The sequence below is a fragment of the Vicugna pacos genome, chromosome 14 (assembly GCF_048564905.1).
Source record: "Vicugna pacos chromosome 14, VicPac4, whole genome shotgun sequence".
Lineage (NCBI taxonomy): Eukaryota > Metazoa > Chordata > Mammalia > Artiodactyla > Camelidae > Vicugna > Vicugna pacos.
Genome location: NC_133000.1, coordinates 67,453,847 through 67,598,025, shown reverse-complemented (window position 1 = coordinate 67,598,025; position 144,179 = coordinate 67,453,847). Strand labels below are relative to the sequence as shown.

At 37.0% G+C, this 144,179-nt stretch overlaps 3 long non-coding RNA genes across 3 annotated transcripts; 2 read left to right on the top strand and 1 right to left on the bottom strand.

Moving 5' to 3' along the window:
* Positions 1–63,581: 63,581 nt before the first annotated feature.
* On the bottom strand, positions 63,582–70,545 carry LOC140685559 (uncharacterized). Its single transcript, XR_012058820.1, has 3 exons — positions 70,229–70,545; positions 69,527–69,629; positions 63,582–63,917 (listed from the first exon to the last, which is right to left on the bottom strand). It is a non-coding gene; the product is annotated as an uncharacterized lncRNA (long non-coding RNA).
* Positions 70,546–90,062: 19,517 nt separating this feature from the next.
* Positions 90,063–92,012, top strand: LOC140685560 (uncharacterized). Its single transcript, XR_012058821.1, has 2 exons — positions 90,063–90,140; positions 91,918–92,012. It is a non-coding gene; the product is annotated as an uncharacterized lncRNA (long non-coding RNA).
* Positions 92,013–99,122: 7,110 nt separating this feature from the next.
* LOC140685558 (uncharacterized) lies at positions 99,123–126,171 on the top strand. Its single transcript, XR_012058819.1, has 6 exons — positions 99,123–99,213; positions 105,532–105,634; positions 115,440–115,516; positions 116,579–116,699; positions 123,211–123,281; positions 126,121–126,171. It is a non-coding gene; the product is annotated as an uncharacterized lncRNA (long non-coding RNA).
* The last annotated feature ends 18,008 nt before the right edge of the window (positions 126,172–144,179 follow it).

Sequence of the window (144,179 nt, the reverse complement as noted above, 5' to 3'; positions counted from 1 at the left end):
TAAGTACTGCTAGATAAAAGATAGTGAACTGGAAAAGAGAGGACAAGAAATTATCAAAAAGAAATTACAGAAAGTCAAATAGGTGGAAATCATGAGAAGTTATGAGACTGAAGATAAAATGTAGAGAATTAAAAACATTCTAGAAAGAATAACAGAGAATGGCCACTATCTATATTTAAAGATAAATTGACTAAATGTTTTCTGTAAGTAATGAAAGACTCCAACTCCCCAAGTATGTTAGTATTTCTAGAGAACCAATTTAAGGCTTTGTTAATTTCTTTTTTTTTTTTAATTTTGCTGTTCTGCTATTCCTTCCATCCACATTCTAATAACATTTCCATCCAGTCGTTCATCTTCCTTCTCCATCCTCTGCAAATCGCTCCAGATCCATTCCTAGGTGACCCATTTAAGATGCAGCCCTTTTGAACTTTCTAAAGGATTCCTATCTCATTGAGAGTAAGAGCTAAAGTCCGTATCGTGACCTTCAAAGCCCTACCCGGTCGGGCCTCAGCCTGTTGTCATCTCTTTGACCCCACCCCTTTAACCGCCATCTTCCCTGGCTTCCCTTTTCAGGTTCCCATGGCAACCCCCTGCTTTGTGAATTCTCCAGGCAATTCCTGCTTCAAGGCCTCTTCCTGTACTGTGCTCTTTGCCTGGGACCCACTTTCCATCCACATACACACAGAACCTTCCTCACTCCCTTCACTTCTCCTAACATATTCTACTTCACAGATCTTATCAATAACTAATATATTTGTGTCCTTGTTGAAAGCTCATGTTTAACTGTCTCTTCCTATGGATGGACAATTTCTTATTTTACTCAGTGTTGTATTCCTCATGTCTGGCAATTCTTGGCCAATATTATTCACTCATATGAAAGTTTAATTAATACATGAATGAACAAATAAAAGTAATAGGTCTCAAAGGTTTTCAAACTGAAACCATTCCACTATTTGGATTTCTCGGAATTGTAGACAGCCATCTTCTTCAGTTGCAATATAAAACAAAGGGAGCACAGAGGTGAATTATTGACACTAAGTTTTAGTTTTTTAAAATGATCTTAAAGAAGGCAATGGTAAAAATATAGAATGACACTTTCTACTTGCCTTGAAGTCTACCATCTGCTTGGAACAATTTCTACACATGATAGTATTTATATTTTTAAAATATCCCATAAATTAAATTGTGGGAGAAAATTCTCTCCCTGTCTCTCAACTGAAACTTTAGGAGACTTCCTCCTGTACTTACTGAGTTGATGGCCTCTGTCTATTAGAGTTGAACCTAGTATTTGCTCGACTATAGCATTCAGACACTGATATTGGCCTGTATAACAGTCAAATCCTTAGTACATCAGAGATTACTTATTTCATGATATCCACCCTTAGAGAAAAGTAATCTACAGGGCACTCCTGCCCATGATCCTCAGAGTTAAATTTCTGCCATTTTCCCCCAAAGACATACATATCTGGAACTCATTTCCTCTTCATTATAACAAAGCTAAGGTCCTTGGCCTTCGGGGAACTACTCAACATTAATTTGTTTAGTTAAGCTTTTACCTAACTGATGAGGTGGAAAGAGTAATTGAATTGGTAGCAAATTCTAATATATATTTATATTGCTATACTTCCGAATACATTCAGACATTTCCATCACAGTTTCATACTATTAGTTAAATTTAACAATGATGACTACTCACCATTTCTTTAAAATCTGTTGTGGATTTATTTTCATTTCGAAAATTCGACTTTTCAAACATCCTATGCAGATTTTATGAGGTAGAACCACGTTACTAAGCTTTCTGCTATGACATGAATTAAAATATGACATGGGGTATGTTTATCTACCACAGTAAAAAGCTGATGGGACAAGACTATTCTATAAAATAATAGCAATGCTGCCCTGAAAATGTAGTGTTATTATAATACTTCACTACATTTAAAAACATAGTAGGAATCAAAGTGATATTTATTTTGGTAATAAACGTGTCCAAACATGATTTCCTTCAAAACTTTTTCATTAGATGTACAGTTGGATTATTAATTATCTGTTAAGTGACTAGAGTGGGAGAAATGGAATATATTAATTTGTAGATTTCACAGATGTGAATGTATTTGATTGGGTTACTAGAATATGTGATTTTATAACTTGTGGGAAAATTCTACTTGACTATGTTTCCACTTGAAAAAAAATGTTCTGTAAATATTTTTTCAAGATACTTCAAAATAAACACTTCAAAGTAAATCTTTATGTGTTTTAAACATGCGAAGTCATACTCACGGTGAAGCTTTCAGTTTATCTGATAAGATGATGTTTCATGGATAATGACAATTCCGCCACACTTTGTTTATTATACACAGAAATCCAAAGAGTTATACTGCTTCCCCGGCTCAATAAAATCCAGAAAAAAGAGCCTGGAATTCTTAAAGAAATGATTTCACTTTACGATGCCAACATATTTGCGTATGTGACAGAATTTCATTCAATCCATAGAATTATCATTTCCCAATTTTTTTCCTTGATGTTATAGTTAACACAGAAAAAATAATAAGGGTATATTTCTTTGATTTAATATGAATATCAAAAGATCTATCTTGCAATCAAGTCTTTTGAAGTCCAGTTGAAATAAACACAAATGATTTCCTGCTTAGCTGTTAAAGACAAAAAAGTACAGTCACGTAATGTCTACGTAATATTATTCTTTTGCCAACTCCTGACAGATGAATTATGCCCAGAATTTTGAGAATCTCACACGGGGTTCACACATACCTAATAAATAATGACAGAGAACTGGGCTGGCCGAGTGGTAGACATGACTGAGTCGTATTGACTTGAGCCGGAACATCTGTGTGTCCCTTGCCCCCCAGGCTGAATGACTGTGGTAACACAATGGACACCGAGCAGTTCTCACAGGCACCCCGAGTCCGCGGTTTGGATGCCATCTGCGAGGCAGCTGAGAGTGGCTGAGTCTTCCTTTGTTGTGCGTGGATGAAGTTATGCCATCGCTAGTAACTGAGAATTCAGGTTAAGAAGAAGGATGAATCCCTCTGATGTCACTCTCTTTGTTATGTCCGAAGACCTGGCCCCACCACCCACCAGGCTCTCCCGGGCTGACCCGTGTTCACCTTCTGTCGGTGCCGCTTCCCACTGGGTTATTGATGCGCTTCCCTGCCCGGGAGGCCAGAGCTCTCAGTGTACTTTGTTAAGCTGACACCAGGGGCACACACGGGCTTTGTCGTCCTGCGGGCGAGGAGGAATGTGTGCGGATGGGGGCGTTGACTGTCTGGGTGAAACTCTTCTTAGAGATGCAGGAGAGACAGACAGACATCTTAGTACACATTTTCCATATTCAGATGACACCTAAAAGCTGATTCTGTTTCCAGGGAAGGCAAAAGTCAGTTCTTCCCTGTGATCAGGAGCCCTTTTTATATAATAGAAGGTGGCTCCCAAAGTAAAAACAACCCTGCATGGACTAAACAACAGCACGTGAAACCTTACATCATTAATTGTGTCTCCTGTCTTGTATAAAGAGGAGTATTGCTCTTAGTTTCCTGCAGATTGAATCAGCATTTATCCAACCATCCTTTTTTGTTTCTCATAGAAAGAAACAAGGGTAGTGGAAACTGATCATATATTTTATCTATTTTTTTAATATTTGATATATTATTATATTATTTACTTTTTTTTTAATTTTGGCAGGAGGGGGAAGGTAATCAAGTTTATTTATATTTGGAAGAGGTACTGGGGCCTGAACCTAGGGCCTCATGCGTGCTAGGCATGCACCCCTCCACTTGAGCTATACCTCCCCCATTTCATATATTTTAGAAACATTTAGATAGCATTACTGGCTACATGAAAATGTCATTTGTCACTTTCACTATATTATGCTCTCCACAAAAAAGACAGATATGAGGAAAACATGAATATCTTCAAAATGGAGTTCTCCATTATTTTTTAAAATTCTTTGAAAAATCTTTACTGTAATAGGCTAATATTAGATTAGAATATGAATATTACACATTGCGATGCGAGTATGAACACAAAGCAGAAAATACTCATACGATTTGGAGTTATACAAAATACAGTAGAATTAACACTGCTGCCGGTAGAAATCTGGATATGAGAGTATTTTCTGATCAAGTATTAATGTGTCCTTTATCTTTTTAGTGTTCAGTTTTCTCATTTGTAAGGTAATGGTTGTAACTACAGCAGATCTAATGCCACATTTAACTCTAATAAAACATGCAATTAAATATAACAAAGACAATATTGATCATGTATTTTTTCTGTATTTATACAGAAAAAAGTTAAAATTAAATTAATATTAAAAATCAGGGGATGCTTAAACATTCCCCTTCTTATTGATGCTCCAGGTTTTAGAAAGTGTTCTGGATCAACCATCAATCTATCTGGGGTCATGAGGTCCTGTGTTTTAATAATGTAAAGGCTGTATGATCTGGGCCCGTCAGTCTTGTGTTTCTTTAAAAATATGTATAAATACTTTAAGAAGATGCATGTATTAATTGTGAAGCTGATTTTGTGAGTTTTTGGCTTTTTTAAATGTTTTTACTGCAGAGAAGTTGATTTGCAATGTTAGTTTCAGGTATACAGCAAAGTGATTCAGTTATACATATACATACATATATATTTTTTCTTTTCAGCTTCTTTTCCATTATACGTTATTACAAGAAACGGAATATAGTTCTCTGTGCTACACAGTAGGGCTTTGTTGTGTATCAATTTTATATATAGTAGCGTCTATTAATCCTCAACTCCTAATTTATACCTTCCTGCCCTGTCCCCTTTGGTAACCATAGTTTGTTTTCTATGTTGGTGAGTTTGCTTTTGGTTTGTAAATAAAATGTATATCTTTTTTTTAAGATTCCACACATAAGTAATATCATACGATATTTGTCTTTCTCTCTCTGACTTACTTCACTCAATATAATCATCTCTAGGTCTGAAGCTTCTGTTTTCATACCAATAGTTAACTCAGACTGGCTCCCTAGATCCAGAGTGGATGACTGAGTTGTTCCTCCTTCATGTAAAATTAAACAGTTGTGTTACACATATCGCTGACATGGAACTGAGGATTATTTGGTGACTTCTCAGTTCCTGCATTTCAGTTTGGGGTTGCGTAATATGTAAGTTTGACATTGTTAAAGGCTCAGGGTGTGTCTTGAACTTCTGTGCCATGTGTAACTTCTATCCAACAAGACTTTTAAATGTTTGGGGTTTCATAAAAAAAAAAAATTGAATGTTTCCTCATTCACTTCTTTAGGATGTCATGAGATGTTTCTTTATGGGGAGAGGGAATCAAGGTAAGATGGCATCATACATTTTCCTTAGAAAACAAAACATTAAGTTTTTACCGAAGGCTATTACAGTCTGTCATGGTCCCCTGTAACCCCTGGCACTGAGTGATGGATATATTTTGGGAATATTCCCTGTTTCTCTAAAAGACACAATCCAATAACAACAGAGTTCTGTAGGAAAATTATAATTTAGTGACAAATAACTATAAGGATATTTTCTTCTTTTTAAATATATCTACATCACAAAATTTTAATTAATTTTCAAATAAATAAAAATAAAAATAAATTATACTAATAAAAGTATAACTAAAAGAAATGGCCCTGGGAATCATGCTAAATATGAGGAGTAAGTTATATACTTGGAGATTAAGACTACAAATGATAGACAATATTACATTTTTCCTCTTTAGAAAATATGCTTTTAATGATATATAAATTATTAAACTTGAAATTATTTCCATTATTTTGTTAAATAGGTATCTAGCATCATTTATATATATGTCTGTATATATAAATATTTATATGAACTATATATATAAACTGTTAACATATAAACAATTTTGTGTGTGTATTTATAAATATCTGTATATTTATAAAACTATTATTTATATGATATGTAGTTTTTAAATTATCTGCATGATTAAATTTAATCTTTGTAATTTTATTTGAGTAAATTTATTGAAAATTATCTTTACAATTCAGAGTTTTCATCATCCTGGGTATTGATATTAATTGTAATCTAATTATTTGGAATTTATGTGTCTTTGAGAAATTTTATACCTTGTTAATAATCTGCTGAATTCTAAATCAGAATTTTTCTCATAAAATTGAAGCCAGAAAAAGAAAGTAGAAAAGGAAACTTCAAGTAATATTCAAAAAACTTCACACTAGACACAAGTCAACAAGCCAATTGCTTTTACTTCCATTATCTGCATTGTTTGGTTGAAATCAACTGTTCTCTTTAATTGACCTCAGACCATCCCCTTGATTCTCTAATTTATTTTCTTGTGAAGTGATAGTCTTCCTTTTGCTTAGATGGAAATGGAAGTAATTTTGTCACCACTGATAATATATTACTATGTTCAAAAATCACTATAAAAGGACAAATATGCTATTCATAGTATAATCAAAACTGCCTTATCTGTGTAGTAATTTATACTTAATTATGATTGATAATAAGACCTTAGAAATAATTCATTTCTTTGTTTGTTCAATTAAGTATATCCTTTTAGCGGATTAGATTAGAACGAATAAAAATACTCCCCCTAAATACTTCAGATTTTTAAAGAAATGTTTTCCTTTTACCAAGAATGTATTTCTAGACAAATGAGCTTTATTTGCCTAGATTCATTTAGATTTGCTTAATCTAAACTTTCAGAATAATTAATAAATAGCTATAAACATGCCGTCAAAAAGTATTGTCCTAAAAAATACTTTGAACTAAGTATACACGTACAATCATAAACAATAAAAGTCTACATACACAGGCAGATCAAAGCTTCATGATAACTCCATCTATCACAATGTACACATGGAATTTTTTTACAGAAGTATTTAAACAGTTTTGTTGTAGCATTAGCATATATTTCCTAAGACATCAGAAAAGTCCTTTTTGGAGAATTAAAGAAATAGCCTGAACTTTGGAATAATAGGCGAAAGTGATTTCTGGATCAGTTTTTGCCCAAAAAAAGTAAAGTTCTATCCATCATGGTGCTGTTTTCCAGAAGTCCAAGATGCATTTGAAAATGAGATGATACAGGATCATCTGAGTGAGGTTTCAAATTCATATGGCCATGCCCTACTGGTGTTCATCTTATTACATTTCAACGTAAATGAATATCCTTTCTATGTGGAATCAAAAAGAGGGATTCATATACACCACAATGTACTAAAAGAGAGACATTTTCAATGTGACCATAATGGAAGATATGACTAACCCAGAGCATTTCCATTTGAAAGAGAAATGACTAATAATTGATTGGCCGGCATCCAAAGTCACAGTGGGGTTCAAAAAGCTGGTAAGTGGCCTCATAAAAATAGAAGCTGTATCAACCAATTGAATTTAATTATATATGAAGGTGATGATGGAACTAAACTGCCTGTAATTGGAGTCCAATTACTCAGCTGGTCTCCCATAAAATTAATTCATCTGAAAGTTTGCCATTGTCCTGTGCTCCAGGTCCGTGGCTGGTTTAATTAGTTAACACTGAGGAATCTTGAAACAGTAAATTATTTTGTCTTTATTGCCAATTACTGGCTAACGAAAATTGTATATTAAATATTAACATCTGCTTCTAACACAAATAGGAAAGGGCTGAATGAAGATACTTTTTTTTTTGATTTCCATCTAAAAGAGGCTGACGCCGAGGAAAGTAAACGTGTGTATCAGATTTATTGGAGAGAAATTTGAATTTCAAGCTTTTGAATAGGCTGCCACAGAACATAACTACTATAGGCAATGATTTCATAAATATGCACTTGGGCCCCTCCTGGTGTCCACATGTACAAACTAAGTTTAACATCCATGGGAAAAAAAATTATGCACAGAGATCACTCCTGAAGCAATCCTCTTCAGGGCTTTAAATTACTTAGAGCAATATTTGATAATGCTTTAGCGTAGTTTTAAAATGATATTGGCCTGACTCCTGAGGTTTGATAAAGTAATCTATATTAGATTTTTTACAATTATCTGAATTGCATATTAAGTTAATCACCAAGCAGTTGAAACGATTGAAAGCATTGATCTAATGGCTTAAATACCCATTCCCAAGTATTGCTCTTTTTAACAAAGCAAAATGAAATATATCTTCAGTTGTGCTGAGAAAACTGACACCACTCGAAAGTCATTCCCTATTGATACCATGTAGGTTTAGCTCATTTCTTTTTAATAGTCTTCATCATCCTGTACTTTAATTTAGAAAGAATCACAGTTCACAATATTTTATTCTTTAATTCCACATTCAATAACTAATTCAAGAGGGAACATAACTGGAAATACTTAATAATAAAAGAGTCAATTGCTAAATGTTGGTTTATCTGGAAGAGGTATCATAAGAAGAGAATTAGTATGATCAAACCAAAAAATAAAAAAAATCTCTTTAAAAGTCATAATAGAGTGAATGTGGCAGTTCTCTCCGAATACACAGCTACGTTTATAGGAAAATGAAAAATCAGCTCCACAAAATTTTTAAAAATAGTTTTACAGGGGAGGATATAGCTCAGTGGTAGAGTGCATGCCTAGCATGCACAAGTTCCTGGGTTCAAACCCCAGTACCTCCATTAAAAAATAATAATAGAGAAAGAAAGAAAAAATAAATACACCTAATTACCTGCCAACAACAACACATTTTAAAAAAAAGATAAAAATATAGTTTTACATATTTTCCCTCTAAAAATATAGGTGTTTAGGGCAATGAAAAGTTGTGATCACTTAAAACACTATCAATTTTAAGACATAATTTTAAGTGTTGAAACAGAGTTGAATAGTTTTTGTGCTGTCTTATTCAGTCGATGTGTCTCTTCAAATTTGTAACATTTAGAATAAATAATTCTCTTACCACATTGTGCAATTAAAATAAGAATAGTTACTTTTTCTATATTTCTTCCAAAAATAACACTACAAGAAACAATTACTTTTTAAAACCCTTGTATTCAATCCAAAATGTCGAGATAAAATTAAACTTTTTACAAGAAAACTCAAGTCAATCCTTCTAAAAAGAAATGTGCCTTAGCAAGAGAAACAAGATAAAAAATGATCCTGAAAATAGTGTTTCCTTTTGCAAGATTTCACCGAAGCTTTAAAAAGGAAATGCTTTATTTAACATATGAGTAATCATAAGTCAAGTTAGCTGGGTTTTACCAACTTGATAGAATGTTGGCAAATTCTTTATTTGGTTAGCTTGTTTTATTTTATTCTGTGCTAGTTCAACTTACATCTGTATATTTTGAGAAAATCCAGATTTGCCAAATACTATTAACAGGGTTAACGCATATATTTAACCACATCTATGGTTATTTACCTCCATTTGGGGAAAACGTTGCAGAAGATGTCACTGTAGAGCACACATGTCTCCAAAACCAAGGCGAGCAGAGACTATTTCATTTCCATTTAAACACTGAGATAAATGCCAAAATCGTTGCTTTTAATACATCCATAGATAAGAAAAGACTGGAAGGAGTCTTCAGTTTTTCTGCATGTGTAGTGTTTTTAGGAGGCTTTGCACAACATGTGGTTGCTTAGTATTAGGAAGAGAGAGAAAGCAGTATTGAAGGGTCCCCCGTGGAGCCCAGTGGCAGGGTATCAGCTCTGAAATGCCACTGAACAGCCCCGGCAGGAAATGCGAGCACTAACGCAGGCTCTTTTGTCAGGGCTCTGAGTGTTCCCTATTAAAAGAAGTAAACACGCTTTGCAAAAAGTAGACATCTTCTCCCTTTACACAAATAGCACATGTAAGAGGAAACAGCCCCTAATGGGGACGCTGTCTCGCTTGTCTCCCACTTCTCAGTGGCTTTTCTCCAGCCAGTAGCTGATTACGATGACAACGTGCGCTCAGCTGAAATACACACACAAGGTCTGCTTATTTCTCTGAGAAAGAGACGCTTCCTCTGAATGTTAAGGCACCTGCTATCTGTGTCTAAGGTTATTTAAATAATCGTCTGCCTTCCACCTCATTTTGCACAGTCAGAACTGCATTTTCTTTATGCTCCACCTACCAGATGTGTTAGATTCCTCTGTCCCTAGGCACGCACACGTGCACACACACGCATATGCACACGCTTGTCCACCCATGAAGAGGCTGGCCACCAGCGAAGTCAGATTTGTCTTCGAGAAGGACAGCTTTCACCAGATAAGGGCTAGGACACACTCAGGGTTTTCCTAAGTCCCCTAGGGACTACGCGGTTGTACCAAATGTTCCTAAGAATGGCATAAAGTACAGATAAATGTGCCTTTATGATGAAGATTTGAATTGCTCACTATCTGTTAAGCATTGCATAGAAAAAAATCCGCTCCTCCATCTCTACTGAATTTTCAGTAGGTCTGGCTCCGGCAAGGCAGAGGATGTTAGGAAAAGCCACCTTGATCAAGAAAACCAAGTGGGAGCAATAAGGAAGCAACTAAATGCGCCTGGAGTTCCAAAAATTACTAGAGAATTTGGAGCGCTTTGACTGTTTTTTTCCTCATGTAGACAAGTAGCTTTTACCCACCCCTAGTCTTAAGTTATCTTACATAGAAAGATGGGGGGGAAATGCCGATTCTGTTCTGACAGACCTTTGCTTCTGAACAGTAGGATTCTTTGTCACCTCGAGCCCAAAGGAGCAGAAGACGAGCAGATCCTGGGGTAGCAAATCTGCAGAATCTTGACTTGAGAAAGTCAGAACTGGAAACAGCGCTGCTGGGATGGAGGTGACGGGCTGCTCAGCTCCCGAAATAAATTCTCCAGGCCCTGCAGGAACAAGTCTGCAAATTGATTTTCTTTCTTTGCGGACACAGAGGCCTCCCCACCCACAGCCCAAGGACATTGTCTTCCTGCTTCACTTTTGAAGTTTATCTGGATGTTTTCTTTTTAATGGGAAAAAAAAAAAAAAGCAAAAACTGAGTCTACAAAAGATATGCATTTACAATGACTTTTTTTTTCAGTGAAAACACATGTAAGGAAATTTCAGTGAAAAAAGTGTTTAATTTTTTTCTGTGATGTTTCTGATGTTTGGAGGTACTTCTCATTTTATTCAGTCAGAAAGGTATACCCAGGAAAAACAATGTGTCTTGTCTAATTAACTTGTACTTGGAATTGTGGCAGCAAATACCAGCTAGTCTTGGGTAATTAGACTAAATATCTAGGCAATGAAAATTACCATCAAGGGGGAATCAGAGAAGGATTCAAAAACCTTTCATTCACACATAGACTCATTTCTTCACTCAATAAAGTTTTGAGCACCCACATATACAAAGACGAATAAGAGTAAAGAACCTTAAAGGTAATAAAGTGTTGGGGTTTTTTGAATACAAGGGTTTATGGCAGATTAATTTTTTTCTGTTGTTTATTTTTTCTTTATTTCATAAATTTTCACTAATGAATAAGTATTACTTTAATGGCTAAAATAAAAAGATGTTTGTTGTTTGAAAAACTCCATTCAGAATAAGATTTAGTGAAGAAAGGCATTCCTCACTTCAAGTTTAACTGCTACCATAATTAACAATTAAAATATAGTATCTTAGAGAATCAGATCCTAGCTCAGTTTCTTTCAATAAGACCTCACAGATATATTATGGGAAGTTGAGAAATTTCCTGCATTTTTGCTTAATTTTACATTTTTACTTAGTTGTAAATCTGAGAAATAATAACGTCACTTAAAAAATGATGGGTGATCAGATTAATGTGGGTGCTCTCTGCAAGGCAGGCGAGGGCAGCTGGGGTGGAGAAGGGGGTGTCAACACCCCTCCAGAGGCATGACTCCCATTGGCAGCAGTCCCCCGCCTCTGTTGAGGGGCCCGCTTTCCTCGGGGTCTCTGCCCTGCACACCCGCAGCCTAGAATCCCTTTGGATCCCCAGCATCCTCAACCACCCCCTTTGTGTTTGTTTAAAACCTTTTAAACATACAGAGAAATTTTGTCATAATTATGCAGAACAGATTCCCCACGATCATAGGAGTGCTTTTCTCTTTAACATTAATCACTGCCTGAAATGATACATTTCACTTATTAATTATCCCCCTTTAGAATTTTAGGTCCATCAAGACAGGATCTTGCGTGACATCTTCACCACTGTTTCCCTGGGCCTCAAACAGTGACTGGCACAGGACAGATACTGAGTGCATAATTATTGATTATGCCTAATGATAGCTTCTGCGTAGAAATTAACTGAAGCCTCTAAAGCCACAAAAGAAATCAGGTTACAAAGTGAACCATCCAGTCAGTGAAGTCGCTGTTTTGAGACTGAGACGTGCCAAGTTAGCTGTTTTTCTCATTCTTATTTTTATTGAAGTGTAGTCGATTTACAATGTTAGTTTCAGGTGTATAGCAAAGCAATTTGGTTATGCGTAGACACACTATATATATTTTTTTTCAGATTCTTTTGCACTACAGTTCACTACAAGAAGTTGAATCTAGTTCCCTGTGCTATATGGTAGGTCCTTGCTCTTTGTCTAGTTTCATGACTGCCTACGCACCGTGAGGGAACGACAAGATAAATGGCGAAGACAGAAAACCTGAAGGAGAAAGTCAGAGACCAGAGCCACATGTCTAGAACTTAGCCGCTCTCCTCCCACTGACCTTCAGGCTACCTTCCTGCCTACAGCAGCCTCAATACCAGCCTCGTAAGGAAAGAAGCCCCACCCACAAGACCATCACGGACAGTGAAACTGCAGGGAGAGCAAGTATTTTTGCCTGTGATGCTGGCACAGATACCACCAGAAGCAAAAAGAAAGGGCAGGTTTCTCGACAGTCAGGTTCTCCATGATGCTGTCTCTTTACACTAAATCCATCATCCATGTGTTTCTTAGAACCACCTGAGCGCGTCTTTCTTCCTTGCATCTGGAAAACTTTTCTAAAACGCTAGGCTTTCTGTGAATGGCTCACCTTTTAAGCCCATGCATATTTCCTTGTAAACAGAAGCCAGAAAAGGTCTAGAAATTCAGAAATGTCTAGAGATTTAAGATAAGCAGGGGAGACACTATAACAGGAAGTTGAGCATGAGTTCTTGGTACTCTGCCTCCCCGCCAGTTACATCACCTGTGCGTAGGCATAAAGCCTGTGCAGTCAGCGGAGGATTGACAGACTCCTGATGGAATAGCAGGACGTGTGCCCTGTCTTCACCCATGACCCTCGGAAAACTATCGAGGATGTCTGTCCCAGGCTTTCTGCGAGAAAATTGAGGCTAAATGTGAATCTCTCTGGAGACAAGATTGTGATGGTCATAATTTTTCTCACATTGTATATGATTGCATATCATTTGTGCTCCTTAAAATTACATATAATGGAAAACCTTTTAGTTATACAGTCCTCTGTAGGGTGCTCTGAGGAAAATGCAGACAAGACAGATGATAAATGCACAGATAATCAAACAGTGGGAACCTGTCTCTTGCCCTTTGCCTCGCAGAAAGGCAGAATGTTTAGAGCTGTGTGAAACTACCAATTTTCACTTTCCATCCATTCACTTCAAAACTTGGGTTTGGCAATCACTGGAAAATGTAATCTGATGCGTAATATTTCCGTCAGCGAAAAGATTGAACGGTGACTAGAATTCTGTGCTTTTGTGAGCTCTCATACACACTGCTTCCAGAATGCATCTAAATAAGCTCCTGAATATTTATCTCAATCGTTTACTTGGGCTGGAGGTACATTTCCGCAGTTGGGATCAAGCTGGTAAAGGATTTTTATTGTCAGTTGCAAGGGAGACATCTGTCCCTGATTTATCAATATCCCCACTATGTATGATTTACTTTATAAACATATGCACAGAGTTCTTTAACTCTGTCCATGATCCTTCCTTCTTCTTTCACTTTGAGAATGAGTCTCCATAGTTGAAACGGTGTCGTCCAACCTTATTGAAGTGGGGTCCACGGGCCCACTTTCCTTTGATAGTTAATAAGAAATCTCTAAACGAGGGGATAAGGAGAATGCCAAGACACAGCATCCTACACACTTGCCTGCACATTTCTCTTCATGGCAACATGGTTCCCTACAGAACCTTGCCTTGAGTGACACGGTGATATGTTTGTGTCAGTGAATCACAGTATCCTGTAGCATTGGTGGAAAGAACAGAGGAGACAAAGCGTAACATGAACTAGGCGATGAGCTGCTCAAGATAAGAATCTGAAGTAATCTTTTAAGTATCTCCATCACCTATCTGCCATGCCTAACTCATTCTAAGCAGTAAAGAATCTAACCTCCCAATTTTTCTGAAACTGTCAAGTTTGGTCTTCTCTCCTTAACCTGTTTTCTGCCATTATATTTTATATATGCTGTTGACATTTCTAACAAATCCCCTGGTGTCCTTCTTGTCTCCATATTATCTGCCATTTATTTTCAGTAATAGTCATTATTTAAAAATCTAATTCAAGCCATTGAATCACTCCCCTTATGACCTAATTGTAAAAATGAGGATGGATATTATGAGATAATGCTTTGTGAAAAAAAACTATATTATACAAATATGTTTATACTTTATTCTCAGAAGAAATCAACTTTATTTTGTGGAATCTTTAAGCAAAATTTTTTCATACTATATTTTGAATGGATTTATATTGGCTTGAAATCTTCAGCATTATCCAAATCACTGTCATCATATAAAATAAAAACAAGAGAATGTAAGATTCCTTGCTTTAAAAATGTCAAAGAACAGGAATTTTACTCTGTGGATAATTAATATGATTTTACAGATTATGTCTGTGTTCAAATATTTGGGATAGTATTAATACCGTAATAAGGTAAAAACAAACCAATGGCACCAACATAATTGTCTGCTTCTTAAAAAAGAATGACAAACACTTTCATAAGAACACATCAGATTTCTGAAGTGTGAAATTCCTCATGTATCGAAGTTTTCCGAATGCTGTACTTCATTGAATTTGTCCAACAATGCAGCTTCATAGAGGAAGTTTATGTTCATAAATCAGTCCTCTCCCTTTATGTTTATGAAAAAATCTTAATAATATACCAAGTTTTGATAATATACTAAACCATGTCTCAAAGTGTATCACTCACAGCATCAAGCATTATGTAATAAAAAATGCAGTTTTAATTGGATGGTGGCATTTATATATATATACATATATATATATAGTCATACACATATATATATATAGTCAGTTCTTAACTATTGTTTCTATGTCTTCTTCTAGCCCTTTAATAATTTTGAATTTATTTATGTTATATTCTTCTTATTATCATTTTATTACCTCCACTTACGGGAATGCAAAATATTCTGTTACATCTTGTAATTAAACTTCTTGAATAGCTTTCTTCTTGCAATTTCATATTCATTCTGGGGAGCTGTCTTCCCCCCAAGGAGTATTGTGTACCAGCTGCCCTATATTGTCAAAGTACTAAATAAAATACCTTTGTTTTGTTTTGTTTTTTTGCCGGAGCTCACAAAGGATTTCTCTGCTGCTGGATCGGTTTCCATGTTGGTGCCTTGCTTTAGGGCTGCAGACGGTGCAGAGCAGCATCCCTGAGCACGGCTGGAACAGGTCTTGAGTTTTAGTTGTTTGCAGTTGACTGTTCACCGCTATTGCTTTTGTTTTCTCTAACCATGACCCTGGGCAGAAAGTGAGCATCTTTGCAGCCTTCCTAGGCTGATGGGCAGAACATTTCTAAACACAAGAATTCTTGCAGATTTCAGCATTTGAAAAAGGCTCTTTAATTCAGATACCTGCTATGAAGCATCTGAGGCCACATTTCCCAGGTCTTGACACCCACAGCCCAACAGTGGCATCAATTCCAGTTTATTAATCTAACTTTGAGTTTCATACTTGTTTCTAAGAATGGCTATGACATTTTCTATTAATTTTAAGTATTTTTAATCCATTATTTCCAGGGGTATTTAATTGGGCCAAAGGGGAGGCAGTCAGTGCTAGTTTAGATGCCTCTTTCCAGATTGTATAAAACAAATTTTTATTGTTATTTTAAAGTAAGGAAATATAGTTTCCAAGTTATTAGTAGAAATACAATATAGAGAGGCAGAAAATATTGTTCCAATGAGCCTTAGGGTTTTTCAGAGTTTCAATAATCATAAGGTTAACAAAACAATTTTTATGATTGTAAAATTATCTCATATCACAACATTTTTCACAGAATAATTTTCTTACATTGGACCTGTTTGGTGTGGTCCTATTTATAGTATATTTCATTACAAGCTAATCTTCTACACTTTGCAACTGAGTTCTGATGAAGTAATACAGACTCTGACACTGAGATTTATTGTATGTTTCATAGACTTACAAGTGTCTTGGGAAGTATATGTTAACTAATATTTAAGATATTTCCATAAAACTCCTTAATGCTTTCTTATTTAGAAGACTAGATGCCAGGCTTCCGAAAGAACATCAATAAATAAATACATGAATATATTAAATAAATTTATATATGTATACAAATGCAGTACTTGGATATTAAAACAATACATCATTTAAATCCATATCTATAAAACACTTAAAAAAGAAATCTTATCTCTAAACTGGTACAGTATTGCTATAAATTAATGCCTTTAAAAAGCCACTTTTTCATAAAAGAAATATTGTAATAATTATATATTTTTTCTCGATATAACTGATATGTTATCAACTTAAAAAAATAAAAAGGGTGAATTTTCTCTCTGAGCTAATGAAGTGGTATTTCCATTTTCTGTCACTAAATGCCTTAGGCCATACCCTGAACTTTTCAACTCACATGTTCATCTTGACTAAGACCGTATACACATTGAGGGTTTCTGAGATGTCTGCTCCATATAATCTGTAGCAGGGAGAAACTCTCAAATGGAGTTTCAGTTGCTTAGAAACACTTGTACCGTGTGAGTTATTAAGTAATATCTTAATAAAATTTGCACTGGAATAACAGTTGTCAGGAAAAATAAGTGAGTGCAATAACAACTTTTATTTATCCTTCATTTTTGAGAAATTATCAGGCTAATTATGTTTTGGGAAAATACTCAGTGAAAGCAGGTAGGTAGATTGTTAACAAAAGATCTAAACATATTTCAAATATACTTTGATATATGATGTGAATAATTTAGTAGTTAAATACGTATGCTCTGTAGTGTTTGTCATTTGACGTATTTTATATTGCTGTTGACACTGAAAATTTTATGATTAACATGATCAACATTAGGCAAACATTACTGAATGGAAAATAACTTTCTAAGTATAACTTCTGGCTGTGGAATTTCACTGCCATCATCATTATGATATGTTTGTGTACACAATACCACTTTCATAAACCTGCAAAACAGTAAGTTCTTAATGGGTGCTGAAAAAATTAACTGTTGAAACATTCTGAGGTTGAACAGTATAAAGCACAAAGTTTCTCTTAGTTTGTCAAGTAGGATGGTGACAAGACCTCGACCTGTTCCAGCCACGTTAAGTTGGAAGAACACAGAGTATGGAGTGTGATGTAGTGGAAATTTTATTTAACCAGGATTGTTAATACCAAGGCTGTCTGACAAAGTGAGAGCGGGGTAAAAGCTAATGCCACTGAGTTACTATAGCGGTTGACCGCTGAATTAAAGTCGGGTAGAAGAGGGAAGTTAGGACACGAGGAAGAATGATACATCCCATTAGATTTGAAACACATGAAGAGCCATCACGCAATGGTGACTGAGTAGAGTCCTTTAAGGTAAATTATGGGGGGTTTGCAACTGTAAGTAAGGACAAGATCTTAAGTATGACAATTTAAGTGTTTTTTTTTAAATAAAGACTTTTGAAATGTCATGCCCTACCACTCTCATAGAGAAATATCATTTGCTCTAGTAAAACTAAAATCTTCAATTTCACCACCCACTGAGCTCATTATCCTTTCTCTCTTTATTCTGGGCTTCTGGTCTTCCCCACGTTGCAGAATCCTGCTAGTTGTACATCTCCTCCATGAGCAATATCTTTGTGATCCTGGTCATAAACCACCTCCCCTTTCTCATCAGTTACATTCCTAGTGTTAATACAAATCTTTGTGAGTTTCAAACTGATTTTTCCATAAATTAATTAACATGAGGTTTACTTATAATTATGAACTTACTTATGATATAGATGTGAAGTAATAAAATAGTGACTATAAGAACCAATGAAAATCACTTTTTTTCCTAAAATTTCTAGGTAAGATACCCAGACACTGGATTGACCAGATTATTGATCTGATGAAGTTTGACATTTTAATATTGTTAACTGCTACATCCTCACATGGGTTGATGTGGACTGAAACAACTTTTAGAAGACCTGAACAAGACACCTCGCTCTGTTATTTAATTGATGATGGACTTTGAAAATGTCAAGTAATTCACGGGGGTATTAATCTCTCTCTTCTCAAAAAACTGCATTACTAATCAGTGTAATGGTGATGTGAACACCAGATTAAAAATATTTGTATTTGTATTAACAGCTATCAAATGCAGGATCTTGGTCAATCCATCTGAAACTCTTTACTTACACATTCATGTCAACTATTAATCACAAAGTCATTAAGAAGTTAAAACAATGTGAAAACATCTTTTATATTGTAATACTCTAAAGAAATATTAAATTTTCTCATAATCTCATCTTATTAATTTTGAATTAACATTTTTATTTTTAATCTCTAGTGCTTATATTAATCATTCTCATTTAAACTTAGAAAGACTCAAATATCACATATCAACTTAAGCTAGATTGTATAAATATTGGTAATTAACATAAAGAAGCTCTAATTAATTAAATATATAAACATTTTTATGATCCTACTTGTTTCTTAATATTTTACTTCTTAATATTTGCCAGTTTTTGAATTCTTCTTTCTGTTATGAAGAAAGAAACTTTCCTTTATGTTTCTTGACTTTGCTGGCAACCATTATATATTCCTTTTTTTGCTTTTTTGGTATGTGGTAATGGTTTACTTTATTTCAATGTTGTAAAAATATATGCTTCATAACATTATTTATTATTCAGTTGTATTCTTCACTCTATTCCATGGATATATATTCTTCACAACCTTCCATGAGAAGGTTTATTATTAAAGACTCTATACAAATAATCTCAGCATATCTGTATCACAAGCAGAGAAATTGATTATTCGCAAGAGAAAGAATTAATATAGTCACCCTCAGTGCTGGTGACCAAGAGCCAAAGAGTTGAAGATAACAGACCCCACGTTAAAAGTGACTCTGAAGATCACAGAAATTGCAGCATCCACAGCCCCAGGTGGACTTCGGTATTAGACAGTTGTGAGATCATTTAGGTGCTAATTTGCTGCACTGGACTCATGGTACTCAGATACTTACTTTAAAAGAGCCATTCATCTTTGCAGTAATTTGTTTAATAATCTTAAAATAAACAATGACTATGTGTCAGATATTTAGCTGGTTTTTGGTTAATGAGTTAGTTTAATCCAGACATTCTGAACTTAGTTGATAAAATACAGGTGAAAGCAAATATTCCAATATAAAATGGTTAACACATGGATAAAGGAAATACCAGAGAATGTGAACGTGGAGAGAAGCCTGGAGGAAACATTTCACATTTAGTAGAAGAAATTAATTGTTTTAATTAGGTCTTGCAGGAAGAGAAATTTCGACCTTTCTCTGCCCATAACAAGGACGTGAAATTCAGGAGAAACATCTTGGATCTTGCGAGAGCCTTCGGTGACAGGGTCTGAAGATGACCGTTCACAGAGCTGAAATCATCTCAGGACATGGGCCATGTGGGAAGAACAGTTGGGAAGGTATTGGTGTTTGTAATAAAACAATCCTGAAATTTGCAGGGAGGGATCATTTCCTATATGCAAAAACTAAAGCCTTTAAGGATCACATTAAATTTAATTAGTTAAATTTTTTTTTATTTTACTGCACTTGGAAATTGTACTTTTCTTTAAGTAGATGTTCATTCCTCTTGGGAAATGTATAGGATTCCTGCCTCTTTTTAGAATCCACATCAGAGGACAACCATATTCTGTACCATGACAGCGGAATCTATAAAGTAGAGAGGATTAGAATAAGGTCCCAGCGGCAACCTAGAACAGCTGTGATCACTAAACTGCTCAGGGTCAAGGGTATCCTACCAATAAAATAACGGATACTGCAAATGTAACAAACAGGGAATCATTAAAAAAGAAAAAGTCCTGATAGGAACTTCCAAAGCCTGAATCCTTTCTTCTTTCACAAGGTAAATACCTGTCTTATTTGAAAAACTAAAATGAAGAAATAACTTCACTGGATAGAATAACAGGCTCACTTGGAATTCTGTTCTGCTATCAAACGGTTATCATTAAAAATGTCTTATATAAGTTTCAAATTAATTATGTTTCATTTTTTGAAAGTGTTTTGAGTTCCTTTTGCACATGTATTTGTATCTTCTAATACGAAAGGAAATTATTGGGATTCCATAAACACTTGATTAGATATAATTTACGTCTGTGTACTTTGCTATGCAAGCAAGTTACCTTTTGTTTCTGCTGCTTATTTCATGTGACTCTGAGCAAAGCTGGGTTAGGACACTTGACTTACTCTTTTGTCACTGTCCCACTGTGCCTAGTTGGCAAATGCTATTTCCTCCGTGTGTTCTAGCAGTTGGATAGAGAACTTCTCAGCATCAAGTGTTTCCTCCCAGTTTGCTCATCATGCTCTTGACTAGGTCTAGAGGAGAAGATGCAGTTATGGAAACTGGTTTTGTTGCCCAGCTTCTGCTCAGATTGATATAACTGGTGTGTCTTTCCCTGTATTATGTCAATGTAGCCTGATATTTATTCAAAGAAACTTCTAGGCAATCATAAAAATAAATAGACTCTAAATATTCCTTAATAAATCAGAAAGCTTAAAAAGGCATTCTGTGGCATAAGTATGTTAATATAGAGGTACTTAAACATTGTTTTTATGCTTCTAATTGCAATATATTTAATAATAGTAATATTATTATTATAGTTGTACAAACATTAGAGGTTCAGATATGATTAGTTCTACAGTCTGGATTTGCTCTCTTTCTTAAGTTTATATTATTGTCCTTAAGAGTTTTATTCCCAATTTTATATTTTACCTTAAAAATCCAATGGATGTAGAAAAAGAAGGGAAAACATGCACAATACAATCAAATTTCTAATTTTAGAAGATGACAAAATGATGAATTTAACAGTTTCATTTTATAGCGAACCTGTACTTTTTCCAGTCAGTATCCATATGATTCCTTTTCTATAGAACATGAGATGGAAGATTGCATTTATTAAACTTTTTTCCTATACTTGACTATGTTCTGTCTTAAATTTTAGCCATCTGGTATAGCATCTGTTAAAAAACATACTTATCTTTCTTGGATTCTGGTCTTAGTTATAATTAATTTGTCCTTCAAGACACCATTTTACCTGATACAGATGAATATAATTTTCTATAGCCCAAAATGCAAAAAAAAACCCAAAAAACAATAAAAATTCGGTGAAAAGTTAGACACCATAGCTTTCACCTTCAGTTAGGGTGTAGAAACCACAAGAAATGTTGTTCCCAACCTCATTCCAAGAACAGGAAATCTAGGTAGATTATATATAACAAGTGCATTTACTAGAGTTGTTTAATCCAAATTCTACAGAGAAAACTCGATGGCATTTCTAAATACTGAAAGCAAACAATAGGATACAAAAATAAATGGCCACTTATAATAAGAATATACATTTCTTAGGAAAAAATAACAAATAACATGTAAGACATTTACACTAAAAATTATAAAATATCCCTGAGAATAGACTCACACACATAAGGCCACTTATTTTTGAAAAGTTGCCAAAATAATTCAATGGAAAATGGATTGTCTTTTCATCAAATGAGGCTGGAACAACAGGGCATCCACATAAAAAATACCATTCTTCTTACTCATACATGATCTGAGCTGGAATACAGATATAAAGAAATATAAAAGATAAAACTGTAAACATTCTAGAAGAAAACATAGGAGAATATTTTTGTGACCTTGAGATAGGCAAAGACTTTTTAGAGAGTTTGTAAAAAGCACAAACCATGTAAAAATTGATTAAACTTCATTAAAATTAAAATTTGCTACTTATTAGAAAACAATTTTAATATTATAGGGAAACCATCAACTGGAGGAAATATCTGCAAATCTTGCATCCAGAACATATAAAGGAAATATAACAGCCCAATTAAAAGGGGGCCAAAGACTCAAACAGACACGTTGAGAAACAGAGTTGGCCAATAAACACATAAAGAAATCAGTGCTCAGTATCTTGATCCTCTGGGAAGACCAAATTCGAACCAAAATAAAATGCAATTTTTCCATGTTAGAATAACTAAAGTTAAAATGCTTGAAAATAATGAATATCAATGAGGACATGGACACTGGGGTGTGTCTGGAAAATAAATTATAACAACTTCAGAGAACTCTGCATGGTTTCACAGAAAGTTAGACATATATCTACCCGTGACCTGCTGAGTTCACTACTAGATATTTATCCAAAAAAGGGGAAAATATATGTCCTAAAATAAAGTCTGCACAAGAAGGTTCATGGTAGACTAGTGTATATTAGCCCCTGAATGGAAAGAACCCAAATGTCCATCAATATATACATGTAAAATCAAATTGTCCTATATGTTATACAATGAAATAGCACTAAGGAATTTTTTTAAAAAGCTATTAATACAACCACAATCATGGATGATTTCATAAGCATTATATTGAGCAGAAAAGCTATACATACAGTACAATCCCATTTTTATAATGTCTCAGAACCAGTAGAACCAATCTTGGGTGAGTGATAGAAATCAGAACAGATGATGGGTGGTGGGAGATTGATGGAGAAAGAGCCCAGGGCAACTTTTCTGGTTGATGAAAATGTTGTATAGCTTAACTGGGGTGGTGGTTACACAGAGAGAGTATTTAATTATCAGAATTCATTGGCCATCTTGATTTTGTTTTTATATAAATTATACTTTAAAACAGAAAAGATAGTATTTAAAGGAAATTTTTAGATGTTTTAACTCAAGCACCACAGAATTACATACTGCCAATAAATGCACATCTAATTTTGTATTTACTTAGTATGAACAAAAAAGAAAAAAATGAGAAATATTCAAGTTGTGTAGTATACAACTTTAATTTTTTAATGGTGAATGCAGTTTCTTTCAATTATTTTTTCCCTAGGCACTATCACACAATATTTCATATTTAAGCTATGGTTATTTTAAATGTCTCATAGGCAATGAACCAAAGCAGTACATAGCATACCAATAAGAAGAAAAAAACTGATAGAAACTTAACACTTTAGGGTTCTTTTTTAATGCTTCCAAGCTACAGAATAGAATTTAAGCAACAAAAATTCTAAATGAAAATAGAATTTAAGAAATGAAAGCTTCATAAAAATTTTAAAAAGGTTCTATTCTTGCCAGGTGAATGTTATATCCTGGATAGAACTGTTTTATCTTATGAGCATTTTTGTTCCACTTTGCCCCACTAAACTAATTGGCTTGAAGGCAGCAGAGTAATAAAAAACGAATTTATCGCATTAGCTTCATGTAAAGCATCTATTATATTCAAAAGAAGGCACTTAGGAACGTTCAAAACCCTTGTCACTTGGTTTGTCCTATGCTTACCAAATGCCTTCTGTATAGTGTCTCTCTCCCTCGCTCTTTAATCTCTGCTAAAAGATTTTTCTGTAAGCTTCCTAAACTTCCCTCTCACTTTTAAAATTCCAAAATTCTCTCTTTGGACATACTTATGTCAATGGAGGCTACATTACCCTACTTTTCCGTAGTTTCAGACATCAAATCCCACAAAAAAGCCTGGGTCGCACTGTTGCCACACATGTGTACTCCTCCGAGCAGGTGGTCGCGGCCCAGTGCTGTCCCCAAAAGGACACACCAACTGTGACGTCTGAGAGAAGAAATAACAGCAATATTTCCAAAGAGCCATTCAGACCAGAGACCGATCGCATGTGTGCGCTTAAATTCAGCAAAAACAACAGCCGTCTCCCAATTCCATCTTTATTAACCGACTGTCCTCAGTGATTAAAAAGAAATGATAATCTCTCTCTCCTTGTTTTTCTTTAATATTGTGATTGCTTCATCCAAATTGTATGGCTCAAAACAATGTTGAAGGGGCCCAGGAGCAGCTGGGAGGAAGTTCAAACCCAGGTCAGCCTGCAGCCTAACTGAGCTAAGATTTCTACCTCTTTAGCCTAAATTATAAGTGCATTAAAAACCAACGTCCTGTGATGTGAAATGGCAGCTCTGAGTCTTGCACACAAACAACGTGCAGAAACGTGGACAGGGTGTTGCCTTACAGATATGATGCATTCTGAAAGCCCTGACAAAAGCTTGCAAAATAAAACACCGAGAGTTCAAGGCTCTCCCATCCCTCCTCCCTCAGAGCCTCGGATGAGAGGCGAGTCGGAACGTGCCCTTGCACTGAACTCAGTATTGCCTATAAAGTTTATACGGTTTGTTAAAAGGTCCTTTATGTGATAACTCTTCCGATAAGGGCTGGGGGCAGAGAAAATGAGACAGGACGCAAGCGAAAGGAAGACAGAACGAGGCAGTGATCAGGGAATTGGGTCCGTCAGGAAACGGATGAAAGGAATCTTTCTCTCGGTGCTCTGTGCATCCTGTCCCGTCACTTTGTTTATATGTGTTTCCTCAAATGTTAACATTGTTATATCATATTTCATTAAAACTAACCATGAAGGAATAAAATCCTTCCACCTGACCTCACTGCATTTTAATTCCGCTATGTGTGTCTGAATGATGCCTGTCATCTGACTCCTTCTACAAAAACATCTCAGCGGGAAAGAAAAGACTCTAAACAGAAATAATGATTTCTCGTGCTTCGTGTGTACATAATAAAGGGGTCTCAAGATTAAAGTAATACTCTAAAAATGTATGTCAAAGGCAAGGGGAAAATACTGTTTGTCTGTGCTATTATCATTCGACCGAATATCAAATTTACCTTGGAGGTCTCTGTTATCCAAGGGAAAAAGACAAAACAGAAGTACAACGCTGGATGGAGTATCCCTAATTAATAGCAAATGTACCAGTTATATCAAAAGAGATTAGTTATTCCTGGGTCTAAATTGCTAAAGGAATTCGTCACTGTAGGTCTTTATATTAGATACCAGTTAACTCAGTGGGAAATAGTTTACAGAGTAGCCAAAAGTAGTTTATAGAAAAGAAAAGCACAGTTATTCTTAGACTGGCCTTTTCTTTTGTCAGTCCTCCACAATAGTCAAAGCTTACCAGGTTTAATGATGGTCATTGTCTCCAGGCTTATACAAAATTTAGGTGTAGCCAAAGTTTTATCATATTTTATGTTGCATACAAAGATCCAGGTTCTGTAATTGGAAGATACGCAAGTGTCAAGTTCAGACATTGTTGTTGTCTGGTCTCTCTTATTATCTCCTTTTTCACTTTTCAAATCCACCAAGTGATTAATTGATTTTTATGGACTAAAAATATTTAATAAAAGTATTTCTAAAACCCTGGGAGGAAATAGTTTCAAATCAGAAGCGTCAGGTAACTGACTATAACTCAATAAAACAAAATTTAAAAAAAGAAAAGAAAAGAAAAAAAGCATCAGGTAGTTTCAAGAGTAATAAGCTTAACTCGGATCCTTCTAAACCTTAAGTAAAAAATAATCTTAAGTGGGGAGAGTATAGCTCAAGTGGTAGAGCACATGCTTAGCAGACACAAGGTCCTGAGTTCAATCCCCAGTACCTCCTCTAAAAATAAATGAGTGAATTTAATTACCTACCCTGCCAAATAAATATATATATATATATATATATATATATATATATATATATATATATATATGAATCTTAAAATTTGAGCCCATGAGGGAGGGAGAGATACACATGGATCTCATCAATTTGCATCAATCAAGATAGTAATGTGCACACCCCTACTGTTGTCATCTATACCTTAAATATTTATGATAGTGAAAAAAAATAAGCAAATAAATTGTGTGTAAATGTCTACATACAGTGCCTGTGTTAGAAATCTCAGTTCTAAATCTCAGAAAATTAGAGGGTATAAAATATCTTCCTCTGGAAAAAAAAAGTATCTGGAATTCACTTGAAATACACTCTCAGTGGATGAGACTATTTCCAATTAAACTGTCCTTTGGGACAATACTGAGCTCCGGTTTATTTAACCAGTCACAAGAATTGAACGTTTTTGAATGGAACTGATGCAGAATGTTGAAGAGGGAGCACAGACACACGCTGCATTATAGTACCAAAAACCACTATTACCAATCATTAAAATATCATAATGAAATATTTTTTCAAGTGATTTCAGAAATATTTTCTTAGGCACCGTGACCCTCTTGGTCGATTGGTTTTAATCTGCTTTAACCTTCATTACGTCAAATGTTGTTTTTCTCCTCCGTGATTGAAATTTTCCCCACGAAGACGACTGGCAGTGTTGGCTCGTCACATGGTGACGAGATGCCACTCGGCAACCTCTCTGTCTCAGTACAGCTGACCCTTTGAACCATGGGGTCTACTTATAAGCAGAATTTCTCCCCCCACTAAATACAGTACCGTGTGATCTAAGGTTGATTGAATCTGTGGATTTAGAACCCAGGATATGCAAGGCCCAACATGGGACTTGGCCATCTGCAGATTTTGGTGTCCCTGGCGGGGCCTGGAACCAAACCCCTGCAGATTCAAAGGGTCAACTATGGATCGAAGCCCGACGTAAACAGAGCTCCTATTCATGCCTACAGACACAGGTCAGCCCTCACTGAGGTCTGGCTTGTTTTCCCTCCTGCAGGACTGGATTCGTATTCGAAACATCCAGTTGTTTCTAAGCCCCGCACTAGAGCCCATCTAGAAGTTCTGATTCAAAAGACTCAGATCTTGGGTCACAAATACATGTTAGTTGTGAAAACCTTTCTTAAACCACTCATTTTGAAAGGTTTGGCTGAATATCACTTTTAGTTTCTCAAAAGTCAGAATGGCTTTCTTAACGCATCCTAGGCTCTTCCCACTCCTCATTACTATTCTGAGAAGTGGGTCAAACTGAAAGCCACAAGACCTAATCATTTAGTTGTGTTCTTAGAAGAAATAGTCTTATACGAATATATTTTTTCTTGCAGGGAACGTGAACAATTCTGAATAATTTGAACCAGTCATTGAGAGATCTATGCCTCAGGAATGAAGACTTCTTTTTGCATTCTGGAAGGACCTAGAAAGTACAACTTGAAAGTCCAAGAGGGAATATTTGAAAGGAGCTAAGTTTGAAGTGCTAACTCCAGATTTTCAAGTTGTGATGGCACCAGGGAAACATGCTTACGTTTCCAGACAGTTTAGACAGTACTCATGCTAAGAGTTCCTATTTTAGAAAGGGTGTGTGTGTGTGTGTTTGTGTGTGTGTGTGTGTGTTTGTCTGCAAGCAGGGACATATCTTATTCAACAGCTACACATCAGGTTGAATGATAAAAAGTGAGCCTGCAATACACACACCCACAGAGAACTTCCAACGGGGCCACACTCGCCCTGGACTGCTCGGAGGAACTGTGGAGTCCCACAACATGAAGTCAGCTTCTCCGGAACCTAGAATGCAAAAGGCTCTCATAGGCCGTCTTTCCAAAGCCACCTTACCTCCAGAAATGAGATCTCACACCAGTGGGGACTCAGGAAATGAAGTATGGTGACCTCGTGGATGTCCAAAAAGTGGGTTGAGCATCATAGGATTGATGTTAAGAGGGGAAAAAAAAGTGTTTTCTCAGAGACCTAGGGAGCAAGGCAAGGTTGTCCAGTCAGAAACAGGTGATTTTTGTGAAAGAATTCCACTTAAAGGATGTCTCTCCACAGATGCTTCCTCTTTGCTCTGTGAGAAAAGTTCTATATGGCATATGAATAAACATCTTTCCTTTTCTTTCAGGATCTTTTTACTTTTAAGTGTAAAATCTGATAAATTCACATAGTTCTGTGGAATGTACCACAGGAAAAAAGGAAGGAGAGGTGTCCTCTCCTGGCTCCGGCTCTGGCTCCGGCTCTGGCTCTCTTAGTCCCTAAGTTCAGGAAGTGGCCTCCTTTAGAAGGCCTGTGCCCGGAACTTCTGGAAGGTTGCCCAGAGGATAGGAAGAGATGCCCATGGTGGGACTGGGAAGATTATGAGATGCAGTGGAGAGACTGCTAACCGGACAACTCAGGAGCCAGTACGAACAACTCTTTGTCCATTTTCCCAGATGTAGTTCCTTAAAAAAAGGGAAACATCAACTTTGCGAGTCTATGTGTGAAACAAGGAACCCATAATTGTACTATTTTCTAAATGTAAATATTTCTTACTTGGTCTCAAACACATTATTATTATTATTATTATTATTATTATTATTATTATTATTATTATTACTTTGCTTTGTGACAGTATTTTGAGGCTAATAGTTTAAGGTGATACTTCCCCTCCTGCACCAGCTCCATACTTGAAATTTATAATTTTGTGAAATGAGAAGTTCTTTCATTGTGCCTTCTACAAACACTAATTCAAAAACGTCCTGAGAGATGAAGGGTTTGGCTCTAACTCTGGTGTCACACGCGGGCCCCCTGTGGGCCAGGAGGACTCGGGACACAGCTGCCAAAACCACCACACCTGCTGGAGCCTGGATCTTCAGAAGGTGGACTGGGGAGATGGCTTTTAACTGACTGGCTTCCCAGTGGAAACAGAGAAAATAATTTGCTCTATTAGATCATGGCTTGTCTTGGAAATAATCCAGCAGGGGAAAGGCTTTAATTTTTGCCAGCCTTCTGAAGAGACCATCAGTGAAAGAGGGTACTGTGTGCATGAGCAATTCGGGAATGAAAAGAACAATGGCGAACAGCACACCAGCTTTGAACTGCAAAGCATCTGAACTGTTGCAAAAGGAAATGTCTCAGAAGGATAACGGTACCTCTCACTCCGAAAACGCTGCTAAATGAGCCTATCAACTAAGAATTAGGAAGCTACCCAGAGGCATCAGCATTGTTTTAGGAGGAGATTGAAACACGTATTTATCTAGGAAAGAAAACTTTATGCCTCATTTTCGCTGTCCATTTGTTCATATTGATTTTTATCATAATTTAGAAACAGAGCCAAACACTCCACAACACAAAAGCAGAATAAACCTCGCTTTCTTATTACACCAGAGACCTTCTAAGTAGCAGAGGATTTTGATTTAGATTCAGGCATTAAAATTAAATCACACATCCTAAGGAAAAATGATCTGTAATAATGAAAGCCACACACATGGGATATGAAAGTGGTATTGAATAATGAAGCAAACTACAGTTGCCGTGTGCGGGGCCAGGATGATTTAATGAAGAGTGCTCCTGAAAACAAATTTCTTCTCTGCTGTCGTCTATCGATTGCTGGCGTATTAGCAAACAAATTACTGGAAGAGATGAATATCATAAATTAGAAAGGAATTATTTCTCCTCAATTAAAGTAGCTTCATTTTATGGACGCACGACAGAGGCTGTCAGGACGGTGCCTGTAGGTACAATTGCAGGGCACAGCGGAAACATGAGCTGGAACAGGCTATAAAGGCTGCCATTTCTGCCACCGTTACTGGGCGACACTAGCCACCAGGTAACGAGAAAGCGTGTGGTTCTGATATCGGCAATTCTCTCATTGCCTGGGCTCCTTGACCTAATTCTTCTTAAAAAATTTTTTTAATCAAAATATAATTGATTTACAGTGTTGTGTTATTTCCTGGTGTAGAGCAATGTGATTCAGTTATACATACATATACATTTTCTTTTTCATATTATTTTTATTATAGGTTATTACAAGATATTGAATATAGTTCCTTCTATGTAGTAGAGCTTTGTTCTTTATCTGTTTTATATACAGTAGTTTGTATCTGCTCATCCCAAACTCCTAATTTAGCTTTCCCCCCAACTTTCCCCTTTGGTAATCACACTTCTGTTTTCTAAGTCTGTGAGTCTGTTTCTTTTAACGCCACCCAAGGTAGTGAGCGAGGTCAAGATTTTCCTGCATTCATTCTGAGCTGCTTTGAAAGCTCTGAGTTGGGGCTTTTCTCTTTTCTCTTCTTTTAAATCAACATCTTTATCTTGTTTGGTCCATTTTAAGATTTTCTGATTAAAATGTTTATTAGCGATAGTTTAACCAGGTTACAGAGTTTTATGACATTTTTAAAAAATACTTTTTTTTTTCTCTTGGGTGATAAAGATCATTATAGTAAATACTTTTTTATTAGAGGATTAAACAGACGAGGATTGGAATCTCATAGACTCATGAAAAGAATTTTATCTGCCCATCTTATTTTTTTTTGTGAGTCATTTTTCTGTCATTAATGTTTTGGGAAAACACAGGGCTTGTTTCAATCGCTTCAACTTCAATCACAAAAAGAATGCATTTTTCAGGTGGTCCTCATAAACCAGAAGCAATCTTACTAGATAGTTGGAAGGCAAAAAGCCGGTCCAGCTAGTACCAAATCCCTCTCAACTACGCTTTGTGATTCTGCATTGATTTTACTTCAGTATTTGACTTCTGAGGAATTTTAGGTATGTAACACTAAAATAATGTCTAACAAAAATTACTGAGATATGTTAAAAGGGAATGAACTATTTTTACTCATATTTATAGGAAATAAAAGAGAAAAGCAAAAGGAAGCAAGAAAGAGAGAAAAAAGTTTTCATGGCTGCAAAACTGTGAGGGGGAAAAAATATCCCCTAAAGATCCCTAAGAGAGAGACAAAAAAATCTCTGTCTTGTAAGTTTTGGATGGAAATAATACTTGGTTGTGGGCAAAAGGTTTTTACAAGTAGGAAGCTCAGGATAAATGAGGGGTGATCTCTACAGGGACTGAAGAGCTGTGATGCACGATAAGGACTGAATGTGTCACAAAAGATTTCACAGATCATCTGGGTTCGGAGATTTTGAATAAGTTGTTGTTGGAAAGGTCTTCTGAAATAGCATATAAGTAATGGTTCCTTCCTCAACGTGTAGAGTAAAAATCTCATGTTAAATTGTCATAAAATATTCGGTGGCTCACACCTGCTCGTCTTAGATGGTAGGCATGGGCAAGATGAAAATACGCCTGCTGGTTTGACAGAATCAAAGAAGGTCAAGGACAACCACACAGGCTTGCTGTTCATTCCTCTCCTTTTTGCTGCTATAAATATCTGTCTTCTCTTTTCATGCTATCGATGCCTTTACATAAAACCATGCAAGTAAAAAGAGTGCAACATTATCGGGTTAAACAAGCAGTTTCTATATCACTTTAGGACATTTTCTCGATAAATTAAGACAAGTAATTATAAGGGAGAAAAATGCATGAAAACTTATATTTTTTCAAAAGCCTGAAGACCATTGATAGACTTATTCCGTGCATGTTCATCTGTACCTATAAAAATGTCATCGTTTCAAAATTCAAATGCTTCTACTTGGGTGTCATAATCAAATACAATACAATTCTCAGATTTGAAACTCATTCTTCAAATAACAGCTGTCAGAAAACCCCAGTATTATAAAGGAAAAATATATGCATGGTGTGTGTGTGTGTGTGTGTATACAGGCAAACTAAGCTCGCTATTTAATATACACAAGGGTCAAGAGGGTACCTTGGAGCCCTGACTGTAGTCTCCTGCCTCTACCTTGTGATCCTACAAGCACAATTTAAAGATTACTGCAAGAGCTCTGCATAAGGAAAATGAAGCTTCTAATCTTTTGCTTTAGTCACGAAATAAAGCGAAAGCTACAGAAGTCTTGTGCCACCATGGGGAAATTTTTATCTTTAAAAGTACTTGCCAGAAATTAACCATTCTCTCTACATTTATTAGAAGTAATATTATCTACTTATTAGAAATAATAAGCTTTGCAGTATTCTGTGTAAGTTCTACTGGATAAAGTTTGAAATTTGAATTGAATATGAATTTGAAAGAAAAAGGAGCCTGAATGAATTCTGCAGCCTGAACCATTTTCCATTATATTAAAACTTATCAACATTGTAAAATGACTATAACTCAATAAAAAAAGTTAAATAAGTAAATAAATTAATAAAATAAAAGTGGGAAAAAATAAATTATAAGACAGAAGCCTTGAATTCCACTATCTCCAAATAAAACTGCATGAAAAGAAAAAAAAAATCAAGATTTTTTATTAGTAACAAATCTTAAAGCTGAGTTATCCAGTAAATGACACCAGCACTACGCAGCCCCTTGCTATATTTAACTCTTTTATTATCAACAAAACACGTCTCTAAGTTCTCAAAGAATTTCCATTAAAAAAATGGGCCTTACAAAATACATAAACCATGAAATTATTGTCAACAGTGCCACAATCCCCTCAGACATAAAGTCCAATAAAAATACTCTTGGCGTAGATAAAGTCTGTGAATATGCTATAATGTGGAGATAACATGCCGAATTGACATTTATTAATCATAGTAAAGTACCCATTAAAATTACATCGTATGTGTGTTAAGCAGAAGCACTCAGGATATCATAAGACAAATCACAGCGTCAGGTTTTGCCCCAGTCTGAGCTGCAACCTGAGAACTCAGCGATCTGCGACCCGAGCTGCACGGCTCTTCCTGCGACTGGTCCGCGAGGGCAGCCTCACGCTGGCCTCTTCACCGCTAAAAACGGCTGCTCTCGTGCTAACAGTGAATAACCGCTGACAAAAATTACCAGTTCTCATTTGATCCTGTTCACCTCGGGGAAGATAAAATGAAAGCCAGCCGCAAAGGGAACACTGAGTAATCCTGCAGTTCTTCGAGCTGCAGGCCAAAGCGGGGAGCGATGCTCGCCAAGTGATAGCGACGGTGGTTAAGAGACGGCCGGCGGGTGCCGGTGCCCGCATGACCTGACGGACCAGGACTCCAGGGCCGGCTGGGCGCCCCGGCAGCACTGAGCCCAGCTGTGAGGGTGGGACGTGACTTTGACAGATCCGGTCCCCGCACTGCTGTCCCAACGGCCTTGGAGAGGAGCTAAGGCGTGACAGAGCTTTGTTTTTGTTTCGCTCCTCCTTCTGTTTCCCGAGAGTCGATGAGATCGAAGTCCTCGCCATTGTACACCGCACAGAGCCCCCACCTCGCCGCTGAGCATCATTTTGTCTGTACTTACCACCATGGCATCAGAGATAGAATCCGAACACCGTATTTGGTTCGCCAGTGAACAGATAGAGCCTCTGGGTTAAATCATAGGCAGAAAATAATATACTAAACAGTCTATGCGTAACAACCTAGGATTGTCTACTAAGTATTTTCCAGCGTTTTATATATATATATATATATATAAAATGTTTGTCTCTATTAATGGAGTGAACTATCCAGGTTCACTCCAAATGCGAGTTTTCCCAAGACGTGGGACTAAATCTGGGAATTCCTAGGTGAATCGGGGTGAGCTGGCCACCCCCCACTTTCCCTTCTACGTATCTTCTGTCACGTGTAGATGAGTCGTGATGCCTTGACCTCCAGGAGTGGACATCTTCCCCTCAATTTTGTGACTTTCAAGAAAATAGGGGAAAAAATATTTTTGAAAGAGAAAGTAAAGTGAATTTAGCTGTAAAATATGAGATGTGAAGCACAGTGAATTCACAACGGCAAATCAGAGTCATTCTGCAAAGGATACTCAAGGGGAAAATTGGTATTTATCTATAATGATCAATTTATGTATTATCATTTCCACGGTAGTGAAATTCCTGCCTATTAAAATGTAAATGAAGCACACTTCAAGATGTCACACAGTATCCTTTAGGGGACACCCACTACTATAGTTCAGACCTTTTAAAATAAAAATGCTTAAGTATTAGATAATAAATTACTTACCAAAGTTTACTGACCAAACTAAATACTTACACATTAAATAACCAAATTACTACTATTTATTTAAACGAGGACTAGTGGCTGAAGATGAAGTCCATTTAATATTTAGAAGTTTGTGCTTAAAAGTTAGCTGTGGGCCAACCATGAACACCATTTACCCATCCCCTTACTTCAGTAATGAAAACAGGTTAGAGAAGAGTCACAACACGCTCTGTAAATAATTATTGATCTTGTTGATGAGAAAACAGACATATGAACTGTTTTCAAAGAAAAATTATTAAAATAACTTTCCATAAAGTTCACTTAGAGGTACTAATTATATTGATTTGGTGAAACAATTCTTTACTATTACCCAGACTGTCTCGATATTATCGTGCACACACAGGAAATTCTGAAAACCTTCTTTTTAGATATAAGATATTTTATTTGTAAATGATGATCTTCTAAATCTGTGCCCACAAACTCCAAAACCCATAACACTCTGTATACTTCCAAAAATTCCATTTTTGCCCACATTAGATCCTATGTTTGCTTCCCCTGTTCCTCACATCCAGTCTGTCTACACCTGTCGCCAGATCAGCCTCCACAGTCTTTCCTGCATTCAGCAGCCTCTCTGTTTCACTGCTGGTGTCCCAGTCCTTGTGGCCATCAGCTCCAAGAATTTTAACAACTTCCTGTCTAGTCTGCCTCCACCTGCTCTTACCTCCCAGACGCCATTTGCCACACAGGTGGTAGAAACATCTTTATGAATAAAAAATTCAGATTGTTATTCTTCTGTTTAACTTTTTTTTTAAATTGAACTATAGTCAGTTACAATGTGTCGATTTCTGGTGTACAGGATAATGTCCCAGTCATACATATACATAATACATATATTCATTTTCATATTTTTTCATTAAAGGTTATTATAAGATATTGAGTATAGTTCCCTGTATTATACAGGAGAAAGTTATTTTTTATCTATTTTTCTATTTAGTAGTTAATATTTGCAAACCTTGAACTCCAAAATTTATCCCTTCCCATCTCCTTTCCCCAATCTTTCCAGTGCCTTAAGATGAAGTCAGAACTTGGCAGGCTCCTTCCTGACAGCCTCTCCCCCCTGATCCCGCCCCCCAGGACTCCCTCCCCGCACCATTTGTCCTTAGGGCTCCACATCTCCCTACCCTCCCCTTCCCTCCATCAAAGATCTGATCTCTCTCTGTTGTCTCTGCCTTCCTCCTCCTCAGCCTCCACGTCATCCTCTATCCAACCCAAGCTCAGATGTCCCTTGTGCAGAGACATCCCTTGGCTACATCATCTAAGACTCCCCACCCTTCTCCACCCTCACATTGTCGTTCTTTTATTTATAGCTGCTTCCAAATCTGAATTCAACTTTTAATTTCATTTTGTTTTATTTTTTCACTCTTGATTAAAGAGCTTGACAGCCGGGCTGTCCTTGTCGTTTTATTGTTACATTCCCCAGTTTCTCCAAGGAGCGTAGAGTAGATACTCAAAAAGTGTTTGTGGAATTAAAACATTATTGACTCTAACTATGATGCTTTTCAAGCTTAAAATGTCATTTTCTCATTTGGGTTCCACTGTTTAAATTTTTTGAAAAATTTAAATTGATATATTTTTCCTTACTCTAACATTTGATCAATTAATATTTTAGGCTAGGGTGAAAACTTAAATGTGATTCTGGACATGTTCACACTACAAGGTTTACAAAATGCCTTGAAAAAAACTAATATTAAATTAATAAAATTAACCTGTAAGGAAATCATACTGTGTTTGGCCACTCTATGACATTAGACTCTGGTCATTTAGATTATCACACTTGCTAACACAAATTACTTTCCAAACCGAAATAGAGGTCATCATCTGGTTGGTATTGGGAAATTAAACTTTAAAAAAAGAGCTATTTTTATTTTTTTTACTCTCAGGTTTTTTTTAGAAAATATACAGTCTGTGACACAAATGACGAGAGAAGCTATTTGGATTTTCCACTTCATTATATAATTAACAGTAAGATGAAAGTAAATGCTGCAAAAAAATTGCTGAATGCTTTTTTAGGCGTGATCTATTATTATGTCACTATTTCCTTTGAACCATTTTGTGTGTTGCTTTTGACGCTTAAAATACTTCTTCTAAAATGGGAAATGAGATAGCTTTTTCAGCTGTCATGATTTAAAGGCAATCTTTTACAGTTCCTTTTACAGTTTCATTTTTCTAAATATCCACGTCTCTACCTCCAAGTCTCTATCTGTAACTAAAGTACTTTTTCACAAGTTAGGAAAAATACATCTAATAATATAATTTATCAAGTACTGCTTGAAATATTTTTTTCCTTTTAAATGAACACATCTTACTTCTAAAAGAGAATGAGTGTGGTCAGTTGGGCCATAAATAAATAAGGAGTGACCCTTTGGAGAGTTTCAGTCCCTTCTTCTGAGTATGGTTGAGACTGTCTTTTTTGATTCAGGATCAGTATATCTGTCAGCGATGACTCTTGGCTTCTAGTACAGAGACTTGAGTTTACTACCTTAAACATAGAAATGTTTAATCTCTCCAAGTAAAGGAGTTCTAAAAGCGGCAATTCAGAGTTAGAATGGGTGCCCCATCGGGCCGTTAGGGAACCTCGTTCCTTCTAGATTCAGCTCTGCCACTTTACTGCTATCTTCCGTGCTCAAGGAACCTCATACTCCAATATGGCTGAAGCAGCCCCAAGAGCATCATGTCAGAGTTCCTGGCACAAAGCCACGTGCAATGAATGGAAAGCCTTTCAGGGCTGATGAGCCACATTCTCGTATTTCCTGCTGAAAGCAGCAAACCTCCGGGCACATCTCCGAAGCTTATGCACGTCGCTCAGTTTCACGCTCACACACAGTGGGTCATAGCCCAGGTCTCATCCTCCTCCAGGAATTAAAACTCCAGCTCCAAGAGCTGAAGACTTCTATCTTACTTTTATTCTGCTTATTTCCTGGGGCCCCTGTGGTTTAAACTCCCACTGAGTGTTCTCTAGATGAGTTCCCCTTTGCGATTTCCATTTTATAGATTGACACATGGCAGTGCATTGCCGTTGTGTTAAATTTGTGATACTTTCCAGCATGTGTTGTACATTTCCATGTTTGTGCAATAACTTCGTCCATCTTATCTAACGACGTTCCCATAACTACCGTTTTGTTGGACGGATGGACTTTATCACCACGAGCTTGAATCATGCTGCTAGGACCTGTTCCAGCTCATACTCAGTTTGGGTCTTGGAGACATTTCCCATGGGAGACCTTGATTAAAAAGACGACACTGCGCAGCAGAGAAGGATATTTTCCCTCTGCTTGCATGACAACTATTTGTATAAAGTACCTATTTTTCCAACTGGATGTAGTGGAGTTAGAAAGGTGCCCAACAAGGCAGCTCATGGTGTAGACAAACCTGGAGCCAAAATCTCCCAACTCATTCAGGCGATGTGTGTCAGTGTTCACAGAGGCGGCCTCACTTTCCACAGAGATGGTCCTGGAGGGGGCAGTTTTATTAAATTTCTCAACTTGTTTTTATACACTGATGTTGACAAATAATCAGTTAATAACTGTATCATCAGCAATTTCTTCTCTCTACTTCTAATTCTAAGCACAATTCACACCAAACACCATGAGACAAATGTCTTTAGAAGTGTCTCCCACGAACTCTTTCTCTAATTAAAAAATCTAAGTAAATGTAACCGTTCCGTGACAACGTCATTGTTATCACAAAGAGTACAGCATCTAAATGAGGGTGGCAAAACTTAATTTATTCTCAGTGCTTACGATTAAAGCGCTGCTTTGTGTTTCCAGTGTAGCTGGAACTGGCTTCATCTTTATTGCTTTCTCGCCTGCTGACTGGAGCCCTCCGATCGCCCCTCAGCTCTTTTCTGTACCACTGGATCCCTTGATTTATGACTATGAATTAAGTCAGTTGTTATGCTTTTCAGCATTTATTTGCCATATATGGTCCTTCCCGTTCTTTTGCTGTAGAAGCAGACATTTTCTTTTTCTATTGAACTTATCTCTTGACTTAGGCCTTGCTTGATATACAACATCAAGGGTATTTCAGAGTTGACAGTCTCCTGCTATATTCTACACAGTCTTTTATTTTTTGTTTGGCTGTCATAAAATCATAGATAACTTAAGTAATTCCACCCTATTCTTTTTGCCATTACCTATTCCCCTTGGGCAAACTAAAAAGTAGTAAAACTTCATTTCTTCATCATTACTTTAAATATATCTATAAATGTTCCCATAAGTATCACTTAAAATAATAAACCATGCTTTGTGTATATCATTTGTATGGTCAATTTTATAGCAATAAGATAATGGTAGACACATTTAATACACATGTTATCAATAAACTGGTATGCTAGATAATCATATCTAGTATGTTTTATTGGAGGAAAATAACTTTACTTCCAAACATATTATATGATTCATAAATCAATCTTCAGGGTTTTTTGAGGGGAATATAAGTGCTTTGAGTAAACAATGGCTAAGTAAGAAGGATTAGAAGACTTAAAGTCTGGTATTGTTCAAACCAGAGGCTTATTACATGATATTGGACAAGTCACTTAGCTTTTCTGATACTAGTTTTGTCTGTATGTATGGTGTGTACAGTAATATCTGGTCTTGCTGACTTTGAAGGATCGTTTTATGATCAGATATAGTAATAATCAGAATAACAATGATAACGCAGTGATTTTAAAACTTTATAGCGTTACATGTGTACAAAGTAACATAACTGACCTACCAGGAAGGTAGCAGGCTGGTTCTCCATTTCCCCATTCAGAGTTCTCTAGAAGTTTGGTTGTGACTACTGACTGACTAATTAAATATTATTTTATTGATTAGATACTTGCTTTCCTGTAGCTTTCATTCTGGAGGGTGAAAATAGACAATAAACTTGATATAGTCTGATGGCGAAAAGAGCAGTGATGTGCACCTGACCACATGAGAAGCAGTAAACAAATGGATTTGTTGTTTGATGGGGTGGAGTTACTGTAAACAGGGTACTCATGGAAGGCTGATACGAGGAGACAAAATCTGAGATGAGATCTACAGAGTAAGAATAAGCTAGCCAGGATACCAGTGAGAGCTAAACGCAATCATATCTATGGCTTTAAAGAACGAGACAGGTGGATGGAGCTTGAAAATACGTGGGAGGAAGACTTGGCTATATTTGTTGATAGATGAATATGGAAGATGAGGAAAAGAGAATTTGAGTGAAAGATCTTTGGTTTAAGAATCTGGGTACATAATAGTATCACTTACTGTGATTAGAAAGAAGGTAAGAAGGCCAAACACAGAACAGGAGAACAAGGGATGTGTTTTGGACATTTTAATATTTGACATATCTGTGAAACACCCAAGTGGAGATGTCAGAAAGGAAATATGCATTTGGAATCTAGAGGAAAGAGAAACGTCAGGGATATAAATTCAGTAATCATCAATGTGGGGAGGCTTTTTGAAACCACAGAAAAGAATGAGTTCACGGAGAGTTTGTAGAGAGATACCACGGTATGAGCAAGAGAATTGATGCTATGAAAGAGCAAGATGGATATTCCCTGTTTGGCCTCTGCTTATGATCCACGTTTGTGTTATAACCATTTGGGAAATAATGCTAAATGACAGCAAAACCTGAAACAGCCTTGAGAAACCCAGCTAATGGATCTGGAGTGTAAGTAGGAGAATGAAATTTTACCTTGAGAAAAGACGTAGCGTGTGGACAAAGACTGCAGGTTTGGAGGCTTAACGGCTGATATTGACAGAGTTCTTATAAAACTTTTTATATCCCAATGAATTTGTAAACAAGGTTTTCAGAAATGGGTTTTTTTTTTTGAGATTTGGGAAGAAAAGAGACAGAATGAAATATTTGTCTAGTAGAGTGGAAAAACAGTCCTTCTACAGTCACATAATTTAGACTGCTAATGAGGGAATTTTGCACCTTTCAAGTGACCGCGAGGAGAAACAAAGTTTGAACAACACTGAAACAAGATACGAACATTATTACTCTTGTCTTGGCGTGTGAGCAGCAGTGAGGAGGTGGGTAGTAATTTTCACTACTTTACAAAGTCCCTTCAGCCCTATCTCCTCCACATGTGTTTTCGTTACCCTTGAACTGGGATTTAATCAGAGTATATTGGATCTGGCAATGACCTTAAGGATCATTCTTTCCAACTGTGCCATTTTATACACAAGACAAGTGAGGCCCCTGGGAGCTGAATGATTTATACAATTGTGCGACTGCGGTGTGGCAGTCAGGGGAACCGTCATCTGCTGTGTAGGTTTGTACATGAGAATTTAGAGCTGTTCCATTGGCTGCTATTTTAATCACCAAATTCTCCTAGCAGTCAAATAGAGATATCAAGATATTTTTCCCTTTCTATGGATGCATGTGATATAAGAAATAAACTGGGAAAGAAGAGATACATGAAAAAATACATTATAGTTCAAATGTTTCCTCTGTAAAGATAAAAAAAATGGAAATATGTATTATCATTTTGGCTATGTGGTTGTCTTACGTTTTTAGAACTTTTCAAGTTAAATGGTCTATTATAATGTAGAAAGAAATTGTACTTTCCGTATTATCTTACAGATTTTTCTCTCACCCTTTCCACAGAATGTTCTAAATGACTCATATTTCAAAAATAGAAATGATGTACACAAGTATGGATAAAATGTATCTACGTGATTGGGAAATGAAATTAATGATATTCTCTATTGAAATCTAGTTTATGTACTTGCACTGTCCATAAATGCAATTTAAAGTTCCCAAGAGCAGCAAGTAGGCACAGATGTGAATTTAAAGGGTCTCATTAGCAAAAATCATTTCTGAAGTTGCAAATTAAAAAAAATTATTTTTGTATGGAGTTTTTTCAACAAAAGATTTCAAAACATATTTAATTGTGATACGATTTATAGAAAACAAGGACAGCATCAAGGAAAGCCTTTATTCTTTCTTTATTCAAGAGCACGCTACAGGGATAAATGGTCACTGAATACCCTGCTTCACAAGCTACTAACGTAGTTAAAAAAATATACATTATATCTCCAAGAAGTCTATGCTATAGTCCTGAATGCTTCCTGTTCTTCTTGCTTTCATTTCTTCCATGACTCTTTAGACATCTGATGAAACTATACACAGGATAAAGCGGCTTTGTGTCTTTGCTCAGATTAAATAACAATCAAGGTCATTTGCCTAATTTTATTTTTTTTGCTGCCAATCAACTTTTCTTGTGAAATTCTGAGATAATGAAGGAACTCAGACCATGGATAGAATTTTCACAGCAAAATATATACGAGTTTTTCACTGATATAATTTCTTCTATATAATTTCTTTTCCTTTTTGTGTTATAACATAGAATGTTTTTGAAAAGTATCCAATTAACATTTTTGAAATAGCAATGTAGAGTCAAATTATTAAATTAGAAGACATTTATATGTATGGTAGAATCAATAGATTATAAATATTAAAATTCACTAATCCAGGAGAATTTTTCTAGAGAGATGGAATTGCAAATTATGAACCACACATTGAAGAAAATTATTTTTTTGTTAATTGTATTTAGTTGAGTTCATTTACCAAAAAAAGTAACTTTGAAATAAAACTATTTGTATCATAGATATCTCTGTATAGATAATATTTCTATATTATAAATGAATATTAAGTAAATAAAATGAATGGAATTTGTTATATAAGTGCTAAGTAAGCTTTTTTGGATTTTTTTGTTTATTTTTTTTTTAATAGAAACACTCTGCAAGGAAAAATCTCAAAAGAGTCCAAAACTAATAAACCAGGTCAGCAAATTTTTAGTATTGGGAATTGGGTAGGGATAAAGAAAGGAAGAAAAGATTTTCTTAATGTCTCAAATTTATTTACAAAGGGAGAGTGGTAAAAAAGTTTCTTGATAGAGAGGTTTGTGTTTGTTTAAAATAATAGAAAACATTTAACTATGAGGATGTAATTAAAATATATTTAATTTAATTATATGTTATTAAATATATTTAAATATTACAATTTCTTGCTGGATAGCAAGAGCAAAATTTAGCCAAAAATTTTTAAAGGAGCAGTTTAAAATATAGAAATGCATGTCTTTCAAATAAAAAGTTAAGCAGTAGGTGGTCCAGAGCTAGCAGACATGGGAGGGCAAACCCAATCCTGTGTATTTTAAATCTTCTTATCAGGAAAGCTTTCAGAAACATAAAAATTAAATAGAACAGCGTAATTAATCCCTCATTGATCCATCGGCAATTTTGGACAGTTGTTCTTAACTTTCTGCCATTCCTGTCTCATTTTACTGTCACCGCAATCCACACCCTGAAATTTACATTTTATTATCATTTTGCAGTTATGTACCTATAAAGACAGAAAAATTTTCTCACTCCCGGACATTTTTTTCATTTGCTAATACGCCATCCAAGTATCTTTGAGGAAATGTCTGAATCTTTTATCCATTTATTTTTATTGAAGTATTTGCTTTCTCTGCATTATACTTTAAGAATTCTTCATATAGCCTAGAAAAAAATCCCTTTATCAGATATTTTATTTGCAAAATTTCTCCCAATCTGTGCATTTTCTTTCCATGTTCTTATTAGTGCCTTCTGAAGAGCAGAAGTTCTTAATTTTAATGAAGTTTAAGTCATCAATATCTTCTCTTACGGGTCATTCTTTTGATATAGTGTCCAAGAAATATTTCCTAGAGATTTTCTTCCACTAGAAAATATGATGTTTTAAGCTTTATACTTCGCTCTTTGAACTTCAGTGAGATCATGGGTGTGCATGGTGCATGCTAGTGATAGATTTTATTTTCTTACCTAGCGATATACCATTGTTTCAGTATCATTTGCTGAAAAAATTACCCACTTAATTGTCCTTGCATGTTTGCCAAAAATCAAATGACTTAGTATGTTTGGGTCTTGAATCACAATAATTATCGATTTTCTCTCTTGACAACAATGCCTCACTGAAGCCTCACTCTAATGATTACTGTAGCTTTATAGTAGTCCTGAAGTCAGGCACTGTGAACCCTCAAACGTCATTCTATTCAAATTTGTTTTGACCACTTTAGGTTAGTTGCATTTTAACATGTATTTTATTTCTTTTTCTTTTTTTTTTTTACATTTTTTAATTTTATTTTTTAGTTGAAGTATAGTCATTTTATAATGTTGTGCTAATTTCTGGTGTACAGCATCATGTTTCAGTCATACATATACATACATATATAGTTTTTTGTGTTCTTTTCCAGGATAGGTTACTACAAGATAGCAAACATAGTTTACGTGTATTTTAGAATGAACTTGTTAATTTCACCAAACATGTGCTAAGATTTTCATTGGGATTACACTGAGCCCAGAGATAAATTTTTGGAAAATTGGCAATATTGAGTTTCTCAGTTCATAAGCACAATACATTTCTCTATTTATTTGCATTTTAAATTTCTATTACGAATGGATTACAGATTTCAGAAGGATGCCTTGCCCCTCTTTCATCAGATTCATCCCTAAATATTATATCTTTTCTATCATAAGTTAAATATTAATTTACATATTTGATTGCTTATTGCTAATGTACAGAAATGCAATTAATTTTCACATATTGATCTTTTATCTGCCAATGTTGCTAAACTCATGTATTTGTTCTGGAAGGTTTTTTTGTGCATTTCATAGAATTTGTTACATAGATAGTCATATTCTGTGAATAGAGACAATTTTACTCCTTAATTCCAATCTGGATATCTTTTATTTCACTTTCTTGCTTTATTTCACTGGCTAGACCCACAGTACGATGCTGAAAGATACAGAAAAATTAACATCTATAGCTTGTTCCTGATCTCAGACAGAAAACATTTAGTTTTTCAGTATCATGTAGGATTTGTGATGTAGAAATTTCACAGAATGAGTAAGTTGACTTTAATTCTTAGGGGTTTTTTTAAGAGTTTTTAATCAATAATGGATGTTAAATTTTGAAAAATGCTTTTATATTCTATCAAAATGATTATATACTTTTTGAGATTTAGTAGTTTGTGTCCTTCAAAGAAACAGTCCGATTTATCCTAAGTTGTCGAAATTATAAGTAGAGTGTTGTTTGTAGCTTTCATAATTAGTATGGCTGGAGGATTAAGCAATTTCTTAGTTTTCTCAAACAACCAGATTTATTGTTTTTTCTGCTTTCTATTTCATTAACTCCAATTCCAATCTAATTCTTATTATTTATTTCCACTTTAGGTTTAGTTTGCTTCTCATTTTCTAATTTCTTAAGATAAAATCTGAGGTCATCGGTTTTCTTTCCTAAAATACGTAACAGTGCTATCCATTTCTAAGTAGCACTTTATCTACAGCTCACAAATTCAAATATGGTGTGATTTTATTTCCATTCATTTTAAAATATTTTCTAATTTCTTTTTAATTTATCCTTTGCTTCATGGATTACTTTTGAATCACTCTATTTGTTCATACAAAAAGCATACATATTTAGTGTACACAATTTGATGGGTTTGGAAACATGTATATAACCATATAACAATCACTATAGTCTATGCCATCAACAAATCCATCACCTCCAAAAGTTTTTCATCTCATATCATATTTTAAAAAAACTTTGTTAATAAAAATTCTGCTATGGTGAATGTATTGTCAATAAATAGTTTAGTGTTAAAGTAGAAAAATCTAAACTAGTAAATAATTTCCCTTTATCTAAATCTTAAAAGGAATTATTCATGAAAGGCAAAGTGTTATCTTTTCATTTTGTATCATTAGTCAACACACATTTTTCTAATTTTGCACAGATTGTTTTAAATTCTTTGTACTTCCTCAAAGAACTCATTTTGAAAAAAAAACTGCTGTATGTTGAAGCTTAAGGTTTGCAGAAAAGTAATTTTGTCAAATTAGAAAAAAATTAGTTTATGACATCAAATAATAACGGTTTGAACTGCAAAAAATTGCACGCACTTAAAACCATTTTGACCTCCAAGAATGGCAATGTCATATGGTTCCACGTAGCACTTGCTGTACCTTGAGGAATGCGGTCGTTGGATTTTTCGTGGGCATCCCAAGAGATTCCCTGAATCCTCTCCGAGATCCTTTAGTCATTTTTCAAGGAAACAAAACATGTTTTATTAAACGTGCCCTTGTTTAAAGAACACGTATTATAGCACTCCAGGAAAAGCACAGGAGCTAATGTAAGATTTTTCTCAGATCTTCACCGCGTGAAGAAAGTGCTAATTAGTGACAGTGCATAATTTGAACAATTGCTACTGACAAAGCTCTCCGTAAGCCAATATTTCAAGTTCCAACAAGTTCCCTTGATTTGAAATTAAATCAGCTTCATCCATAGGCACTCAAGGCACTCAAAACAATGGAAATTCCCATGAGTTACTATAGAAATAGATAGTCTCGTCAGATGCAGATTACATCTCATTACCATCTAGTCCTTCTCTGGGGTCAAGTATGCCATTAATCTTTTATTAAAATAGCATACTTCTGAACAAACTAGATTTTCATTATTTTAATAGTGGCATTAACTTAAAGACATGCATTAAACCGATATAGATGCAAAGAAAGTTGTTTAAAATAACGTCTTTCTTTTCTTCTGACTACCTGACCTAGACTCAAACACTGTTTTTATAGACATCAGGTCATGATAATTCATAGGACATTAGGTTTATTCTTTAGAGTATAGTGTACAGTGAAGAACAATGCATACTATGTATTTTCAGTAAGTGTTTTGGTAAGGGGATGAACAATGAGAGATTAAAAAAATGACATAAGGGAGAATAAAAAGATGTTTGAAATTTCCTATTTATTTCACATATAAGGAAACAACACTCATGGACAAATGGGGGGTGTACAATGTGGGAATGATACCTAATTTCCCATTAATTATTTTTTAAAATTCTACTTTATGATATTTCTTCTTAGGTATGACATCTTCAAAACAAATGCAGAGATACACCAATTAATTCAGGGACTCCTTTCTCACAATGACTTTTGAACAACATCCCTTTAACATAAAGGTAACCAAATGTGCTTATTCAAAATAAAGTGAGTTATCATTGTCATTAAAAACAATTCATCAAATAATGTATGTCACAATGCTATGCACTTTACATTAAGAATTCAAAAATATACAGGAATAGCCTAAGAATCAATGGCCTTAAATAAATAATACTGATACTGAATAAAAATAATTAGGCTCTATGATTTTGGAAAATAGGACAAAAAATTTAATAGAAAAACAGAGTTGAGCTTTAAGTTTTTTTCTTAAAAAAATGTAAATATTTTATTCCTGTTGACATTAACAGAGTAGACTTCAATGTGAAAGCAAGTCAATTCACCAGTCCAATACGGGATAAGTTCCAGTCTGAAAAATGCTGTTAATTGTTATAATTAAATAGAAAACTTTTTTTGTTTTTTTGTTGTTTTTTTTTTTTTACGTGTGTGGATAAAGAAACATTAAGCTTCTACAAGGCACATTCTGTGGAAATGTTTCTCCCAAGTCCCTATGGTTGCCAATAGAGATACGTTCTTCTAGGGTTGTAAATTTTATAGCCAAGCAAAACTTTTTAGATGAGCTGTTTTGCCGCCTTCTTCGTTTTCACTTCTATATTATTATTTTATTCCCTTGGTGCTTTAAGACAGCTACCAAAATGTCAAAGGATTTATTAAACCTTTTCATATTCCAACCAAAATGTTTTACCAGTGAGGGGAAAAGGGCATGGTACTAATTTTAACCTAAACTTGGGGAGAAACCCTGGGACATTCTCTTACAAAGCATAAATATTTGCACAATGGATTACTAACAATGCCTTCAGTTCCTTTGTGAACATGAGAGAAAACTAAATACCAGAATGCATGGAGGCACCAAAACCAACATAAAACGTTAATTTATAGGAATGTGAAATCTCACTGTGTTAGAAAATGATGTTCAACCAGTTACCCAGCTTGTGACAAAACTATATCAAGGGTCAAAATTCCATGTCTTAATTAAATAAAATAAGAAGGAACCTTGACTAATACCTCTTGGTAATTATTAGTGTTTCCAAACTTACTATTTTCAGGACTTCCTTAGTAGGAAGTGCAAGTTTCCAGACGCGGAGTCCAGGAAGAGGTTAACACAAATACACTTTCTATTGCATTTCTGTAGTTAGTTATTTTTCCTGGAAGCATAATATTCTGTTTTAAGCATCCTTAATTAAAATTACACTCAGAATAGATGGAACAAGTATTGGATTTTATAAACATTTGCTCTGGGTATTAGTAACCTACAACAGAAATTGCAAGATTTCCTGCCTTCTCCCACACTCAGACAATCTCCATCATTATAATTAGAAATAAACTTTGAAGCCCAATTTTCTTTCTTTTTAAAATGTACTGTTCATAAATGGTTTGCAGTGCTAACATTTTAATAAGTTGATATAGCCTCACTATGGGAAAATATATTTTAAATGATCGAAGAAAATCGCAAACATTTCCCACCATCTAGAGATTTGGGCAACACACAAGCATAGCTACTTCTGGTCTTTTTCCTTTGCTGGTTACACATTGAAGCTCTGTCTCTGTATGGAAACCATGTATGCAAACCGTTTTCTTGTATTTTGAGAGGCTGTTCTTCAACTTTACTCATAATGGTGGCATAGCATTTATATAAATGTTTCATGATTTATAATATTTATTATTACTTTATGTTTAACTTATATCCAACTTGTTATTATAAGTCACAACCAGTGAACATACTTAGTCATAAATCTGTGCCTAATTACAAAATATATAACTTAATATTTTAACACAAAATTTAGAAATTTCCAAAAGATACTTATTTTAATTTTGAAATGGGATACCGAATACATTGACTATTTTAACACAATGGAAACATTGGATGATACTGAACTGACGTTCCTTTAATAACTCCTTGGTTAACAATGCCCTAGATACTCACTCTCTGTATTTGTATTTTGATAATATAATGGAGCAGGAGGTAATAAAGTGGAGAGGTTAACTGCACTGACTCTCTACCACAGTTAAGACACAGGACTTTTCCATCACAAAAATCCCCCATGCTACACTTATATGGCCACCAGAACCCAGATTTCTCTGCTTCAGCTTCTTTGCAGATTCACATAGCAGTTGATGAGAGAACTCATGTGTATTTATATTTTTAGTTAAAATAAAATATTTAAGCTACATTTGTCTTTTTATGACTCACCACTTTATCCTTTTGAATTAGCAAATAAAATATTGATGAGAAGATTGACTTACATACTTAAAACATTGTTTTTGTTTGAACCCAGACATAGTAAAAAATGGAAAATTATATGCAAATTACTTTTTCCTAAAACAAAATCCAAAAAGCAATCTAATATGAAGTTATAATTTCTCTTAGAACTATAAAATTGATTCTCAATATAAAACCATTCAAAATCCAAGAAGTTGAATGTCATGTCTAAACGGGATTCACTTTACCTCTCACACATCACCAGACCAGATGAGACGCTCTCTGTGTCAATAGGAATTAATTCCTTGACACAGAGATATTTTTCCCACTTACCTAACAAAGGACATTTATTTATGCACATACTACATGCCAGGGATTTTCACAGGAATTGTGACTTTCGTCCGCATCTTTATCCTCCTTGACTCCATAGCTCAGGAGGTATATACTGACAAGTGATAATGCACTGAGGTAAATGCTGCCTGAAAAGGCAGGTGAAACTAACTCGGCTTGGGGGGTGGGGGTTATCAGACAAAGAGCATTTTATAGGAAAGATGGCACTGAGGGGACCCTGTGCTGGGTGGGCCAGCAAAGGGAGGAATGACTTCAGCAGAATGACTGATACAGGCCAAGCGGTAGGGTCATGAAAGCACATCCTTCTTGTGGAATAAAACTGAAGGAAGACCCGACATAGGGCGAGGCGCCGAAGCCCACCACAACGTCGAAATGGAAAGGCTCTAAATGCCTGGGGGTAGAGGAACGACCTGCACTGACGACTCATAAAGAAACTGTAAACAGGAACATGGAAGATGCATTAACACTGGGACAAGGGAGGGCACGGTTAGTACCGAAAAAGCTACAGTTTGCCATGAATGACAGGCGACATTAAACACAGCAGGGAGCACATAACTGAATTTCACCTCTGACCCCTACAGCCATGGATGGTGCCTCTCTGTTCTTCCAAGCTTTAGATTCTGTCTGTTGGGATCTACAGTAAATACTGCCCGGGAGGCTGCAGTGAGCAATGGTTATGAGCACGAGTTTTTGACTAAGAGATACTTGGTCTTGAATTCCTTACCTTTTTCTTTTCTTTTTTGAATTGCAGTGCAGTCAGTTACAATACGCCAATTTCATGTCAATGTATGCTGTATACATAACGTCCCAGTCATGCATATATATACATATATTCGTTTTCATTCAAGGTTATTACAAGATATTATACACAGTTCCCTGTGCTGTACAGAAGAAATTTGTTTCTTATCTCTTTCTATATATAGTGGTTAAACTTTGCAAATCTTAAACCCCCAAATTTATCCCTTCCCACCTTTTGTGAAGTAGGCATAATACTGGTTCCTAGTGTTGATTTTAGAAAATAGAGGTGATGATTGAATCCATCATATAAGTTTGCTGTTAAATCTCAGCAGATACGTATTTATAGACTGCAGCGCCTGGAACATAGTAAGTCCTCAACTAATGGTAGACACTATCTCCTCCTACCAATAGGTGACTTTTTTGTCCAGACTTGCAGTCTCTGTCATGCATCGCTGAACTTTTAGCCTGAACTCTGCTGGTTTGCTTTGCTCCAGGGCAGACAGTATCCTAATTGGCAAAAGGATGTATTTTATCTAATTCAGCCGGTCGCATGTGTGTGCCACCATGAAGATGTGGTTTGGTTTAAGCTGACTTTACTGTGAACACAGTCCTGAGAAATGGCTGGGGCGAAGGGAGATCGGGGCTGGCATCCTTGGCATAGGTAGAAAGATGTAGCAGAGCCTGAGGCCTCCTGGAGAAATCTCTCTCCACAAACAAGATTTCTGAAGGATCGCATCAGAAAGTTAATACAGCAGTATACGTTGATGGCGCCATTTATGTATTCCATTTACATATATTTCTTCCATGCCTACTCTGTATCAGGCGCTATGCTAAGTGCACAAAATAGATATGGTTCTCATAACAGCTCAAGTGAAAAAGACACAAATAAAGAAATCAGGGCATAGGCAAATACATAATTTCTGATTTTCACAAGATCTATGAAGCTTTTTTTTTTAAAAGAGAGCTTGACACAGAAATAAGGAGAATATCTAATTTAGTTTCAAAAACACGGACTGCCTCTCTGAGCAAGTGACAGGTAAGTAAGACATGACTGGCCCACATGAGCATCCTTCTGTCCACCGGGTCCTTGAAGTGTTCCGTTTTAGAACCCACACCAAAATACAAATCGCCCTTGTCTTCTTTCAGAAGTCTTCCAATTCACTCATTTGATGGTCAGAATTCTTAAAAAGAGAGGGTTCTATGTATTCAACCTGCATGCGGTGGGGCACAGTTGAAAATTCTTCAGACCTAGACTCTATTCCATAGACACACTTGCCTTTTCTGAATTCTGTTTTGATAAGAAGTTCTATAAATTTTAAGAAGCAAATCCAAAGGGAGTCGCACATTTGGAAGAACATACACATTTTGGCTGTGTGAAAGATAAATGCAGAATGTCTTCCTTTGATCAGAGAGGAGCCCCTGAAGAGTTAACTCCACTGTAGGCACAGAGGGATAAATCCTTCAGCATCTTTGAATTTCATTCTGACTTTTTAAATGATGCACACTCCTCTGATATTTTAAAGATCACTTGTCATTACATGTTCCTAATTTGTCATTTGATAGATTCAAACAGCCCTAAAGAAGCGTCTCTGATTCAAAAGAGTGATTCTTCAATTCCAGGCCCCCCTCTACTTTCTGTCGATGCAGCAGAGTGTCCCAGCTGAGCTCAAACCAAGATTCCCTTTGAATGTTTGTGAAACTGGTAGGCTGTTCATTTCTCTGGCATCTATTTTTATGATTTGCTCAAGGGCTTTTACGAGCATTTGTTGGATTTAGGGGTAGAAACAGATGGAGCTATATGCAGAAGTGTGATATACAGGGAGTGGGTGAGAGGGGAGCAGAGGGATAAACAGAGGCAGAGACAGAGAGAGAGAGAGAGAGGCAGAGAGAGAAAAGTAAAGTAATGAAATGGCTCTTGACTGCCCCCCTGGGGGATTACCTTTGACAGTGTGCTGCAGTGAGACTGGTTGTATTAAGGTTCTCCAGAGAATTGGTTCCTGCAATTCTGGAAACTGAGAAGTTCCCTGAAGTGCTGTCTGCAAGATAAAGACCCAGGGAAGCCAGTGGTGTGATTCAGTTTGAGTCCAAAGTTCTAAGGGCCAGACAAGCCAATGGTTGTTTACATCCTAGTCCGAGAACCAGAGAGATGAGACAAGATGGCCCAAGGCAAACAGGCGGGCAGGACACAAAGAAGGGTTGAATCGCCCTTCCTCTGCCTTTTGTGCCATTCCGACCCTCAGCAGATTAGGTGAGGCCACCCACAAAGGGAAGGCAGTCTACTGGGTCCATGCAGATGCTAATCTAATCTAGAAAACTCCTTCGCAAGCACACCCAGACTTAATGTGCAAATTATAAAATTACTGCAGTCGTCTTAGAATCAGAAGCTAAAGAAGTTATTTTAACCATAGCAGTTTAACAGCAACAGCAAAACCTTTTCAAAAGCTGTGAGGTCAGGATTATAGGAGTAACTGAAATCTAAATTTGAATGGGGACCAATGCTTCCTTTGTCCAGCTCAGAAACTTGTTGTTGTGTTTCATGAACTTCTGCACTCCAAGGGCTCATACAATTTTCCAGCAGAGGCAGAGGAAGGTGCTTCAGTGAAGAAAGCAGAGCAGATAGAATTGTGTGGAAATTGTTGGAAATGCAAGGAAATGTGCCCAGCAACACTCAGAGAGGATTCTGTGAAACCACCGAGAGTCACTGCTGCTGAGATCCGGTCGGTACAAAAGATGGATCCTAAAAGTCCTGCTAATTAGCACATCAGTTTAAGTCAGCACTACTCTCTCATACATTGACAGTAAGACTTTAAAGGAACAGACATATTCGCCAGACCTGGGTTCAGATCACCGTGATACCCAACTTCATCATCACAAATAAACAAAGAACAAGGAGGAACTTTTCAGTAAGTTAATGAATCAACAATGAAATCTGTTAGTTGATCTACTGACGTTTTCACTCTTCAGATAGTTTAATGTCTTCTTTACAGATGCAGTCATGATTTTAAAATAATATGTGACAAGTGGAGTAATCTTCCCATGCACTTTTTTTAATGTCACCTTATAGCAGGAACATGGGGCATGAGAGGATGGTTGTGTCCTAGGTCTCAGTTGACTCCTTGGGACGTGCCCTGCCAAGTGAGGGCCCCTGGCTTCACACAGGAAAGAATTCAAGAGGCAGCCACAGTAAAGTGAAGGTGGATTTACTCAGAGAGATACATACTCCATAGACAGAGTGCAGAAGGTTTCAGAAAGCCAGAGGTGCCACGTGGTGTAGGGGTGCTTAGTTTCAGGTGAAAGTAGACAGACACCCCATAGCGTGTGGGCATTTCTGAAGATGAGAGGGAGCAAGAGGGAGGCCTCAGGTGTGGGGTTGTTCGTTTTTATGGGTTTGGTAACTTCATATGCTAACAAACTGGGAGGATTATTCCAACTACTTTGGGGAAGGGGTTGGGGTTCCCAGGAGCTGGTCTACCACCCACTTTTTGACCTTTTATGGTTGCCCTTAGAACTGTCATGGTGCCTGTGGGAGTGCCACTTAGCATGCGATTGCATTTCAATGAGCATATAATTAAGATCAAGGTCTACGGGAAGTTGAACCTTCTGCCATCTTGGTGTTAGTTGCTCATCATTCTTTTAATGGTTATGCCCTCCCCCTTCCCACCTGTCTCAACATCATTGAGTTGTTTTTTTTTTTAAATGAAATTATAACAAGATGGTTCCAATACTGTATTTATAACTTGAAATGATAGGATCTAATCTTTGTGTCCTGTTTCACTCTTACCTTATTAAAGCCACAAATCTGAAAATCAGCAATTAATTAGGTGACACTTTTAGGTTAGTTATCCTCCTGGCTTTCTTGAAATAATTGGGTCAATTTATTTTATCACCTGGCTATTCAAAAAGCTGACTTAGTCTTTGTCACATGTTCAGAAATCAAATACTCACCTAGGGACACATATGAAAAAAATACAACATAACAAAATAAAACACACACATACACAAAAACCCACAAATGGGTTCTGAAAGAGTAGATCTTTTTTTTTAATGTTCTCAACATTTTCTGTCATCACACCTTTACATCTAGAAACTTGCTACTCTTCCGTCAAATGGTAGAACTTCTCTCTCCTCTTCTTGAACTTAGTGAGTCATCGAGATCGCTGCAACTAATAGAATAAGAAAGAAATGATGCTGTGTGATTGAAATCAGACCATAAAATGGGACAGAACTTTTTTCTTTATCTCTTCTATTCACTGTGAAATTTAAGACACATGGAGAAAGTCATGAGGGGAGGAACTAAAGTCTCAGCCCTCATCTTTAGCTGATCTCCTGGTTAAGAGCCAGCGGAAACCCTCCAGCCATGTGAGCAGTGGATCATGTTGGAAATGGACTGTCCAGCCTTCAGGGGCGTCGGCTCCGCTGGTGTTCCATGGAGTACTGCCAAGTCCTGTCAAAATTACAGATTTGTTTAAGAAAAAAATTGGCATTTTTTTTTAAGACTTGAGGTTTGGAGTTTATTTTGAAGCAATAAATAATGAGAATATTAAATGCTAAAAGAATTTACGTTATCTAGCATTGATAAATAAGGCAAGATGAGAGCTTCAGGTGTTTTAGCTGGTATATTGGAGCGCTGTATGACAGGTCTTCCAAAGGGGTATTGAATTTTCTGGCTGATGCAGCTTGGTTTGGCTCATTATACACACTTGATTAAGACACAGGCTCCGTAAAGTTACATGCAAGCTGGTATATTTTTTTCCTCCAAAAAAATACAAATGATTTCTGTCCTACAGAGAGAATAACCATAAAGTTTAACCAGTTAATGCCTACAGGGCAGCAACCAGTTTCGATCTAAGAGCAAACACATTTCTGTATTCCTTCCACCATTCTGAATATGGACACTCAGTATCTTAAGATGATTTGAACCAGATTTGCTGTCCTATTTATCACCTCACTAGTGAGCTAAGAAAAGCTTTGATATGTGTTTATATTAGAATGATGGTCATATCTTTAACTTTTTTGAAAAATATATTATGACACGGGTAAACTAAGTTTAGTTTAAATTGAGGGGAGCCTATGGTGTCACTGAAAATGGCAGAGGAAGGCCCTCCAAAAATGATCTCCAACACAACAGCAAGCAAGAAGCTGGCAGAAATGTTCAGAATCAGTATTTTAGAACTCTGAAAGTAACAAAATGCTTGCAGCAATATGGAGAGTATTTATTCAAGTTAAATGCTGAATTTCAGTAAGAAGAGTGAGCCTTGTGGCATTTTTACTTCTGCTGTTTCCACCCTTCTCTGTCGCTTTACATCAGCCTTGAAATCCAACAGCCGTAATCACAGTGAAAGCTGGTTGTCTGTCAGCCACTGGAGGGGGAGAGCAAGGGTGGTGCCCCTTCAAAACCCAGTTCCTAGGTAGGTATTATTATTTGACCTATCGGGGGATTCCCTGAAGATTCCACTTGCAGGGATATTTTTATGGGACCTCACTCAGAGCTCACCCAGGGTAAAGGCTTTTGCTCTAGAGCCAACTGCCAAAATCAATTAGAGGCAATTTATTTTCAGCTGCCCAAGGCAGTAGATAAGAGCTGAAGAAAGCAATAGGGTAACAGAAAGGCTTAGAAGGAAAAACTGGGGAGAGAGATGCTATAAGCACTTTGGAAAACTCTGACATATTATTGAGAATCTAGACGGGCTCTAAGCACGTGTAGGGCTGTACGCATGTCAGGAAAGCCATGAAAAGATGCTAACCTCTCACCTGTGCCTTGAGGGTCAAGGAAGACTTGAAACAGAGGTGCTGACTGCCCTGCTGAGTGTCGAAGCCACGCCCACGATGTGCAAAGAGCGCTTTGGCAAAGATGGGAGATTAATGGTTCCAAGCATGTAAGTAAATATGTGACCAGCGACTGGCTGGCCCTTTCATGAGCCAATCAGAGGAGTCAGTGACCATACGTGACAAAAAATAAAAATTTTATGGTTAGTTCAGAAAAGCCACTAAAAAAAAAAGCTATCACAACACCAACAAACCTTGGGAATGAAAAAGATCTGATTTCTAGAGTTTCCACATTATGTAATTTAAAATGTCCAGTTTTCAACAACAAAAAAAATCATAAGACATGCAAAGAAATAAGAAAGTATGTTTATACACAAAAATAAAAGTGATCGATGTCAACTCCCTGTGGAACCCCAGACACTGGGGCTACCAGACGAAGACTTTAAATCAGCTGCTTTACATATGTCCCAGGGGCTAAAAGACATCACCTTCAAAGAAATAAAGGATCCAACGCGAATGATATCTCAGCAGAGATTTCAGTAAGGAAGCAATGAAGCTACCAACACAATTTTACCAAAGGTGCTACGAGTGGCATGTCAGATACAAATGAGACCAGAAGGGGGCAGGGCACAGCGATTCAAGGAACACTACAGCAATTAACATCAAAATGGTGAAAGATTAAACCCCCAGTCGGCCTTGAGGCTCAAGATAGTGGGAGGTTTGACTTCTAGCAGATCTTGAGCTTCATTATATGTTCATTGTAATATAGTAACGTGGTGAATAACACGCCTCCAGGTGCCATGGCAGTCCCAAGGCTAGCCACAAAAGGTCAAAGGGTGGGAAATGGCCAACTTCCTGGGAATCCCAGCCCCTTCCCCAGGCCACTTAGACTGGCCCTTCCACTTATTAGCACTTGAAGCCACCAAGCCCATAAAAACTGGCAACAGGGTGCCTCGGGGCCACTGCCCACTCTCTCTCCCTCTCCTGAGATGGCCCGCACTCTGTTTAGGGAGTGTATACCTACTTTTAATCTGAGCACCCAACCCCCACACCTCCTGGATTTTCTCTTGCCTTCTGAAACAGTCTGCACTCTGTCTATGGAGTATGTATCTCTCTGAATAAATCTACCTTTACTCAACTGTGGCTCGCTCTTGAATTCTTTCCTGCATGAAGCCAAGGACCCACACTTGGCGGGGCACGTCGCAGGGGCTCAACAGACGCCTGGGACACGGCCCTCCTTACCCCCACATGTTTTTCCTGCATCATAAATAAGCTTCGTTCAACAATCAGTTCGTAAATCTTGGTCTTCAAACTTCAGCTTGGCAAGGAGCATCTCAGAAGATTGCTAAGTAAGTGGATTTCCTCAGTTTCTAGCAGAAATGCCATTGTATGCAACTTGGTTGAATCATGGCGTTAAGATGGGTCCTGATTGTCTGCATTCTTTAAACAAAGATCGAAAACACGCCTGAGGCAAGTATCTTAGTTAGCAAATTGCACTTTGAGAAATACATCCATGTCACTGCTTTTGTTTGCTGGTTTCTTTTGATTATATAAACACTGTGTTCAGGCTGATTACGTATCTAAGAAAAGCTGAAACAGTTTTGATTTGAAAGTTTAAAGATATCAAATTTATTATTTGATAGAATATACATTTAGACTGTGAAAGTAATCGTGGTCAATTTCTTAAAGAGTTTAACTTTGGGGTAAATAATTACAGAAACTAATACACACATACATTTGTTGAGTTCATATCTTCAATATTCATGTATATATATTGCATATTACCTAACAGAGTACCCGACACCAGTTACCAAAGCCAGAGGAGGACTCCAACTAGACAAGACAAGACAGCAAAGATCATCACTGCGCCAACCACTAGAAATAGAAATCCAACCGCTTCTGCCCATTGTATGTTGGGACCTGAGATACCAAAGAAAATGCAAAGTAGTCAAACCCTTCATAGAGCGGTGCTTTCCTCACATAGAGGAGAGACAGATGGAGAAAGATCAGCCTCAGTGGTAGGCACCGCCCTGTTCTGCCCGTCCTCACAGGGAGGGGACAGTGGGGTTGGCCAGGTACCATGGGATACACATACTTTAAGTACAGAAAAAGAGCACTGACTGAAACAAGGCATTCACACATACGCGCAGTGGTAAGCCCACAGTTTGTACTGGCTCTTCGTTTCTTGGTAAGGAACTGGTCCAGCCCCAAGGCCCAGTCTTTAGCAGCTAATTGGGGGTTGGAAGATTGCGTGCCTGAGACTGCCTTTCCCAACGCTACAAAGGTTCTTGAAGCAGAGTTCTGCTCCTGGGTTTGGAAGCCCGGGACAGACCACAGTGCATTAAAGCTTAAGAAGCATTACTGAAAAGAGCTTCAAGACAGGGTGCTCACTGAGACATTAACCTTATGCCGCCTCCCGTTGCTTAGAGAAGTCGTCTCAAAACAGCGTGGTCCTGTGTCACTGCAGCGGCACATACGCAGAAATCATGACCAGTAAATAAGAATCCGAACAGATTTGTGTATTTAGCTACACATTTACAAATATATTGCTACCATTTCAAATATCAGCTAGTCGTAAATATTAATTCTTTCATCATTATATAAGTAGATATAGAAGGTCTAATATTTTCTTCCTGTGCTCCGATAAGAAACCCACTCTAACTGGGAGAGTCCTGGTTGAGGGAAACCCCTGCTTGCTGGCTGTTATTGCAATGGCTGTGTCATCTCTGAATAAAGTTTTCTCCTATATTTCTCGTCATATGTGAGCTGATCGATAAATGTTCTGTTTCTTTAAGATAGTAATGTATTCCCAATCTACAGTGAGATTGCAATGAGTTTGGAACACCATGATGCTGGATGAACAAGTAACTGATTTAGTCAATAATCAAAGCTATTATGGTTTAAATCATAGAAATACCATGTGGCATGGAGACAAGTCTGCTTACAGGTTTTCAATACTGTTCTACCGTCCTACCTGGGAAGGCTCACAGTAGCGCAGGCAATGCTATCACATGCGGTGTTTCAGTGGCTTAAGCCTTTCTAACACCGTCCAAATTCACTCTTAATATGTACATGAAAACATCACATGAAGAAAGGAAAAAAATTCTTTTAGGTTCTTTCTGCAAGCCAATGGGCGTTCTTCTGGCCAAAGCAACTCTAATATTTTACTTATAATGCCATCAAATCAGGCTTGTGCCTCTGTCACTAATTCTGCATTGCTTCTGGCTCCCTGGTGGTGGTCGTGCTAGTGTCTATGCGGTTTGGATCATTTAAATCATAGATGCCTGCAAACTATTTTCAAGAACTAGAGCCTATTTTTCTCTTTCCAATATTTTTTTTTGTGTGTTTCATATTTGAACTTTGGAAAATTACTGCCGAAATTGAGGCAACTTCTTAGTTTCATATAGTGGATAATATTTTATATTTATTTCAATAGCACTGACTTTCAAATGCTATAATTTTAATCCCATCTAAAAGCAACAGTTGAAAACGACGTGAGTCAAAAAAGAAAATGAATAGTTTAAATCCTCGGATGTGGCGTACATACCCTTTTTCAATTCAACGTTGCTGAATTTGTCTCCTAATCTTCTCTAAAATGCTCAGCAGGAACTTTCCGAGGGCCCATTAGAAGCAATCACTGCATGGTCAAACGTGGGGGGAAAGGAGTGTTGTGTTTTCGAAGAGGGAATAGGATTTAAAACACAACCTGTGATCAATAGTTTGCTATTATTCTTCGGGCTTCAAACCTTGGTTTCTTTCATGAAGCCCTATGCTGTTAAAATTTCAAATGCTTATTTGACTAACAGTTTCACTAAATTATAGGAAATTAGCATGGAGGGTGTTTTGAGTAATTTAACTATTTTTTCAAAATTTTTTAAGATAAAAAGAGAAACAGGATTAGAGCTTATTGAAAAAGAAAACAGGCATTTTATTTTTTCTTTTTTGTTGCAGGGGGAGCAGTAACTAGGTTTATTTATTTATAGAGGAGGTACTGGAGGCTGAACCCAGGACCACATGTGCGCTAAGCATGCGCTCTACCACTTGCACAATACCCTTTCCCCAGAAAATAGGTATTTCACTTTTAAGTATTTCATGAAGACAATCTTGCTGAATGGCTATTTAACATTGTTAATAGTTTAGTATTTTCAAAGTGGAGACAACACCAGAAATTCTATCCCTACATGTGTGAAAGGCAATATATATTGGCCCTTAAAAGGAAATAAAAATACAGATTAGCAAAAAGAAGGTTTATTCATAACCATAATCCCACTACAGTGAGTATTTGAGAAATTTTTCCATATATTCCTACTTCTTTCTCTTTCTCTGCCTGCCTGTCTGTCTGTCTATCTATCTATCTATCCATCTATTTATATCAACTGACTTATGATATGGGAATCATACCATTTATAATCTCATAAAGCAAGAAGGTATTTTTTAACTAAGCTATGTACATACAGATTACCACATGCATCACCACTGCAGGTACTTTGAAGAACCCCCCATGATATTTATAATGAAGTCCTGGTTACGCCACCAGAAGGAAACTCATTAAAGAGGCAAGTCAATAAAGATCCCAAACAGACACCGCCCTCCAAATCCAACCGCACGGCACAGTGACCAGATACAGATCACTCCTCTCTTGAAGTCGTGGAGTCTCTGATGAGGTTAATAACCAAGTTTTTAGCAACAACAACAAAAAAGACAAACTTTCAGGGTAGAAAATGTCACTTGAACCAGACCTGTGAGCAACCCAGGTCCTTCAAAGGACCAATGGTGATCTTGCAAGCTTCTGATTTTAGACTGTGTGGCTGAGGCCTCTGGTGGTCTCAGCTAGTATCCCCAGCCCTGAGTGGGGACACATCATTGTCCTCATGAAGGGATCTATGTAGCCTATGCACCATTTCAGCCCCAAATGTGGGAAGCCAAAACTCCTCTGTTGACTCTGTTGTTTGTTGGCTGGCAGCCTGTGCCGTCATACTGAAGTTCTGGGGGAAGCCTACCTCGCACCAGATGGACTGGCTTCTGTAGAACTCATCTGAGTGCCCCCATGCCTGCTCTCGGTGTTTCCAGGGCTACCTCAACGATGCATTCAACTGCCTGCAAGTTAGTCTGGCACAAAAAGACAGAAGCCTGTGAACCACAATCCACAATTCTATCAGAACCACTACTAAACATGTCATCTGAATTATCAGCAAATTGCATGCCATTTAAGACCTCAAAAGAGAGGAACCCTGAGATTTTCACAAGGAAAAAGAGTTACGCTTTTGAAGGAACATATAGCAAAATATTTATATGACATTTTTATTCTAAATATCACAATTGCAGTTTTCTAACTTCTTTTTTAGTTTTAGTAATTTGAAATGATATACTAATGCTCACTTCTTCACATGCCCAATTAAACTAGCTTTATCTATGCTTGTGAAGGCATAAAATGCCTGTAGATGAACCATTGTTTTAAAATATGACTTATGCTTTTTACCAACTTATTTATTCAACATCTAGATTAAACATTTTTGTTCTGACAGCAGTTTACTTAAGGATGCTGTGGGACAAATGTGAGCTCTTAAATACAAGTAATTAGTTTAATGTATACCTAACATATAGGACAGACAGGTGATATCAAATAACATATTGATTGTAATACAGATCTTTTCATTTGCAAGTCTTGCTTCTCAGAACTAAGGAGGTTTTCCTGGAAAGCTTGTGATTTTCTTTCCTTTGTTTTGGCACATATTATTCAAATTATGGAAGTGGGGGTAGGCGAGGGGGAGTCTGTGAAAGAGAGAGAAGGAGGAAAGAAGGGATGAAAGGAAAGTCTTATAAGTTCAGGAGGAAAACTGGGGATGTGGGATCACCGAGTGCATGCTCATTTTTCCCAAACTCTCCTACTATGTTTTGCACAACACTCTAATTACTTGAGAGGGGTGTGTGTGTGTGTGTGTGTGTGCATGCGTGCACACGCGCACAAGGTAAGACTTCAGAATGTAGGTCTTTCTACGCCAGGAATTACCTTGTTCTTACCAGATCGTATTTATGTGGCCCGGAACTTCAAGACACAAACGTCTAAAACGTCTCCATCTCAAGTGAATTCAATGACAGAGAAAATGCTCTCCTGCTGCATTTGCTTCATCCATAATGAATGCAAACAGGGTCAGTTCTAGTCACCGAGTATAAGCCTTTTATTTTCAATTTAGTATATGACAGGGATTCATTTTCTCTCCAGAAATGTGATGCTAAATATTGACCATTTAAAACCTAATAAGATGCTGAATGAGAAAGATTAATAAATCAAATGCATTAACATTGCAAATGTCTTTGAATGTTGCAGGCTGCCATCAGAGCAGGGATTTTATTTGACTCCATGGTACCATTATGCTCGCTGTTGCTCTAAATTTAGCTCATTGAATGCCTGATGAAATGCCATGTACTGCAGGTCCATTATAAGCACATCAACTCTTGCATCTGCAGTTTGCAAGTTTTAGACAGTTATTCTTTGAAAGAACTCTTAATGGGCTTCAGTGTTTGATAAACTGCGAACTATTTCACCTAGGACAAGGCTCTTCGAGTCAAAACAAGGGACTTTCCTCTTCTAATTTAAAGATCTCAGCAAATTCAATAAAGCAATACCAGCTATATTAAATTCTTATTGTATATTTATAGATATCCAAGGTAAACGTCCATTCAATCAAATAAAAACAGAAAGCTGATGCTATTTATTTAAAAAACAAAAACAACTCTAATGATAATAACAGTAATAAATAAAATTAATAATAATAATAATAAGGAATTTAAAAATAATGAAAAATAAAAAGAACAGGTTTCTTCATGGATACTTGGGCTAAACTGAAGACTGGCCTACGTCGAGATGTTCCACTTCACAGCAACTCTCCGACTAGGCGTTATTTTCTGTATACACCTAAGGAGACTAAATTTCAAAGAAATTAATTATTTTTGAAAGAGTCACAGGGTTAACCAAGCAGAGTCAGATTTGGAGCCTAGAAGTAACTAGTTTCAAAACCACCCTGCTACGTAACCACCCTAACAGAGGTGTGCGGTTAGTTACTCTTGTCTGGTCTCATAATGTGAGTGGTGGTCAGCTATGGCCTGTAATTTAGGTTGTGAAAATCAGGGTACGTTCGCAGTAAGACCGCCAACAATGGAGCGATTGCCTAGAATGTGCTCCATACATCGGGCGTCACGCGGTAACCTCTCACTACGTTCAGGAAAACGCCTTCTTATACTGAATGAAGAGTGAAGAGAGGAAGAGAGACAGCGCTTGACCTGCTCTCTTGGTCTCAGTCATTCCCGGTAGCGGGTGTTTCCCAGGGAAAGACAAATTCCTCATTTATGCTCTCAGTATTCAAAATAATGAAATGTGTTCAACCGCCTCCTCATTTGACATGGCTTCACTGTCAACGCAAGCCCCATTTTATGATGGAACAACTCGAAAAATTATACAACAAATTACAATTAAATTGCAGTTTCAGTCTTTAGATTCCAATTCCTTTACATTTTGCGACCGTGTTTTTTTTTCTTAGAAATATTTGGAATGTGTACTCAATGTTTTCTTTCTCCATTTTTTAACAGAATAAACTTAAATGATGTGTTCATCAGTTTATACCCTCAAGCTGCAGATTTCTTATACTTGTCCTGTGTCATCAGTCTTTTTCATTTTTCCCCATAAGGCAGATAGGGAAAGTAGGTCTGGGCAGATTTAGGCAGAGGCAACTGTTCCCCAACCCCAGGCGCTACGAAGGCTGAGCTTTCAGAGTTCTCTCTGATTTTCCCTTTGAGCACCTGGTGTAAAATCTGCAAGAAGGTGCCAATCTCCCTAGGGCTTCACCCTCTGTCACTAGCCCAGAGTTGGCCTCCTACAATGCATTGTAAATTTCTGGCCAAATCTTACCGGCTTTTATGGTATTCAGGGTATCTCTCCCAGATAAATGATGCTCAGGTCTTGCTTTCCCCTGCAGGAACAGGACTCCAGATGTGAGAATACTGGATTGCTCTGAGATCTCAGCTCTTTGATGGCTTTAAGGAAAGTTGTTTACTTAAAGTGCGTCCTCATTTTTCCTCTTGTAAGGGGAGGAGTGATCCTTTCCTGCCCTTCACATGTTCAAGCTTTCAGTCCTTGGCAGGCACACAATTATCATCTTTCAACAGCAATAACAGGTTGCTGGTAGCACAGAGGAGGGACACTTACCCCAGTCTCCAGCACTCAGGAAAACTCTCTTTAGGACATTTTTTTAAAAGGACAAATTGGGGTTCCAGGGAAGAGGGGACATCCAGGGAGAAGGCTGGCACAGGGAAACTGCATTTTGTGATAAAAGGAATCATAAACAGGTTGGGATCATTAGAGCTTAAATTCTGAACGAAAAAAGTGCCCAGAAGTAATGCTAGAAAGGGAGATAGCTCCAGATACTGGATGCCATTTTACGAAATTTAGACTGTGTTCTCTTGTTTATAAGAAGTTGTGGAAGGTTTCTCCAAGTAATTAATGTGGTGAGCTTTACAGTTTACATACATTTTGAGTATATGTACAAACGGAAGACTCAAGAGGCCCTCCAACACCTGCAGGATGGCTCTCAGTGCTCTGTGACAGTAGCACAGGAGTAAGAGGCTAAGATAGCGTGTGACAGTGGTCATCAAGGAGGGTAGATTTGCCAAGCTTTAGAAGCAACATAAAATTTAGAGATTGACTGAATGTAGCAGGTGAAATGATAAATCTCTTCAGGTTCTTGACTGTAGTTACGAGACACAGAAAAAAAGACAAGCAGGTTTATTCCAGAAGATGATGAGTTTGGGTTTTGACCATGAAACTTGAGGTGTTTATGGACCATCGAGGGCTGTCGAGTGCATGACTCAGAGGCTCAAAGGAACTGCTTGGGCTTGGAGACAGAGACTTGCCAGTCCTCTGCATCAACGTGGTGGGTTGAAGGGTATCAACAGGTGAGCTGATGGAGGGATGATGTTTCAGGAGGGAAGAACGGAGGACTAGGACATCACCTGGTGAATTCCTGAAGGAGCTAAGGAGGGGAGCTCAGGAACTCGTTAGTCTGCAAGAAGAACTAAGGAAGTCTTAGACGTCACCAGAGTGCACCTGTGGAAACCCAAGAACAGAGCATTACAATCTCGTTTATAAGAAAGATGGCACGGAGCTCTAATGGGATGGGCTGGGAAGGAAGGAAGGAAGGAAGGACCGTTAAAAGCCATTGTGTCTAACAAGTAGGAGGCCAAATTAGAAAAGGCGGTTTCAGTGGCATGCTGTGGGCAGAAGATGAATTGCAAAGCATGGAAGATATCAAAAAATGAGCAAGTGAGGATAGATTCTATGAGAAGTTTTGAATAAGATGATGAGACTAGAAGAGAAGTGCAGCTGCTCGCAGGGACGATTACAAATGATGATGTGACAGAGAGTGTCAAAGGGTAAAATCCATTTGTGCACATGCGCATCGACACCCCGGCCTGAATTCGAGTCCTGGGTTATCTGCAAAGTCAAACGCTCCCTCTCCATCCACTTCATTTCTTCCCACAATTGTCTCTCTTTATCCTTCACTCTTCTCTCTTTCTCCCTTCGTTCCTTCTCTGCCCTCCTTCCTGCCATCTCTCCTTTTTCTGCTCTTTCTCTCTCAGCAGATTCATATTGCTTTCCCTTTCCCTATTAATACACATAAAGTTGATATATACCCAAAAATAAATTCTTAAAAGTTAAGGAAATCAAGGGAACACGAACACTAACTTACCTAGATTGGTTAATAGGAAAAAAAAAAGTCAATTACAGAGGGAGGTAAGGACTAGCAAAAGGCTCTTTGAAGCCAAATGACATCAGTTATGTGTAATGTTTCCTTCCCGTGGGAGCAGCTGAATTTGATAAACCATCCCTATTTTTCCTGAAGCTTGTTACTACAAGGCTCTAACATTCCATCTGATGACAAGAAGGAAAGGAACCAGAAACCAGCTAATACTCTGCAAAATTCCTGTGATAGCTTTCTCTACCCAGAAATTTTATATGCTTAGTATCTTGAAGTTTCTATTAAAAAATAAGATGAGAAGGACACACAGGCACACACCCTCTTCCTTCTCAAGCCTCAATTTGGGAAAATCTGTAGTTTATTTTTTACATTTTGTTTAGAATTTTTAAAGGTTACACTCCACTTAAAAGTTATTACAAAATATTGGCTATGTTCTCTGTGTAAGCATACTTTCAAAATATCTGTCATTGCTGCCATGAGAGAGATGAAAAAATCAAAATCCCTTGAAATAGTTTTGGCTGCAACACATCCCCATCTTTGTCCATCCATATGTCTCTGAGTGAGTCTAGGTTATAACCAAGAGTCAGAGCACAATGTCCGCCTTTAGATTAGCCACCAGTCTAAGAGTTAAACGGCCAGTTCCCAGCCCACGGTTGCCATCACCTCTGCCCTGCTGTGTACCCGACACAGAAGGATCCCCTCACCACTATTATAGGATGCTGCACTCACACTGCTCCAGGTACCGCCTGAGCATAACCAAGGCAGGCAGAGATGAAACCTCCCTTAAGGGAGTATTAATAATTAATTAACACAATTATTTCTCGGTTTCTAAGTTTTCTCTTTGACCACTGTATGCTTACTTCTACTCCAACTTTCACTCATGTGTTTATTTATTGTTTTTGCATAAAAATGTTATCTCAGTAGACCAAGGAATTTCTTGAAGTGCTGAGAAATGAAAGAAAAATGTGCAAAAGAGAGGTAGGAGGATTTTGTCCCCAGCTGTTCTTGGATTGATCTTAATTTCCACTTGCAAAAAATGATTAATCATTTACTTTTATTTTATGTCATATTGAGGTATTCTATGTGACAGATGTAAATGATAAAGCAAAATAACACAATTAAAACCACATCCTTTAAGGACAAGGAGAATATATATTTGTACACAGGCAGACCTATGCAGATACGTATGCACAGATGTACACGTATATGATTCAGTGCAGGTGTCAGAATGTATCATCAGATTCCCTTGGAAGACTGAGCCCACAAGCAACTAAAATTATTACAATCAGTCTTCTGTACTTTATCACTATATCAAGTTGGAGATAGATAGATAGATAGATAGATAGATAGATAGATAGATAGATAGATAGATAGATAGATAGATAGATAGATAATAGATAGACAGATAATAGATGGACACTTAGATAGTAAGATTTTAAGATCTGTCCCAGGCAGAATTCTAAGACGACCTGAAAAGGTCCACACTTTTGTGTAAATCCCTTCCCTTGAGCTTGGGTAGAATTTGTGGCCTTTTTGTAGCCAAAAGAGTATGGAAATGAAATGGGGTGTTTACTTTTTGATTATCTTACATAGCAAAGGGGATGGAATGATTACTCACAGATTTCAGCGTAAGACTCCCCATTCGCAGTCTGGAGAAAGATTCTCCTGCCGACCCTGAAGAAGCCACCGTGTTTCAAAAGGGCCCATGGGCAGCTTCTAAGTGTGGAGCGCAGCTGTCAGCCGACAGCTGACAAGACAAGGAGGACCTTAGTCGTGCAACCTCATGAGATAAACTGCCAACAACCTGAGTGAGCCTGAACGCTGATTCTCCACCAGGCGAGCTTCCAAACATAGATGCTGCCCGGCCTACCCTGATGATAGCCTGTGAGACCCTGTGCAAATGCCCAACTGCTGACCCCCGCAAACTATGAGACAATATGTGTGTGTTGCTTTAAGCTCCCAAGTTTTGGGTAATTTTTTACAGAGCAGTAGAACATTTATATAAGACTAATGGCATCATACACAGGTCAGGAACTCTGTGCAGATTAAAATATCTGTGTGTGTGTGTGTGTGGCCATGATATAGGGTAATGGTTAAAAACATAAGCAAATGTAAAAATCACATATAAAGAGAATGAGGAATGAGAACAGAAAAGAACAAAAAAGAATGAAGAAAGAAAGAAAATGGACTGACCTGAGGAAGGTAAAGGAAATGTTTCAACAAAGGAAATTGGAGATAGATCCAGAGGACAGAAGGGACAATTACGTCATGGAAACAAACAAAGAGACAAAGGAATGTGAATGGATGCGGGGGAAGTTCAATAAGTCAGCTTGAAACCTATTCATTCCTTTTATCAGAGACTCAACTCAGGACAGAGGAAGAAAAAGAGGCAGATGGGCAGGTGGCTTGATCTATTCTCTTTGTCACCTGGTCCTCTGTCATCTGCACCGAGGAAAAGAACATATGTCCGAAGCACCGTTAGCAGGAGGCAGCTGGCTAAGATCACCTGTAGGAAGCTGGATCTGGTATCCAGAAGGAATGACAGCCTAGGGAATGTCACAGAAGCTCTACGACTCTTACCTGGACAGAAAATAGAGACCTTTATAATTTAAACAATCCCACTGCGTTAGGTGACCATGGACCGCATTAGAGACCTTGTCCGTCATTCTGAAACAGAAGTCCATGACTGATGCAGGCAGACAGGACCCTGAGGTGCTGCCCTCAAGTCCCAGCCTTTCCTCTGCTACAGCTGAGCACTGGAATTACTAGTCATGCTAAAAAAATCAGGACGATCTCTGCTTCTATTAGTCTGATTTGACAATGAGATCCCATGTGTTAGTGCACAGTCAACATTATTAAACATTTCATAGAATCCAGAAAAATAATGCTTAAAATATTGGTTGGATTTCTTTTTTTTAACTTGGGCAAGCATTAGCAGGCCTTCACTGTGAGCAAAATTTTAGCTGACTGTAGATGAAATCAGGAATGACAACATGGAGACGTTCATTCTAGCATCATCCATTAAGAAGGAGACCTGAGAATGAAAGAGAGGAAGCACATTTTCTCTGGAAAAAATACCTGAAGAAGAGTGGCTTTTTCCCTTCCCCCTTCTCCTCTTCCCTCCTTCTTTCCTTTTTTCCTTCCTTCCTTATTTAAGTAATGACAGAAGGGGAGAGGGCCTCAGAGCAAGAGCAGAGATGAAGGGGTTTTCTATGGACAGAAATAGGAGCATCTCTCACTCTGAGACCAGCAGGAGGTAACAAATGATGAATGGGGATCCTGGGAACTTTTGGAACTGCGGGAAGTTGGGGGATGTCATGTCCGATGGCCTCTACGGTGTCACTCATGGAAGTGACGAAGAGCTATTATACATACGAGCATCATGGGGTTAAATTTGAGCTGTGAAACAGGGAAGGTTAAGAAATGAACCAAGGTGGAGGATTAAAAAGGAATCAATGAGAGTCATCTGAAATGCATTCACTGGTGGATTTCATGACATTTAAAGCATTCTGTATAACAGAATATTCTGTCTCCTCGTACCCCTCCCTTATACACTGAGACCACCGTGTCATGGCCGTATGAAATCCAAGGTAAAAAGTTCTCTTCTTTGAACTTATTTACTCAGCTAAACCAAATCATTAATATTTATTCTGCACTTTGAAAATTCCACAAGCTAATTTTCTGTCTCTAAACTTGTGGCATGGAAATCCTCGTGGGGCCTCTCCAAAGCCTCTTTTTCAATGGCGGCCATCCTTTCTTGTCTCGCAGCTTGCTGAAAGAATCTGAAATATATTTTATTAATCTCACTCTGTCTGCCACATCCTGGAAGCTAGGTCACAGACTTTTATTTTGTTTTTTGTTTTTTGTTCTTATCTTAGTTTCAAAAAGTGACATTTTATATTTTAGAAGAACTGGAAGAAACAAAACCTATTCTTTTGCAACATTTCATAATACCCACTCCATTCCCAATGGAAGTTTTTCTCTCTGCCCACAACCAAGATTATAGAGCCTCGCATCAAGAGATATAAGAGCAGGCAGCCAGTTTGTAAGGGGCCCTAAAGCATCACACCAAGTAGGTGGGTGAAATATAAATCTGCCCCAAATAAGCACCTCATGTGTATATGTCTCTATCTGTGGAATATTTTTCATGTACATGATGCTGTCTCTATGGTTTAAAATTCTGAAACAGAAGAATGCAGAGCCTAATGCTATTTTCCCAGAATAAATTATATTTAATTTAAAATTTAAATCGTTCAAAGATCTCATAAGAAGTTGTCCATTTCAGGAAAGCAGAAACAAAAACAAACTGAAAGAACAACTAGGTAAAATAGAGAAAGGGTTACCAATTTTTTTTTATCATTGTCTATTTTTGTTGGTACAAGTATGTTAGGAAAGGAATCTGGTTTCATTTGGAATTGTAATATAACATATAGTGTAATAATTTATATGTAAGTAGTTATGGAAAATAATATGATTAAAAATAAATGAGAAGCAATATGTATCAATACAAAGTGAATTTCTTCCCATTTCCTCCAAATAAATTTTAATCATTTAAAAATTTTGGTTTTAGAAAGAAATAAATTATTAGACTATCTGATGACTCTGCTGCAAGGTGTCAGATACTTGCCCTATGGCAGTGCTTCCATTCCTCTTTTCTTTAGAAAACGTCCAATTTAGCCAAACATCTAGGGCTTGGGTCACACCCACGTCTCTACTCTGTGCACCCTGCCCCCAAAGCCATCATTACTTACGGAGAAGAAGACCGATTTATTTTCATTCTGCAACCCAAATGGGGGAAATAGAGATTATACATTGTAAGGAAAATGAGATCACAAAATGTTCCATTCAATTATGTTTGGTGAGTATAAGCAAGCATAAGAAATGACAAGAGAGCGACAGCATACTTGGTCTGGGAAAACAGTAGAGGTAACACCACACTGACTTTGGACTAACGTACCCTGTTGCTCAGGAAGATGACTGGAGCTTCTGGATCCATATCTGCTGCCCTCTTCTTACTCTCTGGTGCTAGTGACCTGTGTCCAGTCCATGGAGTGCGTGACCTGTGTACCAGTCCATGGAGCATCCAAACAAATGAGGATATTTCCAATGAGTAGCAACTCGCTCCAGCATACAACTTTTATTCACCCGTTTTAGGCTGCTCTGGGCCTTGATACTCCAGGGTCACTGTTAGATGTAATTTGTAGCCTCCATGATCTCCCTCGAGTATTGTGCAAGCACCACGTAACCTCTGTGAAGGCCAAGGCAACGAGGCACTCATATTTCCTTTCAATGTCTAACCCCTTCCTAGTGTGTTCTCAGAGACCCAGGTGACATCAAGACTGAGAAGACAGGAAGTAACAAGTGATTTGGTGGTTTGTCACCTGGTCACTTGGTGAGCAATGAGGACAGTAGGCTGAGGAATATGTGGGAAGAAAGAGTTTCTGACACAAGATGGCAGCCTTATTAATGAACATTTCACTGGGAAACATTTTGGTGGAGAGAAATAAGTGATTTCAGCATTTGAAACATATGCAGGAAACAATGTATACAAAGAGTTGTCTGGTTATTGAAAAAGTGTGTTAACCTCCCATCTTACTCAGCTTAGGTGGTCATAACAAAATACCATGAACTGAGTGGCTTAAACAACAGAAATATATACATCACAGTTCTGGAACCTGGGGAGTCCAAATTAAGGTGTCAGCTGATACTGTTCCTGGTGAGAACTTTCTTCCTGACTTTCAGATGACCGCCTTCTTGCCACGTCCTCCCACAACGGAGTTAGCGAGAGCTCCAGGACCTCTTCCTCTTCTTAGAAGGGCACCAGCCCTGTTGGATTGGGGCCCCACCTTTATGACCTCACTTAACGTTTATCATCTCATACACCCTATCTCCAAATATTAGAGCTTCCACAGGTGAATTTCAGCAGAGGAGTGACACAAACATCCAGTCCAAAAGACTGAATGAGGACTTCCTGAAGAGAGATAATGAGAAACTGAGTGCCATTAACCAAGTAGGTAAAGGCTAACCATGAAACTAGACATCCTCTTTGGAAGTTTGCTCAGAGGCCCGTATCTCCTTTAGTAAGACAGGGCTCAAAGATGAAGAGCAGACTCAGAACCTGAAAGTTGCAGATCTCCAAGAGACGTTCACATATTCAGCCAAAGCCCAACTTTTGGACTAAGCTGAGGACCCTGCTTAGAAAAACCTGAGAACTGGAAACACAGAGTAAGGCTCCTGGAGATGTCCCAGTGGATTTTGGTTTTGCAGACCCCCTCAACTGCCATGGCTTACAAAAGTGGCCCACCTCTCCTTCGTGAAGAGACTCCATCCCCTGTGATGAAAGACAATGCACAGGGAACAGAGCTCCACCCCCAGGAGCTTCCAGGCTGGGAGCCTTGGTTCAACCATAACAAATGTAATCTGGCTAAGGACCCGCTCCTACTGATGACAGAGGACAACCTCCAAGGAGCTACAAGGACTGGTGAGTGTGTTCTGGCAGGAGTGCCACTGGGGCTAAAGTCTGAGTATGCTTGATTACAAGTTCTGGAACTGAAGACTGGAAAAGAAAGAATTCATGGACCTGGTGGCAGTTTCTTAGGACACAGGATTTTACATCCCAATAAAGACCTTAAGGATGAGCCTGACACACTAGTAGCATGGCTATTAGAAGCTTGGAGAACTTGGGGGCCAAGGCTTGGTAAGATATGCAAATCTGAGTTGAGATGGTCGAGGAAGGTAGACAGAGGCTGACAGAGGAGGGCATGCTGGAACAGATGTATTATGTGATGCCAGAGCCCCTGTTCAAGGATTATATTTCCTAGGGCCATACAGGAATGTCCCATTTGTCAAGGTCACCAAGAATGCCATGGTCGAGAGATAACCACATTTAGAACTTGCTGTCTTCTGCAGGCTCGGACTAATGTTAAAATGCTTCCCTAAAAAGATAGGACCAGGGGCATTGTTGATATAGGCTGAAAGAATGCTTATATATTTGTGTTTCACAGACCAGAAAAATTCAAAATGTATATGAGAGAATTGCAGCTGGGTTGGCAACATTAATTTTTTTCCTAATAGAGATACAAACAGACAAAAGAAAACTAGATTTTACCACCCAAAGTAGACTCTTTCGTCACTTTTGTTTCATGGAAGAAACTGTATTTCAAAACCAAAAATTAGAAAAGAGTTAATCTCAGCTCTTACTTTAAAGTCCTTAATAATAAATAAAGCTGGTTTGAGGAAAATTTTACTGAATTAACCTTGTTTCTTTCATTTTGACATGGGCCAATAAAATCTCATTTGCGGAAGAAGATTGGTTTGCTGATCAGAACTTGGAAATAGCTAAAGTAGATTTTGTTCCAAAACAAACCATATGTACCCAGGATAGAGACCAGTGCAGTGCCAAGTGCTTAGATGTGGTTGAGAAGACTCAAATTGGAAGGTCTGAGTCTTAATAATAACGCATTTGCTCCCTATTAAAGACTCTAACATCTTCTGGGGAAAATCTGCCACTCAGCTCTTGCTTGAGCTGGTAAAGCAAAACTTCACTGGGCACAGGTGAGTGGAAATTCAAATTGGATTAGCTGGCAACAGATCAAAATCAAGATGGGGGAAATTGCCATTAGATCTCGAGGACATAACCTGTTTAACTTTTCCTTGTGTGTAAATCAGGAGCTTCTCTTTTCATTGCTGGTTAGAATAATATGCTTAAGGATTAGCACGGCACTATGTATAGGAGAGTGGACTATTTCTCATGAACCTCACTGAATAAGCTTAGTCTTAAATATGGGCTGTCCCCGGAAAGCGGGAAGACAATAAGACAGCGCTGGGCTAGGGTAGGTGGAATTTAACCTGGTTCAGAACTCATCTATCAAAATTGCTTGTGGGCAAGGAATTCTAAAGAATTATTGTGCCATATTCTTGTGTTATCCATTGCTCCATACATTACATTCCTCTGGGATTCCTCATTTTTGTGTATGCATCCTGTATTTTCATGTATTTCAGAAACCTCAGTCCTGTAGATGTGTTCTGACTCTACTTTCCAGTTCATTAATCTTAACTTTATGTTTGACTCTTCGTTTAATTTACTCCCTTGGTTTCACCAACATTTGTGGCTTTCCGTAATTATAATAGCAAATACCATCGACTTGCATAGAGTTCTTGGGAACCAGGCACAAATAAAGAGTTGAATCCCATTTCTACCTGCTTGTATTCCAGAACCTTTTGTCACAAGGCCAAAACTGTGGTTCAAGAACCAGAATGTTGGGGTCAGATAGAAAAGTTTTGACTCCATGCTGATAAGTTTGGATTTTGTCCAGTAATGAGCCAACAGGGGGCTGTACTGATAAAATTAATTTAAAACAGCAACCTTGGTGACAAGGGAGGTGATAAATTAGAAGGGATTAAGACATGAGTAAAGTTAGATAAATAGTACAGTCTTTTAGGTAAGGGATTCTGAGAGGCTGAGACAGGAAAATTTCACTGGGGCTAGAGAGGAAGGAGTGGATTAAAGAGACATTTTGAGGTAGAATTGACTTAACCATGGTAAGTGATGTAAACGGGAGAGAAGGAATGGCTAAACTCCAAGACAACCGGGGTTTCACTGTGAAGACACAATGTGAAGATCTGTCCTTGTTTTCAGAATAAAGTCCATCATATGTGCTAACAGAGCCTGGAAACATGACTGCACTCTCTCTGCTCTGTGCGCATTGACTGTCCGTCTTCCTGGATCCCTTCGTCTCTGCCTAAATGTTCTGCCTTGTTGTTTATTTCATTTCTCCATTTGCAGAGCTGCTTCTACAAGAAAAGCGCTCACCTCAAGTAGGGTGAACACTTACTTAAAACCCACACCAAATGAGTCACTCACTCACTCACTTTGAAGTTTTTCTTTTTAATTATTTTTATTTTTTCCTTTCTCCTGAGTGTTCACTCTCAAGATCAAATCACAAATTACTCTTACATGCCCTGAATATATCCCCCATGTATCTACTTCAGACAGACTTCATTGAATTCAATGTTTTCACACTTATTTCCCTCAATATAGGACAGACACTGTATTACATTTAGTCCAATAGCCAGTGTAACTAGGACAGATTGTTGAATGAATAAATGAATGACTAGTTGAATGCACATTGTCCATTAGGCAGTTGTAATTATGAATCTGATATCCTGAAGATAGGCTGTTCATTAATAGATAGTTGGGTGGCACCCAAGTAGATAGAAGAGCATTTCAGTGGGAATGTAGTTGGTTAAGAATTTCAGATGTCAAGGGGGGATCTAGAGGATGAAGACTGAGAAGAAGCTGAGTTTGTAATTAAAGAAGCAATAAAGACCAAAATAATGGTTGATCTCTGAGCATAGCACTGGGCAGTTTCATAGCAAAAATATAAGACAATCTATCTATCTAATTGTCTGTTATGTAGTTAGCGCTCCTTGCTCTTTTTTATGAGGCATTTATAGAATATACACATGGGCATAGCCCGTTCAATAACCCATTCTACCGAGAATGAATGTTCATTTACAACTAAAGTTCAAACAAGAAAAAAAAAACCTAATATTCTGCAACCTGGACCTCTGTGATCTCATGCTGGGCAGACTAGTTCCTGAGATAAATAAATAAGTTTTATATATATATATATATATATATATTCAATTTAATGATTGTATTCCTAAAAGACATTAATATGTTTCCTTCCCCTTCCAACATTTTGCAGGACATTTTTACACAGAACAGCAGAACAGCTTGAATATGGATTTATTTTGCTATAGGAAAAAATAAGAACTATTGAGGTATTTCAGTCAACCATCCAGGAAAAATTTTTTCCAAAGTGATGAATCATTTAATTTATTTTTATTGTTTAAATTTCGAGCTGATCAACCAACCTATATAATAAAACTAATTTCTCATATAATGATTTTTGATTAAAACCAAAATAAACACATATCTTCACAAGGTCTAGGACAAAATAAACATTTATATGGAATAACTACATCTTAAAAGTCTATATAAACTAAAAAGTTAGTGAAGTGTTAATTTTACTTCATTAGGTTAATTGATCTATTTAATTGTATTTCTCTTGAAATATTATATTGATTATAACAGAATACCTTTAATCCTACAATTGTGCAGAGATTTGCCAAGTTATAAATTCTTTTTTCTCATAATTAATTTCCTCCACAATATAAAATATCAGTTTTCGAATCATGACTATGATGTAGCTCACAACAGCTGAATGTTTCAAAAATAGTTTAGGTAACCTTCTATTCATTGCAGCAAAAAACTTCAGGAGCTCCTGAAATAGGTCAGATCATAATGACGATATTGAACTTTTCAACTGAGAATAATCAGGTTTTATTTTCAGTGCTCACTGACCTCGCCTGAAATTTAAGGAAATATAGGAAGAGTTTAGTTCCATTTGGCCTTAGTTAGCAGCAGTTGTTCACTCTGTGTCCTATTCAAATGGTTATCAACCCTGAAACTTTTGCTGACATCTGCATTGACAACTCCTTGCCACAATTTGGGAATCTGAAGTGATCAGTGGCAAAAAAAAAAAAAAAAAAAAAAAATACCGTCAGTTTCTCCAAAACAGGCATCGACTATGAAATCATTTTAGCTTCAGTGTCCCTGCATACAAATGCAAAAACTCTAGTGTCATTATTTCTGAAAAAAAAATTTTTTAATAATCATGGTAGCTTGGAACAAGGTGGCATTATAATGTCTAGTTTAAGATTTAGTGCAATATTAAGAAAAGAAAACTACTTTTCTTAGCCTGATTTCTCTTTTATCCCATGACTCAAGAAAAAGCATCTATTAGCTCAAATAACATCTCTCCTTTACACCAGGACATGTTGTATTCAGTTCAGACAGTAAGGCTTAGCAATAGGATATTCTTTTTTACAATTAGGGATAAATATTTTCCTTGCCACAATAGGTACTGCAGCAAATAATGCACCATCTGCTTTCATTCTGAACTTGTTTTCATAGGTGTGAGGGCAGCCTGCTACCCCGTGTCAGCATCCATTATAAGGCACCATGCAACTTGGCGTGACACAGGATGACAGGTGAAACCCAACTCAGTATGGCATCCGTGAAGCTGATGCAGATGAGGAACTGCAGTGTGTGGAGAGAAATAATGGAGAGATGCTCAGGTGTTTTGTTTTACTGAGTTCTACCAACCTAATTTTTGAAAGAAACAAAACGCGTTCAATTGATTTTTCTCAAAATTCCCGGAGCAGAATCTCTATGGTCCAGTAGAACTAGAAACCTTCATTTACGCTGTCATTTCCTCCCAGAAAATGTTCAGTAAGCAGAAGATTAAATTATTCAAAGTAAAATAGTAATGACATCACATGGTTTATATTCTGGACATATTATCAATGGAACACTTTCTGACACCTAACCTATAATACAGCAATAAATACTACATCTTCAATACTTAGGCATACTGTGCATTGATAGTTTTGCTATTTTGATGTACAAAATTGTGTAATGGTTTTTATTTTGTCTTACATGCTTTTTTTTTTTCTCCAAATAGGTTGTCACTTTACTGAGGAGATGTATCATGGCTCATAGCCTAGATTGGGAGAGAGATAAATAAACACTGTACAGTATCTAAGATGCAGAGCTTAAGATAGTTATAAGGTACTTTGAAACCTCATGGTAGTAAATGCCAGTTCTCATACATCTTGACAAGATGAAGTAAAACAAATATTTTCTTTAAAGTAAAAGCTCAAATTCATTATGGGGTATTGTAAGTTTGCAAGAAAATATGGAATTGAAATTGATATTTGAAAAAATAAATGTATTTTTAAAAATTTTGGTAAGCATAATCTAAAACAAAACACTTTCTGAAAGTTTTCTATTTCAAAAGTCGCAAAGCAGTATCTTATTTTTACATTTCAACAACACAATAAGCAACAGGATATTCTGTTAGGAAGATACATGTAAATGGATTAATATTTTGCCTCTTATAAAGCAGAAAGAAAGATTCCTAATCTGAAAACCAGAAAATCTAGGTCGTGTCCATGTGGCCCCTTGATTCTATGATTTCCGTAATTTTGTTAGATTCATTTAGTCATCTAATTGTGTCCTAAATAACATAATTATTATAATATGATCCGATTTCTATTAAATCTATGTAGTACAAGGACAGTTTATAATTATATTCAATTTTTAATAAAATAAATGCTATGAACATTTGAGTTGATACTATACGAGAATCTGAAAGCAATTTCACACATACAAATGAAAATATTTTTCTCTGTCTCTAAATATATATAATGCATATTTTCTATATTATGTATGTATATCTGTATGCGTATGTTTGCATGTATGCATATGTACACATATATACTTATATAAATACTTAGGTTTTAGAAATAAAAATAAGAACTAACTCTAAGTTACTTGCTAGGGGGAAAATGTTAAATAAGTTTTTAATATATGTTTTAACAAAGGTTCTTGAAGTTTTAATAAAGGAATTTAATGCAAAATCTTAGAATTTATTATGGGCCATTTCCCTAGATTTTTACTCCTTCTATAAGTTAAGTCAGGGACTAAATAACTCAGCGTTTATGTTGTTTTTATATATACATAGATAGTGTACACATTTGCATATATTCTAAGGGGGGGGTCAGCAATGTTTTCCATCATAAATATAAATGTGAGTATATGTGTGACTGGCCAAGAAATATCACCCTTCTCCTCAATAACTTGATAATGAATATTTAAGATAAAAAGGAACTTTTACAACTCTCCACTCTTCCCAATTTAGAACGTACATCTCACTGAAGTACTCCCAGTCCTATTAGCATCCTTCTAATGGGTCAACCAAGCTGAATCACTTTTATCTTCCTTTTCCTTTGATGCTGATATTTATTTTAGTTTTTGGCAGAATCAGCTATTTTCCCCTTTGTTACCATAGCCTCTAGACTAGCCTTATTATGATGTAATAACATGCATTAAAGCAACTGCCCTCATTTCTATTTGTCTCAAATGTTCAATCCATAGCCTAGGACATAACCATAATCGCCATTTTTATCCTGCCTCTCCCTTGTTCACAGCCCCCCCAAAAAGTGTTCGCATTTTCATATTGTGTTTCATCCACACTCTTAGAATCAAACTTACATTCTCTGTTGGTTAATGTCCAGGTAACGTTTAAATTCTTGTTTTCTGTTGCAGCAATACGGTGCTCGTAGTCTGTATCTGTTCCTCCAAAGTTAAAGCAGATTCACACTAAACTTGGAAGATCTCACTTTATGTATACGTATTTAGGATTCGGGGCATTTATCCTTTAGCTGAATTGCTTCCTTGTTCATGACTCCTGTATTAAATAGGACCTTGTGACAACTCATTTCTATAATCTCTTAAAACATCATTGTGTAAGTTTTCATTGAATAAGTAACATTTATACAAAATTATTTAGTAACAATATACCACTTAAGAAATTTTTCATTTCTTTCTAGTCTCTTATTGCTCAGAGTTTTCTATAGTTGAAAAAATAAAAGTATGGTTCTATAATCTCTTTTTAGCCTTGACAGTACTATGATAAACATCTTCAAATTATTATATAATCAAAACAGTTATCCTTCTAGTGATCATGACCAAAAATAATTATACTTGCAATTAGACTATATACTGTATACATTACCTCGTTTATCTCTTTACAGAATTTATGATTTGGTACTATTACTTCTATTTCATACACAAGGAAAATTTTAAGTTCAAGGTATTAAGAGATTTGTCAAAGATTATGCCCAGCTAGCAAGTAAGTGCACAGCCCAGGTGTTTCGGCTTCTCCAGCAATAGAGCTGCCCGTGCGCTGCCCCCATCACTATATCTTCTTACTCCACAATGTGTCCTCAAGGGAATTTATTAACATTTAGGATGGTTTTACTTTTTGTCTTTGTTTTTGGTTCTTGGCTGCTGAGAAGTAAGCTATATCTTGCTTATTTTTGCAAGGAAATGTTATGGTTCATTATTTGTGTTCAGGTCTACATTAATAAGTAAGTTTATGTTCTCAAGTAACTGTAGTTAGGTCAGCAAAGCACATCCTCTGCCATCTCATCAGTAAAATAAAAATAATTTAGCCACACTCACTGGGTTTGTTTCGTATTTGACGGAGACACTGCTCATCAGCATGGCTCAGGGAGGGAAACGTAGCAGATATTTCAGAACTTTAACAATTATAAAATAATAGCCTTTAGCTTCTGAATGACATTGAGATAGACAATTATATGTAATACAGCAACCAATACATAAAAACTAAATAAAAATCTCTAACACTGATTGATATTTCATCAATCATTGTAATTGATGGGAAAAGGCCAGTTCCTCCCTCCGTCCCTTCCTCCCTCTCTTCTTCCCTCCCTCCCTTCCTTCCTTCCTCTTTCTGTAAGTCTCTTCCTACTCCCTCATCTCTTTCCTTTCTACATGTTTTTCCTTCTTCACTTTCTCTTCAGGTTACAAATGGTTCTGGGCTTCAGATATTTGTATCCAAGATGTTCATTTATACAAATGTTATGACTCTTCATACTTTCATAAATAATTTCAGGGTGCTCTTCCCTTTGGGGTTTGTAACTGTGATTGACGGGGGTGGATTATCTCTTTTAAGCCACGCACCATGATCTGCATGTTTCAGTCAAGTAAATTTCACAATCATGGGATCTTACTGCCCCATCTTATAGACTGGGCAATACATGTGGGCAGGGACAGTGCCGGAATTGTGACCTAGTTCTTTTTTAATATGCTTTTTAAAATTAAAATATATTTGATTTACAATGTTAATTTCAGGTGTGCAGCAAAGTGATTCAATTATATTTTTTCAGATTATATTCCATTATTGGTTATTACAGAATATTGACTACAATCCCATGTGCTCTACAGTAAATCTTCGCTGCTTATCTGTTTTATGTATAGTGGTTTATATCTAATTTAAAGCACTATTTTGAAATGATTGTAATTTTATTTCACATATGCTTGCATTCTCTATCAACTAGTTTGTAATCCTTCTGAGGACAAATATTTGTTTATTCATAAGTATATATTTTAACTAACAAGATAAATTAAGGGTATTGAAAACTAATTATTGAGTTTGTAATACAAGAAATAGTTAATGAAAACTACATATCATGTAGTTATACCTCTACATGGTCCATCTCTTAATAAATATCTTCTTAGAGCCACTGAAGTTCCAGGATTGATAACCATAGTTAGATTTGAGACCTAGACAGTGCATTCTTTTCAGCAAACAAATTAAGTGCCTTTAGGGATGGAACCCTTCCCCAAGTACAACATTTCGTCTATTCTAGAAGCACATTTTCCCCCAATTTATCAGCTCTAAGAGATCAGGACACTTCTAGTAATCGATGGCCTCTTTCAGTCTCTGCCGGCAAATGTTAGCCATTGGAGGAATAACTGCAATTGCATTTATTTTCTTGCAAAACAAAAATACAGTGTTTTATTGTACCTAAGGTTGGAAAAAACCCACAAGTAGATCACAATGTGTTACATTTTGCGAGTGAGTTATGTGCAAAATGATTGCCCATCACCTACAAACAATATAAAAAAGGGACAAAATGACATCTCCCTTGGAACAGATTACATATATTTTAAAATTTTCGAAGGCTCGTGTGATGAGGTTATATGCTGTGTAAATTATTCCTAAGCATGCACTATAGTTTATAAACTTCTTTCTTTTTGAGTGGTACATAAAATAATGGTACATTTAATCATCAATGGCCTGTCAGATTTGAGTGAAAACAGTGTTACTTTATATCTACAACAGAGATTGCAATTCCATTATTTAGATTTTTAAGCACTTTGTTCAATGTAAATTTTATAAGGAAGTATTTCACTGGATTGATCTAAAGGCTTCTAAGAGCAAGGCTCTGTAAGCAGGACATGAAAGTAATGTTTAGGATATTGGGAGGAAATGGAAAGTACTACGAGGAAATACAGACTCTTTATGAAAAAAGATTCATACAACTTCAACTGCTGCCTAAGCTCTCAGCAAACTGAAATAGGACATTTATGCCACAAGCAAGCAAATTGATGGTCAAAATATTTACCTCCTTAAGATTTATGTATTAATTAATAAACATTTGTTGTTTATCCACAATATTGAAAAAGGTGAAGTAAAATAAACGGGTTTTTTTCCCCAAGGTTGGTACATAGAAAACAGTATTTCATGATGAATTGAGGAATGAAAATATTTCCTTCATCCAAGTGCTTCTGAAACATTCTAAGTTAATGACTTCATTCATGTATTTTCTTCTCATCAGCTCTTGCCAGTATGTAAATTATCCTACAGGAGTTAAGTAATTGAAGAGGCTTAGTAAACCTTCCAGGAAACTATGATACTGTTTAATAAGTTATCCCAGCCAGAGCAGTAACATGATTCATACACTTCCCATATTGTTCTACTTTCTTTACAAAATATGAATGAATGCAGAAGAACACTCAAATAGAAACACATCATTGGGCTGGCTTTCCCATTAAGGATTTCATTAAGATCAAACAGTCCTGTTTTATCCATCTTAAACCTTCACCTGGGGGGGGCATTTTATAAATCATAACCTGCTCCTAAAGTTATGCTTCCTAGAAAACAGGTCACAATGTTCCCAGAACCATGGGGTTGACACAGGGGGGGAGACCACTGCACTCCTTTTGAATGGACACATGTATTCCTCCAGTTCTCAGAGATAACTCATTTTTTTTTCTTAACAGGTTTACCCATTTCTGTTTGCCAAATGCTTACAACAAACAAACCATCTCTCAGAGTAAACTCACTTAATATGCTACTTACAACTATTCATGTTAAGAGGCAGCCAAGCATTGATGTCTGTGTTTCCTCTCTGGATAGCTCAGCCTTTTGGATCCACCGGATTAAAGCATATTCAAAGATAAGGCATTCCACTGCATTAGCTCTCCCTGTGGGAAATGCGACCAGTTTGGCCATTTATATATTTACATATGCATTGCTGGCATCTTTTATCAAAAAACCTTTCATTTTTAAACCCAGTACATTGGAATTCATTGATAGCCCCTTCATATCTACACTTACATTATTTTTGAAGTATTTTCTTTAATCCAGTGAACAGTTAGTGATTCCAGGGCATCCCTTACCACCCACACATACTTGCTGACATAAGAACCATGATAAGAAAATAATTGCTTTAAGAACTGCGGGCTGGACATGAGCTTTTTCATGCTCCTTAGCCACTTAGTTAGACTCCAGTAAAGAAGGACCGAAAAACAAACCCACCAACTAGTTTTTGTAAGTGAAATAGAAACAATACTTAGTTCAACTTATTATCGATAGAAGCACAACACATTCAAAGTAAAGGTGAGGACAACATCATAGCCCTGCTTTGCTTAGAATTCCGGCTTCCAAAGCTCTGCTAAGGAATGCTTTTGGGGGTGTATGTATTCCCTGTACCCTGCACTTCTGCACAGTGAAGAGATCCACTCCAGCTCCAATTAAATATGCCATGTTCCAGGAGTTGGTTTGATAACCCATTGCCTTGAACTTGACCTTTTTCCTTTTTTCTTTTTAAGAGACATTTAATTTGTTTGTTTGGGGGGAAGGTAATTATGTTTATTTATTTAAATGGAAGTACTGGGGATTGAACCCAGGACCTCATGCATGCTAGGAATGCAGTCTACCACTGAGCTATACCCTTCCCACCCCCGCCTTGAACTCCATCTTTTTCTATGCAAATATGGTTGGCTTCTCAGGTCAATCCGTCAAAGCTGATCTAATGCATAGTGAACACAAACATGGTTCCCAAGCCCCTTTCTCTTGTGTCAATATTGTTTCTGTGTGGAAATGCCTTAAGCATCCAAGCAGCGAGGCCAAGAGCACATTCAACTCCGATAGGGAAATAGAGGCGTCTCCCTGCCTCACCTCCTGCTACTCTTATCACTGTGAGGGGAGGACCGTCCTCAGCACAGTGGTCTGCAGCCCAGTCGCTGTGGGTTGGGTCAGGAACTCCAAGAAGACAGAGCAATGCCGAGGCTGAAGGTCAAGACTGGTCTTCCCAGAACGCTGCTGGAGGGTCAGACTCGCTCAGGGCTGCCTTAGGAGCAAGATTTGATTAGTTTCCTAATCAGCACCTTTCCTATCTTTTACATGTGCCCTATGTCTCACCAGTTCACTTTCCCCATCACCACCATCTGCAGCTACTGCCCAGAATGTAACTTCTCCTTTCTGCCTCTCCCTCAAAGGGTTTCTCCATCTTTGGAAAAGTGATGAGTCATAATAACGATGGTAGCAATGGTGGAATCAGGCAAGGAGCAAACCATTCTCCTAGAAACAGTTTCATTTCACTAGATGCGATTTTCTACTCAGCCAAATAAAACTTCACACTTTCACTAAAGCCCACACTAAGTCAAGGCAGGGGTGTCTGGCGTGGAATGGAGGGTTAGCAAGGGGTGGGGAAGGGGGTGGGGCCGCAGTGCCCAATGATGATCCTGACGAGAGATTGTACAGCTCCTGGGGTCACCACTCTCCGCTCTGTGGCTCTGCAAGACTGGAGTCTCAACTCCAACTTTAAACTCATCTAAATGTGTTTACAAGAACCAAGCTTGTTATCCAGAAATAGAGCATTCTGCCCACAACTGGAAATATCTGATGCCCAAGGGTTTCGTTTGGTGTTTTGTTTGATTTTACCACCTAACTTTTAAGCACCTGCACTCTCCTTCTTCAGACTTGGAGGGATTTATCAGCACACATTCCCAGCCTAGTTTGAGAGGAGATTATTCTGTTGTCTCTGTGCAAAGTTATCCATCAGAGCCAATTTCTCACTTGGCTGCATCCAGAGGCTCACGTGCCTGACCCTTCAAGTCACGCTGTCCTTTACCAGGATTCGGGGACCAAGGATTCTGGCATCCAGGGCTTTAGAGTGCCTGACACCTGCTCACATGACAGGAGGGGACCTGGGGAGGATGGGCTGCAGGCTCTTCATTCAACACCTTGTTGCTTTCTTACTTTAGCAACTTGACCCAGAGCCACTGGACCCAAAAATAAATAAAAGGAGGGAGTGGAGAAGAGGAGTTAATTGCATTGTCCAAGGAAAGATCTCAAAACATATCCAGGTTACGTCTGATCCGTTTACTCTACATCGATATTTACATTTATATCTGTACCAGGATCTGTATCAGAACCAGAATCTGTATCTCTAGCTACCAATATCTCTCTCCATATATAGTTATATAAAATCTATTTCTATCTATTCATACAGATACATATCTGATAGATAAACAGATAGATAAGGAAAGGATATGGAAAAAAAGTTAAAATTCAAAACATACTATGTAACACAATCTTGAAGCCCTCCTAAAATGACCTTAATCTAAGTACAGCAAAACCAAGTGAACAGAATTAAAATAAACTAAGTGTGAGCTCAATAAGTAAGAATGAAAAGGTGTAAAATTGGCCCAACATCAGAAAAGTAAACTAACAAAGAATAAAATTTATATTGACATAGATAACTGAAAAAATTAAAATTATAAACATTAAAGTTTATACTATGAAAAATAATATATAGTAGTTTTTTTAAGAATAAAAGGCTAAATAGGAACTATCAAAAATAAAGATAAATATGGTATAAAAGAAGAGCAGGTCCCCGATCAAGCAGCTGCGGTGTTCAGTGCTGTCTCCCTGGCACCATGAAAAGTGACGTGACCAGACTTCAGTGAATATCCTGTTTTTAGTGTAGATTTTCTTTAACTGATACAATCGCAAGTGGAAAAGTATCTTTGCAGATTTAATTGACTACATAGATAAGCCAAAGAAATGCAATTAATGTATATTAAGAATCATAAACATCAAATTAAAAAATTTCCGAAATCTAGCAGTAACCAAGAAGCTTATAGATTCAAAATCTTCATTAACACCTACCATAAAAATATACACCATCTAAAAATTAACTTGATATGAATGTATATCCATATCTATCTAATTTACAGAGAGAGAGAAATTTTCTAAAACTGTATGAATAAATACAAAAGCATTTTTAATGTAACTTATCCCTAAGTAAAATATAAATGTAAATAACTATTATTTTGGGCTACTTAACAAAAATATGATAAAATGGTTTTGGAAGTATTAATGGAAGAAAATTTGTCAAGTTTTTTTATATTTGATTAAATTGTAATGAGACAACTTGCTGTACGAAATATTAAAATACATTTTAAACATCCGTGTGATTCAAATGTTGTACTCCTGAGTTGGAAGAAGAGAAAGAATTTAATGGAACAGATCCAAAGTACATAAGTAGACCTCAGCGTATATCTGCTAAGGGGGACTCTATGAAAGAAATGAGACATTATTTGATAAATAGTTCTAAGGTTACTCTATATTAAAAAAATAAGATAAAATTAGTTTTTCTACTCTGCTATATGTCCAAACACATTACATATAGATAACATGAGATAATATTCAAAACAAAATAAAGCAATAAATATCAGTAGGTTTTCCATGATTTGAAGAGATTTTGCAAGCACTTATACAAAAGCATAAACTATAATAAAATGTTACATTTAATTTTATACATTTGGAATTATATATATATGCAAAAAACCCTTTAAACGTGCTAAAAATATAAGAAAAAATATTGGTAATATAAGATGAGTGATTATATTAATGATATTAAGTTGAAAAAATATACAAATAGGTATTTATATTTACATAAACATTTATTTATGATAGTTATTCTTAGAAGAGTCCAATAATGCAATTTAAAGCATTGGATAAACATTTTCTTGTAATATGAGAAATTTTATTTAAGACATTTGTATTAGATGCCATAAAATGGACAGTTTAAAAAATTACCGTGGATCTGCTTTATAACAAAATAAATAAATAGTGTAAGGTTGTTTTTAATATGAGGATAAAGGAAATAACCTAAATACTCAAAAAATCTGATCCACTAAACTGTGTTGTATCTGTAACATGAAGAATCACAAAGCTAAGAAAATTCCTGTTTCCAAAGAACGCTTGCTGACATAGTAAATATTCAAGATATAATCTTACGTGACAGCGTAAAACAGATGCACAAAAGTACGCAACAAAATCTCCCGTTTATATTTACCCACAGCTATAGGACTGTGTCTACTGTATGTGGATCACTGAGTGAGAACAATGCAAGGTGGACAGATATACACCAAAATGGCAGGAATCTAAGTCTCCTGCTATAGGGTTTTTTTTACTATATTTGTAGCATTGAATTCCTCTAAAATCCTTATGTTATTTTATAATTAACAAATTATTTAAAAGTAAAAGTCATTCAAAAATCATTTTACTACAAATATAATTTTGAAACGTTATAAAACTGTTGTTTTACAATTATCAAACAATAATCATTCAAATTAATTAAAATCATTTTTTATCAAATAGTGGATAAATTAAGTTCTCATAAATGGTTGTATTGTTGTATATGCAAAAAAAAAGTTATTTTTCTCAAGACCAGTGGTTTATTTTAATAGCAGTGTCCCCACAGCCATTAAGATGAAGTTTTCAAACTACAATGCTTGTCTCACTTACAATTAGTCATATTAGTTTGCTTTAATTTCCTTTTCCAATGTCTGTTTTTAGAAATCAGGGATAAATAATTATTCTCCAAATGAATAAGAACTGAAACAGGAAGTGTTCCAGAATTAAAACTCTGGACAATGTATTTGGACAGGGGTTACATTTAGAACACAATTATTTTTATCTCAACAGATCAAACAATGGAGATCACATGATATACAGATGCATCTTTTTAAAATGAGAATCTTTCACACACCAGGAGAAATCTGCACATATGCAGATATAAAATTTTTATAGGTTTATAATATACACATAGAGATTCAGTATGGGGTGTTTATGCTTCCTTGCAATGTTTTACGTGGCTTTATGTTCTAACAAACTACAAAAGATGCAGTGTTTCTTGAGCTGATAATCTATCTTTCATGTTTCTAATCATTTCTTTTTTCAATCCCTTCTCTTAAGGGATAAAGAATCTGGGCCAGCCTGAAGGAGGGCATACTTTTCTCCCTTACTCACTTTATTTTGAGGTATCCCTGATTAATAAGATTTATGGATGGGGTTTATTCGGTGGGGCTTCGGGGCTGTTTTATTTTACTGTAGTCATTCTAGCCTTCCCTTGTCTCTGTTCTTCCTCAGGAATTGAACTTTTTACCTCCCAGAGTCCATATGCTCAGTGGACTACAGAAAATGCCAAACGCTGCCTAATTGTATTTTTACCTCAAAAGCGGCAACAATTATTTTTATTTCAAACTTTACGGCCGGTGAAAATGCTCAGGAAAGGAAAAAACTGCTCTCTGCCAAGAAGAACCCACTGAATCTCATTAATAATTTAAGCGAAACGGAAACAGAGAAAAGATACGGGATGTTCCCAAACTTTAATGCACTTTTTTCCCTGTGTTTTTCTAAATTTTATTTTGAAAAATCTTCTCTGGCTTGCTGTAAGCCCACAACCAAAGAGATTAGACATTTTGCTAAAGTGCAACATTCTTGCAGCTGACGCTCAAATACATCAGTGATAGTGGACTCAAGTTCTACATTTGCTGCGAAGTTTTTACAGTGTTTCAAAAGTAAATGTACTAGTCTCTTGAGTCGCTCTGTTCTTCCTTTGCTCACATTTTGTCCTCTGTTAAGCACCCAACTTTAAGAAAACTAAGGATGAAAATATGCACTGTTCTCTGTAGGAACTTGAGTCGGAGTAAGATGATACAGGTTGGCATGGACTTGCTAGTTTGATAACAAAAATCTGACCTGTCATCTCTGACCCAAATATTTGTAAATACTGTGCTTCTGGGATTAATTCCATGGCGTGCAAAGAGCAAATCCAGAGCAAAGAGACCGCAAGCCCGGGAGCCTCTGGTGGAAGTCATTTGACTGCCTTATCAGCCGAGCAACAATTTTACCAGCATCTACCTTCACTTGTCTGTTTCCAATGCTTTTCACGCAAGGGATGATTTTGAATTTGCTGATTTGCAGCATCCCTGAGTCTTCGGTGTCTTTTCTAAAAGCTATTTCTAAAACCTTTTAGGGTAACGGGGCCGGGGGAGAATTTCCCCATCTCTCGACATGTGTCCTTATAAAAATAAAATTCCCTCAGGAACTGTCCTGTAGGCTTAATCCTAAATTAAAGTCGTCGCTGAAATGCTATTACTTAACCCCGAGGCACATGTGATTTCTAAAGAAACATATTCCGCGTTTAATTAACTCTGAAATCCCCTTGTAAATGGAGCTGATGTGTGTGTGCTCGCCGCGTTCGGGGTTGGGGGGGTGGGAAGCGCCGCGAGGCCGGCCTGTCGGGCGGAGGCGGCCGGACCCCGCGCGGGCCGCGCCGCCTGCACCGGGGGGCGCGGAGGTTCATCCAGAGTGCACAGATTAAGCATTTCAATGGGCCTAAAAATGTCCCGAAGGCATGAATGAGCCTGTCACTTCGCCTCTGCGGCTCCGGCCCATGATGGGTCCGCTCCGTGCCCCCGTCTCACCCGGCGAGCCGCAGCCCCGGCCGTGTCCCCGTCCTCGGTCCCGCTGACGCGCAGGCTGCGGTCGCACCCGCCTGTTTTTATGGAGCAAAGCGCTGTGAAACAGAGCTGATTAGGGCCTGACACATCGCATTAGACCGCGCCGTACACTTGGCCGGGGACTCTATTGTCTCAGGGGCCAGGCTCTGGCTTGGCCGGTCTTTCTAACGACCCGAGGAACTTTGTTTCATTTTCATTTAGGGGAGAAAACGTTTGCAAGAGTGAAAGAGTCATGACTGCAGTCTTACGTATTTTATTTCTAAACATATTGGATGCATTTCTTTTTTTTTTTTTTCCTCTTCCCCTTGCAACTTGAAACCCAGGTTCTTGCCAGCCAGACACTAGACAAATCAGCTATCGAAGGTGAAAACTTAACCATTGAAGGAATGGTGTTTTATAGTATTATTGTGTGAGAAATAGCAAGTCAAATATAAAATATGCTATAAAGTATATAATAAAATATGTGTTAAATGTCCCGAAATTGTTTTTCCTTTCTTTTTTTTTTATTGAAATATGGTCGGTTTACAATGTTGTGTTAATTTCTGGTGTACAGTGCAGTGATTCAGTCATATATATATATATATATATATATATATATATATATATTCCTTTTCATATTCTTTTTCGTTATAGGCTATTACAAGATATTGAATAAGTTCCCTGTGCTAGACAGTAGGACCTTGCTGTTTATCTGTTTTATATATAGTAGTGTGTATTTGCAAATCCCAAACTCATGATTTATCCCTTCACCTCCCCCTTTTTCCCCTTTGGTAACTTTAAGTTTGTTTTCTATGTCTGTGAATCTGTTTCTGTTTTGTACATAAGTTCATTTGTGTCATTTTTTTTTAGATTCCACATATAAGTGGTATCATATGGTATTTTTCTTTCTCTTTCTGTGAAGGTTTTTTTTGTTTGTTTGTTTGTTTTTTGTTTTCTTCAAGAAAACCACCTCTAAAAATATAACTAAGACTATCCTTTGGTATCTGGCACAGCAATATTACCTAGTTTGAAAACTATTCTTAAAAGCTACTAATCATCTTATAAGAGGATGGTTGTTATCGTATTAGAGTAGTGAAATTTCTTACGCTTGTATGTGTATCCTGGATTCTGTCATGTGTGTATGTACATTTGCCCACCCAGACAAGTCTAGGGTATCTATCAGTAGTTTACTCAAAGTTTCTGGGCAAATATTCCCCCCAAAGATGCTTACCTTTAAATACATCATTATTGCTTTTTATGCAAATACATTATACTTTCTTTTTCTGACTCTATAGAGAATTTTGAAAGGTTACTCTCCTGTTTTTATCTGGCAAGCTAATAATACTTTGTGGTAGTCTTATTTGCTTGAGGTAGAAATTCACCTTAGGAAGAGAGCAATGTAAAGACCACTACTTAAGAGAAAGTAATGGATTTTTAACTCATCAATTAGTTGCATGCAGCATCTTTTTTCACATCTCAATTCAACAAACTGAGCTTTAGATTATAGAGGCGAGTTGGATTTGATATGTAGGATCAAGTCTTATGTAAGCATAGTTCCCTGGGCCTGACCCCCTCCTTGAGAACACGTCTGCTAAACCCTCTGTTGCCTGTGTGGCCAGCCAGCCGCTAGTCTGTGTTGTTCCCACCAGATGGACCCTCTGCTCGGAGTCCTGTCTGCCGCCTTCCTAGGGCAGGTGATAGAAATATCTGATCTCAGACGTTTGTCAGATATTTGAGTGATGTGATAATGCCAAACAGAATGTAATATACAAAAACAATTGTTCGTGAAATTGTCATTTTTCCTTGACATCTTCTCCTCTAGCTTCTCAAGTTCAGGCAGCTCACAGGGGGGTTGGGATTGTTCCAGATTTCTAAAACTTGAAAACGAGATGAACAAAATCTGTTTTATTTTTAATATTTACAGATTCTTACAACTGAAATCCTCAGCCTGGCCTAGTCTGATGGTCGCTGTGAAATGTCAACGTGTTAGAACAACTTAACCTCAAAAACCAGATTGATCCTTTTACTGCGTGTGTGTCACGGACCACATGTGAGTGTGGGTTGGTTTGGGGTTTTCCTCCTCTGCATTATGTCTGACACTACAGGAAAGAAATGATGTTTTTTCTGAGCACTTCTAGACATGGTCGGAGCACTCAGGACCACCTACAATCTTTATATGGTGTGGAAAGTTAGGAAGAAACAGGTTCTCATAACTTGTTATGATCTCATGACTCTTGCTGTTAGATTTATAATAGAACACTATGGGTGGAGGAGACCCGCAGGAGCTCCCAGAGGGTAGGGTTTGAGTAACCTGTTTTCTGAGTTGGGGTTCAGAGGATTCCAGGGATCAGAGGCTCCAGCTGACTTCGTGACCCATCGCTGTGAAGACTGCATCAGCTGGTCCCATCTGATTCTGATATCAGGAAAAGCAAGAGGGCCTTTCTGGAATCTCCATTTGCATCTGAACTTGTTTCTTGATACATTTAAAGATTCCTTCACACATGACCATACACACGCACGCCTACTCACACATACACATCCCAGATCTGCAATTCCACCAGTGGTAGCAGCAGATGATTATGAAACACGGTTACAATTGGGAAGTGCATTTTGGTTAACTCTGAAATTACATAGAACTGTTATTTTAAATTAAATCTTGAAATAATTTACCTAAGGTCATTTTCACTCAGTATGTCACTAAAATCGATGATCTCTTCCCAACATATTCCAGTTAAACAAAATATATGGCACTAAAGTACTTTATGGAGGAAATTGTCTTGAATTCATGGATGAGATGGTCTTTTCAAGGACACACCCAACTATCAAAAAAATGGAAGAATACTGTCTTTGAAGCTAAGCAGAATGATAATAATTAAATCTTACCAAATAAAAAAATGTGTCAGGTACAAAACCACTTACTGCTTGTATCTATTTAGGTTTTATGATATAATTCTTTATGCACTTAAATGATATTTGGGATATTAAAAAAATAATTCTTAACTTCAGGAGTTCTACACATGGATATAATTCTCTTAAAATAATAACTCTCCTGCAAAGCCTACCAAATATTACATACTTGCTACATGCAAACAGATCTAACAATAATTATAGGTATTTTTGCTTCCATACTTTTATATTTCCATTATTGGAAATCACAGTTTAGCTGAACAGTTTAACACTTAACAACCACTCAAGTGAAATTCATTCTATTTTATTAAAAGAAAACTACACTATCATAATTTAAGGTAAATTAGTGATATATTAGCTGGAATTCTTAATATTAGATATATTTAAACATACAGTATACAAACGGTAAGTGATGAAATAAAGGTAGTAAAATATAGAAATGCCATTACAAATGATTAAAGTTGCAATATGACAGTATTTCTCTCTAGCTTAATATGTAAATGATTCAATGATTCAAATTTTTTGTCTCAGAATTTAAAGGTCTTTTGTATGTACATCTTGCATTTAAGGTATACATCTTTTTATTTGGGTTTTTCTAGACTGGCAAGTGTTTGCACTATTACTTAATAATACTTTACTTTAACACTGCCTTATGATTTCCCATCAGAATGACAGATATTGAAGCTAATGTGGTTTGAAATAGACAATTCATATGAGGGGAAGTAAGAGTTGCTAACTCATTTTTTTAAAATAGTAACTTGTTAACATAAAATTAAAAATATAAAATTTACCATATTTTAAGTCAAGTTTTGTTGATGCAAAAATACTAATTTTTTTTCCAAATTCTCTCACACTCTCAATGGAATTCTATTCAGACTTACATCAAGATTTTAATTCATTTTACTTTTTTTTTTTGTCAGGGATGTGAATAACAAAAGAAAACCTGGAAAAGTTCATACAGAAGAGCTACAGTGTAAGAGTTCCATGTGTGTCTATTCAGGGCAAGATCAGTGAGCGTATTGATACCTATACAGTTACTGTAAACAACAGTGTGATAATGACTTTAGACATTCAATTGAGAAATCAGTCCAATTATTTATGAACATTGAAACATGACAAACATATTATTTTAAATTATTCTGACAATGATGGGTTACTCAGTAAATATTCTTGGTTGGTTGGCAAACACTTTAGGGCAGGTACCATGTTCCAGATCCTTCTGACCATCGGGTGCATGGTGCCGAGAGAGACTGACAGTGCGTGCTCAGTTCGGTGGCAATTTACTAGGAACTCTATACCACACAAACAAATAACTACTGGAGATAATTCCAGCCTTTGACAAGTGCAAGGGATAAGATAAAATCGGTAATTTGGTCAAGGGTTCTGAGAGGTGGGTGTGTGCAGAATGTTTAGGGATTATGATCAGGTCAGACATCTTTGAGGAGCTGGTCCTTGACTTCAGAATTATGCACAATTTTAGAAGAAAATAATTCTGGGAAAGGAGTAGCATTCATAGAATGCTGTAATAGGAAAGACCTTGGTGATCTGGTAAAACCAACATAAAGCTACTTGGGTTGGAGTGTCGTGAAAAGGAAGCATGGGCGGGGGTGGGGGGTCACCGAGAGTGAGCAGCCCTCACACCATGCAAGATCTTTTAGGTCTTTATACAAAGCTGGGATTTTATTTTAAGAACCACGGGAAACAAGTGGGGGTGGTAGATAGAAGACTGGTGATTTATATTCCGGGGCAATCATTCTGCTTGTTCTCTAGAACATGCACCAGAAGGAGATAGCGTGGAGGTGGGAACCAGTCAGCAGCTGCGGCTACTCCCTGGTGGGGTGATGCTGAGAGGGACTGAGGCTGTGGCCATGGAAGCACCTATGGTTCGAGGTGTTTTAAACATAGAGGTGACAGGACTAGGTGAGGAGGGAGTGGGTGTTGGGTATGAGAGAAAGAGATGAAGAATTTCTCACAAATGATTGAGAGAATGGCCCTGGCATTAACTGAAAGGGCGAATGCTTGGGGGGCAGAGTTGGAAGAAATGAGTAGAAGGAGAATCATTACCTCTGTCTTGTCCAAACTGAGCGCAGGTCCTACTGCAGGCAGCAGGTAGGAGGTGGGCTAGAGGGATCTGACGGCCATGGAATGGGCTCTGCCAGTCTCATTATTTGAAAGTCATTGTAGGTTGCTGTTTGCCGTCTTGGGACCATATGTTTGTGTATGTATGACTGAAACATTATGCTGTACTCCAGAAATTGACATAATGTAACTGACTGTATCAATTTAAAAAAATATGGTGGTTCTTCTTTGATTATTTACTTGACAGAGGCTAGTTCAGGTATATATTAATTCCTGGAAGGAAACACGGCACTTCATTTATTAAGAAAGAATGCAGGAAGATCTTTGGAGTTAATGGATCCTAAAAAGACTTGGGGAAGTCTGCCAGATATTGTTGTTTAAAATATAATGAAAATAAGTTAGATTGATAATAATAGCTGAAATGTGTTCATCAGTTACCACATGGAACTATGTTAAATATTTCACGTGTATCATTTCATTTAATTTCCACACCAACCTGAGGGGCTAAAGTCTATTCTCAGTTTCCCTTTCCTTAGGAAATGCTAGAGTTGAATGAGATTAAGAAACCTGCTTGCACCTAAAGTTTGGAAGCAGGATGCAAATCGAGGTTCATTTAATTCAACTGCTAGTGCTTCCTACAGGCTGACTGGATGTTTCATTAAAAAATAAATAAAAACTTAAAAGCTTCATGGGCAAGAAAGTTTGGAAAATCATGTTTTGTGTGAGATACTTCTTTTGAAGAGTCAATCTATGTATATACATGCATGACTGGGACATTGTGCTGTACACCAGAAATTGACACACTGCAACTGACTATACTTCAATTGAAAAAAAATCATCATAAAAAAAGAATCAATCTATATTGGTGCATTAATACATCCAGAAAGCAAAAATAATAGAGTGCCTATTTAAAGAAAGAAAAACATTTCACACTTACTTGTCCTTTTGTATTTAACTTTTAATTTTGAGTACACTAAGTCAAATCAGTGAAGAATAGATGGCTTAAAATGCTGGGGTTTAAAATGTAACACTTGACGAGAAGGAATGCTGAATGGGGACAGATGTCTGATAGACACATAAGACCCGCAAATTATGGTGCAGATGTGTACGTGTATGTGTGTATTTTTATGCAAGGCAAACGGTAATTCTAAGCCTGTTGTTCATAGAAAAGTAGTAGGTTATACACAGTTCTTAAGTCTACTCTTTTGGTTGGGTAACTGGAACAAATTCGTGAACAGGAGTAAAACTGCTTTCCAGTCTAAAGCTTAATTATACTGCATTTTACACTAGCATAGAAATTGAGCACAGAAATATTTCTCATCCGTTGTTAGATGCCAGACTAACAACATCTGAAAGAATCTAATGCAATGCTAAACATCACTTTCCCCATGGAATCAGAGAAATTCAGGAAACAAAGTTGGCATAGTCATAAGGCGTTGTACCGCCCTACAATCACCACTGTAAATGGAGGGTCTGTATCTTTGAGTCAAAGGGAACAGCAGCAAAATTGAATGTCAAAACAAAATTTGGAATAAAATGTAAAAAAGTTTAAAATATCACAAATAACATGTTTTTGTTTAATACAGCATCAGTGATAGACAATTTTAAAAATATGTCACCTCCCATGGCCTCATGCATACATCATATCTGGCATGCTATTTTGGCTTGCAGTGTATTTGATCTAATTTTCCCCTTCTTGTTTCATGTAGGGACCAAATGCACTTAATTGTTTATAGACCACACACCACAATGATGATGGGAATTTGCAGTCTGTGCTCTGTGGCTCCTTTTAATTGACATTCTAACAACTGTTGGAAAAAACTTTTTAAAAAATCAGCTAAAACTGATTATTCTGAAAACTGATTATTCTGAGTCATATAAATAATTTTTAAAACCCTCATTTTATTAATCTTATTAAAATTAAACCTTTCTATCAAACTCAAGTCAGGAAATCAACATATGAAATAAAGCACATTAGCCAAACATGACTTTATTACATGCTCATTTATTAGAAGAGAAGTGTATAGCAGAAGGAAGGTGTTGGCTTTTACTGAGCACCGGCTGCATTGAAATTAAACAGCTCAACAGAAACTCTCACTGGGTTTCATTGACTTCATGAATTTCACAAAAGTTGCTGGAGGATTGCTAACTATAGATTGAGAAAAAGAAGTTTTGTTTCAGCAACAGAGGGTTAAAATTATCAAGGTTTCACCATTGTGGGTCCCCATGATTTTAGGAGGGGTCTGCCTATGAGCAAAGACATGGGTGTGAAAGATCACTAATAAATGATCGATTAATTAGCTGGTGGTCTACAGAGAGGAAACCAAAAGCCAGAAGAGGAGCAAGTAGTGGTAGGCTAGGCTGAGTGACAAACTCTTTCAATAAGTGGATCAGGCTGGAAGTTCAAGGGGAGTGGGGGAGGCAAGGAAAGGCATGTATGTTGCAGAACAACCTCCCATTTGAAAGACACTGGACTTTTAAGTTTATTATCCCATGTCCTCCCATGAACTCTATGAAGTATTAATAGTCAGTTTTATAGGAGAAGTTCCTTGAAGCTGAGAGCATTTATATAGGTTATCCAAGGTTCCCCTGCCAGTAAATAGTGAAACCAGAGTCCAAAATCCAAACAAACTCACTAAATAATCCATGGTGTGTCAACTAAATTCTTGCTACACAGAGTGATCTGAGTCTTGGGACCGTGTCTTCATGTGGGAGCTTGCTGGAAATGAAAAGTTCATACCCCACCAGCACCACAGAAGCAGAATCTGCATTTTAACAAGGTCTCCAGGTGATTCTCATCTACATCAGTTTGAAAAGTACTAAACTAAAACCCTCTCAGGAAGGGACACCAGAGGATGAGTGGAACCAATGACAGGGACTGCGGACATGGAATGAGGAAGGAAGTGTGAGCATGTGAGGGTTAACCCCTCCAAGGAGAGCACCTGCTGGGGTCTCTGATGGGAAGGCTGGCTACCTGCTACGCCAGGCAGAGTGGGAGGATTAAACGGCCCAGACGTGGCCAGACTGTGGCCAAATTAGGAATCAAAGACCCCATATCAAAACGTTCACTGAAATAACTTCAAGAATTATGTGCTTCCAGCCCCTCACTTTCCACTTTAGGTGCTGACTTGGGCAAGGCTGGTGGGTTGAAACCAGAACTGATTCTGTTTGTCCGCCCCAAATCAGACCTTCAGAAAAGCATTAGCTCCAGCCAGATGAAACCACACATCCTGGGTTGTTCAGAATAACTCTGATTCCAGATACTGGATAATTATTAGACCAGACATATCAATGTAATGAAATACCTGGGTATATAAAGCTTACGTTTTGAAAGTGCTGGCTTGCTAGAAATTTTGATACGTCCAGGCAGAATGCTCTAATATCTAGCATTATGATGTTACATATAAATTCAATAGGACAAAGCCAAAATCTACTGGTTTTTAGTCCATGGTTTACATGAGTTGTTAAATTGATGGCACTTTTCCGCATTTGTTAATTGTGTTGAATTTAAGCTTGCTTAAATTATTGCTAAATTTCAGTTATTCATTTATTTAATGTTTACTGGGTGTTTAAGAGATAGATAGTATTTTCTAGATAGATAATATTTTCATCATTAGGGTTAAAAATGTCCCTGATTTGGCTCAGAAGACAGAAGCATGCAAGTAAAGTGTACCAAGGAGCATCGTTAGCTGTGCTTTAGAAGCACAGACGATTCAACGGACGCAAAAAGAAAGGCTCAATCCGACTTGGGCGGAGGCTGAAGCCTTCAAACAAGATACGAAGCTTGAGATGAATAGTGTTGGTGGTTACTATGTGAAAAAGCTGTTTGGGATGAACCCCAGGGGAATACAGCACAGTAAGCAAAGGGATGGGAAAAAAGACAGGACACCTTCGGGAAAAAAATACAAGCAGTTTGGATGACTCCCGTGTGAGCTGTGAAATGGATTCTGTTGAGAAATCAGCCTGTGTTTGGTCGAGTCTGACGTACACAAGGTGGGACTTTACTCTTTAGATGATGGAGAAGCCCCTGAGGGAGAGAATAAAGTGACCATCTGGCCATTTCGGAAGCTCATTCCCGTGCTGGTGTTTGAGGGACAGATTAGACTAGGGGAAACTGTTAAGAGAGGAGAGACAATGAGAACTGGAATTAAGAAAGCATTATGGTGAGTCGATGTTTTTTGCATCAAGTATCAAGTAACCTGAAATTAGTGTGTGTGTTTAGGTATTGGGAAAAAATTTAAAACAGGCATTAATATTTCAACTTGGGGGAAAAAAGCTTTAGAAAAAACTTTAGTAAAATACTTGAATGGGAAGTAAGACCTTCAGGGCATGAATCAGAAAAAGGGAAATGGCTGCTTTACTTTGGAAATGGTCAGGAAAATCATGGCGAGGCAGCGCAAAGAGAAGAGAGGCGAACTGGGTGAAATGAGTAAAGGAGCTGAAACGCAGAAGACAGGATGGTCCCATTTTCAGGATCATGGGTGTCTATTGTTAAGCCTGCTTTACCTACAAAGGCTGATGTGAAAATATTACTAAGTCAAGTATCTCTGTGCCCAATACTTGTATGTTTACTAAATTTAGGAGGAGCTAAATTTGATTTCTGGGTCTGTGTGACAAGAAAATAGAGAGATTAAGTAGTCGATAGCAAAGAGGAGGTTATCCTCAGGGTATGAATGGGAACACCAGTCTATTGTGGAAGTCAACTCAGCTGTAAGTTAGCGGATCAGCAGAAATAAGAAACTAAATGTGTCAGAGACTCAGAAAGGGTAACATTCAAAATTTGTAAGACCCTCCGTGGCACGTGCTCCAACCTCTGAGAAAAGATGTACGTATCTTTAAACTACCAATATGTCCATGAGGGGTTATTATCTGAATGCAAGTCTTGCTGAAATTATTGGTAAATGTTTGCTTAGTTTGGAGTTCAGCTAAATAGGGCAAAGGAATCACAAATGGTAAGAATTACTTTCAGACTGCTCCCTTAGGGAGTCCTTTGTATTCAAGAACTCTGGATTTACATAGTGACAAAGGGAGGACTCACATGGAGCCGGTTAAGTGTGGAGTCTTTCTGTTTGGGCTTGTGTTTCCAACCAAAGAGCTCACCTCGTTAGTGTCCGAGACCCAGTATTTCCAGGGCCTGGATCTAGAATTCCTAGCTGAGCCATCTAGCTTAGGGTTTCCAAGTTAATATAAGGGCTTTTTGTAGGGCTAAGGGCCTTTGTAAAAACCAAAAATCAAAGGAAAGAAAATATATTTAAAAACATGACCACCAAGCTTCCAGCCACTCTGAAGCAGCCGCTGTTGATTTTGCAACAATCTTTCCACATACCTCTTGCAAGAACATGGAAACATGTCATGGGAGTGTTTTCAGTGCAGACACAGTTCAAAGGTTTTGATTTGTTGTGTTTGATTGATTTTATTTTTATTTACCTTTTTGCCCCTCATCCACTCCTTACACTAAAACCCAAGGCCCTACAAGCAATGGCAAGAACCAGGTTGATCCCCTTCCTAAAAAGTTTTGTATTGAAAATTTCAAACTATTTTTTGTATAGGTTAGTTTTTCAGGCCGAACAATTTTTGTCTTTATCACATAGACATGACAAAATAGAATGAAAATAACCTGGGCAGACTAATAACATTTGGTTGTACTGTCTGATGATCTGTTCAAGTGGTTGGAGTGACAGTCTGCTGGAGTTTTTCTGCAGGCTGGCCCCAGAGATAAACTGCTTGCAACTGCATCCTGCTGATTCTTTTTTTCTGGCTGTGTGGAGCTGGGCAGTTACTCAACCTCTCTGTGTTTCAGCATCATCTATCAATAAGGGTAAAAATAAAAGCTTATGGAGTGCTCTGGGAATGAAACTGGTGAATACATGTAAAGCAATCTGAATTATGCTTGGCAAAAAGTATCAAAACCTTCTCTTTTTGTTCATTGCAATTGTTATATTTACCAGTGCTATTACTATTCCATTCCTCACTCTAGAACAATGCGTGACTCCCACTTGACCTTGTCTACGTCAGTTGCCCATGGATCTCGTTTATGACGTACCACCTACACTCAGGTGGTGGGGTGAGGAGGGCGTGTTACCTTTGTCCATCAACATGTTTTGGAATAGTTGTGGCCCCATGAGATGACGTCTCAGGTCAGAGTTCCGTTTCCTAAGACAGCACCTGTCTCGGTTATAGGCATTTTGCACAGTGTCTCCCTTGACCATAACTCCTCTCGAGGTCACCCCGAAGGGCGGCGTGGAGGGGCACCTGCGAGCTTTATGAGGGCTGCAAACCTGCCTCCCCGCCCCGCGCCCGACAGCGGGGATGACTCGGAGGGAAGAAAGCCGGCCCACTGCAGAGCCCCACTGCAAAAATCACTCCAACGTTAATAAAACCAACAAAGAAAGTCAGGGAAGATTTAGCAGCAGGAACGCCACGGGGGACATGAGTAAATAAGCCCACTAAGTACCATGTTCAAGTTCTTATCTTCAGAGTCATCTACGGGCTTTAATTAATGTGAGGCGGTCGTAATTTACCCGATTTCAAGTATCAGCAGTATTTCTTCAAGCGTTTTTGTCTTGATGGTTACCCGAACTCATAATAAACAGATTGCAGTTTAAATGAACACCTCTGCAGTCTGACTTATAAAGGCATCATTCTATATATTTTGAAAAATCTTACCAGAATTTTAATAAAGATCGGTACATATGTTGTAAAGGCTCTCCGGTTTCTTCTATGAGATGACTATCTACGGTTCTTTGAATTTATATAACCTAAAGGTATGGTTACTTTTCACTTGAAATTCATTATTTTCATGGATGTTTGGGAAGTTATTTGCTGTTGGTAAGTTATGATTTGATGGTAAATAATAATTGTTTTCCCTGATTATCAATCAAAAGGAAAGTTATTAATGATTAATATGTAATTCAATTTTGGCCATTTCTGATTTTATTTACTGTACCACTAACTGAAAGCTGACAAAATCTAGGAAAGTGAGTTTAAATTAGAGGAAGATTGTTGAGAAGATTTACTTATTCTCTTTGAAAGAGGACTCGTTTAGCGATGCTGCTTGTTGGGGTTTATAAATGTAGATGTCCATAAATCAGTGGGTCTTAACTGTTTGCATCCACTGCAAAAGACTTAACTTTTGAAGGAAACTGATTGGCAAATTCAGATATTTAGACTAAAGCTTTAATCTATTATAGTGAGTCAGAATTACAAATCTGCCCTCAATTTAAAAGAACGAAAGAACAGTGAAAGTCCTAAATAGTAGAACAGAAATACCAAAATATTACATTCCTTCAAGTGAGTATTTTTTTCAAATGTGAAGTGTTAGCCAAAATGCAGGCTCATTTTGGTCTTCTCGACAGGGTTTAACTCAGTTTTCAAGAACAAAAACAAACAAAAAGCCCTATTTTATTTGAATTCAAATTACTAAGCGTTTTAATTACTAAGTAAAATTTCTTTCACACATAGTGAAGAAACACATTCAGAATTATTTCGAATGATAACATCTAAAGAAAGGTATTAAAGACTAGCATACTCTTGGAAAAGTCACCTTATTACTGAGCCTTTTAAACCTATATATGCTTTACTTTCATTTGTAAGCTAAATAATTTCAGCAGTGTTTAACATTCTTGTACCTACCATTTAAACAATAAGCTAACATGAGAAATAAAATTGCATGTGGATACTCATTAAAGTTGCTTATTGGCTAAATAATGTTTAAAATTAAAATTTTTAAATGAATGAAAATTATTCAGTTGTTTTCCCTACGATGTCAGATAGGTATGCGTCCCAGTTAAAGGGGAGGCAGCAATTAGCGAGCAGCGAAACAGTCCCCAGCCAGGATGAATGCAATATTTAATATAAAGTCAGGAAATCTATAAAAATGCTGCAGGCCCTTGGTAGCTAACCTAGAGACCTCTGGGTGCTGAGCTAGAAAAAATGAAGTCTGATTTTGACTTCATCGTATAAACAGAATGTCATCCGCACATCAAATTCCACCCACGGTGAACCCCTGGCATGGTTAATGATTATAATCTTCACATTTAATCATGGGAACTCAGTGACAGGCAAACAAAGGTTAGCTAAACTGACAGTTCAGACGGTTTCAACAGAGAACTCCCCAAGTTTTATTCTTAAATGTGGATGTACAATTCCAACGGCACTTTCCCACCACGCAGGTGAATTTGTACACAGCGTACGTGCAGGAAAGATTTGACCGTTTGCCTTCTCTGCTTTATGTGGGAGTAATTACATGGGAGTTTGTTAGATTTCTTTCCAACGCTAGTTTTTTAATGTTGCTTTTGCAGTTGAATTAAGTTGTGGGTTCTTAAATCTGAAACAATGGATAAAAAGTGGATTCTTTTCACTGAAAATGCTCACACGTTTTTGTCTCTCTTCAAATCCTTGAATTGGTTTTTCTAAATAATCTCATTTTAACGTGTTTCATTGCTTCACAGAACATGCACCCAAGTCATGTATAATCTAATATAATGAGTCAGGACATGTTCTGTAACAGTTAGAGCTCCTTGAAATGACGATAATATAAAGTTTCTAGAAATTTACAGAACCATACCATGAAAATAAAATTTATTATCTTTTAATTGGATAATCATGATAATTGAAAGAATATGTATTTAATCAGTGATCAATACACTTACTAAAAAATTGAAACTGCACAGGATTTAATTATTTTAAATATAATGAAAGTCTTTTAAAATTTGTGTTATAATACATGGTCTATCCCATTATGTACAAATGATATGTTTGTTTTTATAATTTTTGTATCTGTTCCAATATTGTGCTTTTTCTTAAATAACAAGATGTACTTTGAAACATATCAAAAGTTATTTGATGATGTACATTTTATTTGGAATTTCTCTCTCATAAGTAACATATAATATGTTGTTTCTCTTTACAAAATGTTCATATAAGATAACTGTAATAAATACTTTGCAGTATTTAATGTGTTATTCTACTCAAGTAGTTTTTTTTAGTTACTTTGCATTATCATTTTTCCAAAAAATGAATTTGTCATCCTTATTCAGCATGCAACAATAACGTAAGAATATTATGATTCTTAAGATATACTGAGTCATGATCTCATAATATTATTTGTAAAAAATATAAAACCTATTTTCAAAATAACTTCAAAAAACAGGAAAAATACAAAAAAAAAAAAAAAGAAACAGAGAGTGAAACCAAAGAATCTACGCAGATACAATCAGTCTTGTGGGAGATGCTGCTTATACAATTTAGGGGCCCATTTTAAGAAAGATGACACAAACTCATGAATAAAAATGTGTGTAAAAACCAAATCTCCGGTACAGCATGGTGACAATAGCTAACAACACCATATTGTATACTTGAGATTTGTGTTTCAAGGGTACATCTGAAACTCAGTCTGAACACATAGACTCACACACACACGGCAACTATGTGAGGGGATGGCTGTGTTGTTTAGCTTGACTATGCTGATCTTTTCACAGTGTCGGCATATATTCAAACATTAAGTGTTCACCTTAGATATATATACAATTTTATATGTCAAGGGGATCTCAATAAAGTTGTTAAAAAATGAACACAATCAGAATGGAAATAAAACAAATCGTAACAAACAATAAATAATGAAAAATATCTCAAAGTACAAAATCTAGAAAAACAGCACATTCGTATTGGCTACTTGGCAAACTCTGTAATGCTTCCTTAATTTTCAGTTACTTACTTTGAGATTGCCCTTCACATGACACAATACTGTTTGCAATATTTTCTGTAGCAATAAGAAAAAGGCAATTCAGTCTTTCTTTTAGCCCAACTAATTAAAGTTTGCTTTCCATTACTGATTTTAGACAAGTTTAGAAAAGTTCCTTCCAGCTTCATAATTGTAGGATTTTTATCAAATTTGGGGAAATCTCAGAGGTTCACCCATATCTGAGCTGTTCCAAACATATCCATTTTTTGTGGGGCTGCCACAGTTATACTCTGCAAATGTAAAAATTCTGATATATTCAACTGTGCATGAAATTCATCAAGGAAAAATTAAATTGTAGGGCAAATATATAATTTTATTCAATGCATTATTAAGAATGTCTCTGACAAGAAAGATCTTCCAATTGACAAGGTAACCATGAGCATAAATTGGGAGTTTGAGATCTGCAGATACTAACTGTTATATATAAAATAGATAAACAAGTTCATAATGTATAGCACAGGGATTCAACATCTTGTAGTAACATACTGAAAAACAATATGGAAATGAATATATATATATATATATATATATGTATATATATATATATATGTATGACTGAAACATTATGCTGTATACCAGAAATTGACACAACATTGTAAAGTGACTCTACTTCAATAAAAAACTTAAAAAGCAAAAAAAAAAAAAAGGTATATTTGATGTTTTGAGAGTTCTACAGATTATATTCTAGCTTCATACATTGTTGACCTTGTTTTCCCTCCAAGACCCACATACTTTGAAGACATAGGTCTGGGACACCTTCATATCCATACGACTGCAGGCCCTGGACGTTTGAGTTGAGACACAGAGTAGACATGGGGGAAGCATGAGAATTCTTGGAAATCATTTTCATGCCCAGGAAGCTGGCAATAAATGAGCTGTACACCTAAGTGGTATGAATTACAAAACTACATCCACTCAATGCCTTCTCACTCAACATCCCCTTAATGGGATCCAAGAAGGCCCACATCTACTCCTAGAGACACCAGTCACTCTAGGGAAAAGGTGTTTGGCGGGGGGGGGGGGGTCTGAATGGAAAGAGTGACCTTAATTAATAGATTTTGGCAGATTTTACAGATGTATGACCGCACAAATACACTGCTTGTCCAGGGTCTTAGAAAGGCCCCTGCAAGTGAGGAGGGTCCCAGAGCTTAAGTTTCTCTAGAGCCATGGAAAATTCTCCCATGGGCACATTATAGATAAAAATGTTGATTCAGGAAACACATTTGAGGCTCTTTGATATCACAGATTTTCTTTCATGGTTCACATTAAAATAGAAAGTTGTTGAATTACATAGCCGTGAAATGTATAGCTTTGTTTTCACAAAATTTCTCTCTTGACCTCTGACTCCTCATACACTCATATGGGCTTAGGGGCAGGCATACCTCACACTGAAAAACCCTAGAGGCAGTGAAAAGCCATAATGGGGATTCTGTATACCCTCAACAAATGTCCTCTTCAGTCAGTTAGAACATTTACAAATGATAATAATTAAGAAATTATTGAAAAATAAAGACTTTAAAATCAAGGTCAGTTTAAATCCTCCAGATTTTATCAGCCACGCATAGACCGAGAAAGAATTCCTTACGTCTAAGGAATAATTCCCAGCAGCGACTGAGATATTAACTAAAACCTGGGTGTTATTTCCTAAATCAAGGACAATTTAAGAAGCAGCAGTTGGGATAGGAAAACAATAGGGAAAATTCACATTTTATTTATGAAAGTTAAAATCATTTCGGCCAAGAGAAGAACCGCAGAAATGTTCTTTGTATTGTCAGATGAAAGTATATGCCTCTCCTTTACATGTGTGAGGAAGAACTGGTAGTGTGGGTGTTACTAACAGAGCAGATGTGCCTGAAATGGTGAAGGATGATCCCTGTCACCTTGATAATCTGTCTCAGACCTTGTTCACATTCTTGTGTCCTAATCATGTAATTAAAGAAACAACAAAAATTATGTTAGATTAACACATGTACTTCCAGCAAATAAAAATATAGTTTTTGGTCCACATTTATAATTTGATAAAAGTCAGTTCATAAATGTTGTTACAAACTTTTTAACCACAAAGCAATGTTCTTTTTTACATTACTCTCCCCATCCAATCAAAATTCAAGCACACGGTTTCTCCAGTTTTCTCCTGGGAAATGTTGCTATTATACGAGTTGTTTATAATGCAGGTAACTTGACCTTATCTGAGATGTATCTGGAATATTTGCAATAACAAAGATTTCCCATTCTAAGCATTAAGATGATCAGATAGCCCATTTGTGACCAGGTTATCTGTCCATTTTAGAGAACGATTTCGCAAATGCCATTGTAATTCCTCAGAATATTTTAAATAGAAGTGTAATTCAAATAAATTCTCAATTTTTTTTATGTAAAAATGAGGAACAGTAAAAACTCTAAGGAGCATTAGTGACGATTTTGCATTTAAATGAAGATTAGGAGAGACTGAGTGGTGATAGATAATTTTTAATCTTTTTTCCAAGGTTATATAACACAATGCTTGAGCTGTCAAGAAGTTATTAAAGAGGAAAAGAAATGAGGGGAAAAATGATGTATTTTAAGCCAGCGGTGATAGAGCGATGGCAGCAAAAAAGATTAGAAGTGTTGTTTATCTTCACATCACTGATTCTGGCCGGTAGACGTTTAAACTGATGGCAACAAACAAGTGGAAAATAAATGGGTAAACCATGTACCTTCTTCAATTTTACAGCCACAGGAGCAGGACGCGGTGACTTATAATCCTGAAACATCTGCTCTGTCTCCAACGGGAAGGAGCAACACTGAGGGGTAGACTGCTCACCTTTCTAGAACAGGTAAGAGCTAAAGGTCTGTGAAGGATATTAAGACACAAAAGAATCACACAAGTATGAACATGAGCCTGGAGTTTCATGATTCGAATGTGTTCACGAGGGGATGTCTAGCTGGGAAAAGAAAAACAAACAAACAAAAAACTACGTCTTACTGAAAAGAAGTGAGAACTCAATTATGAAACGTGAATCCTAAGTGAGCTTCTTAGGCAAGTTTCTTTGTTGTTTTGAATTTTTAAAACAGCGATAATGCCACATGGAGATCAAGCACAAATTACGTAAGACGATCTACCTGACAGCACTTTTAAATCAGCAAGTGTCATGGAAAGAGCAGGTCCCTACGCCCCGCAGAGAAGCACGGGGTGGCGAAAGGAAACACTTGATCTGCCCTTCTCCCAGGCAGCCTTCATAGTCTTCGTCTCTGATGCCTCTCGCAGGGCCAGGGCATCAGTTCACCGGTCATGTTATCCAGATGATATGCATTTTCACTTCCCACGCTGACTTCAGAACCTAACTCCGTAGAAGAGATCCGACGCCATGCGGACTTCATCTGCCAGTGGAAGTGAAGTGTGAGGCAGAGAAGATGTCCCAAGGGTTATCGGGGCACAGAGTCTTTTCCCAATGCACCGTGATTCTCTGTTGAGTAAGTCTTTTCTCGGGATATTGTCCAAATGAATTCAGTGTCCAGGGAATAACGGAAAACGACTCTATGAGACCCTAGTGGCTGAGCATCAGTGATCCCCACCTCTACTGAGATCAGATATAAAATGGCTGCTTTGTTTCCCAAAAATGCGGAGAGAGCCAGTACCATTTTCCTTATGGTCTGTGCTGTTCTCATCACAGTTTCCATCCTGCTGCACATGCAGGCACAGACAAGCCAAATGTTTGTTTTGCTGATTCTCCCTGAGCGCACAGGAGGGCACCACTGGACAGGAAAGGGTGGTGGATCTTTGCATAAAGTCAGATGATCACTCTGTTTGCCCAGCTACTTGCTATCAGACAAAGAGTGCCTTTTCCGGTCAATCTTGACTTCAAAATTCACTTCTATGCATAGTCACAGATACAGCATGACTTGCTGCAGTTTATTACCTGTGAGTGGTACACCTAAAGGCCTAAAAGAGGTACCTCATCTGATTATGGCAAATGAGAAGCTACACAAAAACTAAGCCGAAATTAAGCTGGAAATTAAAGATTTGATATGCATTAAGCTGAATGAAGCAGAATAGTGAAAGGAGATTTCCCCAAAGGGAAAAAAGAAAACTCAGAAAACGTCCCTCACTTCCTCACTTTATTTCTTCATCAGTATTTACAGCTAGTAAGCCATAAAAGGGGTTTGTCTGTGTAATAGACGTATGACATGTAAATTCACCATTTCAAGGTGTCCTAGGAGGACAGAGCTATGATTTAGCCATTGCTAGAGCTGTCGTTAACTATCGATTAATTTCATAGCTCCACTGCCCTGCACACTCTGTGCAGACGCACAGAAATCCCGACCCCCTCTTGAGAAAGGACTAAAATAATAATTACAAAATGACAATTACTGCTTGCACTTAAAAATATGCCTTTTTTTTTAAAAGAAAACTTACATGAGGTACTGGATCATGGCATGGTCAAAAGAACACTTAACTATCGACATCATTACTCACGTTTTGAAAACACTTAAAATTGAGATGCTCTAGTACTGAGTTTCAGGACCGATGGAATGATACCTGAGAATGAGTGAGTCACGTACATCCCTGTCCCAGAACAAAAGTCTACAAAGCAGCCACAGTTACCAGCCCCATTTTAGACATGACAAAACTTCACACACTTCACACGTTTCCCAACACCAAGTGGTCTGTAGGTGCTGCATTAAGTCTCATACCAGAGGCCAGGCCCTAAATTACAACAGCCTCTCCCCACCAGCAGGGCAGCAGCGGGAATGGAATGGATCCCCACACAATGCAACCCTTCCTTCAAAATCTCCGTTTTCTTCCAGCACACCCATTTCAAACTGAGAACCTAAAAAAACAAAGCCTGCTTACTAGCATGTTTTTCAGTTGTTCAGATATAAATATCACAAGGGATCCAATGCATATATTCATCTTTCACAAAGCCCCAAGCATTTGTGACACATTTCTAAGGTCTCTTATATAAATTGTTATTTCATCACAGTGATTTCTATAACTGAAGACGCATATGCCTCAAATTACAGTCCAACAAGAACTGATGCCACGCCATGCTATCATGCTGCGCACGCGGAAGCAGCAGATACAGGAGACTCTCTGATTTCCAGAAGACAATATAAATTATATTTCTTTGTAGTGGTTTTACCTCCCTTTTGGCAAATATATAACATCTAAGCAAAAAGAAAACAAAGACCCTTATTCTTATTTTTTCTTTTCTCTTTTTTTATTAAGATAGTATTGCTTGTCTTGCAATTTTGTAGGAATGTGTTTTCATTAACAGTAAACGCTGTCGTTATTTTTATTCTGATTAGCTGGCTCAAATTTCAAGCACTTTATTATTTCAATGGTTAAAAATGTCTTGATTGATTTGAAGTATATAATCCATTTTTCTGTATTTGAAAGGTTTTTCCTCACAGATTGCCTTCTATGAAAAAGTTTATCCTACCAAAGTAAACATTTTATAACAATTTTTAAAAGGCCAAAGCAAGAAAAATCAGGATAATATATAAATCACTGAAGTAACCTCATTTTACATGATGTTTTTGAAATGTTTTATTTTTAAACAACCACAAATATACAAAACCTTGCAAGCATGAGATGGAGAACTTTTATTTGTCCTGAATCATTTGAGCTTAAGTTGTCTTCCTGATTCCCCATCACCCTGAAATAATTAAATGTTAACTTCAACAAACAAAAACAGTCCTTTACAACCACAGTGCCACTCACAGAATCAACAAATTAATACTGACATCTTACTGCCATCTAATCCTTACACCTTCACGCTTCACCCATTGTCCCAATAATACTTCATGGGAGAAGAATTCATTCAGAATCACTGCATTTAGTTTTCACCTTGTTCTGCAGCCTTTCACTTTGTAAAAGTCCCAGCTTTCTCACCCATCATTCATAACCTCTTCACCTGGTAAAGCCTGGCAGGAGAGAGAGACAGCGTCCACTGCGCTTGTGGATAATGCGAAGTTATTTGAGGAGTAAGTGTATTCTATTAAGTGTACAGTGATGATGATGATGAATAAAATAAAAACAAACTACCACAACTATTAGAAGAGGTTCATGTAAATATAAAATAAAGCAAGCAAAAGAAATCATATAACAAATCAAAATGCAAAAATAAAAACACAAACATTATAGAATGTGATTTGTCAGAACTAACATCAAGCATGTCTATCACATGAATAAATGCTGGTGAGAAGAGAGAAACTGGTGGCCAAATGCTTCCATTCACCTCTCTCAGCCTCTGATTAAAACATACTTTAGTATAAAGTATATGCAACAACAGAGGACTGACTCCTACATATGTCAAACACTTGACAAGAAAAAGGGCCTTACAGTCATTTTCCAAGTGCCGATGTTCTGTTCATAAACACTGACCGTGTTTTAGGTCATGATCAAAAATCAGTAAGTCAAAAATAGAATTAATATAACAATATCTGATTATAATTTTTTAATGCTAAGTTAATAAATATTAGGGAAAAAACCCTTCATTCTGGAAATTCATGTAAGAAATCTCTACGCAACATACAAGTGGAAAAGAAAATAGAAATCATCATTGTAAGACTTATCAAACCTCTATGCTGAAAACAGAACTTCTGCGACGTTCCTAAGGCAATGATCTGGGATATATTCATCTGATACGGCATCATGACATGGGACAACTGGAACAGGGATGAAACTCATTGAACAAAAATGTCCCAAATGACCAATGCAAGCTGTTACAAATTTGTGTATGGGTAGAAAATGCATTCACATTACAAAATAGATTTTAAAATTACAGAGCAAGAAAAATACATGGCTGTAATTTCAGACTGTATGTGGCAACTAGCTTTTGAGAAAATACTGCTTGTCAAGTTTTGGTGTAGTATAAAAGAAGAATATTCATGGTTATTCTGAAAAGTCTACTAAAACACTCCTTCCATTTCCAACTACATAAATGAATGCAAAGCCAGATTTTTTTTCCCTATATTACAACCATAACACATATAGCAATAGTTAAATGCAAAAGGAGTTGTGGAAATCCACTGGCTGCAATTAAGTCAAATTTTAAAGGAAATTTTGGAAATAAACAATGACAGTATTTTCATTTTTCCATTGTTTTCAAAAATATGGTTATTTTTATAAAATATGTAGGTAACATGTATGATTTTATTCTTTTAAAATAAATTGATAGACATCTATTTCAAAATTTTTATTTTATTTTCAAATATAGTGAATATCAATAACCCATCTAAACAAATGATCTTTGGAATCCTCAGTAATTATTTAATATTCAAAGGGCCCTCAACACCAAAAAGATTAGGAGACAGATGATCTATAACTTTCCTTCTGTAACGTCTTCCTCAAGTTTGAGTATCAAAGGTTTACTGGCTTAACAGTTCAGTTGGGAAGGATAACTTCTTTATTCTTAAAGCCATTAAATCCAGGTTGTCTTGTTTTTGTGGAAGAGTATTAATACTGGTTTGCATTTTTAAAAATTTGAATGGTGAGGACAAACACAGATCAATCATTTTTGAGTGTACAGTTCATTGGTGTTAAATATATTTGTATTCTTTTGAAACAGATCTTTAGAACTTTTTCATCTTGCAAAACTGAAACTTTATACTCTTTAAACAACCTCTCCCCACCCCGCTTCCTCCAGGCCCCTGGCCGCCCTCATTCTCCTTCCTGTGTCTGGAAGTCTGACTACTTTAGGATACGTCATGTAAGTGGAATTGTGTATTACTTGTTCTTTTGTAACTTGCATATTGGTCTAAATTCTTAAGTACATTTAGGAGTAATTCTATTCTGTATTTCTTTTTGTGATGTATTAAATTAGTATTTTTCAATGAATTGGTCGATTTTAAACTGTCAATTTGTAGCATTAAACTTCATCATATTTTATTATTTTTAAGATTTCTAGAATCTATAGTGAAATATTTTCACTTCTGGTATGTTTTGTTACTCTTCTTTATCTCCTACACTCCTTTTTACCTTCTACTTGTCTTAGTAAGAGATTATCATTAATTATCTTTTAACCAATATTTGACTTGCTGTTCATTGTTTGCCTTAGAATCGGAGGATTAGAACCCCCATTTTTAGGTCTCTTTTCTAATAGATTTATTTAAGGTTAGAGATTATATCTCTAGCACTATTTTATGTGCATTCCTGTAAGTTTGACATTTTTATCATTTCAGTTCAATATATGTTCTAATTCCATCATGACTTGCATTATTTAGAAGCATGTTGCTTGTTTTCCAAAATGTTAGGGCTGTTTTTAGTTCCTTTTATGTAACTGATTTGTACCGTCTTAATTCCACTACGATCAGAAAATCCACTCTGAGTGAGTTGAGTCTTTAGAAAATTTCACCAGTTTTGCCTACTGACCTTGCTGTGGTCAGTTTTTGGTGTATGTTGTCTGTACAGTTGAATACAATGTGTTTCATGATGTTGATAGGGGCACTTTAGGTCAGTTAAGTAAACTTAATTAATTGTGATTTCAAATCTTTTATGTTGTTCTAGAATCGATGTCTTTTTCTTCTATCAGCTGATGAGAACGATGTGTTAAAATCTTCCACTAAGACTGTGCAGTTTTCTCTTTCTCTGTTGACTCTCTCGGAAGGGCATCTTGACTCAGGTGGATCACTAATCCAACCAGAACCAAGGCTTTCTGCCTGCGGTTTGTCTCTAACCACCAAGGGCTTTTGTCAGAGAATCTTGCATATCCCACATGCCTCTTCCCTCAGGCACCTCTGATCCTGGCTCGCCAGACCGCAGAAAAACTCCAGTCTACTTTTCAAAAGCTTCCTGATGGGCTGTTAGTCTGTTGCCCTTGGTCCCAGGGCAGTGTCTCCTCCCCAGGTTTCGCCTCCAGCATCTGTGAATGTCCAGGGGTTTGAAGCCCACAGGTCTCTGCCACAGCCCTGGGGTTTTGCTGTTGCTTTTCTGTCTTCTTAACCTCCGGCTTCTTTTGATGGATGTAACATCGGATGCTTACAGTGAATCAGCCTGAGAGAAATTTCTGCAGGTCACTTACCTGAACAAGATTCTCCCTTCAGACCCCTAGCTCTCCGCTTCCACGCGTCCCCGCACCATCCGTGTGCTCTGAAGCCAGTTTACCACTGTTCACTCCATCCTTTCTAGCTGTTTAGGCAGAAGATTCTATCTTCCATCAGTTATTCTGTTCTGCTTACAATCAGAGGACACTTACTTCAAATTATTAGATTATTTCCTTTTTTTCTTTCGTTGTCTCAGCTTTATACAGGCAGGCTTTTGCTGGAGCAGATTTAGCAACAGATCTTTGGTGCTTTTTTGTTTTATTGTTTTTGTTTTTACTTTGGGATTTTTCAGGGGGAGGGGAGAGTGGGGCAAGGAGGTGTTTCTGATTACCTGGCATTTTTCCTTAATAGTCCAAAATGCATGGGTAAATTAGTTTTCTTATTTACTCTCCCCTAACAAAGAAGGAACAAAATTTGTATGACTTTTTTGTTACTTTATTAATCTGTTTATTTTAAATGCAAAGACTGGATTTTTCCCCTCCACGGGGACAAGCTGTATTCTACAAATACAGATTTTTAATGCAATTCCTTATTAATCTGCAGAATCGCTTTCTGAAATCAAACATTTCTGTGGTTCATAGCTACCATCCTACTCAGTCCTTTTTCCCTATGTCATAAGCAAGTGGTTCGGATTTTGCCCCCAGCCCTTGAGAATTGTATCTGATAGGTCTTCTTTGATCCCAGGGTCCTCTTTCCTTGACACCTTCCTCGTGGATCTCTGGTCTCCATCTGAGGGCTAGTCGGAAGACATCCTGAAGGTCTTACGACCAGTCCTTAGATGGGGACTCTTGCTTTCTTCTAGTTTCACTTTTTCTTAAAGGAAGAAAAGTGAGGCTTCATTTTGGTTTAATTCTTCTTGACGCTTTTAGCTTATATATAGGAGATAAGAGGGAAATACCAGCTTTACATACTTCAAACAGAATTAGCAAGCACCACTCTTAATTCCCATATTTTAAGGGCAAAATATACAATCAAAAGGGTTGGCTCTGTAAAATATTTTCCTAAACCCTCCAGCTTTTTTAAAAGAAAGAGACACCTGGCTGCCCATATGTTACATTTTAATTTGAATACTTTTGGCAATATCTTATTTACATAATAGTCAAAGATTAAAACGTGTAGGACCAAGTCAGAAGTATAGCAAAAGAGATAAAGCAATAACTCCCATGAATGGAAATTAAAACACACACACATATGGATAAATGCAGAAGCAATGCTATAACAATGTGGCAATAACCAATGTGTTTCTAAAAAATAATGATCTAAAGTAAAACTTAAAGGATACTTGGAACCTACTGCAACAAACCAGTGAGTTGAAATCTCCTATAGAACTGTAGTGATTGAGAAGAGAAAGGATGCTTAATAAAATTCAGTTGCTTTTCTGAATTAAAGGCAAGTTACACTAAAATGTTTAAGAGCATCAAATTTTTGTTTCCAAATTTGTAAAGTCTCAGGATAGAGACAAACTGTCCTAAACTGATGCATCAGAAAAGTCATGAGAAACCACATAACCCTAGTCTTCTTTCAAATCCATGAACACAAACAACAACAAAAATGTGGAAATTCCAAGTTTTTTATCTGAATAATTTAGATTACTTTTCTGGCAGTCTAATCTTTTAAATCTTTCAGTACATCAATCCAGGTAAGATATAAAAGGGAAAGATACTATGTTACCTTCAGGAATATTCACAATCTCAGGTAGCAAATAAATACACTGAATTTTTAAAAATTATATTTTCCATGTGTATCTCCCCTCAGAATGCTCAGTATCTACTTAACGACCTTGTTTGCTGTATCATTACAATTTCTGGAGAGCTCTTGCTAAAGGAACTTTGAAAAAAATCTACAATAGTTAAAAAGCAGGAGGAGATAATTACTTTCATTAATGAGCTTGCTTACCAGATTCTGCAACAGTCGCTTGCACGGCAGGAGAGCCAGGCTATTTTTATGTCAGATATACTTACCCTTGACATTCCTTAATTACTTTTCTTAGTCTTCCTTGACTCACCTTAACTGCCATGAGTGTGACCCCCAAATCCATCACTAATTGTAGGTAGTTCAGATGACCATCACCCACCACTGGGCTTGATATGTAATACTGGTCCCGAAAAGGTCAAGCTTGTTTTAAAGAAATTAGAATCACAAGCTCTATATGAGATCTCAATCCTTAGGTTTATTTTTAACTCTGAGAATAAAAACTTTAAAACTTGGAATGAGAAGATTGTCATTCATGTACTCAATTTAAAAAAGAAAATATTATGAAGTCTACAATAAGCAGTGATATTCACAAGGGATACATGAGAGAGGGTTTGGAAGAACAATTACAGTTACCAAGTTACTGAATACTGAAGATTTCTGTGTGTCAAATTTTTTCCATTATTTATTTTGTTAAATTTTTACAATAATCTGATGCAATTAAAAATGAATCCACTGGTTACCTTGATGGTTTAAGATAGGATGAGTAACTTGCCTACATGCTAGATCCTGGATTAAATCCCATAAAGCTGACATATCATTTTCATGCAGTGGCATGTCTGGGGTGGGGAGGGGGGCAGTAAAATAAACCCCCTGACAATGCCATCTGCTCTCTTGTAAATTAAAACTGTTAATGATATTTGACAATGAAAGAGAATAAAGGCAACCAGGTGATTTGTATAAATTTTGCATTATAGAGGGGTTTCTTTTTGTTTATTTGTTTAGAAGTAGAAATGCTTGCCAGTATACGGGAAGAGTAGTATTATGGAGTAGATTCCTAGAAAAAAGAAATTGAAGTAAAATGTTTAAAAATAACTTAAATGACTACGTGAGTACTTATTGCCATATAGATTTGTAAAGCAAATTAACAGAGCTCTTTAAGTGACTCAAAGTGGTGACAAAGGGTAACAGAACTGAGGAGTGACCGGCAGGTGCAGCTTTCTTGGGCCCCAGGTACTCAGGGTCGGGTTCCTGGTCCTTGCCTGATGCAGCTGAATTCAGACAGGTCACTTTATGTACTTTACATACAATTTCTAAGGAATTATTTACAATCTTTTAAGGCACATGCTTTAACTATATTCCCTAGTACTAGGGAATGCTGGACATGCTTGTTATCACCATTAGCTTAGTGCCTCCTAAGAGGAAAATTCATACATAACGTTGAAAGTAATGAGACTATATGTCCCTTGAAGACTGATTAAATAGAATTGTGACCGTAGGTGACAGAGCTAATCACACTGACTCGGATCCCATGACCGTGGGAGCATATCTGAGACATATTCATGTAGAAATAATGCTGGTACCAGTTACTGTGGAACAGTCAATTTGTCCATGAAAACGTACTGATTGATACGGGATACTGACATTGTCACTGGCTGTCTTAGTATCATCATGGCTCTAAATAACTGATTTTACCAAAATGCATCGATCTTGATCTTTGTCCACGTGACACCAAGTCCTTCACGTGACAACTAAAGTACACAGAGGAAATCAGCAGCTTAGCCTCTAAGATTCATCCTGATTTAGATTTTTTAAGGTTTTGATTCTTGTAGCTTATATATAGTGTTTCTCTTGTCTTTTGATTCTATGGTAATGTTTCTCCTGCACCCACATGTCCCGCAGGACACAGTACAATCTATTATAGCAGAAGGAGCATGGAAGTTGTACTTATGAAGAACTGGATTTATATCCTGATTTTGGCAAGTAATCTATTGTACATCATAATTGTATTTATGAGCTACAGTTTCTGCATATTGATTAAAATATCTCTGCTCCAGAATTATATTTAGAATGTCTAAACCTTACATAGTATTGGCAGCATTTCTGTCTCTCAGTAAATACTGTTTATTTCATTATCTGGTACATGACTAATTTACGCTCTCACACCCTCATGTACACCGGCAAGGTGGGTGGTTCTATTTTTTCTGATCCTCACGGGTGCCCTGAATCATTTCCGTGCCCCTCTGTGTTACCTACATGCTCTCTCCTAGAAAACAAAGCTCTCATCTTTTCCGTATCACACGTGCAATTTTTCTGCACTCTAATTCCTTTTCTTTGTCACTGGATTATGTCAAATTAAAAATTAGACCTTTCCTTTCATTAATTTTATAACCATTTTATATTATCCTACTACATCTTTACCTTTATAGACAATGTCTTCTTTAAGGAAATTAAGAAAATAAATGCTATTTTTACTATTTTCCTGTTTCCTGAAATAAATAGATTTCATAGCTTTAAAAATAATTATTATATTTATTATTATTATTCTATTAATCATATTTAATTATTTTACTTAATTTTCATTCTTTGGGTTCTTCCTTTTTTGGATTTCAGCATTTTCTCACAGATCACTTCCTTTCTTTTTTATTTTTTGGCCTTTTTTGCTCACTGGATAAAGACCCCTACCACACAGACATCTTACTCTTTCTAAAGTCTTTCGTGTAAGGTTTCTCTTTGGGACACCTGCTCCTACATGCAGTCACTCTAACATCGGGTTTCTCTTTGTTAAGCCATCCAGCTCAAATCTCTTTTCATCTCTCTGAATTAGTGGATTTCTCCCAGTCTCCACAGACATCCTCAAATCAATGCTTTCACAAGCAGGGGATTCATGAGATACACTCCAAATCCTTTTATTTCCATTTACATATCCCCTCATAACTTCTGGTGTTACTCTTTAACATCCATATCTGATGATAGATAACGCATCCTTGTGCCTCCTCCCTCCCTCTTTTCTTTCTTTTAAGTTTTGTCTTTTTCTTTAGATTCTGGGAATCGATGCTTAGGTCCTGGATTGCACCTCAAAATTTCAGCCTGATTTTCTGCAACTGAACACAGTTTTATGGATCCCCTGAAACTCTGTCTCTGCGTGTAGCAGTAAATGCGGTGAGGAATATATCTGAATATTAGAAACTGATCCAGATTTTTTTAGAAGTCTATAGCAATTTATTCTTAAAAGGCCCACATTTACAAACTGAAATGCTGTTCTCAAACGTGAACTTTTAAAAGAAAGCTGTCCTCAAACTTCTAAAATAATAGAGAAAAATTTTAAGAAATATGACTTCTTTGACCAAATTGGGTAATTATGAACTTCTTTAAATTAACATCTTCATTATGAAACATGATAAAAAAAAATTCATCCCTTAGGGATTTTGTTTTTGTTCTTGTTTCCCTTTACTTTATAATAGAAAAAAAAACTTGTCTTAAAATATGGTTACAGAAATTATAAAAAAGAGACATTACAAGATCGGTATTCACTAATATCTGGCTCGTCGCTGAGTCTTAATTCAGAAAACTTAGAAGAAAAGGGTTACGTGATTTTCACTTGAGTAATTACTATCAAGATTTATTTTTAGTGTATTGTTGTAGACACTTACAGGAGTGAATCTTTCCTCTTTCTTCTGCCCATTCCTCCATCGTGGTTTACCATTTGGTAATCATAAGAATGATTTCAATCTTTAAGGAATGCAGATAACTATGATTACCAATATCACTTGATAAGGAATATACCTTTCTCACTGAGTTAGGAGAAATAAAAAGTTTCAATACAAACAGCCCTTGTGCTGTAGGAATGTACAGTGTCAGTCAACGATGCAAGTCCACATTAGGAATACAGACATAAATAAACAATCCCAAGCATAAAATATGTGCATTTTAAATCCGAGAGTGATATGAAAGGGACGAGGCTTTCCAGGAATTTGGAGGAATAAGTAATATGTTAAGAGGCAGGATTCAAAAAGGAGCTTAGCTCCTGGCCAAGCCCTCACTGCAAACTCCTTCGAGTGCCGCTGGGAGGAGGTCTGACTGGCACCCCCACGCTGGTGGCCACGTATGCCACCTGGGGTACAAACTCTCCAGTCCTTCTCAGAACAAATGGAGAGTTAGCTCTCATTCAAAACAAAATATGTTGCATTTTTCTGGCAGCAAGACCAGCAAACGCAAGTTACGATGTAGGTGATATTAGTCTACTGCTAAAGTGAAAAAAAAAAAAAGGGAAAATAGAAAATTGGAAGCAGTATTGAGGAGCTCTGAGGTCAGAGATCTTGAGTTTGCATCCTGCTACTAGTCTGCAAAACCTTCTAAAACTTAATGAATCTAAATCTCAGTTCATCTCAATGTCTATCACCTCATGTTATCATTACCAATAAGGGCCATCACTCCAATCCAAATTCCATGCATCCCACTCAGGGATAACTTCCATCTTTCGTTTCAGCTTTATCTTGTACCGTATTTTTATCAAATTTTCATCTCCACCAGGACCTCCAGTTTATTGATTCTACCAGATTTTAACTGTCCATCATTTCCTTGACAGCAATTCTCTCCTTCTTACCTAACTTAAATCCATGATAAATTATTATAACCCCTCCCTTCCCTTACACACGCGACTGCCTTACTCATTTGTACACCTCTTTTCTCTCGGTCTCTCTCTCGTCTCCATTAGAAGAAAGCAAAACTTGAATTAAATCTAAGTTTCTGTCTGCTCCACACAGCACGTGTGCAGCTGGATAAGAACCACACCTGACAACTGGCTTTACTTGCAAATGGTAACGCTGAGCCTCAAGTGTCCCCTCAGTGCTGTCAGGCGACCATGCTCTTCCCTAGGTTCCTAGGATATTACTTTTCCCTTTTCCAAGGGAAGACTTCAATCGCTATTCTTTTCTCAGACCACAGTGTCTCCCTGTCCACTCTCACTTTTAACTGGCTACCCAGACCAGAGCCACACACATCTGCCAACTACCAGCGTCTGCACCCCTTCACTCTGCATTCCTGCGTCTTACTGTAGATGGGACATCACAGGCCTCCTGACTCCCTCCACTTCTGCACCAGCTCCTGCTTTCTTCTCCTTACACTCCACGACTCCAGTCTCCACTCGTCCAGCATCATCTGTTCTTTACTCTCTAGTGGACCATTTCCATCAGCATCCCAAGAAACCATTACTCTGCCCTTCATTAAAATATAAAGTAACCAGAAAACTTCTTTTGAATCCACTTCCACTTTGTTTGCTTCTAATTGTCTGCATTACTGTCTCCAAAATTTCTTTCTACCCATTCTCACAACAACCCAGTAAGCTTTGGTTTCCACCATCCCAGCAAAACTTCTACCCTTAACACGATCGATGATTTCTTTGTTGCTGAATTCCATGGTAAATTCTTGGGAGATGATAACAGTTACTCATTCTTCCTTCTTAAAACATTTTCTTCACTTGATTTCAAGGAGAGCTTACCCATGGCTTTTCCACTTTCCTCCTTCAGTATCCATCAGTCTTCTTCACTGGATTTTCCTGCCTCTCATTCTGCTTGAGAGCCCCAGGGCCCTTCTCTTGTCTAACTACCCTGACGCCCCTGGTAAGCTCCTCCAACCCAAGGTTTTAAATGTTATTTGTATATTAACTACCTCCAAATGTAGTGCTCTCTTTGGGCTTCTCTCCCAAACTGGCAAAGGTATCTCCACCTGGATATCGAATCTTAATCTCAACATGTTCAAAGATAAATTTCTGATTATCCCCCCAAACCTGTTTTACTCACAATTTTCCCATTTATGTTGATGGCATATCTGTTCTAACAATTCCAATGGTCAAGCCCATAGAGTTATCCTCATCTTCCCACTTGTATCACAACTGACATTCAATCTGACATGAAAAAATCCAGTTAACTCTACCTTTAAAACATATCTAGAATCAGATTTATCCTTAGTATTTTTGTTACAGTTTTAAACAGCACCAATCTAGAATTAATATTTATGTTCTATTTAGCATAGAGGTCTATCAGAACAAATATTTTAAAACTTGACATATCTATTTGTATACATATATAACATATACATGTACACATAAACATATACATATATTAATATATGTATGTACCCATGCATACATATATTGAATATTAAATATACATGTAATATTAACAAAACTAACCATTTTATTCAAATTTCTTAGAGCTTTTAGTAAATTAAATAAAAAAAAAATATTTGAGAAACCTATATTTGATTCTGTATTGGATTTCTCAGCAGATCATGACAAATATTTAAGACAATAATGACACAGTAAATTACTACAGTGTTAAAGAATTGTGTTTTGTATGTGCCTGTTTTATTTTCCCATGCTCATTGCCTTCTAAAATTGCCTTTGCATTGTCAGTATTCCTAAAAGGAATTTTTTTGAGGTTACATCCTGTTTGTATTTGTTTCTTTTTATTTTCATAAACGTGGACAACACAACAGCACAATGACAAGCCTTTCCAAATGCGCTAGAACCCTGAGGATGTCCCTCAAATCAATGTAGTTCTCTCCACCTACCTGCCCAATGGATCCTTCACAATATTCATAGTATAATGTCAAATCCTACTACGTCCTGCCCTTGCTTAACAGCTCTCTTCTGCAGAATAAAGTTCAACTTCCTTCTGCTGGTAGGCGAGGTCCTCCACGAGCTGCCTTTGTTTGCCCATCGTCTCGAGAGATCTGCCTTTGCCTCCCCATTTCCAAGGACACCAGCCGTAGTGCCTTCATAAAATCCCCTAAAACACCACATTCCTCTCCGAAGCACTGTGCACATACTTCCCAATGCGTGACATTTCAAAAATATAGAAAAATGCTTCCTCTATCCCAGAGACTCTGCTCACTGACCTTTGGTGACTCCTACTCACCCTTCAAAACCCACGCAGGCCTTAGTTCCAAGGGGGGTGGTTGCGGAGCACCCAGACTGGCCTCGCAGCCTCTCCTGCGTTCCCGCAGCACGTTGCAGCCCCTCCGCGTCCGCGCTTCCTGGCCTGTTCACTTGCTTGCCTCCCACAGGAGGCTGTACGATTTGAAGCGGGAGCAAAGGCGTGCCATTCTCTCAGCCCAGATAGCACCTGATACAGGGGAAGTTCTCAGTTAACGGTGGTTTGCTGACCGCACACTAACGCACGAATGGACAGTGAAACCTAGCCGCCCCGGGAGTGACAGACGCGCCGGAAGACACGGGGAGCAGTGGCTTCAGGGCGCGCAGCTCTGGTCTGCCAGCATCTGGCGCCCCCATCCCATCTGGAGTCGCAAGGCCGGATAGTTCTCATCGTGCTTCTGTCTTTGACATTCTGCGTAAAATTTAAAACTTTTCTTTTTTTTTTTTTCCATCTTTATTTTCTATTCCATTCTTTCACTTTTTGACATTGACTCAAATATTACGGCTAATGTTCTTACCAGTTTCACTTTGTTTTCAGTTTTTACTGTTTCTTAGCTTCCTCAGTGAATTTCCTTGTCCCTGCTGACTTAATTATCTCCCCTCAGACTACAGCTTTTATCACTGCCTCTTTGGGTTACATCCGCTCATTTTCTCGTATGATCTGTATGTCCCATGAGGGTTGATGGAAGGCTTGTTTGCAAAGCTTTTCACCGCAGGCTCTTAAATTTATCATTTATCTGCAAAAACCTCCTCTTTGACATCCACTTTACTTAACAATTTTACTCTAAAACATACTTGCCACTGACTTTTACAAAGTTCCAAGCCCCTCTCAACCGTATTTAATTGTCTCATACTCTACCTGAATTACTGCCAGCATCTGAGTCATAATCAGTAGACAAAAAAAAAATTATACCTAGCCTTCTAGATTTTTTAATTGAGTCTAATTCAGTGACAGTCCTTTATTTCTCTTCCTACTTTTACAACCCGGCCCGAGGTTTCATCCTTTCAGTCACTTCACAAACCATCCTTAAAAAGCTCGTTCAGCTCTGTGCTTCCACCGCACATGCTTGGGTCCATCAGACACATGAGTGGGTGCAAACTTCCAGATCCCCTGCTCACACACCTGGGGCTTGGGCGGTTCTAAGCAGCACTGACCAGGGGGCCGTGTGCAGAACTGTTCAACTTTGGTGAAGAAGCTGAAGTGGTCCCTGGAAGATTTACGGCCGGGGTCTGGCAGGTGACCACTTTGTTTGCACCTGGGCAGTGGTTCTCTCTTCAGGAGGATGTGAGCACTGCACATCTGTGTCTTCCACAATCAGGTAGGAAAAGGGGCTGTCAGACTGTAGCCTGTGCACCCACGGGTCCCCAGCAATGGTCAGAACAAAAGTGTGAATGAAGAGTGTTTGACAGGATAGCAAGATGGTGCCAACTCCATTAGCATCGTTATTTTCATTGTCTGGTCCGGACACTTGTTACTTGTCACCCAGTGTTTGCTCCTCATTTGTCTCATGACAGTACTCTATTTTTTTTTTTTCCAATTAAGAGCAGCCACCTCCCTGGCTTTCAGTCCTGTGACTGGAAGGAGCCACCCAGGCTCCGTTTTCAAGGTGGTCCTAGTACAAGTCAGGCAGTAAACCCCAACCTCCCAGCCGAAGGACTGGTCCAGGCACACACAACTAATCCTACCCAGGCCGAAGGGATCCAGACGCAGAGCCTCTGCAGACAGCCTTCGGGAAAAGCGTCTCTTCCTCCTCTGCTGGCCTTGAGGAGGAGGATGCCGTCCCGGGGCTCCAGGAGCCTGCGGTGCAGATGTCACTTCCTCGGGGAGGGCGCTTATGTAGAGGTGAACAGAGCTCAGATGGAGAAACACAAGTTTCTGGTGACGCCCTGAGCCCCTTGATCAAGCCATTTCAGATATTCCCTGGAACATTATTTCACAGGAGACGATGAGTTCCTTTCTCATTATGCAAGTCTGAGTTGGCCTGGTTGTCACTTAATAAATCCTCCTGAGTAACAACTGCACCCAGTTTCCAGACAGAACATTCAGACGCCGAGAGCTGAAGCGCTCTGTCCGGGATGGCGCAGGACAAGGCAGAGTCCGAGCCCTCCGTGCCTTGCACTTGAACTCAGACTTCCCAGCTGCGTTCCTTAGGATTAGACTCTTCCCCGGCTTATCTAATCAGTGACTTAACTTGAATAGCTTTTTAAATAGTTTGTCTTCTTTCAGCTTTGCCAGTTCTCTCTCAGTTTAAACATTCTGGCAGTTCTAGACCAGAGTTCTCCTTCTAGAAGGAATATATGCCCAGGTTTTTCCTATTTAACAAACTACCCTTGTTTGCAATAACCTGCAGGATAAATCCCTGGTTTAGTGGATGGTGCGTAAACTCTGTTAGTCACACCAAACGTGCCCTGCTCAACTGTTCCCCCGTTTCTATTGAGACCTTTCCTGCAGCCTCGATCTCGGCGCCCAAGTCTTCCCCAGACCAAGAGTTGTATCATCTTGGGGGGGGGGTGGTCTAAACTCACACCCCTTGGGAAGTCTGTGTCATCTTCATACACTGAATTGTGTACCTGGAGGGCGGGCATTATCTTTCATCCCAGTCCTGTCCCTTTGTAAAAAGAACGGTCCTTCGTGCATGATAACCCCTCATCCGCTTTTGAATTAACGAATTGTTTTACTAGCTGCCTCTTCTGTTGTGAGACTCCAAAGACTGAAAAAAAAAAAAATTTTTACAGGTTTGGCCATGTCAGCTAAATCAAGGGGGTACAAAGACAAAAAAAGAACCAGTCATCTTTTCATCAGTAAGGTATCATTTACTTTTTGATAGCAGTGGACAATCACTAATAAAATATTCTTAACAAAAAAAAAATAGAGCCTTACTCTGACTAAGCACCTCTAGAAAAACAGAGGACAGAGAATGTGAAATAGGACACCAGTGAAATAATCAGAATATTTTAGACTGTGAGGAACTCTATGGGACTAGTTACTTGGAACGATTTCCAAATGCATTGCAAAAGGAATGTCAGCAAGGAGGACATTACATAGTAAAAGAGACTTGCAAGTTATCAACCAGTTACAAGATACAACTTTTTGAATCCTGATTCAGACTGTGAAACCAAATTATTCATGAGGCAAGTGGAGAAGTGAGCACTGACGAAATATTTGATGATCTTGAGCAATTTTTAAGAGAATGATAATGCTATGGTGGATATTTTTGTTAAAAATGGTCTCTCTTAGAAAAAGATATTGAAGTAATTTTAAATACAATGAAATGATAAAAGAATCTATTTAAATTCTGTGTGGGTTCCCAGGGAACAGGTGGGGATACAGAAGAAATTATATTGGATGGGAGTTTAAAATTTTTGGAGCAGGGTGTTGAGTACACCTGGGTTCATTGTGCTGTGCCTTTTATTTGTATACATGTTTGCGGTTTTTCACTTTAAAATATTTTAAAACACACTCATTATGTCGTACTCCAGTGTGTTTCATCTACAGTTGAGTGTAGAGGATCTCAGAACTTATCAAGAGGGAATTCAGCTTCTCTGACTTCGATGCCCACGTGGACAGCATTCTAGCCCAGCAGTGACACACTGATAACCATAGTGAAGGACAAACAGATCATTTCAGCACCATCATTGTAAAAAGAAAAATCAAGTTTAACAGATTCCATGAATTCCTTTCTCCTGCCCTTCCTCCTTTCAAAACAAGGCAAATATACTTGTTGTTATTTCTACAGAATCCAGTTTTCTGGCACCCGTTTCTTAGGAAATGTGTGGGTTACATTTTGGCAGCCAGTTACGCACGGGGACACTTATGATTCAAAAAGGAGCTGAATCTCAGTGCTTGACGCGCTTTGAGGTACAGGCATCACATCAACAGGGAAAAGAAATGCAAAAAAGTCATTTTGCAAACAGGTTGCATAGACGACGTTTATTCCTGTCCTTATAAAAACAACTGCTGTTTCTTAAGATCATTGCCACGTTCTGCAATGACTTTAGCTCTAAAATGAATTCTGTCCCATTCGCCATCAAATGAAGGAGCTGGCTTGTCTTTATTTATCAGACTGATATCAGATTACCAAGTCATAGCAAATGCTGGTATTTGTTGAGAAGTAATTCAAATCCATTTCCCTTTAGAGAGGACTCACTGAAATAAAACTGAGAAAAAGAAAGCACTCTGCTCCTTAACAGTTATGAATCAACATCCTAAATGCATCTCTCGTGCCTTTAAAACGGGTGGCTAAATTAAACAAGAACAGCATGGCATTAGATCACAGGATCTAAATTCCTTTGGGATTCTACTTAATGCAAATTCCACTTTTGGAGTTGAAAGGAAATTAGAGAAGTTTAGGGTGGATAAAATGTTTCAATCCAGGCCCTTACAAGAAACGGGGTAAATTACTGAGCATCTGCTCGGTGCAGTCACATTGGGGAATACAACATCTAGAAATGAAGCTCCAAAAAAAAAATAAAAATAAAAATAAATAAAATAGCTCTTTTCCCCAAAGACTAGCACCTAGTGTAAGTTATGTTATTTTTTAATGACTTCCGTTGGTTAAATAATTTTTTCAAAACCTTTTGAAACAAAACCAATTATTTACCTTATGAAAAGTTACTGCATGGATGCCTAAATTAACAGACACCTAACCATGGCTGAGCCAGTCTTTGAGTTTCCCATACCTTCTTCCTGGATGAAACTGACTCGACCTGCAGACATTCTACCTTATGTCTCACTTCTTGATGACTGACGGAATGATGGTTAGGTCAGCTGGTGGTCTGAAACATACACAGCGCACCATTTTTTCTCCTAAATCTTAATCTGCCTCATATAAGGGAAAATCCACTTACAGGTGTGCTCTTTCCTATAGCTTACTTGGCCACCTGATCCAAAGACCACTTCCAGGAAAGACTGATAACAAACAGGGAGATAGCATCAGCCAGCTACTGAGAGCTGCCAGCCTTTGAAGCTCCTCTCGGCTTAGATGTAAATCATACACAACGAAGGCACAGAACATTAGAGGCAGAAATTCTGTAAAACCAGTTGAGCTGATTAGTACTCAATTACTGATGTTCCATCTGCTGGGGTGGTAATTTCTTTTTTTTTTTTTTTTCAAACTGCCTGACTGAAAAGCTTCATTTCACAAAGAATCCATGCTCAATAGTCTCATGAGATGCACTTTATGGATGTACAAAAGGAGGAGATGGTGACAAATATGCAATCATTTTATGAGGGTTTAATGCCACCATTAAGAAAACTAGCAACTCATATATGAAGGCATTCAGAAAATATGTTTCCTATAGTATGCAAATATGTATTTTGCCATCAGTGTGCTGAACAGAAGCTAGGACTGGAGCCTCCAGATTTTCATGCATGTATATAAAGGTATGAGTAAACAGATGAGGATATATGTCACTGCATAATATCCTATATTAGTGCAGATGCTAAGGTTAATATCCAACCATGAACTGTCCAGGGGACAGAGAAATAGTCACCTTTGAGTATTCCACACCTGCTCAAGTCACTCAGTGTTAAAGATTATTGCATCTTAGCCCCATGCAAACAAACATTTGATTTACCTAAAATATTGTAATAATGATTCTATGTTTTCCAAGCAGTTATTCATCATGATTTCTCTTCCCTTGTAGATTTGCTTATAAAAACAGCATGCACAGCTCATAAGGACCTGGAGTCTTGGCATCTCAGCAGTGATATGTCTCTGTAAATGATACAAGTTGCTGAGAGAATAATCTAGAAACGTGATGTTTATCATCGTAAATTAAAATGCTGGAAATCCCGTGTTTTATAGTATTTACAGATTTTGTGCATGAAAGATGACTCTGTAATCAGTATAGTGACAAATCGGGTTGCTAGCCTGCAATTATTTTGAAGGTAACAGAAAATGTAAATTAGGCAATCTTTCATGAAATTTTACTTAATAGACAAGAACTTGTTCTGATAACTTTGTAGATCATACAGCTTAGACTTAGTAACATCATGGAAGCAAACAACCCTTAAATCTCAGTAGCTCACTCGAGTCCAGGTTGGTTGTGCACATACACGTATGTCTTCCAGCGGGAGCCGTGGTTCTCTGTGCTGTCTTCCTGCCAGGACCCAGCCTGGAGGAGCAGCTTCCACAGCAATATCACGATCTCACAGCAGAGGCAAAGAGAGATGGGGTGGAAGACACAGTGGTGTGAGAGTCTGTACAACTGATACGTATCACTTCTACTCACAGTTCACTGATTAAAGTAAAACCAGAGCCAGCACTGATCAGTGTGGGAGAGATGCATTATCACTTCTGAGAAAATGAAAACCAGCACTGTTTGCAGCCAGAGCAAGGTGTTCCCAACTGAACACAAGGCATATCAAATAAGGCCAACCTGCAAGCATGTCTGGAATAAGACAAGGACCCAGCACCCCACCACCCCAGCAACGACTGAACAAACCTAGCACTTGATTAGCACGTTGCTTTTTTTTTTAACCAATGACCATCCTAGCCCACTTTAATATTCCTTCTTCCTAGAAAAAATGTTGAAGTTTCACAATATCTGAGTTCCTCTGCTTTCAGAAGATATCCAATTCAGAACCAGCCACAGCTTCATGAATTCCTCCCAGGAGTCATTTGGCACAAGCCTGAATTCTGTAAAATCCTCTCCCAACCATCCTTTTCAAGATGTCGCTATGATTCCTACGGGAAGCTTTGTCTTTGCTGCAGTAGGCTAACATAGTCTAACTTTCGGACTACAGGTGTACCCCCCGTGGGTCTTTAGTCAGTGACCTCTAACAGTATGTAGGGGAGACGGCCCATTTTCAGCAGTAATGCCAGCGACCATACTTAGGATTATCTGTTTGTAAATTACAGCAGCACACCGGAGCAGGGGTGTGCTGTGCAAACACCAGTGGCGTTACAGCAGAGCGGTGGCCTATGCTCTTACCACCCCACGCAACTTACACATCATCATGAATGACTAATTGAACACTGCTTTGAGAAAATATCTACCCAGATTAACCTTAAATCTATCTTCATGTTTACAGACCTTTCTCTAGATCATTCCCTCATACTGTTCCTTTTTTTTAAGGTCCACCTATTTGAGTAAATGTATTTTCTCTACTTCAGAAATGAGTAAAGTGTAGACGATGAAGAGGATGAGTGTTGCCTGGATTCTCCAACAGTAAACATACGTTATTTAAAAGTAATCTATACAAATTAACCTCCTACTAACTAATACTAAGAACTTGTCCCATGAGAGTTTAAGGCAACATCAGACTTTTCTGTAATGGCCTGCATGAAGTGCTGTTCATCAACTTCTTCCATAAAGAAAGCTATAAAGGCGGAAAGTTCCATTGTTAGGGTACAGCAGGTTAATATTTGAAAGAACACATTTCTATCTCTGCTTTCGAACCAAAGAAAAAGCCAAGTCTTTGTGTTTCTTTGCCCAGAGTGCTTTAACACTGCGGTGCAACGCTGCTAGCAAAGCAAAGGAGTGGGCAGAATAAAAGGAAGCAAATGGTTTGCAATGAGAGGGGAATATTCGTGGGAGGACAAGAGGCCAGACAGGGCATTACACATCAAAGAAACTGATACATGCTCAGCAGAGCTTCAGAGCAGAGCGCTGGTGAAGAGTGATAAGAGGAAGGAGGGAAAGCAGAAACCGGAGCACAACAGCGCCAACAAGCATCCTCAGGAGGGCCAACGTGAACCCAGGAACAAAAGGAGGCACTGAGGAATCTTCATCAATGGAGGACATTGTGATAACAGTACAACAGAGACACAGTACTGGGCGAAGTATGGAGCATAGCTTGACAGATATCAGACTGAAGACAGGAAGACAATGAAGATATTGTGGCAGCAAATCCAAGTGCAAGAAAATGGCAGTAACCTGAAACAGAAAAATGGCAGTGAGCTGGGAGGAAAGGGACTAGATGGGGCAATAGTGGAGAAGCGGAATATGCAAGACTTGGGGAGCAGTTAGATTGTGGGATGAAGGCCGAAGAAGAGTCTAAAACACATCTAAATTTGTGAATGATGGAGATATTTACCACGTGAAGGAGGGCAGGCAGGAAGTGGGAAGTCTGCGGGATGAAACAGGTTTCACTGGGCATTTTAGGGTTGAAAAGTCTGTGGAGCAACTACATAGATAAGTCCAGAGATCAGTTACGTATATCCGTCTGATATTTAGAAAAAGACCTGCACTGAAAGCATTAACTCTACGCTGACTTTCATTTACATGGGACAAGAAATATGGAAATGGATAAATTTGCATGGGAAAAGTATCTAAAATGAGGGATTAAGTCTGGCTAAAGCAGAACCCCAAAGGACATCTACATTTATTATACAGACTTAGAGAAGCCCACAAATGAAACTGAGAAGCAAACATCTTGACTTTTGGGAGTCAAAGGAGAGCTTTAAAGAGGGTGATGTCATTCTTATCAACATTTTTACCATGAGACTGAAAACACTAAGGGTTGATGAGCTGGACCCTGTTAACATCAGAGAGCTCAGTTTCAATGTAGTGTAGCTGAAACAAAAAAATCAGAATGTTTTAAATACATGTGGACAATGATGTAAACAAAGGACATAAAGACAGTGTACTTGTGGCAAATTAACTGTGGACAAAGAAGGATTTAAGGGAAAGTCTTTGACCAAGACAAACAGGGTTAGTTCAAATGTGGAGCTGTCCAATCCACAATGAGTAATCACTCATGCATGTTTATATAACAAATACGATGGCAACAAAATATATAAACCAGAACTCTGTTAGGATAATAATGATAAACTAAGAGAAACATAACTGTTCTGTGACTTTGACAAATCTCTTTATGGTTCCATTGATCTTGTAGATCCCAAGATAAATAAACAGATGATTTAATTGATAAAATTAATGTAAAAACAAAAGATACGTAGAAAATTTTACTTGCTCAAACAGTGAAAGACTAAGTATTAAATCAGGGGAAAGATTCACAAAGGAAGATATTGATTATGTTGATAAAATAAGAAACATTTCACACTGCAAAGAAAGAAATGTTAAAGTATAACAAGAATATATTGATGACAAATACAGCAAATAAAAATTAACCTTAGTATAATCACTTATGTTTCAAATGAATAAGCAAAAATGTAGCTCTCTAAAATTTTAAAAATTCAAGATGAATCTTCAATGTCCATTTATAAAATAATAGTAAGGTAAAATGCTCAGTGGAAAAAGTTACCAAATAGATATGCATTAAACAGCATTTAAAAAATATGGAATTCTGATATGATAACCTTCATAGACAATGAGCATCTGGTAAGAAAAAATATTTTTGCATATGGTGCATATTACTAGTCAAAATGTGGTAATAAAAATTAGACCCAAATATGCTATAATATATAAGTGGTGGTCAAAAACTCAGTTGGGTATCAGAGAACTTTAAAACCCACTTTTTAAGCAAAATTATATATGTCTTCAGAAACATCTAGCCCACAAGTGAATTAAAGGACTGCAGATCATACACACAGAATGAATAGACTCGTGACACACATGGACTAAAACAGATTCATATTAGAAGGAACACAACCTCCTAACCACATTTTCAGAGATATTCTATGTATTCTTTCCAATGGTTTAAAAAAATATTACAAAATATTGTTTATTTTACATAAAAGTATTTGTTGTAATACACATAAATGAGCTAATGTACAGAAGAAGGCATTTAAACGCAACCCGTTTACATCTCTCTGGTCAAGTCTTTGGTCCTATGATGGAGATTCCAGCATTTTTTTAACTAAAAAGAATGTATGGCTTGAAAACGATCCTAACCGGTTCTTCGTGTCCTGCACACGTGATATTTACCCATTTCTTTACTACAGCTCCTTCCTCTGCTCTGTTGTCTCTGAATATTCTGGCTCTTGAGTAAGAGTATGGAAACTGACTGAATCTCCGAGAGCCCTGTGTTGAGATTTGTTGGGTTTTGTTGCTTGTTTCCCATGCTGTTCCTGCTGCTTTGTCCTTCAGTTGTCTTTTTATCACTGAAACTATAAGACTAAGTGGGAAGTGGCAGTCCTGGTGGTAATAATTATGTTTCACGAGGACCCAGTTTGGGTTCTAGCAAAGTTGGTAAATGGTACAATAAATAAAAATGACTCTAATTGATGTGAATGGTTTGTGGGGTGCATTAAAAGACAAATAACTAAAAAAAGATTATTAGAGAAGTGCCCAAAGCTAAATGCCATCAATGCAGCAAGGAACATAAATCAGAAAATTCTATTTGAAGTTTTTAAAATATGATGACTTGAATATTGAATAATACAGACAAAAGAGCAACCAAGAGAATAATACGCCAATCTGCGTATTATTCTATCAAGGGGCTGCTTATCTGTTTTAATTTTCTCTACCGCCAAATCAAAACAAGTCAGGCAGGAACAATTTGGTGTACAAATCTATCCATAAAATTGTTGGAAAATAATATAAAAATAGCATGGTATCATTTGAGCAGGACTGAATGTAGGATTTTTGTTTAATTATTTTATTTTGGCAGAGGGGAGGTAAATTAGGTTTATTTATTTTTGGAGGAGGTACTGGGGATCAAACCCAGGACCCTGTGCATGCTAAGCATGTGCTCTACCACTTGCGCTATACCCTCCCCGCTGAATGCAAGTTTTCTAATCTAGCATTCTAAAGCTTACTTATAATGAGTTTCTGATATTAAAAATTCAAGTAACTAAATACTAAGTATTTACCCATGAATCTCTAAAACTATTTTCTTCTTGTTCAGTCCAATTTACTAATTTTGCTCCTTCTGAGTCTTGTTTAATTTGACGACTTCTTCTTAGACTTTTCCAACTTTTCCACGTTCGGTGGGGCACCTCACTCTTTTCATCATTTTAGAATAGATACTTTCACCTGTGTGTAGACACTCAGTCTTTATTAGATTCTTGCTCAAAATTCATCTTAAATGCAGTGTCTTGAAGAATTATTAGTAGCGCATAATTTTTTATCCATCTGTTTCGCAAACTACATGACTGGTTATTAATTTGTGAACTGCTGTGCGTTCATTTGAACTGCTTTGCAAGTGAATCATATGCATTTGTTATCATATGGAAATCGGGTCACCTGGATCTTGCTGTCTGAGGGACTCCACCTTAGCCTTCTGCCAAGGTGACATATTTATTTATTCATTCCTTTGTATTCAATCAACAGATATTTTGAAACACACATTCTGTGCCCTGTCATCCATAAGGTGTTCAAAATATCAAATGATTTACACAAAAGCAGTACTTTGTAGGAAAGCTGTAGAACTGTGCCAAACCTTTTCTTCTGAGTTTAATGTGTGATATTACCTCTCCTGAAGCACCCCTCCTCCAAGTTCAGACCTTCTTCTCTTTAAATTTGCGTGGCTGCATTCTTTGTTAGAGAAACGACTTGTACTTCAAGTGCCACCACATTTCCTTGACCATCAGGTCTTTATCCCCTCAGGCACTGACATCTTATCACAGCTGCCACCTTTCATCGTTTTCAATTATCACTCTACTGATTGACAGTCTTGAGAGTTTGTCAACATGTTCACTTTCTTCTGGATGGCATATGGACATTCCAAAGCAAACATTCAGGCAACTCATGTTGGGAAGCATGACTACTGACAGCCAACAACAGGCTGAGCCGACCAGCAGACGAGACACTGTGTTGTCAGTACCTTCTCCTTAGCAGGTGTGTGGCTTAGACCAGGAGGTGAACTGTCTTTGAGGGTTTTAGCAAAGAAATTGACAAGTGAAAACAAAACAACAGCGTGAAATGTACAACTGGCTGTACGCACAAATCAGCACCGTGTGTGTGTCTTTGCAAAAACAGATCTTTGTAGTTGAATGGGATCTTTGTAGTTTTGGGGTATCAGCTCTTCTCATCACAGGTGGTAAGACTGAATCCAAAAGAGAGTTTAAAACTTTCCTAAGCTCACAAGATGGTTATGATCAGAATTGGAATTCAGCAGCATCCTTTCCAGGGCTTCACATTGTCTCTTAAGCACTAGTAAGAATTGCTAATCGACATGTATATTCCAGTTAGAAACAGCTGTTATTGCTGTCACATTACACATATACCTCCACGCCTGTCCGTAACACCAGCTTAATGTGTTGCATCTTCACACATTTATTCTCCAAGTTTTGAGGGTGAACTTGGTACCTGATGGCATTTGCAAGTGAAATGTCTGTGTAAAAGTCTGTAAGGTCTAAGTAGGCAAATTATAAGCTGCAGTGCTAGATATAAATATGGAAACAATTTTGTTAGTGAGTTGCCAAATAAAGTCTTACTGGATTTTAGATGAAATGACTGATACAGAGACACATAGATGATATACAGAAGGATGGATGGATGGGTGTGTAGACACATAGATAAGCAAATAGATAAACATAGAGAGCATTCTTTCTTGCCTTTGTAAATGCAACCTTGTTTTCCAGAAAAACGTATCATGAATGAAATATTTAAAATTCAAAAAGTGTACTTCCTGCAATAATGGACTTTTCTGCATTTTCACTAGCAAAATTATTTTCATTAATCTCTAATGATACACATTTAAGTTGATATTTACATGCCCTACTTATCTTTCGAGACCTGACTTAAAATGTTATTAGAGTCAAGTTTCCATGCTTTGTAACAAGTGACAAGTCTGATATTTCTCATGTTTGAAGCTCAAATATACTTGAAAACTAATTAACATAAGTTTAGCATCTGCATCTTATGGTAAAAATTTCCTAGAACAGAAAGGAAGAAGTCTGCTTGGGATCTACTAAAATTTATGAGCCATTGAATTTCCAGTTTGCCCAAATATAACACTAAACTCTATATAGAAGAGAAAAAATTAATTACCTTAGTAGAATCACCAAAGTGGAACTACTTTTTGTTATGTCAAGAAGTTGCTTTTAAATTGAATTAGTTTTGAATTAACCCAATTACACATCACTATTCAACTGTGATATTAAATTTAGGACATTTAATGACGTGAAAATACTTCTACAGAAATATTTTGGTGACAGCAGAACATTTGAAATGTTCATATTTAGAAAATATTAATTATACAAATTGAATTATTTAAGGAATGTTTCTCATAAAATTATCATTTAAGAAGGAAAATATTTTAGTTGCATAATATGTGATTAATAAAGCAAAACAGATTTAGAATAACATGGCAAAAAGGAGGATTAAAGAGCACCTAGAAGTCTTTGGGAACAAATTTTCATAATCTGGAAAAAGAAGACATGTTTTCAAAAGGGAAAGTAAATGACCGCTATTTTACCAGTTTTCAATATATTCTGGACAGAAATGAAAAGTCCTTGGAACATAGTAACAAAACACTCTCACCCTAAATTTTAACCATAAACAAATTTTGAATTTACATAGTTATTTTTCCTAGTGCCTTTTTAAATGCAATGACAAAAGACAGAAAACTGTGTCTAACATACAACTGGCCTAGTTTCAATTTCAAACTGTGTACAAAATATTAAGTAAATTCTATTTTTAAATGAAAAAAATGAAGAAAAAGTTTTATATCTTTGGCTATCACAAAATAATAATATTCTCCTGTAAAGTTCTATGACTTCTGTGCATATTTTCATTTTGAATGAACGGAGTATCTTACATCTTAGTAAAATGAAATTAGTAGAGCAAATTATATCATCATGACACAACTCATTGTTTTGGACCCCAAATATATATCATGCAAGAAAAATCATGTTAGCTTTAAAGAAATCTGTTTATTTAAAGGTATAATGGGAAAACGTTTTAAAATGTTTTTCATGCTTGAAATAAATATTTTTATGGTTAAATCTTAACAAATCATAAGGGCTTACTATCCAATACAGTTTTATCAGCATATAACGTCTTACTGTAAGCTTGAAATTAACACTTTGAGAAAATGAAAAACAAGTATTACTTGGGATGTACGTTGAACTGAATCTCAATACTCTCTAGCTAGTTAATAAACATCAGTTGAAAAAACTATTTTGGAACGTATTAATTGAAAGGGCAGTGACCTGTCAATAATAACATTTCACTTACTGTCTCTATTGGCCATTCCCTTCACTTCTCTATACAAGTAGCACTAAAAAAAATCAAATATATATTATTTTGACAGATGTGAATGAAACTGTACCCCAAATCTTTCTTTTTCTAGGTTACAACCAAGGTAGTTGCTAAGTACTATTCTTCTACTGTTGGAATAAGATACATTTCAAAAAATTTTTCTTTCTCTCCTCATTCATGTAGATAGACTTATTCCTTGAAATAGTTCATTAAGTCTCCACTATGAAAAAATAAATTAAGTTGAAACATATGATGTAACATGAGTCTGATGACAATATGGCTTTAATTTGTTAGGGGATTTTATATGCTTTTTGCTAAATCACAGTTATATTAACTTAAATAATGAATTCTATAGTATGTCTAAACAAAAACAAAGAGATTAAGAATAAAAAGTCTTCGCACTACACTTTGTCAAGATCCTATATTAAAACGACAGTCTTAAAAATGGAAGGAAGTGCTAAGCATAGTAAGCAGTCATGAACAAAAGCTTCGGGTGCTTTGTTACTTAGTGGTTTCATACTCTTTCATCTTTCAGAATTTGTCTCTCCATCCCTCATGACAAAACCATATTTTCCTACTTTAAATAAATACTACTGTAGAATGTGTTTTAACTTTTAAAATAATAAACGTGCTTTATAATTAAAACCTTTCTTCTCCAAGTCATTTTAGAGAGAAATCCATGTGAGAGTTACTGCAAGGTTTCCTAATTCCACTATGGACAGGCAATAATAGTAATAATTGAATGCCAACTATATGCTATTTACGGGGCTGTTTTGCAAGTTTTATCTCATCTGCTGTCTTCAAAAGCCATTTGCGATTGTTTTAATTTCCCCCATTTTACAGGTGGGAAATCCAAGTCTTACAGGTCATCTGCCCAAGTTCACTCATCTCCTGAATGAGGTATTACAATCCAGGTCTGTCTGACTCAGATAACATACTCTAAGTCATTACCCAGTTCTCCCTAAAACACTGACTCCCTCAAGTCATTTTTAGACTTTTGTAACCAAGGATGTTTGCCCTTAAGCCAATGAGAAACATCACTAATCACTATTTTCACAAGTCATCTTTTCAGGGAATTCTATAGTATTCTCCCATGTAACCATGTGGCATTAATTCAATCTGCAATTTTTTGATACTGACTACCAACAAAAAAGGTAAATTTATTTTTTTAAACTTAGATTCATATTGTAGCTTCCTCCTCCTTTCTTTCTCTTTTTTTCTTTTTTTGAGGATAAGATCTACTTTACAATATGTAATAGATCTGAGTTTTAAAAGAATCAAAGTATCTTGTAGTAGACTCTCAGCTATCCAATACGATATTGTTCAAGATCTAAATGAAAAGAAAAACCCCCAGGATTAGTCTTATCTCAAACTTCAAGAGATTAATCTCATAATCTCACATTAACATTATAATTAAATGAAAGTATAATATTATCTCTTTATCCCAGGGCTCCCAAACTCTTATCACTAGTTTGAATATTATTTATTTAGAGGTTTCTGAAATCTCCTTCTAGGAGTATTTGATTTGTTTTGTTCATTTTGAAGATAGAAGATAATAGGGTCTTTTATTTCTCTGTGGAGTGGAAAAACACTATTAAGTAATTACAGCATTGCTCCTTACATTGGCTTATTTATCCTCTTTAAATACATGTATTTTGATTGGCATAAATACATGAATACATGAGTGAGTGTCAACCCCAAATGGAGAGTGCAGAAGAGAATGGCCTTTATCGAAGTTGTGTGTGGAGATCATTCAATTTTAATCAGATTTTTAAAGTGTCTCTCTTGAGTCAATGAAAGTTGGCTCCAATATATACTCCTGCTCCAGCCCAACCACCATCTGGCTGTATCTTCAAAGGAAACTCCAACTGAAAACTACTTATCAGAGCTCAGCAGACACACAGACACAGAAGAGAAAATAATATACTTTTCCTTTTCAATCTATAGACACATAAAAGAAAATAACACATTTTTAAGACACTAAATTTTAGAAGGGTTTGTTATACAGCAATAAAAAACTGGAAAAGACATAAGGAACCTACTAGTAAATTATGATACACAGAACACACTAGAAGCCCTGTTACAGGACAATTCAGAACACGAAGTTGGGTATTTATGCATTTTAAATAATTATTGACAACTTCCAAGGTGTAAGCATGGTAACTTGGGGTGTAAGCTAAGGAGATTCAGTAAACGTTTCTTCAGTTTAATTTCACGTGTCACATGTGAGCAAGGTAGGGACTTAAACTGCAAACAACGTGCCCAGTACATAGCCAGCATGGTGACTGGGTCACGCTCCTTGATACATTTTCGTCCTCCTCATACTTATTATTTTAATCAAATAGATGCACAAAATAATATTTAATAATCTCAAAAATTCAGAAAATGAGTGAAACAGAACCAGGAAGGACAACATCAGAACATGGGACAACTGTAACAAAAACACAGGAAAACGGAGCATCGTCTTTTTTGAGCATCTCTCAAGAGTTTGTCCCTAAAATGAATGATGAAATGTTCATATTTACTCTTTTTTAAGGCTAACAACCAACCATGATAAAAAGCAGGGCTAGAACAACAGCAGTATTTAGAATATGTTGTTTATGAACAAGTTGCAACTGAAAATTATATGACTAAGACTAATCCAGTGGCAGCTCTACTGTGGTGAAGAGATGTCTCAACGACGCTGAGCAGTAAAGTAGGTACACTGAGTGATGCTTTGGATCACTCTTCTCTTCTCTGGGTCAAAGGAAATTCCAGAAGGGCTATGTTTACAAGGCATCACTAGCTTCTATTTTATGTCAGTCTGCTCCTGAAAGAGGCCGTTACCACCAATGTAAATGTACCGTTATTAAAAAGTTGTCCATTTTCTTTTTAAATATGTTGCATTGAAATAGGTTTAAATGCAAAGAACAAACATGTCTAATGTATTCCTGTTAATCACTAAATGCATTTATTGCTATCCAATTACCACAAAACATTTGAGGTGGCTTACAAAGCAAAATATATATAAACAAGATGAACATTTTGCAATTAAAAACTAGATCCAAGGGGGAAGAAATGGAAAGCAATATAAAAAGCCAGCTTCACATGGCTGTCATCTGCGGTAACACTGGATGCAGATGAAATGCAGATGTTCACTGACTGGTAAGGATTAGCTGCTGGTAGACAAGTCTTCCCGCCTCACCAGCTAGAAAAGTACAATTAAATTTGAAAACAGAAGAAAAGCTATAGGAAGACAATGAGAGTGTCTGCAGCAAAGAGAAGTGGAGGAACTAAGACTAGTGAGAGAAAAAAACCTTTCAGAAGGAAGCTAACCTTATTGCCAACAATCCTACGACAGAGCCGTTTTCTAATTCTGAGTGATTACGGAAGGCATTTGATTCTGCTTACATGCCCATGGAGGGCACCTGCTGAGAGAAAAAGAGAACTGGCAAATACGCTTGCAGAGATTTGAGGGGCCACAAACATATAGCCAGCTTCTCCCTACGTACATTGCTCAACACTGGAATTCTATGGGGCTGATACAACACCTTAGTTGAAATCCCAGGGAAAGCAAAGCAGAGCATTTTGTCAGTTTTCTGAGACAAGGATAAGATTTCTTTATAGAGAAAGGCTCCGGAGGACCCACAATGACCTTACTTTAAGATCTTAAAGGACCAGGGAGACCATAAATAGAGATGGCCTTTCCAGGACTGCACCACAGCTGAGATATAGCCCCAAGTCCCCGATTAGATTAAGATGATCAGGAACTACTTTATTTGCTGAGAGCTGGGGGCAGACTTTTTCTGTAAAGGTCCAGATAGTAAATATCTTTGGCGTAGCAGGTAAGGCAAGTTCTGAGCTCTGCCAATTTACTGTGCATGTAGTCATAGATAATATGTAGATAAATGTGCATGGCTGTGTTCCAATAAAACTTTATTTACAAAAAACAGAAAACTAGTCAAATTTGGCTCATGAGCTGTAGTTTACCAACTCCTGGTATAAGGGATGGTAATATTACCAGAAGCCTCCACAATTTTTACATGCATGTCAATGTCTGGCATTTAATCAGAAATGGCTAATTTTATCAAAAGATAGAACCAAAAACCAAGAATGAGAAAGGAAAATGAAACAGATGGACAGGTGAGGCAGAAACTGAAGTTAGGTGACTGGAGTTTCAAAATGATTATCATAATTTGTTTTTTAAAAAAGGATGGATGGACAAGGTAGATGAAAAGATGAAGAATCTCACAAGTTAATTAGAATCCATAGAGGGAAATATATGGAAACTCTGGGGCTAAAAAATAGAACACCTGACATTAAGAACTATTTAGGTCATATTTACAGAAGATTAGACACAGAAGACAGGGAGAAGTGGATGTTAATAGAGAGTATACAGATGGGCAAGCGTAAGATTGAAAATTAACTTCCCAATAGAAATCACAAAATTCACAGGACAATGGGTAGAGTTCTTTACAGTCCTTCAAAGAAATAACCAAGAATCCTGAACCCAGGAAAAATATCCTTGAAAAAAAGGCTCAAAAGTATTTTTTGTAAGTCTTGCAAAATTCTGGTAATTTGAAAATTCATCTAATTGTACATGACTATCCCTGAGCTTTTCTGTATGTACATATACTTTAATAAAAGATACATTAATATTAAAATGTAGGGAAAATAGACACAAACAGGATATTCTGTAATGGTTAAGTCAAGACAGTGTAAGTGATTAAGTTCTGATAGCCAGGTAAATTCACCAGCAGAACTCAGACCACGTAGCGGAGTAAATGTATATCCTCCATCACAGAGAGCATATTATCTGCGTAACTTTTCTCTCAGCCAGATTGCTGGTAAGATGCCAATTCAAGAGATTCTCTCTAAAGAGGTTCTGGAACACTGGTACTTTATTCTGTTGGATGAAAAGATCTACTTGCTCTGGACTCAGACAAGGATGTAGTGGGGAAACACTTCTTCTGGGAATCTGGACATATCGATGATTTCATCTTTGGAATCCTTCAGAACTAATCTCGATTGCTAGAGAAATCCACTCAGTAAGAGCTAGGATAGCAAAACCATGGCTTCAGCTGCATTGTTGTTGAAACAATGGATGAGATTTCAACAATTTATGCTGAATTGATTTAATAAAATTAACATTAAAAAACTAAGAGAAAATGGTAATGATCCAATCGGAGTTGGAATATGAGACAAAAAAATAAGTTTTATATCCTTTCCTGAGCAGCTTATTCATTTTATAAATACATTATCGATGCCTACCACATAACTGAAAAAAACAAAACATGCTGAGTGCTCAGGCTATAAATGAAACGTAGTTTCTGTCTTGTAGGGTTGTAGACCAATTTTGATAGCTAGCTGGCCAAGATGAGTACAAGAGAATGCATACGCTCGGTGGGGGGATGGCATCACCTTGATAAATACAGCAAAGCAAAGGCTGCTTTTAAAGAAAAGTAATAACTTGCAGGGACGCCTGTCTCTCCCTATCCACGCAGCTGTTCACCAGCAGTCTAATTCATTGTCTTAAGGACTGCAATCGTGTCTTAGCCAGGTAAGTTCTACCAAACTCTTATATGTGTGTATCTCTCCTCTGTGCCATATTTTAGATTGCTTGCAGGTGATGGGGGCAGGTCTCTAAAATCTCCACATTGTTATTGTTCTACTCAGACAGTTTTGGTCGTTATCAAGTAAAAATTTTTCTATGGCTACTCAAAGCAATATACAATTTTTAACATTCTTTTGGAAATTCTGTTACTTATTTATTTTTAAAATTATTTTACTTATTTATTTTTAACTTACTTTTATTTTGGGGAGTAATTAGGTTGGAAACTGTTATTTAAATTGCTTTCATTTGGAGTATTAACTGCAGGATATGTGTCTGTCTTTTTACTTCAATCAATTTAAACATCAAAGAAAAAATTGAATATTAAAATATCCCATGAAATATTTTTCTTAGCTGGTAAAACGACAAATTCTGTTATAAAGCTGGAAAATACTGTACAAAAGAAAAACTTTTTGAATAACTGAATAAATACCAAAGTGCTGACAATAACCATGGAATCACTGAGACCGAAACTGATCCAAGTGTGTTTTGCTTAGATGTAAAATAACAAAAAGAAATAGTGTTATCTTACTTTGATATTATTACTCCCAAGCTTTTGTTTTTTCTAGCAATCTCTAAGAAACCAAAAGCACCATGAACCAAAAAATTTCAGTGTGTGTTAAAAAAAAATTTGCACTGAAAAGACATGAGGAGACACAGAATCAACAGGAAACTGAATTCCCATGGACGTTCAGTGCTGCAGCTCCTTGTGGACACATTGAGCCCATTAAACTTACCAAGAGTCTGTGACTACAGACTATTTGAAGTCAATGAAGCAGTCAGACAATTAGACCCAGTTTTCCATTTGGCTTAAATGAGTAATCATCTCATTTTCTTTATACTATTTCTTGACATCTACAACCATTTCATACCCCGCTCCTAAGGAAAAAAAAAAACCAAAAAAAACTCAACCCAGAGCAGTAATTGTATGGTTGTGTTGACTGAGAGGTGACTGTCAGCAGCGAGCATCATTATTTTTTTAACAAAGAAGCAAAAAAAGAAGTTAATATGTTCATTTTCTTCTAAAACTTTTTTTTTCCCTCATTAGTCCCTGCACTTCCTTTGTTAGGGAGAGACGAATCCACCTTGGGAGCCAAAGACAATTCTGCATTCTCTTTGCTTGCTGGATGGAATAGAGGTGAAATCTAGGGATATTAATTGAAATTGGAAAAATGCCCCGGTTGCCTTACAAAAATTCTATATCAATTTCTACCTTCTTGTCTAAAAAAATTAGGGAATCCAATTTCTGAATTTCCACAGCAACTTCTAATCACTGTTCTTCGATAATTAGCACAAATAAAAATTCACAAAAACTGCAACATGTCCATATGTTGATGAATGAATAATATGATTATGAACATGAGCTTACTTAATACATCTTTGACTTTTAAAATATATTTAAATATTTTGTTGACAATTGATTCATTATTTATCCTCAAGCCATGAAATATGTTTAGGTTAAGTTACCAGCTGTTTAGTTCTCATAATGTCATGAATCAGAAGTGAGCATCTGGAAATATACTTCATGACACCTGACTCTATCTATAGAATTTAGTATGTCATACTGTGTTTTTAGAGAACTCTGGTCTACGAGGCAGAGTTCATATCATTTAAATTCTACCACTAGTCAAAATAGAACATAGGTAGGTGGCCTTTTATACTTAGTAGGTACATATACTGGTTGATAAACTCCAAAGAAATATAAAACCTTATTAAACGATGAATGTATTCCAAAATAAAAGTATTTTTTAAAATTAAGCATCTTATGAGTCTTTGAAATATGGAAGATTCAGTGGTGATATATTCCATACAGAGACAGAAAAAAATAACATGATTAATTATTTTAATATAAATTATTTCTGATCATTGGATAATAAATATGCATGAAAGTGACTGTGGTATCTCAGAGAGGCAAATGATTTTGCAAGTGACTTCTGTACGTGAAAGGTATCAGTGATGAAACTCAGAACCTGATCATGACAGTCAAGATGCAGCAAATTAATGCTGGAATGAATTTTCCCAGATTTCAAGGAGAAAAGTCTGAATCTTTGATTACATGCATAGCGGTTGTAGAGGTGCAATTATATGGGTCTGGGAAATTGTGATGCAGACGCAAATGCTAAATCTCTATTTGCATACAGCAGAGGAGGAGGAGTGATGGTCAAGCTTCTTCTTCTGGCTGTACTGTAAGGGGAGCCATAACTCAGTTAATTAAAAGGCCAAGGGTACATATGAAGACCAGTGGGGAAGCTGGAGCAGAAGATCTTCTTTATCTTCTTCGATCAAAAATGAGTAAAAACAACTCTAAAATGTTACTTTGCCATCTTGAGATGTTTCTAGTTTTCATTTGGCACTTGATACTTTTTTTTTCCATACATTATTTGATGGTTATTGAGTTTTTCAATAGCAAGTATACAAAGATTATGTCTCATAACGGTGAGTTTTCCATACTCTTGATAACGAGTGTAGTCTTGCTTCAGGACTGGGGATTGGGAGCTGGTTTTGGTGACTTGAGACTGGTTTCCATTGTGTGATTAGTTTTATCCATTCTAGAATCTTTTAGGATTGCCTGTTTCACATTGATATTGTTAACTTTCATGATAATGTGCATATTTGGTGTTTTTTAATTCATGCAGTCATTCAGTGGCACCACACGGACCATTTGAGACGGTAGATTAAAATCTCCCTTCAGCTCCAGGAAGCATTTTACTATTACTTTTTCATAATATTCTTCCTTTTCTTCGTTTGTCCCATTGCCTTCAACTAACACTAATACATCAGACATTGCATATTTGCTCTTTTTATCTTGTTTTCTCAACATACATTTTTCTCTAGATTTTATGAAGGCTTGTATAATTTATCTTTCAAGATTTGTGTTAATTTTTGAAGTTTTAAGAAGTCTTTCTTGTTTTCTGATTATTTTATTTTGGTAGTATATGTCTTTCCAACCCTCCCCTCCCCCATTAAGTGCCATATCTTCTTGATGCTCTAGGAAAACAAATTAGAGATTTTTGTTCTTGTCATTGTTAAGGCTTCATCTACTTTCTGAATTATCTCAGCACGTTTCTGGAATGATTTTTTTCTACTTGTTTGTTTATCACGTTTTAATTTCTTTACATTTTTATTTTTAAATAATTTCAAACATAAAAAGTGCAATAATAAAAAATGAAATTCCATAGTTCTTTACCAGACTCACCATTTTTAATATTTGCCATATTTTTATCCTCTCAATACTTACTGTTTTATTTTTAATTTTTTTAAAATTTTAGGATAGCCTTAGATTTACAGAGAAATTGCAAAAATAATACAGATGATTCCCATATACCCCACACCAAATTTTCCCTACTGTTGACATCTTTCATGGTGATGATATGTTTATCACAATAAACAAAATTGATATATTATTATTAAGTAAAAGCCATACTTTATTCAGCTATCCTTAGTTTTAATACCTAATTTTTTTTTTCTGTTTCAAGATCCCATCCAGGATACTATATTACATTTAGGTAGCTTTTTGTTTGTGACACTTTTTCAGATTTTTTTGTTTTGTTTTTGAGTAATTTCTTTTCAATTTTAGCTATCTTTATATGTCTTATAAACTTAAATTTTCCATTTATATTTTAAAATGTAAATGTATGCTCTATTACAAGTTTGTTTTTTTTTTCCTGTAGGTGTGTATGCACATCTTCCCACTCTTTTCCACCCTCTTACAGCATCTTTCACATGAGGAGAGTGGCTAATAATTAGTAATTTTGATTTTTAAAGAGTTTATTGTCTGGAAAGCAGCCGTAAAAGTTGATCTACTAAATAAAGGCAGAGCATTCACAGATACGGACTTTAGGCTGGATTTTTAAATGTCAGAATGGTTGAGTTTTTCTTCCACCTAAGGCCATCACTACCTTAATTCCCCACTGGCATTTCTTTTGATATCTTTATTAAAAAAGCACTGAGTTTTCTCTTTCAACTTGGGGATGAATCAGAAGCCAGCTGCTCTTAGTCTGCATGAATATAAGAGAAAGGCAAAGAGATTGAGCTATGATTAAAAACTGGCATTGTGGTT